The 112,846-nt window shown below is 38.8% G+C and overlaps 1 protein-coding gene across 3 annotated transcripts; it reads right to left on the bottom strand.

Annotated features, from left to right (window-relative positions):
• Positions 1 to 2,209: 2,209 nt before the first annotated feature.
• LARS2 (leucyl-tRNA synthetase 2, mitochondrial) lies at positions 2,210 to 110,427 on the bottom strand. 3 transcript variants are annotated; one of them, XM_074943273.1, is made up of 21 exons: positions 110,291 to 110,427; positions 106,381 to 106,627; positions 102,403 to 102,531; positions 88,086 to 88,177; positions 84,090 to 84,150; positions 69,563 to 69,652; positions 66,528 to 66,671; positions 56,391 to 56,498; positions 52,571 to 52,730; positions 43,393 to 43,497; positions 39,528 to 39,643; positions 38,308 to 38,591; positions 34,734 to 34,832; positions 31,261 to 31,398; positions 29,109 to 29,212; positions 27,863 to 28,045; positions 22,099 to 22,268; positions 21,455 to 21,532; positions 19,282 to 19,393; positions 8,912 to 9,039; positions 2,210 to 4,799 (listed from the first exon to the last, which is right to left on the bottom strand). In XM_074943273.1, the coding sequence occupies exons 2-21, from the start codon at positions 106,603 to 106,605 to the stop codon at positions 4,620 to 4,622; spliced, it is 2,706 nt and encodes a 901-aa protein (XP_074799374.1). In that variant the 5' UTR covers positions 106,606 to 106,627; positions 110,291 to 110,427; the 3' UTR covers positions 2,210 to 4,619. The 3 variants fall into 3 exon arrangements, with proteins under 3 accessions (XP_074799374.1, XP_074799375.1, XP_074799373.1); XM_074943274.1 differs by lacking the exon at positions 110,291 to 110,427 and adding an exon at positions 109,711 to 109,857; XM_074943272.1 differs by lacking the exon at positions 110,291 to 110,427 and adding an exon at positions 109,194 to 109,312 and having other exon boundaries at positions 2,212 to 4,799.
• Positions 110,428 to 112,846: the final 2,419 nt, after the last annotated feature.

The raw sequence follows: 112,846 nt of genomic DNA, 5'->3' as shown, positions 1-112,846 counted from the left end.
CCCTCAGTTGGAAGATGTCTTATACCTTTAATCATCAGGGATTAGGTGTAGGTATACTTAATCCTGCCTCAGTGCAGGTGAATGGACTAGATCAGAGGTGGGCAAACTACAGCCCATGGGACCATCCTGGCCGGCCCTTGAGCTCCCAGCTGGGAAGGCTCATCCCCAGCCCCTCCCCTGCAGCCTCAGCTCGCTGCTCCACCAGCGCTCTGGCCGTTGCTCCTGCTGGGCAGCGTGGCGGTGTAGCTGGCTCTGGCCGGGCGGCTGCAAGCTCCTGCCGCTCTGAGTGGCATGGTAAGGGGGCAGGGAGCAGTGGGTGGTTGGATGGGGCAGAGGTTCTGGGTGGGGGCAGTCAGGGGACTGGGAGCAGGGGGGTTGGATCTCAGGGGGCGGTTAGGGGCAGGGGCGTGGATAGGGGTCGGGGCAGTCAGGGGACAGGTAGCGTTGGAGAGGATGCGGGGTCCTGGGGGCTGGTTAGGGGCAGGGGTCCTGACATGGGGCAGTTAGGGGACAAGGAGCTGGGGGATTGGAAGGGTTGGGAGTTCTGAGGGGGGCAGTTAGAGGGTGAGAAGTGGGAGGGGGCGGATAGGGGGCTGGGTCCAGGCTGTTTGGGGAGGCACAGCCTTCCCTACCTGGCCCTCCATAAAGTTTCGCAACCCCGATGTGGCCCTCGGGCCAAAAAGTTTGGCCACATCTGGACTAGATGACTTCTTGGGTACCCTTCCAGCCCTACAGTTCTATGATTGTATCACTTTCAAACTTTTGTTTTCAATCCTTAGTAAAAAGAAAAGGAGTACTTGTGGCACCTTAGAGACTAACCAATTTATTTGAGCATGAGCTTTCGTGAGCTACAGCTCACTTCATCGGATGCATCCAATGAAGTGAGCTGTAGCTCACGAAAGCTCATGCTCAAATACATTGGTTAGTCTCTAAGGTGCCACAAGTACTCCTTTTCTTTTTGCGAATACAGACTAACACGGCTGTTACTCTGAAACCAATCCTTAGTAAAGTACCTCTTTATCCATATCAATGTCCAGGATTTTTTAATCCCACTGAATTCTTGACCTCAGTGATACTTTGGGGCAATGAGTTCCACTGTCTAATTTTACATTGATAAAAACATTGCATAAAACAGTTTTAAAATTTTCTGTCTTCTAACGTCACTGAATGTCCACTTGTTCTTGTATGGGTTTCTCATTAAGCAGTAGGATTCTGAATTTTTTCCTTGCAGTGTCACTTTTCTCTTTGGTTGTTATGGACTGTACTGTGTGTATCTCTCACTGGGTACAGCTAGTCTCCCAATGACGATGCTTTCTCTTGTTCATCACTCGCATGGAATGATGATAGGAGTACCATATCCATTTAAGTATGTATGACTAACATAATGCCATTCACATGATCCACCACTGAGAAGAATAGATTTCAAAATCTCATACTATGTAAGATTGCAAGCTTTGGGGCAGGGACTGTCTGTTTTGTACAGGGCCTAGACCAGTGGGGCTCAGTTGGGGTATCTATTTTCTACTGTAAAACAAATCATTTCTAAAGAAATGTAGAAGATCTGGATTAGGAAAGGCTAATAAATAAATACCACACAGTTACTTTAGACAAGTAAGATACCACTTGGCAGTCTGTGTTGTCAATATCAGTCTGTCTAGGCATATTAATACAGAAAAACTTGTGATCCACAGTTGTCATTAGATAAATAAAATGGCGGTGGTTAGAAGCATGTTAACTTTATGAAAAATTTCAACAGCTGTCCTAGGCCAAACCCAAAACACGTCAGTTGACAGCCGTACCATCTTTCAAATACACACTCAAATGGGATTAGGCTACGTCAAGCTTTCTACATCTTCATCTCTCCCCCGCTTAATTTTTCAGAACTTTATTCTATCATCGAGACCACACTCGAAACCAAGTTGTGACTCACTGTAAACATGCAGCCGTGACTTGACGTATTTCTTGTACAATTGGCAATAATGATTTTTTTTTTGAGAGGAAAAAATTGTTCCTTATTATACGTGTATCCATTGCAATGTGAAATATACAATTCACTTCTTCATCCTGGAAGAGCAAATACACTCCTGTGCTAACAGCAATAAATACCGTTGTCTGCTGCTGAAACTGGCAGTTACTGCAGCCCTCGTTAACAGGCACCCAGATCTGTTGATCATATTTCATTTTTCTTCCTCCTAGTAAATGAGGAGGGTTTCTATTTACAGAATCGTAACACCTCCCACATCCATGAAAAACTCTTCAAAACTGTTGCCTAAGGATTTTGTAAATGTTTACACAGAAAAAGCAAGACTGTGCCGTGAGTTCCAAATGACAGTTTAAAAGGCTTCTTTATTGGCCCTTATAGGGGCATCTGAACAGAGTTTTAAGAATTTATAACGACGTGTGTATCAGACAGACACTGGAATTAAACTGGTTTTAATTTTCAGCTGATGCCTATGTTTGACTGTCTGGCTCGATACGTTTCTTTATGGCGAGGATGTTTAAAGAATTACATTACAAAAGAGCAGATCTTCATTGTAAATATGCCAACTGTGCCATATTCCCTTGGTGTTTCACTGTTGAAAAGGACTGTTGAAAGAGAAAGCATTCATCAGTATGGCCCAGTGAACAGGGCAAGAAGCTGGGAACTAGAAGAGTTAGTTTCTGGAATTAAAAATCAGAGACCCAAATCCTATTTGCTAAGGTTGAGATCAGTTAAGATTGGAACTAGTGTGGGATTCTAACTGGATCTATCTGGTTCTAGCCACTTGTGTGACTGACTAGATAATGAACTTGTTTATGACTATTAAACAGGATGATTTTTCTGGTTTCTTTTCAATTTAGGAGACAGACTGTCTGGTTGATGAGTTGGCTCCAGGGTTAACAGTCCTTTTTAGATGGCTAGCTGATTTTTTTGGCTGGCTTCCTAGCTGCAAAGATGCCCCCTGCGTGGCTGGTTTAAAAGGCCACTTGATTCACTGCCTGTAAAGAACAAAGGTCATCACACAGTAAACCCTGTAATTTTCTTTTTTAAGAAAACCATTCCAAATGACTGCAGTGCAGACTTGAGGATTCAAATTCCCTCTCTTCCTTTTGTTAAACAGTGTAAACATTTCCTTGTGCATATAACAGTGACGTACCAAAAAAATGGCTGCACTGGTGCATGAGAATTACTCTGTATTTTATTAAACAATCTCATTGACTTCAGATTCCCTTAGGAACACAATTGTTTATTTGCACATAATGAAATCCACAGTAAAACAAGAGTTGCCATTTGGGTTCTCATGTGAGAGCTCACCTTGAACCAAGAAAGGATGCTACGTTTGCCTTCACCAGCCCTGCATTACTAGTATCTAAGTAATTATTTTGTACAATGCATCTGACGTGCTCTGAGATTTGTTTTCTACAGATAGCACATTCTATTCTATTCTATTCTATTCAGAAGAAACTTTCTGTAGTTTGTAAAATCTGAATAAGATAAATGTAAGGTGATGGAAACAATATAGCAAGCAAAAAGGACACAGATTAAACCAGAATGTATGAAAAGTATTTTTTTATATTCTTAATTTGTCTGTCAAACATGTCTGAAGTGCACTGTCAGAGCTGCATAAGGAAACATCCACCCTGATGGCCTTCACTAGGGGTTCTCAACCTTTTTATTTTTGAGGCCTCCCAAAACATGCTATAAAAATGCCACTTGTTTTCTGCTTATCAAAGCAAGGGCCAGCATTAGGTGGTAGCAAGCAGTGCAATTGCCTGGGGCCCCATGCCACAGGGGCCCCCCCAAAGCTAAGTTGCTCAGGCTTTGGCTTCAGCTCCCGGTGGCAGGGCTCAGGGCCCCGAGCTTCAGCCCCATGCGGTGGGACTTCCGCTTTCTGCCCTGGGCCCAGTGAGTCTAACACTGGCCCTGCTTGGCGAACCCCCTGAAACCTGTCCGGAGCCCTCTGGGGGACCTCAAACCCCTGGTTGAGAACCACTGGCCTACACTACCCTAACCACAATCCAGTGCTAATTGATTTCATATTAGTGAACCCAAATGTGATCTCTATCTAGGAAGCAGAGATGACTGGTGACATATTATGGTTTTTTGAAAGTGTTGTGGAGCAAGTACTCACTACAGTAGTTTGGCTCTTCAATCACATTTACCAAAAACAATGATAGAAACAAAGTCAATTTCCTAGTAAGATACATTCTAGAGATTGGCCCAGATACCCATGAACTTTAGGACACTTGAATACTGATGCAGACATTGTAGGTTGGGCCCACCTCTAATGCCCTCTTAACTGTAGTTTCAGATATTTTTCCCAAATATCTTTTTCTTTTGCCCGCTTTTCCTTACACTGCTGCCTCCTGTAGCATCCTAGCTCAGCCTGACCATATGGTGAAGTAGCTTCCTTCATTGACCAAATAGGAAACCCCAATACCTTGGCTTTTCTCTATGTTTAAATGAAGATTGACTTGACAAGGATCAGCAGCAATACAGTTTTAGCCAATAAATATTTTTCCTTTTTCTCCATTGTGAAATAGATCTAAATAAGCATAATTGGTATTTTCAATGGGCTTCATTTTGACATTCCATCAGCCACTCACAGGCTAGCAGCCTTAGACGACACATATTCCCACTATTCTTGCACTAGGAAGTTGATGAGGGCAGTTCTTGGAGACAGAAAGGCCTTTTTGATAGGACGTCCCTGGAGGTGTTTGATCCCCAGCTCGCTTTGAAGAATTAGTTCATGGACTTCCTCAGCGTTCTGGGCTACTTGGCGAGGCATACTAACTTTGCCACAAGCTTTGTTATTGATCTGGAAAACAGAGACATGACAGCAAGAAAGGACTGAAGTTACTAAATTGATCCAAAGGACTTCATATCTACACTCCAATCCACCCAGTTACACTTGTAGGAAACAATGATATCAAACCTTCTCTCTTTCTTTATTGACTAGAAAGAAAAAACAAATAACCCCTAGGTACCATACAGAAAGAGTGACTCTGATTCACAGTTTATGCTCAAGGAAACTTGAAAGAATGGCAATGTGAAGTTCTCCTTTTCGAAGGCTTCTAGTGTCAGCAGAATATACAACTCTGATATATTAAATGTTTGAGACTTGCATAAGCCGAACAAGGAGACAGCAAATCTAACTGTTTGGCAGATGGAAATTTTTGACAGTTTGCTTTAGACTTTTGCTTTGTCTTTTTAAGTACTTGAATGATAAACCACAGAGATTAAACCACAACATTATTTTAAAATAAAACTTGTGACAGAGGAGATACCTCCGAAAGAGATTATTCACAAACTATTTTTAAAAAATGACATCTGTTTATTAACAAGACGATTATCCATAAAGCTAACAGCAACTGCTAGGAACACATCCCCTACGAAGGTAATGCTTTCATTTGTTTGGTTGCTTTACAAAACAACTTGCGTACTGGCTCCCTAGCAGCAGAGAAAAATCGCACACTACTGCAGAATAACATCTACCTAGAGATTTATTTAAAATTATAAAAGGCACCTCTGGGGATGCCTTTCACCCTTTCAACACTGCAGATCATTTCAGCCAATAAAACAGATAAAAGGAAGGAGAGCGGACATCCCTCCTGAACTTCTCCTCCCAATTTAAAACCAAGAGATTCATGACCACAAAAGCTGTCAGATTTGTATGTAACATCTTAATATAATTAATGAAATCAACCTCAATCCTAAATTATATCAAGTAAGGTTATTAGATATTTTTATTCAGTTTAACCAAATTACTTCCCAGTAGGAATGTGGAAGGCCACTGTAGGTGATGCAGATCTTTGCCCTTTGGATCAAAAAGTAACATTTTCCATGGAGTTTGGACAGAAGCTACTATTTCTTTTTGCCCGGCTCTTAAAAGGAACTGCTCTCTGTTTTCTAATTCACCTACTTCCCTTAGCTCAGAGAAGGCTTTAACATAAGAGATATTAAATCAACGTGTGCTGCTTCAGGCACACAGACTATTCCGTCTCTCTAAAAGACGGGAATTCAGGTTAGGCTGAGGACACATGTTACTGGGCTCACTCTGGGAATTTTTTACACCACCATTTGTTTTTAAATGGAATATAGAGGGTTCAATAATGCTGACCATTGACAAAAAGACTCACCATGCAACGTGCTCGAAAACAAAGAACAGCCTGGCATTTTGCTGGCTAGCATAAACAACAGAATGAGAAAGGGAAACAAAAGTTGTAATGTTTCAGAGTAACAGCCGTGTTAGTCTGTATTCGCAAAAAGAAAAGGAGTAATGGTCCCCCAGGTCCCCCTTGCTTAGGCTTCTTTTCTAAACCAAACATGGCCAGGTTTTTTTTTTGAAACTTTTCCTCATAGGTCAGATTTTCTAAACCATTTAGCATCTTTGTTGCTCTCCTTTGGACTCTCTCCAATTTATCCACATCTTTCTTAAAGTATGGTGCCCAGAATTGGACGCAGTACTCCAGCTGAGGGTCTCACCAGTGCCAAGTACAGCAGGACAGTTACCTGCTGTGTCTTAGATACATCACTCCTCTTAATACATCCAGAATGATATTAGCCTTTTTCACAACTGCATCATCATTGTTGACTCATATTCAATTTGTGATCCACTATCACCCCCAGATCCTTTTCAGCAGTACCATCACCTAGCCAGTTATTCCCTATTTTATAGTTGTGCATTCGATTTTTACATCCTAAATCCAGTACTTTGCACTGATCTTGAAGGTGAGGTATGTATTTGTTTATATTTTTTGTAATTTTCAGCAAAGTCCTTTTGATTGTTTTTGAGTTACGGATGAATGAAAAAGCCATACTTTTGCCATTGTAAACAATTTTAATTACTTTTTTTTAAAAAATAGGACTACAGCAAAAACTGTAGTCTGAAGTTTTTGCCCACTTGGCATTCGGGACTTTCCTTTGCTTGGAGGACAAAATGAGAAACCATAAGCAACTGAAAAGATTCTTCTAAGCATTTGCTAAGGATTTTAGCAGAACCAAAGGCACCATATATCACATTCTGCCCATCTGGATCAACCAGGGACTCAGGCAAGGATAAGAGATTTTGGTCTCAGTCTGTTAACAGAACAATTTGCATGAGGAAGACTATAACCAAAGTCTTCATTGTCTTTTTCAATGTGAAGATACAGTTGTCACAATGCAAAATGATAATAAAACTGTCCACAGCTAAACTATAATGGCAAAAACTGGGAAACTCATGCATCCTGCACCCTGTTCACCCAAATGAGGCGAGGACTTAAGCATATTTATGACCACTCACATGCTACCACTACTCTGGCAATTTTCCTCCTCTTCCTTTTTTGAAAATAAACAAGGTTTTTTAATCCATCCCCAAAATTAATACCAGTGTAAGGCTGTATAGTTAACAACAGACAGGCATTTTACAGAAGTTAAAGATTCCAACAGTAACATTAACTCAGCTGCACTGTAAATATAGCTAGTACTTTCTCATTCTGTTGTTCAGGTTAAATGTGTAGTGGAACAAATTATTGTTCATGTTGCAAAATTTATATCATAAAATATGAACAATGTGCCATGTGACCTTGTTAGAATTTTCACCTGTGCATTTCCTGACTTTTTTGTGAAAACAGTTGTAGAACCTTAATGTCACTTTCATAATGTTTTTCTATTTTACATACACAAACCCAAATAAAATCTTTAATTACCTGATCACATACTATTTATTTTAAAGGTCTTGGCTCCTTCAGTGCACATGATGGACAGAAACACAAGAGAACATCTTTACATATAGAACGTGTGTGTGTGTGTATCATGTAAAAGGATGCTCTCTTTCGTGCACTGAGTGAGGCAGGGATCCTGTAGATCAAATAGTCTGTGACTATATAATTAACAGTTATCGTAATGCATGTGGACAAATGGCTCTAATTATAGTTACACAGGCACCAGAAGAGCTAAGCCTGGGACTCATGGCATCCCCCTCCCTCCAGGGTCCAAGCTCTGCAACTGTTCCCCTAAAGGCTAAAGAGACAGTTGCTGCTGCTGTCCCCCAATCTGGAGTTAAAGCTTTGTTGGGTCTGGGAGCATGCTGAGTGCAGTCAGGAGGTTCCAGAGATTTTAGTAGCAAGCTATATTGATCGTGTGCAAATGGGAATTTCCAGAGGCTCGTAACTTGGACAACTCTGGATGGATTTTCCTGGGGACAGCAAAAGGCATTTCTCTCTCTGACCCTAGGACTACTTCCTTACCAAATTCCAAGTGCTTGCTGCAAAACATGAAGGTGCTATAAGTCTGCAAAGCACAACTAGAAAAAAATTTAACACTGGGAGAACTACTTTATTTCCTCATTCCTGGAAACAGTTAATCATGTTTTGCTGAGATCTGCAAAGAATGTCAGCCTGAGGTAGAGACCAAACATGGAAAATTTTAGCCCAGACAAAGTTTGGCTACGTTACAAGCAACTCAAAACAGGGTCTTACAATGGTAAATGTTAGGTAACCTTAGCAATAGGAAGAGTAGCCAGTTTTGCCTATAAATATACACTTTTTATATAGATACATCATCATCAATGGATTAATAGATTAAAAATATGTAGGGGCCCCTTAGCTGATATGTTCATAGTTTTTGCTTGAGACTCACTCAGCTTTGCTCTGACATCCCTGTCCTCAACTGTGCATAAGCCAAACCTCTTAGAGCAGTAGTATCCACAATCATACAGGTATCTTCATACTTTTTTATTCTTGGTTTCTCTTGCAAGACCACTTCATTTATTCATCTGAGCAGTCTTCCAAATTAACCAGCACAATTCTAACTTTAGCTTTCATTCTTTCTAACCCAGCATTGAGTCAATCAGCAATGTAAAACCTCAACTGTAGTCCTCAGGAACAAAACTAGCAGCTAATAATGCATTCATTGACCACTGCTGAAACTCAGCTTGTAAACTCTTACCAGAACAGACATCTCTATGATATCTGGTTGCTGGAGGTATTCTGGGTCCACTTTGGGCCAGGATTGATGCAGCACATCATCATCCCACTTATGATACGTACAAAGTTTATTCTGCACATGTGCCAAACCTACAACATAAAATTGATAAATTGCTGATCGTACTTTAACTCGAACATTAAATCTTTTGAGTTTCATAAATATGTCAAAAGACTGCTTAATTTAAATCTTGTCTAAAGCAAATCAACTGGGAGGAAATAATATGGTTTAGTTTAGCATACAGCATATTATAAACAGAAAGATACATAGCATTCAGAGCTTTGAAGGGGATTTTCTTATATAATATAAAGGGATTCAAATGTGAATGCTTTTCAGATTACGGTTAGAGCTCCAAAACTTTTGCTACTTTGTCATAAGGCACAAATATAGATGGCCAAAACTTACTCTGTTTTAATTTAAATTGATGCTACATTGTTACATACAACAAACTTTAATCTTTAATCTTATAGCTAGGGCCCTACCAATTTCACAGCCATGAAAAATGCATCAAAGACCATGAAATAAGCCCTTCCACGTGAAATCCGATCTCTCCCTGCTGCTATGAGTGCCTGGGCCAGGGGGCTTCTAGCTCTGGCCATCCCTTGCACAGCCGCTCTCGGGGGAAGATTAGACCCACCTCCACCTCTGGGAACCTTCTGCACCTTCAGGAAGCTCTGTGGTTGCTGCTTTCAGAGTCCAGCTCTGCAGGCAGCACAGAAGTGAGGGTGGCAATCCTGTGACCCTCCCACAACAGGTTTGTGACCCCTGCACTATCTCCTTTTGGGTCAGGACCCCCAGGGTTACAACAACGTGAAATTTCAGATTTAAACATCTGAAAATGTGAAATCTACAAATTTTCAAATCCTGTGGCCGTGAAATTGACCATAATGGACCGTGAATTTGGTAGAGCCCTATTTATAGCCAGTCAATTCTCTGCACTCTTCACAACTGCAACTAGCTTTTGTTTAAATCATTGCTTAATCTCAATCTCACACCATATTCAATACGATACTCTTCACATTTAAATCACTAACCCCCACTGTGGCTCTGTTTCCCAATCTGTAAAATGTTGTATACCATTATTTGCAAGGCTATGTAAAGATTTCTGTAAAGTGTTTTGAGACTCTCAAATGAAAGGCTCTACAGAATTTAAGTATAAACATTATTGCACTCTTTCACACTCTCTGAAATGTGTTACATTTTTATTTTGTCTACTGCTACAGGTTAACTTTCTACAAATGCTTCCCTTTTTATCAGATAGACTTCACTCTCTCACAAAATACAAGGCAACCAATTCCAGCTCTTCAGTGTAAGTCATCAGTAGATAGAAGGAAACAGTACTGAAATCACTCTTGCATGGAATGAACACTTTAATATGGAAATACAATGATTTAGTTTACTCCTGTTGCAGGATGACACCGATTTCAGTGAACTTGAACATCTACAAAAATATTTGAACATGAAACTGATGCTTCCAGTTGCCATTGTAATTATTTATGTTTCTTATAAAATCAAGGAATTTTCAGATTAAAAATACATCATGTATTTCAATGAGATAACAAAATTCTAAATGTTTTCTTAAACTAAAATTCCAGTCAGAATTGCAAATCCATAGCAACTGATCAGATGTGTAGTTGAAAATGCGCATATCTTGTCAACATACAGTTACAAACTCAAGGTGAAAAAGAGGTCAAAGACATGTATGTCTCTTCAGTGACTCAAACAATAGAGTAAGGAAAAACAATAGTCTTAAGATGCATTGCCCCATGAGATTTGTTCAGAATCAGCTTTATGAAGTAATTAAAAAAAAACTTCACAGAGACAAAGACAGAATCCACGGTATTCCATGCATAACGAATACATTTATCATAGTGATTAGGTAAGGCAAATGTACTGAATAAGAGCAAATGAAGGGAGAGTGGGAGTTTAACTCTCCCAAAATTAAAGTCTATCAGAAAAATGTTGCAGACAAACCATTTCTCTAAGTGACACAAATACTCTAGCTATTTCCTTAATGACTCAGAAGGTGCGTGGATTGGTGGGAGTTATTTCTGATCGCAAGCAAAAACATGCAAGCATTTCCTAAGTGTGACAATGGAGGCTCCAATCTTGTTAAGTAAATACTTTATTGGGGGCAAAATAAGAATGGATTTTTCTGTAACAGGAGTACTGAAACCAAGAAAGCAAAACTAAAGAAATCAGACCGTAGAAATCTTCATGGTGATGATTCATTTTCTCATTGACTTTAAAGAAAATAGCTGCTACAGATTCATCTCTTTTTGGCTTTTGCATGTAGAGATGAGCTCACTTCTTTCCAAATGATCACTTGCTTTGCAGAAAAACATGCATACAGGCCAGGCCACTCCTTATTTTCCTGTTTAAATGGCTTCTTCATACTATTGCAAAAACACCTTCTAAAGATCTGAGACAAGACCTAAAGAGGCAGAAACTGGGTCACCCATAAACCCTGTGGAGGCTGTCAGTCCTCATAAAATAAGCAAAAAGGAAAAGATTCTTCAGCAGATACAGAATATTAACACCGTAAAAAAAGTGTCACTTGTTTAATAGATCCTTTCACTACAAGATATGTCACCAGTTAGAAAGATTGAGCTCGTCTATATTTTAAAAAAATGTGAAAAAAATCAACAGGGCTGGTTTCAGAAAATGCAGTTAGACAGGAAACCAAAATGAAGGTTTCACTTACCTTGCCTGGTTGGTTTCCTGTCTTAACTCACATTCTGTAAGCTCCAGAACACAGAAAATGCAAGAATCATAATTTGTTATATAATTTCAGAACAAAACAAATAAGAATGGAGCTTTCATCGTCACAATCTGGAATTGCTTGTACATTTTTAAAAACTAGCCATCAAAAATAGAAATGCAAAATCATAGGGCTAGGAGGGACCGCAAGGGTCATCTAGTGTAACCCCCTGCCATGATGCAGGATTTGTTGTGTCTAAACCACCCAAGACAGACAGCTATCCAGCCTCCTTTTGAAATAACTCATTCTGCTCTACTATATTAAAAAATATGATCTGAACCAATCATTTGGCATTTCTACCAGACTTATCTTTTGAAATTATTAATTTTAACACTTATCTTTGGTCTTGCTTATGTTGGGTTCTCATAGGTGGAGAAGTTACCTGATGAAATACACATTACAAAGAAACATGTATTTTGCTTATATTTTCACAGCCTGTCTTGTTCTGTTGGCTATGCAGTCTACTGCAGGAGAAGTTCCTAAATCCCAACTGGCCTTCTATTTCGTAATTATTTATGTAGGGCCATAAATGTGCATAGATCTTTACAGGCTGGTAAAAGGCAACATCCCTGCCTAAGGGATGCCCAACGCCCTGATCCTGCCTCTGGATCCACCTGGGTGGTATGCACTCTTACCTCATACAGAGCCATCGAGGCACAAGGGTCCAGCCCTGCAGCTCTAATTACAGGAACAGGGTTCAAGTTAAAACACAACATTGTAAAAGGCAGAAACAAACACTGGTGGGTGTGAAAGAGTGGTTTATGGGGAGGGGAGGACATGGTTTAAAGCAGCAAGATCATGTGAATGCTTTGATTAGTAGTGTAAGAGTCATGAGAATTTAATAAGAATATTACTTCCCATAAAATACTGGTTTTGGTGTAGAAAAATAAAGATTATTGCCCACATGGAAAATTTGTTTTGAGGAAGGGCTAAAAAGGGAGGGGGAAGCAAGGCAGCTCACATATCACATCAGCATGGTGGACCCAAGCTTAAAGGACACATGAAAGAAGGCATAGAGACAAGCATGGTAGAATAAAACAATGGATGCAACTACGCTAGAAAAAATGGTACCTGTACTTTTCCAGCAGTGCTACAGCTGCACTGGTGCTGGAATATGAGTACAAATGTTTCTAGTATACATAAGGGCAAAGAGGGCAACGAGGCATGTAGTGTGGGATGGGGGAGAGGGAGGAGTCAAAAGAAGTTTGCACAGACAGGTAGGCAGATGGTAGCGCTGTGAAGGCAAGGAAGAGGGATGACTGAATGTGACAAGGGAGGTGAGAGGAAGCTAGTAGAAGGATTTGAAGTGGATGTGACCAGAGTTTAAGGCAAGGGGTTTTAGGCAGAGATATAGAAATATTAGAAAGGGGCAGTGCAGAGTGATCATATATAAATGTGATGCAAGTATTTATTATTCAAGGGTTATTTTAGCAATCTCTGGGTTTGGCAGAGACAAAACAATGAGAATCTGCATTGAGTAAAAATACCCTCACACAGACAAATGAAGCATTCTCAAGCAGCTCTGTACAGCCATTTACAATATTTAGCAGATTTTCATGTTTTATTATTATCCTATTTGCCTCTGCAATCAATTCCAAGTGTATTGTCATCACTCTACTTTGCTCTTGGTATATTTCTGTACTGGGGTTTTAAATGGACCTTACCATTAAATAAAATCAAACCAGAGGAATCTCAGGATGCATATTTGGCAGTACAGGAGGTACATGTCTGCAGAACACATGTGCTATGCTTTGCAACAGCAGAGCAATTAAGTCAATACTACCATAGTTGTTTCCAAACAGCTAGGAGCAAAGCTGTGAAATGTTACTAGTACCACACAAGTGGGTATTCCAAGGCTAAACTTACACTTAGCTGAATACAGTCCCATCAGGGATCATTTTGTATGTCTCACAGCAGGAACCCATGAACACCAAACAACTTTATGGGATGCAGGCCTAGAAACTAGAGCCAGAGTTTTGGAATGTTCTCCCATTTAGCTTACTCCAACTGCATCCTTCTGAACAAGGCTGACCATGTTTTTTCCTTCTCAGTTCATACAGATTTATTATTCTTGGTCTGACAAGAAACTGGTGGCAAGGGATTTTTATACTGGATCAGGATTCTTTTGATATTTGGCCATGTTGCTTATTGGGATTTCTGCTTTTAGATTTTTGTGGGGACTTTGAAAATGCACTCAAAGGCCTTCAGGTTTTGTGAGCCATGAAAATACAAGTGCACTGCTAAACAAAAAACATTTCACACACTGCACCTAAACTAGCTTTGCGCAGTTACTATTATTGACCTAGCTTGTAAGGTGCATTGTCCTAGGCCATCCTGAGTCATTCTTTCCTGCACAGGATAAATGACTCAGGAATCCTCTGCTCTAGCACGACAACTCCACTCCATTCTCTCTGCGTGGGATGGAACTGTGTCCTGTACTTCTGTGAGACTCTTCTAGGGCATTTATAAAGGTGAGAAAAATCTGGTGAGAAATCTCTAAATCTGGTGAGAAAGCTCTAAAAGGAGCATAGGTCAGATGATGAAGACCAAATATATCAATGGTAAGTATGTGGTTTGTGCAAGGACAAAGCAAAATTACCAGTCCTTTTAGAAACTTTAACGTAATTTTTACTTAGCCCTTATTCTTCAGGTAAAACTCTGTCAGCAGCCAGTGGAGGTGTTCCCTGAGCAAGGACTGAGTGAAAACTGAATCAGGATTTCAGGAATGAGACGATTGTAATGACTCAATTTGTTGCCAAGACAATTATCACATCATACATACCAGTAATTATGCTCAATTTCAATAAATCATGAAAAACTGATGAAGTGACCACGCTTGTTTAACACATATCACATGGCACTTTCACCATTTCATGACAGAAGTAGGTCTAGCACAAATGAAACTTCTAAAAACAAGCAGCTCCACATCCTTGCCTGGATGAGAAAATACTGGGTAAGCACAAACACACAAAAAGAGTCTCAAATTTAGCAGTGGTGCACGTATACTCCTCAGATACAAGGTTTCAGGAAGGAAATAGATTTCCTCATCCTGTTAGTGTTCACAGGCTGCCAAAATGTATGTCAGCCTGATGAACTCTTCCCACACTGAGGGGCTACATTAATTGTTGTTGGTTTGGGGGTTTTTTTGGTTAAACTATAGCGTAGTGTATACTGTGTAACAGAATTAAGCTCACACAAAGACACTGGAAACAGTTCCTGCCCTAAGCTGGAGAAAGGGCCACTTCCCAAAAAAGTAAGATACAAAAATATCGAAGTACCATAACTACTCAGTTATTATTGTTCAACTGCTGAAAGGTAATACATTTATCAGACAGCATTCAAACAGCCTTTCCCTATACTCAAACTGGAAAATGTACTGCTCAGGCCTAAGTAGATTTCTCTGCTTATCCAAAGTTCTGCTTGAAATATATAAACAAAATGGTCACATATAAACCAACAATGAAGCAGTTTTCAGTCACTGAAGTGCAGAAATTATTGGGTTTTGATTCTATTTTACAAAAAATGTTCCTTTCTTGTGCATTATAATCTATAAAAAAGAAGGGTTACAATACAAGGTTAAATATTACACCAGAAGGATCCTGTGGCATCAAACCCAGAGTGCTGATTTTGAGTGCTTTGTCATTGGACCATAAGAACCGGAAGGTGGTGGACTAAAAGCTAAATTATAAATCATCTTTGAGGTGATGCCTAAAAAACCCTTGATAATAGCTAGGCAGTTGATGTCTCATCACACTATTCACAACTGTTTCCATGTTAGCTTGTGCTCTCCCGGCCGGTTTGTTGTTTTTTCCTGTTGTCTTTTGTCATGTACTTAGATTGTAAGAGATTTGGGGGCACGGACTGTCTTTTCATGATGTGTGTATACAGTGCCAAGCACAATGGGGCCCTGATTGGGGAGTCTTGGTGCTACTGAAATACAAAAGAGAGAAAAATGCTGCTAGAGAAATTGTTAGAGGATTATTGATATAAGGATATTTTCTTTGTATATTTTGAAGTCTGATATTGACAATAAAGTTATAACTTTATAAGGCTTTAATGTTTTGAATCTCAATGTCAACGGTCATTAAATAATTATTGTCTGACCCCCATAACTTCCTGCAACTGTGAACATTTAAATACATAAAAATAGAAAAAAAAGCTTAAAAATACTCAATATCTGTTGAAATTATATATTAAAAAAGGATTTTGCCAAGCTTACCCACAGTCAGTGATAAGAAGCAGCTGAAAAGATTAATGAGATTATACTACTAAAATGTAATACAGCCTAGAAGGCGGCTTATTTACACTGCAAAGTACTATGCAAAACACCCCAACTGTGCTCTCTCCCATTTTTAAAGGCTGTAATGCATTAAACGCTAGGTATATTACCCAATAAACACTCCCCAGTTACAAAATACTATTAACAAAATCCTTTCTTCTCAAGGATAGTTCACATAAAGGAGTGTAACATGATGCAGTGTAAACAGAAGAATCTGTTTTCCTGTTCAATGTTGTTCTTAGCCAACAGGAAAAATATCTATTTAATTATTAAGACTTGTCTATCTTTAGAAAGAAAATTTTTCTTAAATTCATTACTGAAAGGAACAAAAAGTAAATTAAAGGGACTATATCAGATATTTTAGGGCCAAAATTTAAATAGCAAATATATAGCTTTATTACTATTTGTATTACGATAGCACCTCCAACTAAGATTGGGGCTCAACTATGGTAGGAACTGTACAAACACAAAGTAAGAGACACAGACCATGCCTTGAAGAGAATACAAGCAAAATACAGGAGACAAAGTGGAGAAAGGAAATACCATCATCCCTATTTTATAGATGTGAAACCAAGGCACAGAGAGAATTACCCCTATTTTGCAGATGGAGAACTGAAGCACAGACAGAGATTAAGTGGAGGATTTAAAAATCTTAATATTAATGTTTTCTATCTTTTTAAAAACAGTGAAAAGATTGGTTTAACTGTCAAATCCAAAATCTTATTAAACACTTCTTTTCCAGTAGGTATGAATATAACTGTAATGATAAGGTGTACAGATATCAGGTAAAAGGTACAGTCAACACAAATAACTTATAACTTTACAAATTATGCTGATATACAAGTGACACAGTGTGATTATCTTTAAAATCTTAAAGCTACAGTTCTTGAAATAATCCAAGAATTTAACTCCCCTACCTCGTATACAATGGGATTGAAGAACATGCCTAAATTGCTGATGACTAAGGTTTAGAAGATCAGGAATGCAGACTCATATGTTTGAGAACATTAACCTGCTTCCCTGTTGTTGAATAACTTGGCTCTAGATGGATACTTTTCATAGATGTCTTGATTGAGTAACGACAAATGTTGGATCCTCTCCAAGTAACACAATTTATATACTATATAAAGCAGACAATAGTAACACACACTTGATCTCTCTTGTGATAAAATAGCTTAACTATAGAGTGTAATGATGATCAGGATGATACAGAAAGCTTCTCATGTTCAGTCCATAAGCTTCTGAGTTTGGCAATCTAAACAAACTGTCTGTGTAGTTGTAGGCTAACTTCATTTGTGCATGAGGTGGAGTCTCTGGACAACACAACTGCAACCTCAAATATATGTAGCAAGAGCAGAGACCACAAGTCCATTAATTAGTGTTCTTGCTCTGTATTCACATATCATATATAGGCCAGATCCTGAAAAATGCTGAGCATCCACAACTCCTAATGACTTTAAATGAGAACTGAGGGCACTCCGTATTTTGCAGGCTCAGGTCCTATGTTTGATCAGAGAGAGATCTGAGCCAAGACATGTTGGCAGTTTTTGTCATTTTACCAAATGTATTTCATAATTCTCTATTCATTAATATTATTTGTATTTCAGCAGTGCCTAGAGGCCTCAGTTAGTGTTCCTGCCCTCATTATGCTAGGCACAGTATGCAGATATAATAAAAACTCCAAACAGCTGGAAGATCAGATTGTGGCAATTATAGTAATTTCTGTGCAAACAAAGAGAAAAATGAATTTTGGTTGATGGTTTACAGGCAAGAGAAAACTTCCACATAAACAAATAGTTCAGTATCTATTGCCTGTAAATCATCAACTAAAATTAATATTTCTCCTCAAGAATCCTTTTCTCTGGCAGTTAGTATTACAATGCTATAAGTGGCTCTGAAAAATAAGCTATTTACAGTAGCACCTCAGAGTTATGAACACCAGAGTTACAGATTGAACAATCACACACCTCATTTGGAACCGGAAGTACGTAATCAGGCAGCAGCAGAGACCAAAAAAAGAAAAAAGCAAATACAGTACAGTACTGTGTTAAATGTACACTACTAAAAATATAAAGACAAAGTTTTAAAAAAAGATTTGACAAGGTAAGGAAATTATTTCTGTGCTTGTTTCATTTAAATTAAGATGGTTAAAAGCAGCATTTTTCTTCTGCATAGCAAAATTTCAAAACTGTATTAAGTCAATGTGCAGTTGTAAACTTTTGAAAGAACCACCATAACATTTTGTTCAGAGTTACGAACATTTCTGAGTTATGAACAACCTCCATTCCCGAGCTGTTCTTAACTCTTGAGGCTCTACTGTAGTAGCTCTGCTGAGTCAAACAACTACAGCATGAAGATCTTTGCTTCTGAATGTTGCTTCATAAAATGCTATGCCCAAAGTAACACAGTCCATCATGGCCAACTTCAAAAGGGAATATATTCCCATTTTCTCACATATATCTTGGCATTTCTATCAACAAATCATTGACATGATTGCTGCTGACTTCTGAATTTTGGTATGTACATCCCTCACCCTACTGATGGCAACCCTAGCAGGGTTGTAAAGGTTTGGCCAACGTAGGGGTTCAGCCGATGTAAGTCTTAAGCAAGGTTTTATCTCAAGTCCCCTAAAGGAATTAACTCACATCAACGTGTCCCTAGTTGTCCAGGGTATGCTACAATAGTAGTACTATGAATCCACAACCCTCCATGCTGCTTGGCACATAGCCCCGTAGACAGGGACCCTCTTAGCCCAAACTCATCACAGGGAGTAGGGACCACTCCTATGGTACAAACCCTTCTTTTAAAAGATCTGTTTCCTTCCCCAGGCCCAGCTATCAGCCTTTTCCTCCATGACAGCCTGTACAAGCCCTTCTGAGTGTGGCAGGTCCTTTTTCCTCTCACCCAAAGAAACGTAACCTTTTCCTCACCCATCACATCACCCCCACAGAAAAACTACAATGTGACCATAGATATAAATCATGAAAGCAGAAAGGTGCAGAGTGATCGATCTGTAAGACTCAGGTTAGTGTAGGAATTATATGGATGAGGGGGAATGACAGGCATGAGGACATTACTTAACCTGACTCCCTGGGGTGGGAAAGTTGTGTGTTTGGCAGTTATGGTGACTGACTGAGGTCTTGATCTGCAGGCTATTAAGTGCCTAGGAGGTGCATTGTTTTTAAGCTGCTTCTTGCAAACTTATCTACAGTTATTATTATGTAACGTCCTTCGAAATTATTTCCCCAACCTTATCTTTTCTGCAGGGTAATAAAAAGCATTTTATGCAAATACCTTTCCATAGCTCTGAGGCTATGTGCGGGGCCATAGGTGCAACCATAATACAAAGAGTAGCCAAAGCATCTTCAAATTCTGCACTGTGGAGAATGAGAGGTTGAGAGGCTTGCTATGGAAAAGGGGAAGAAAAAGAAACAGGAATTGTAAGTATAAATGTTCCAATAAAAAGGCAGTTTGTAATGGAAAGAATGAAATAATAAAAACATAAATCAATGCCTAAGTCCAGAAAAAGTCCCATTTTACAATGAATCAGAAGCTTAAAAAAGGTATGGAGGATGAAAATGGAAACCATTCCAAATTCTTGCTCCCAGAGTGCACCACTGGAAAGAGCTGCGCACACACAGAGGACCCTTACACAGAGCTCAGGCACCAGCACTCTTATGAAATGGCTACAAACTTGCACCCGGAAAAGGATCAGTGTGACTGGACCCTGTGGGTGTAGGGGGTCTGCCCATATGGAAGCCTTTGCAGGATGGGGGCCTAGAAGAGCATTCTGGGTACTGGAATGTGTTTTCCCACCCACCTCCCGAAGTGCAGTGTCCAATAAGTTCACAATTCATCTCAAAAAAACCTGTCACACTATTAAGCCAGACCAGGAATGTAAGCATGGCATGTAACCAATGTAACTGAGATAGGGCTCATCAGTATAGGATCCTGGCCTGGTCTAGATAAAGCTGGTATAGAGTTAAAGAGATCTAATGTGGGAGTGAAAAACATAGGAAAATCTTTTGTGGTTCAAGTCTTTGTTGTTTTTGTAATAGTTCTTTATAAAGTTCTTGTGAAAGGTGCCAGACCACAGCATATGAAACTGAATTCCCCTGTTTTTCATTTATCTCTAGAAAAGGTAGAACACAGGTGGAAGCTGTGCAAGCTTTCCCCTATTCTGTCCCGCCAGCATGCTTCCACTCTGAGCTGGAGGAATCATCTCCAATGATGAGGATAGTTCAGTTTCTATGTATATTCAATTCTTCATCTTTGTCTGAGGCTTGCCTAAATTTAGTACTTGGTTTTTTCCTCAAATTTTAATTTTCACACATATCCACACTTCCTGGTTTCAGCTGGGATTGAAAGAGGAAGTACTGAAATGTTACAAGGAAACTTGTGCTTGAAAGATACCCACCCTTATTTCTTGACCATAGAATTTAGAGTAGTGTTCAAGTATTTGGATGTTTGTCTGAAGTGATATGAATCTCAGATATGGAGAAAAAAACCTCACATTTTCAATCCCATGAACTATGTAGTCTCTAGGATTTTTGCTATTTCAATATAGTATTTGCATATGTCGTAGGGGGACTTGTTGAGTTGTAATTTAACCAACAACTGGCTTAGAATCGTAAGTTAAAATCTAATTACAAATAATTGCAATCAAAGATGAAAAATATCAATGTTTAATTTGACTTCTAAATTAGGTCACTGTAAAATTAAACAGAATTAATTCCTCAGTCAAGTACAGCACAATAATAAAGGCAACAGTTATTATATCTGACCTATCACCACTTGGCTGATCTGCAGTATGATGGTCCAAATTAGGAGTGCCAAATTAAAGTTATTTTATAAAATAAGAGAATTTCCAGGCTCTCTTAACATCAAAAACTCTAGTTGTGAAAGTAATCTCAGAGGAATGAAAGGGATTTGTGATTTTGCCTGCCAGTAGTAACAATATTTCTTTTTTATTTATTGGAATGATTATAGTAACTAATTTATTTAAAAAGACTAACTTCTAATTTAAAACAAAACTGAATGTAGAACTCAAAGGGGTGTCCTTCGAAATTACTGGACACAGATGTAAATGATGAAACAATCAGGTGGTTTGGATCCTTCCTATGTATGTGTGTATGTATCTCTGCATAGGTCCACAAATGGAATGGAAGATATTAAAATTAAATAACCCACTTAGTTAAAAAGTTTTAATGTTAGTCAGATTCCTCTTTAAGCTATTCATGGCAATATATAGTATACCTGATACTAGTGTGCACTTCATTTTAATTGATGTACGATGCAAGTTTATGGGGCCATAAAAGCAATAGTTGTAATAATGGTAGTAAATATTTATAATATGGTATAAGATACACAAAGGCCTGAGATGCTCCTATTTTGGATGTACAGTTGTATGTCCAGAGATTGAAAAAGAGGTTATTGCATAAGCTCTTTTAGATGAGGTCATACTTACTGAGAGTACGTTAGTGAGGCCCATCAGTCGAGAGATTGCAGCATTAAACAAGTAATCTTTTGTGAAGTAACTTGTTACCTAGTTATACAAAAAATGTTCACTTTCATTAGTTACTTACAATTTCCATATGCTGAGCATTTCGCTTTTTTGAAAAAAAAACAACATTAACAATCAGCCGCAAATTGCAACGTGCATACACATAGAATCATAGAACTGGAAGGGGCCTCAAGAGGTCATCTAGTCCAGTCCCCTGCACTTGTGACAAGACTAAGTATTACCCTTCTCTCAAAACAATATCACAATATATTTATTATACACACACACACTATATGCAATATGCGGAGGTGATATTCCTGTGATAAATTGAATTATGAAGAACCTTGCTTATCCAGACCTCATTTACCTTCAGAAGAGTCATGCCCCATGTGGTTTTAGGTAAGTGAAGTCACTTGTGATTATGGACTCCCACTCTCCCCAGGCTTACACAGAGAAAATTTCCCAATTAAAATAGTTTATGATGGAATAACTGAAGACAAACTTTTTGATCTGATAACACAAGAAGTCAGGCACACTGCTGGTGCATCATATAACAACACTAGTAATCTATCTAGTCATTTTCAAAATAGTTAAGATTTCCTTTTAACCTCAGAGACCACAAGGTTCTTCTGCTCCCAGATCTTTTTGGCTTCAGCCTTCTCCTTCTCGTTCAACAGCTGAGGATTGGGCACAATGCTGGAAGTCCTGGCTTCTATAAGTTTCGTTGCTAGGGACCAGAGGCGTGACTGCCATCTTCGTACACCAGGGACAGCATCAGCTGAGTTTAATGACAGATTTCAGAAAGAGGGAGACTTGAGTTATAATGAATGAAGACCATACATCAAAAAGAAACAAAGAAAATTGTACCACAGAGTTCCATACCATTGAACATTGAAGGGGAAATTACATGTTGCAAGAAAAACCTCAGTGTAATTGAAAATAGATTTAAAAAATTGTTAGGTTGCTTTAATGAAGACAAATCAACCCTACTGGAAATCAAGAATATTTTCTAAGTACCATTTCAATGTATTATCCTAACTGTATAATACAATCCACTATCAAGCTAATGTAAGAATAACCTCAGCTGACATGTCAACTACTCAGGAAAACAGTCTTTTTTTACATGCTTTCATCTGCAAGAAAGATGGGACAAACTCCTAAATGGAGATGTTCCTTTTAAACTTTGTTCTATAGTGATGACAGAAATTACATATAGATACTGTCATATCAATATATAGTGACGGTCATGGTAATGAAAGACAAAGGGCCAGATTACTTGGGATCATCTATTTAGCACCCAGCTCAGTTTAGGGAGCAGGGACTGCAAAGGGCGGCTATCAGCCACCTTTATGTCCTCCCTAATCCTTGGGGTCACCAGTCCAGGCTCTTAAATTGTCTCAGCCTCCAAGGCTTCTCCTCCAGCTGGGGACTGTTTGAGTACAACAGTGCTCAGGCGGCATGTCTATACTTGAGAGGAGGGGAGGGAAGGAGGAGGAAAGTGGCGGGGGATGAGTGGGTGGCACAAGAGCTGCTACACCCAGGATGGGGATTGCCCATCCTGAGGTGATCCCCAAATGGCTGGTTACAATAGATTTAAGGCTGCTTTACATCAGTGGAAAAGTGTAAAGCAGCTTTAATGAGGCCAAGTATCTGACCCAGTGTTATTACATAATATTGTGCAGTTTCTTGCCAAAAAATAAGCCAATGCTGTGTTTACCAGTGTGGCTCCTTCAGGACGAATGTACATTATTTTGTTACTGTAAGGAGAAGACAGGCTTTCGCCAGTGTTTACAGAAGGCTTATTAAACTGTTTTCATTATCTTTCCTTCCCATTTTCTTTTAGAAAAAGTTTTAACTGTTTCTCCAATATTCCCTCAACAAGAGGTGACTCTCAAAAAATATCTTTCTTTATACTTCTCTGCATTTGACAAGAGACTTGTCTGAATGGCAAAATGCTTTTTTCCTAGCATTGTATAAGATGTCTGTGCTAGTACTTATGAAAGAATGTGTGTATAATAACACCACCAAACTGTAATAATACTTTCATAGAATCATAGAATATCAGGGTTGGAAGGGACCTCAGGAGGTCATCTAGTCCAACCCCCTGCTCAAAGGAGGACCAATCCCCAACTAAATCATCCCAGCCAGGGCTTTGTCAAGCCTGACCTTAAAAATAGCTAAGGAAGGAGATTCCACCACCTCCCTAGGTAACGCATTCCAGTGTTTCATCACCCTCCTAGTGAAAAAGATTTTCCCTAATATCCAACCTAAACCTCCCCCACTGCAACTTGAGACCATTACTCCTTGTTCTGTCATCAGCTACCACTGAGAACAGTCTAGATCCATCCTCTTTGGAACCCCCTTTCAGGTAGTTGAAAGCAACTATCAAATCCCCCCTCATTCTTCTCTTCCTCAGACTAAACAATCCCAGTTCCCTCAGCCTCTCCTCATAAGTCATGTGTTCCAGTCCCCTAATCATTTTTGTTGTCCTCCGCTGGACGTTTTCCAATTTTTCCACATCCTTCTTGTAGTGTGGGGCCCAAAACTGGACACAGTACTTTGCAAAATAACACCTTTTATCCAAGGATTGCATAGCACTTACAAAAGGGGGATAAAATTTCATTATTCTCATTTTCAAGAAGGGGAAACAGCAAAAAGGCCATGTAACATTGGATGACTCACTTAGAGCCTGATTTCAATAAGATTACTCACAGAGTAAGGCATTACTAAATGTTAGCAAGGGCAAGAGAATCCACGAGAGGTGAGAATAGAACCCTTTGACTCTCAGTCTTGTGCTTTCAGGAAAGGATCGTGATAGGAATCTAACATAAAAAATGTTATCAATCCCACCCCCAAAAGTTTGTTAGAAATGTGCTAGTTTGTGTGATATATGGGGGGGGGGGGAAGAGGAGGGGAAGTAGCTCCCTTTGATGGACACCCAGCCAGCCAGTTAGCTGTGAAATCCCTCTTGGTCTGTTCTCTGCTTGCTTTACCTGTAAAGCGTTAACAAGCCCACAGGTAAAAGAAAAGGAGTGGGCACTTGACCAAAAGAGCGAATGAGAAGGTAGAACTTCTTAAAATTGGGAAAGAAACTTTCCCTTTGTCTGTTGTTCTTTGGCTGCAGGGATGGAACCACCATGTCAAGGCTGAATACCCACTCTGTCACTCTGAGTGCAGAAGTGGGGGCCTGCAAGGATTTTAAAAATTAATACTTGCCACTCCAGGCTTGTATTACACTCCCAAGGTTACAGCTTTTCTCTGACCTTGGCTTGGTAATCGCTGCCACCACCGAAATGCAAAAAAACCCAAACCCTTTGAACCCAGGAAGGAGCACTTGGGAATTCCTCCTTGTGGGGTACCCGCAAGCCCTTTCACCCTCCTCCGGGGAAGAGCTGAGAAAAAAAAAACAAAGGAAATTAGCTGTGGCTACCAGCTAATCAAACAAAATGCACAAACCTCTCAGGACACCAAAAATCCAATCCTGTTCTTAAAAAAGGTAAAAAATTTTAAAAAACAAACAAAAAGAAAATACATCTGGGCTTTTGCTTTATTTTAAAAGAGCAATTCCAAAAATCAAGCACCCAAAATAGCTTTCTTGGGGGTTCACCTTAAAGCTTACAAGCAAACAAAAGCATCTGAGGTTAGCACAGAGGAGATCCACAAGCCAAAATAAGAAATGAACCTGATAGCGTCGAGCTAAACATTCCCTATCCAAATTATTTCCTCTAGGTATGGAAAATACTTTTTCGTACCTGGTTCAAGCCTTACACAGCATTCCTGCTTACAGCATTGCTGCTCCGTCCCTGCCGCCCAGAGAACAACAGACAAAAGGAAAGTTTCTTTCCCAATTTTAAAAAGTTCTACCTTCCCATTGGCTCTTTTGGTCAGGTGTCTACTTCTTTTCTTTTACCTGTGGGCTTGTTAACCCTTTACAGCAAGCAGAGAACTGACCAAGAGGGATTTTACAGCTAACTGGCTAGATGTCCATCAAAGGGAGCTACTCCTCCTCACCACCCCATGTATCACAGTTTGGTACAGAGTGAATAAAAAAGGTAAGGATACAGACTAGCCTGAACAGGTACAGACTGCACTACAAGATGCTGATCAAACAAAGAACAAAGAGGTAGAACAAATCATTTAAAAACATTGATTTTTTAAAACAATGTATTTAGATGTTTTATTGAAATCCTGCGTGACGAGAAAGTTGCTTTAAAATGCATGCATTTTCCTGTGTACACCAAATATTATGAAGCAAGGCAGACAGAAAACAGAAATTAAAATTAAGACTGCATTGGGGCTGCACGTTCATTTAGAAAAGGCAGAGCCCCATAAGCAAGTCATATTTAAGGGGTGAAACTAGACAGACACTTGTATATGTTTTGTATGTTTGTAGGACCCATTATTTATCCTAGTTTCATCAGTTATGCAACTCAACAGCATACAATCTAAGTGTCTTTATCAGCATCTTTCAAATGGTATTCAGAACCCGTTTGACAAGCTGTGTTGCATAAATGTCTACAATAAATGAAAGCAGCTTAAAGCTCCAAATGGATTCTCCCATCATGAAAACAAGAGAGACTATATTAAAAAGAGGAAGTGACCTAATCTTAAAATAGGTGCTTTTTAAGTCACTGGTAAGAAGAGAGATTCAGAGACTGGGGCTGTGCACCCTCTTACTGTTTATAAAGAAATTAATACAACAGGAGGTATTTTTTTACACACACCTGATCTTAGCTTTTAAGAGGTTTGTAAGGGAAGAAAGGAGAGAGGTGCTTCCTAAACAAGTCTGTAGCCTAATTAACACTGTCTTGCAAAATTAGCTTCTTAAAAATAGTTCTCAATTTACAAAGTGGACATGTAGCCTAGTTCTGTGGCATCACTATTTTCATAAACTACAAAGATCATAGTTCAAATAAGCTAAAACAGAAGGAAAAGACTGATAAAAGGTTGCCTAGTTTTTTCTCTCTGCTTCCATTTCCCACAGTGTACAGAATGTCCTCATAATAATAGAACATTTCTGCAGGCTTTTCTCTGCCTAAGACTAATATTCTAGTGTGCAGCGAAGAGGCCATATTGTTATAGATCCTTGCTTTCAACATCCTTACAGAGATGCATGCAGTGGTATAGCCGTGTCTTATCCCAGGATATTAGAGAGACAAAATGGGTGAGGTAATATCTTTTATTAGACCAACTTCTGCTGGTGAGACACAAGCTTTTGAGCTACACAGAACTCTTCCTCAGGTCTAGGAAAGGTACTCAGAGTGTCACAGCTAAATACAAGGTCGAACAGATAGTTTAGCATAAGCTGTTAACACATATTCTAAGGGACCATTCAAGGTCTCAGAGAGATGTATGTAAAGTTTCCTATCTAGTTCTGCTGCACTACTTCCTATATCTTCTTGGGTAGACTATCAAGGAGCAAAAACTTAAGATTTTTCTCAGATGGCACTACAGCAGGTGCATACATCTAAACACTTATCATTTCTAGCCTCTGATAAAAAGCCTGAGGCAGAGGCTATCATTACTACTGAAGAAATTATAGAACCGCATCAAAATTCTTTTAACATAGGAACATCATCCTTAATATTGCCTCAGATCCTATGCAGTAGCCTCATGTTGGAACACCCTTTATAGAAAAGATTCTTCAGTTCTGTAGAAACCTTCCCAATGTAAAACAGTCTTTTCAATATGAAGCCTGGAACAGAATGACCTAATCTAATTTTTGATTATATGTGAAAGTCTGAAGAACCCATTATCAGCAATTAATGACTCCTAGAGAGGTCAATCAGATGGTCCTATTTACCTGCTCCCATAAGAGAAGAACAGGGAACAATTAGTGAAACTGAAGGCAACATATGTAAGGATGATTAAAAGGAATACTTTTTCAAAACATGGCATGATTAACTTGTGGAACTCACTGCTACCAAATATTGAAGCCAATAGTTTACCAGGATTCAGAAAAGGATTAGACATTTCTATAGATATTGAGAACATCTATAATTATATGAGGTAGGACAATATTTCTGAGAAGTAATATAAACCCTCATGCTTTAGGACTTAAACCAACCACTAACCAAGGGAAGACTGCAATGTCCTCTGAAGCATCTGGTACTCGTCACTCTGAGAGAGAGGAATGTGACCCAGCATATAAGACCAGAGGTCCACCTATGTTCCTATTATTAATGTTAAATACATACATAACTAACAAAAGTATCTTTTATCCCAACAGAGGTCCTGTTTTAGAAAGACAGCCAGTGTAATCTTCCTATTACATCAGCTGTTCACACTCAATTCTCCAAATCCCAAACAGCAAACTGTATTTCAAACAGAAATAAACCAAGAGGAGGAAAGAATCCAAACAACTTGACTTACTTTTTGCATCCCACAAGATGTCTTGTTCTGGAGGGGCGGCAAACAGAATGTACAGTCGCATAGTGTCAATGCCATACTGCTCTACTAATTCCTCAGGATCTATCCCATTATGCTTGGATTTACTCATTTTTTCCCATGTAACCTGCAGCTTCTCTTTGGTTTTTATGTGAACTGGTTCAGTCCCTAAATATATAGAACATATACAGTAATAACTAATTTGGTTCTACAAACATCTGAAGCAGCAGAACTTAATACTAGGTTATTTCTAATCCCTTCTCTGATAGCCTCATATAACTGAAAGAAAAAAAAAACAAATTATGAGAGTAAGACAAAAAACTTTTTTACTTTCATCTCTTTACTGAAGTAACATTATAATGTTTCCATCACACAGGAGAAAATTTCTTCCGTTTTATAAAGCTGAATCCAGTATTCATGGAAGCTAAATCTAGTGCATCAGGATTTTTGCATTAGTGTAGCTATCTCAATGCAAACCTCCTCTGCAGATGTGCTGTACTGGTGTAAAATGCCACTTGCACTGGAGCAAATTTACCTTGATTCCATCTTTGGATGTTTATAGACAGCAAGTTTGCAGGTTTCAGCTAGGGTAAATCACATCGCTGCAAGCACCACTTTATCCATCTACATGGGGAGTTTGCACTGGTGTACATCTACACCAATGCAGATTTCCCTAATGCACACAAATTCTGTCTTTTATGCAAAGTACAAGTATAGCACAGGCAGTAGCAAACGTATGTGTTCTTAAACTGCTCTGCAAGGATCGTATGTAAGCATTGGAGAGAAGTTCATTCTATGCCCATTCTGTCTAGACCTTATCTGTTCAGATTGCCAACAATGGTGTCGACTCTGCTAATGGTTTTGTAATGCAGACATCAGTGTACTATGAATGGACTCCTTTCACATGGGCTAGTGAATGGCCTCCATAAGATACTCACTTTTAGTCATTTTTGGACATAGACCAGACTTAAGTAAAAACAAATATAGCAGAAATACTGTGTTTGGTAACGGTTACAGGCATTTGGAGTAGTATTTTCTCTGTATGTGTATTCAGCATTAAGCATGTGAGTCCAGAACACACACAAAAGTCAATCTCCGGTTTAATGATTACAAGAATTCACTCCTCACTGATGAATTTTCCATGCACTATGACTTGTACATCCTTTTTCACTGAACTAGCCCTTGACTTTTCTGGATGCACCTGTGCTGGTCATCCCATACGGTCTCTTACCAGTGAGATCAATTTCCTCTCTCTTCAGATATTGGCTTGTTGTTGTTAGTTTGTATGTCTGACTCTTGATAAGACCTTGAACCAAGAGTTTATAAAAAGGCTCCCTGAGGATGAAAGGAAAAGGAAACCTGTCTGTTGAAAATAGCTGTCAAAAGCACATTTTTACAGTAAGCTTTAGAGGCTGAACTCAGTTAGACAATTATTTAATGAAAGAAGAATGTCACACTGACAACTGAAATAGTTGTCACCTGCAAAAGTCAAAGGATATTTTAAAGAGAAACTTTAAGGGGGGGGGAGGATATTTATGAAAAAAGCGATCTGACCAGTCACTTTCTGCATCCATTTTTCTGTCACTCAAATATTCATGTTTGAACAAATGCCTTCTCTTTTACAAACCTAGGTCCTCTTTCTGAGTGTTCCCACAGCACAGGAACATAGGATTTACAATAGTGGATCAGAGAGAGTCCAGTGTCGTATTTCTGGCAGTCGCCAGCACCAGTCAGCTCAGAGGAAGGTACAAGAATCCCACAGTAGGCACATGTAGGATAAGGGTAAACTTAGAAACCTCTACGTGTTAGTTACATAACCCCTACTATTAACCTTGGTTTTGACAACTACCTAATTTAACAGAATAACACTTTGAGTGTCTTTATGAGTACTTTCCAAGTGTATTTCATAGCCCACCTGACAAACTCAATTGCCTTCAATAAATTAAAGGCACTTAAAGTGCAAAAGCTGCAACCAGATTCTGCCATCATAAGAACAAGAGAACATCTTAAAAAAAGATGTGATCTAATCCTAAAATAATTGTTTTCCAAGCTAATCATAAGATGAGAGTTCATAAACTGAGTCTTTGCTCTTTATTTCAGGAGAGCAAGTCCTCCCAGACCATCAATTAAAACAGTTAAAAAAAATTACAAAAAGGTGAAAAATGAAATAATTAATTTTCTCCCCCAATATGTATGCCTTTCTTTTGAATTTAAAACAGACATTTAAATAACTACCATATTTTACCAAATATGGGAACATTAACTAAATAATCAGAGCATCAAACCCTGGGTAACTGTCCCAACTGGAAGTAATATTTCAGGGAACGCTTGTCTTTTCATGACACAGTGTTAGTTCAGGCCATGTTGATAAAAGTTAAATGTAGGAATGTGCATTTGCAGTTTGTTTACAGGGCGAGAGGCTCAAAGATGTAGTACAAAATACTTTACCATATACGGGGAAAAAGAAAAAAGGAAACATATTTGAGTGTAGTGGGAGACTACAGGAGGATGGAGAAATGCCCAAAATCAGAAATGCTCATCCTTGTGAAAGGATCTGGGGGAGAAGGCAGTGCTTATAAACAAATGCAAATCAGTACTGAATTTCGATGAAGTGAGCTGTAGCTCATAAAAGCTTATGCTCAAATAAATTTGTTAGTCTCTAAGGTGCCACAAGTACTCCTCGTTCTTTCTGCTCATACAGACTAACACGGCTGCTACTCTGAAACCTGAATTTCTCCTGTTGCTCAAAAGGGTTTCACCCTAGGAACAATGTTGGGATGACTCCATCTGCTGGTTAAAGGAAATACAATTTAAAATTGCTATCAGGTAAAAATAGTTCCTTTGATTTAAAAAAACAAAAACATTTCCAAAGGATTTAGGCAGAATACTACGTTATCCGGAACTATTTTATACTTTTAGCCCCAATCCTGCAAAGACTTATGCAAGTGCTTAACTCTCCACAATGAATACTAATAAATAGTTACATTTAAATTAATGAGACTAGTCACAGTGCATAAAGTTAAGCATGATCAAATTAATGGCTCTACTCACAGTGCATAAAGTTAAACGTGTGTAATTCTCTGCAGGATGAGGGCCTAAGGCAAAATTTTACTACTAGTGCCCTGAGCCAGTGAATATTCACGAGACATATATGTACACAAACAACAAATGCAATACAGACTGTAAGAAACTGATCATTTAGCTAAACTTGAGAAGGAAGAAAATTCAGGCTCAGAGAATGAAATGTAAAATATACCATTGAAAATAATATTGGTACCTCAGCTTCTTCTAGCTTTATAAAATTTCATTGATGCCTGTGGGTGCCAGATGCAGTCTGCGACTGATGCTTGAATTATTTTTCATAGAAATCTAATAATGCTTACTTGTGTTTGGTCATCTTTTGATCATAGCAAAAATGGCTCAAGAATCTAGCATAGTATAAATGCATAACTGCATGCTCCTTTCCCCCAATGTACAAATCCACAGGCATCCAGTAGTCGGCCAAGGCTTTATTAAAGGGCCTAAAACACAAAGTAACAGAAAGCATACATTAAGTATAAAGCAAAAGGAAAAAACAGCTTTACTGGAACAACTCCAATAAGACTTGACTGGAAATAGATGTTCACTGTGAGCTGCATGTGCATCTTAAACTATATTCTATTAATTTTGCTATTGGCTTAATTCCTTATTTTTAAAAAGCAATGTTTGACTTGATTAAATTGCAGAAATCTGTGTGAGAATTTTTAAAAGCTATAGAGAAAGATCCACTAGAATATGATTTACATATAATATCTTAGATGTATGATTATGACTTCACATGTATCACCTAAAACTAAAAAAATGCTATGGAAATATTTGCCTGATTTCTATGGAACTTTCATAACTCGGTTGTGGTTATCTGTTCTAGTCTTTTGTAGTTACAAATTGATATTTTGTGGGGGAAAATATATAAAAATGTATATATATAGCTATATATTACTCTCCAAAATATATAACAATAAACCAATTTAAAATATATCGGAATGATTTCATTTATTTAAAATTGAAGGTTTGTGTTGCCACCATTAGAGGGCAGCATGACATTTATTATAGTGTTTAAAAAGCATATTCAGAATATTCATTTAGGGCATCGTAAACTGAAATCTCAAAGATACTGTTTTGGTTTACATCACTTCAAATAATGATGTCTCTTCAGGGCACGTTTTATAGTCCCACTCTTTAGCACATGTACCTATTGAACTACCTCAACTTGTATCAAAACTGTGATTTTATTGTGTTATACATTAGTTATGCTTCCTTAATTAGAGATGAGACTGGAATAAAACCCTGGATCAGACTTCACATGTCTATAATGTAACTAGTCACAAACCCAAATCTCAACACTGTAGTACATAAAGTTTCAAAAGGCAGATCTGAGCTTTTCTTAAGTTCATTGTGTCCAGATTTGATGTTTGGAGTTTGACGAATAAAAATAAGGGCTTGCCTACATGTTGTTTAACTCAGGCCTTATCTAAACTACAAATGTGTTGGGTGTACAGTTATATCTGCATAGCCCCCTGGTGTAGATGCAGCAGATGCCAACAGAGGAAGTTTTCCATTGGCAGAGTAACACCACCTCCCGGAATCATATTAGCTCTGCTGACAGAAACACTCTACTGTTGGCACAGCTGCATCTACACTGGGGTTTTTGTCACATCATAGCTACATTGGCTAGGGTGGTACGGTTTTTTCACACCTCTGACTGACACAGCTATGCTGATAAAACTTTGTATAGCATAGACCTGGCCTAAAGATATGATTTTAACTGATTTAGTTAAACCTGTGCAAAATGCTAAGTGTGCACTCTTATTTCAGTATAAATCAGGCTTATTTCAATTTAATTCACGTCCGCTGAGAACACGGTTAAGCTGAAGAGAAATGAGAGTGTCCACAAAGGGGTTTGCACTGGTTTAACTAAACCAGTTAAAGTTCATGTGTAGTCAAGGACTTAGTTTGAGCTATTAATCCTGTTCAGAATGTTGTTTTGGGTCCAGTTCTATTTAAAATATATTATTTCTATAATTTAATTAATTTATTCCAAAGATGTTAATTAATGGTATATCAATATACACCCAGACTGAGGTCAGGGCACAAGCACCACCTGTAAGAGAAAGACAACTAGGACCAATAAATGGAACCCTCTTCATATCCCCAAGTCTTTATAACCAAAACTCTTCAACAACTCCTTTTCCTCCCCCACCACGAGAAGCAAGTGGATGTCTTTGTATCTCATGTCAGATAAAAATCACCTAACCAAAACAAACATGTAAATGGTTTTAATGATTGAGTTTGTCTTAGAAAAAGACCCACTGACCAGGTCTTTTTATTATTATTATTATTATTATTATTATTTAAAGTAGACAACAATTTTTAACAAAATGTGTCTCTCCTGTACCCCATGGAGGTCAGATTCTAAATCAGAAAACTTGGCATGTAAAACAAGACAGATCCCAACAGCCGGGTTTGCCTATCACAGGATCATCACATACTGTACTACAATTCGCTGGACACGCTGAAGCCATTCTATCAGACGCTTTCCGTATATATCTGTGTGAAGACTTAGTAACCCAAACAGTGATACTTCTTATCTAATTTATGGCTAGCCTTTTGCCTACAGAACGGCTCATAAAATATTCGAGAGACAGTAATCATAGGCTGGCTGTCCAGCAACTGCAGACAGCAATCTAATCTGAACAGTGTATAGAAAATACATTTTGGACTGTTGAGTCAGCCTTTGTGCAGCCTGCTTTAATGCTGGGTGTGACAGAACCTCCAGGGCACAATCAGCTTTGCTAGCATTATAGAAGATGGAGTAAGTAAACAGATAAATAACTCTGTCTATCTCTCATGCTGCCCTATTTTATAGTCATTAATGCATAGCATATCTAGTGTTTCCTTTTGTAATACTGTATTTAACTGAAGTAGTAACATGGCAATAGGCCACTATGATGATACTTTATTTAAGCTCTGGACCTAAATTAGCACGACTCTGGCTAGCACAGATTGGTGGTTTTCTTAATTTCAGTCTCTGGGGGAAATTGCTTGATTCCTCACTTCTTTCTTTCTCCATCAGCTCTTGCCAGCTGAATGCGTTGCTATAAATCCCAGAAGAAGCCAGTTAGCTATATTCTTAAGATAGTGGCAGAATGTAAGCACACCAGTGACAACAAAGAAAAAATTTCAGAGTAACAGCCGTGTTAGGCTGTATTCGCAAAAAGAAAAGGAGTACTTGTGGCACCTTAGAGACTAACCAATTTATTTGAGCATGAGCTTTCGTGAGCTACAGTAGCTCACGAAAGCTCATGCTCAAATAAATTGGTTAGTCTCTAAGGTGCCACAAGTACTCCTTTTCTTAAAGAGAAAATTGAAGGCTTTGTCCACAGTACAGAAGTTACACTGGCTGTTTCTGCCTTAGTTGACGGAAAAGCACCTTACGTCCATACACATAAGAGACTTGTCTACTGCTGGAGAGGACGCAATCAGCTTAAGGAGTAAAAGCTGTGGATCACCAGCTGAGTTTGCAGTCTCAGCCCTTTCATGTCCCGTTAGGGGCTGATAGCCTTATTCCATAGTTCAGAACAGCTCCCAAGGCTACTCTAACCTGAATAGGGCCAGTCAGCATGCAGAGAATCAGGAACTTATAAAGACGTTCCCAGACAGTCTCCCATCCTGCTGCACCCAGCAGACGGTAGAACTACTAGAGTATCTGGCTGTTTGTTTTTTCTTTTCTTTCTACTTCTGCTATGTAAAAAAGGTCCAGGTTACATGAACACCCATATGACCATGGGCCTGCTTGCAACCTGCCTGGATGCCTTACCTATCAGAGTTATGAGGATCAGTGTATCTCAAGTAATACCAAGATGAATCAACAAATGTATCCATGGTGTCTGTTTCCCTCTTTGCAGGTCCTTTGCACCTGGGGAATAGAAAAATTTCTCAGCACTCCTAGATGAAAAAAAAAATCACACTGCTGATTTTTTTCACATCTTGAAGAAATAAAACAAACCCTATGGAAGTCCAAGAGAAAGGAAAAAGTATTTTGCCATTAAATAGAAGGGTAGAAAGATACTCAAAAACCAGCACATTCGTCTGGTACTATCAGATAAATCATTTATGACCACTTCCAGTAGAAAGAGTAGGGTAGACTTCATTTCACTGGTTCTGGTTTTATAAAATGGTCTGTTTTTCCTGATTATTTCCACTTATTCCCAGGAAAAACAAATTTAGTTTAATTCCAGTTTTCATTGAGAAGGATCAAGTCTTTCCCAGTCATTGTAATATTTTAATTCATGATTACTGCTAGAACAAATCAATATTAGCTAGGTAGTATATTGAAGGTACAGACTAAAACAGATTCAAAATGAGAAGTTAAAAGCTGGAACAGTTTTTCCTTCCCCCATGAATAGAAATAATTTACTTATGGAAATGAACAGCAGGAGGAAACTTTTTTAAAACTGTGTTTGCATTTATTGCAACTACTCAGTATTTAAGAATGTATCTGCTAAAAAATGATTATAAATTTATAATACAAATGAAATTTTGCAACCTGCTGCAAACCTGTGTGCACTATATATAACACAAAGAATGTCAACTGGCTGTTTAACACGTACAAAATTGTAACTTTAATCTGTTACTGTGCTTGGAAGCTTTAGCTAGCACAGCACGAGTCTGCCTGCCTGCTTGATAGTGTAAACCATAGACAGCATATTAAACAAGCTCTTCAACAGCAACACTGGCTTCCTAGTCACTGCTCGGTGTGGTGAGTCTTTGGTCTATAAAGCCTTTATGTGACTTGGGTCCTGACTACCTAAGACACCACCTCTCTCGCTGCGTATTTGCTACAGTATTTCTGGTCACCTGAGGCATGTGAGATGCATGTATTTAGAGGTAAGTATCAGAGGACTTATGTTTGAGTGAGATTAATAGAAAACCTTTCCTTTCCTTTCTCAGATGACTTAAACCAAGTTTGCTACCCTGAAATGCATGGTGCAAGGCAAGGGGTTGGATTGCTGTGGTGGTGTCAGGTTAGCAGCCCAGAATTTTCACTTGGTTACTGCTATCTCATGCTCCAGAATCTAAACTTCCATTAAAAAAGTCTCTAGCCTTTACAACTGTGGAGTTAACTTTCAAAATGTGAACCAAATGTGAGTTGATACAATCACATCTGCCTGAGTTTACAAACAGTCAAACATTCATCTCAACAGGATGCTAATTCTGAAACCAATGATAATTCAGTGTCAACACATTTTTAACTGAGCAAAACAAATAAGACAGCAGAGAGGCAATTACACGAATATCTGCATAATTCACCCTGAGTGGTGCCTCATTCTGGCAACATGAGTAGGTGAGCTTGGGTGGCAGGCATAGCTTAGGGAAGTACCACCACATATTTTCTCTCCAGTCTGATCTCTGTGCAAGGCTCATCTCTTTTAACAAGCTTTTACTTGTAGGGGATAACTGCAGTGGAGGCATCTTGTTTCTAGTTGACTTTTTAAAGCGTCAATTATATTAAATACTGCACGTGTGCCCAGAGACTAGGATAATATATTTATCACAAAAAATAAATAAATATTGTATTATACTATAACAGAATTGTCTCAGCCTATCAACTTCTGGGATACTTTACATAACAGTTATGCAATTCCCTGCACCCTAGTTGGCTACGGCTCATTAACTAGATAAGTTTATGGAGGACAGGTCACCCAGTGGTTATTAGCCAAGATGATCAGGGACACAACCCCAAGCTCTGGGTGTCCCTAAACCTCTGATGGCCAGAAGCTGGGAATGGATGACAGAAGATGGATCACTAGGTAAGTTTCCCTGTTCTATTCATTCCTCTGAAGCATTTGGCTATCGGATGACAGGATACTGGGCTAGATGGATCATTGGTCTGACCCAGTTTGGCCTTCTTATGTTCTTAACATAGTGACAGCATGCAAGCCACTATACTCTGGCTACTGATAGCCTACAGCTAGCCATGCAGACAGCAGGTATTTGCATATTCACTGAATAATTCTTAACTACTGTGAAGTCATTATGCACAGCCTTCCACTCATGATTGGTTACAGTTTCAGAACTCCACATCTGTATGCCCACAACCACAGCCACCTCAGCTTCCCATCTCTATTCATCCTGTTAATCCACCTAATCCCAGCTATTAAATTCTGCATGTAGATGGAGTATACAGTCTATAGGAGATCAGAACTAGTGTTCCCTCTTCACAACAAATGCATTTCAACATTTATATCAGTGGAAAGCCTGGAGTGCAGGCAACAAAGATTTCAGTAGGAGTCAAGGATTTCTGACTAGAAGACATTGCTGAGAGCATTACTTCAATATTACAATTCATCTAGTCAGACTGCCTTGAAATATCCATACTCCTTAAGAAGTTACTGTGCAGTGTTTAAAAAAGCCTACCTGAAATGACATTTTCTTTGCAGAAATATGTAGATGTATGTCTTTCCTTTACTTAAAATGTATACCATTAACAAGTCAAACATGTTTCCAGTGAGCCATAGAACTGCCCTGTGTAAGCCACCTAATTACAAATGAGAATCATGCTAATATTCTAACCTTCCAAAGTAAGAGATTTACAGTTTCTGTGTTATGAAGAGAGCCTTAACATCACTTTATGTCCCTGGTTCTCCTGCATGACAGTCTGACAATGCCCTGCTCGATAGCCTGACAATGCCCTGCTTGCTGGACCAGCTCTGCTGACAGCAGGGTTTCACTATATGCCTGGAAAGGAAAGGGTTTCTCTCAGGGATTCCTCGGGTTCTCTTCCCTCCCCCTGCAGAAGCTGAGCACAAACTCCAATGTACCCGACACTCAACCAGCTCTGGAGACATCTTGCTTTCTCTAATGAATCTGTATCTTTCTAAATCTGAACTACATTCTTCTTCTTAAAGAGCTGGGAAACAAACTGTATGATCAAAATCTGAACCATGAGTGCATACACCTATTAACTACTTCAACCTGAATTATTTGCTGACATGTAAAATGCACCAGGCATGTAAATCTTTATAAGATTCTACTGCAATAGCACCATCTTATCTCTGTTGTTGGACTTGTTAATTAATTGATCAATATGTTAGTTTCCTTAACAAAAGCAAATGAAAACTCAATATACCCTACAATCTTTGCTTTAACTTTGTTGTTGAAAGAGAAAAAAATCTTGCAATCGATGAAGTAAACGGTACTATAAAGAACTAGAGGAAGAAGGTGAAAAAACTATTTTATTTTTCTCATTTTCTTTCCTCTAACTTAAAAACACTCAACTTTTCCTCCACTAGGTATTTATCAAGAAAAAGAGCTTATATTAAGAAACAGTAAGAGGCCATATTACGACAAGAAGAATTATAGCAAGTGGACAGTATATAATATTTGCTCACCTTGGACATGAACAGTTCATCCACTCTGGGACAGTTTCTAGAGGGGAGGCTCCCTTTCCTGTAAAGGAGGTTATATTGGGCAACTCCACAGGTAAATCCTCATAAGGCACAGGGACTGTGCCACAGGTCTGACAGTGGATTATGGGAATAGGTGTTCCCCAGTACCGCTGTCGCGATATTAACCAATCTCTTAACTTGTCACTTGTTAGGTCTCCACCTACTCCTTTATTTTTGGCCAGCTGGGTTAGGGCTTTTAAAGCTTCCTGCCTAGTCATGCCTGTGAACTGATAAAAAGAAAGACAGACATTTGATATATGCTACTATTGACAATGCTGTAGTAGCACCATTATATTATTTTTCATATGCATTGTACACAAACCTAACACTCAAACTCTGATGGGACGGAGGTTCCAAGCGTTTTTAAGGTTCCCCATTTTTCTTCTGCTTCACACCCATTCATCTTCCAGGCTTCCCATATGTCAGTCACCAACCTTCTGGTCATGAGGATTAGATAAGTCTCCCTTGAAAGCCTATCAAGGTCACTCCCTTGATGGGCTGAATGGGTCATTGCTGAGGAAGGGCTTGTTCGGCACTCCTGGCCTCTGTTGACCAGTTATCTGCAGTTAAGGTGGATTCTCCTTACTGCAAGGCATCCAGTATATTAGAACTCCAAGGCAGACATTGCAAGAGTATAGGTGGTAAATCAGACCTTCCCTCACATATTCATTCTGGGTGATTTTATACTTCACTTCTTCATATATTTTAAACACTCAATATCCCTCCCAAGTTAAACAGACACAAAACTTGTCTCCTATTGAACAACAATCCGCCCTTCCTCAGATTAATACTTGCAGACTCTCAAGAACTCTTCAGTGTTAGTTTAGAGTTACATCCTTACACAGCCATGAAGCTGTCAAATGGCCTGTAATATAATTTCCAGTGAATACAACCAAGGGGACTAATATATTAACATTTAACCTGAAAAAAGAACAAATGTGTAAATGAAAAACAGAAAAAAACATCAAGCCATTTTTATGATGGAATTTATTATTCCTTCTCTATTGTAAAATTTAGACTATTATAGCATTTTTCTTCTTTCATGTATGTAAAGTTTTGAAGACTAAGCCTTGAAAACAAAATATTTGGTATTTTCCAGGTAGTGGGTTTTCGTATGCACTATCACTGTACTTTAGAAAGAAATGCAGTACAAGTGCACCAACCTCTCCGGAGTTGACTATGGTCTCCAAACCATCTGGTAGTGTTTCAATGACTTCAGAGAAAGAGAGACCTAGATTCTGGGCGACAGCAGCATCTTCTGGATTAGTATTAGGAATTCCTATCCATGGAAGGGGGAAAAAATCAGTTCCATAATTGGCTAACTTGGCTGCTCCTCGTCATTTTTTTGAGGAAAATATTTTCATCTATTGGCACTTATTTACTTTTTTCCAATGGCTTTAAAAAGACATTGGCAAGTTAAATTTTGCCAACATTTCACAAAATTTATAAAAACAAGCTTGTGAAATTTGAGTGACAACAGTTATAACAAAACATTATCTTATAGTGTTTACAACCCAAAAATCATTATCACTGTGCTAGCTCAGGAGAACCTGAAAGTGATTGGGTCTGAAATTGACTAAAAATAAAACTGAAATTGACGAATCTGTTTTCATTTACCAAATTGAGAGAAATGCAAAAGCTAAGCAAATAGCATAAATACATACTAAGTTAGTTGTTTTAAAAAATTTCAATTTTAATAACTGAAGGTGTTACTAAAAATAAAGGTAAAGTTTTTTAAAAAAGAAAATGACTTAACTTGACGAAGTCCTTCAACATTGCTGCCCCCTCTTTTTAAAATCTCGTCATTTACTATCAGAAAGTCATCTCCAGTAATTCCAATTCAGAGTAATGTCAACCTTCCATTCAGAATAAAGCTAGAGAAAGTATTTCTTACTGCTGCCAGAATAAGCCATTCCGTCAGAATATTTAAGGCCACCGATGACACCTTTTCCCACTGTGCCTTATTACCTGGGACAGTCACACATTTTGAATACAAGTCTTTTCTAACCCCCACAGAATTCTTTTTATTGCTGCAACTTACCAATATCAAAAAGTGATTTATTATTTTAAAATAATCCTTGTTCACAATGTTACCGCCTGACAGCTGCAATCTGTCCAGCAACTGCTGTGTTTCACCTACAAGGATTGCATTCTGGGGGTTAGCTAAGAAATCCCCATTTTTATCATACATATTTATATTCAAATATTAATTATATGTTGTTTGACATACTATATAACATGATGATGTATATCTTTCTACATTAGTTTGTTTTCATTTTGGGGGGTCATTTGTTCTATTTTTTAAAGAAGCTTGCATTACTAGGTTGGCCTCCATCAGCCAGAACAGGAGATTTATTGACCAACCCAAATGTCAGGTTATCTTTTTTCCTTCCTATTCTTGGAAACAACTTTTGATATTACAGATCTAGAGGCTCTCAAAACAAAACAAAACAAACAAACAAAAAACAAACACCCCCCCAACCACCTTAGAATTATCACAATACAAACTTGAATTCAAAAGACTGTTTAACATACACCCTTACTCAGCCACAAAACTGCCCATTGTGTTAAATATTTCAGCTGTGTCGATATATGGAAATACAGAAGCAGATAACTAATGCAAAACAAAAACAAACAAACAAAAAGGAAACCAAAATGTGGAATCACTATGAAACTCCACAGCAGAAGCTCCCTATTGCCATTCTTAAACCCCTATTAAAATATGGTATATCGGTATCTTACTAAGAACCCCCTTCAATCCACCACAGGTGGTTTTACCATATGCTGCACAAACAGAGGAAAGCAGCTCCCACATTTTAGTCTATTTTTCTTTAGAGAAGAGGACAATGCCACTGTCCTTTATCAAAACTCAACAGTTGGCATCCAGCATTTCCTGGGAAGAGCTGGGAGGTATCCAGCATACGTAAGACCAAAGTACACGCCAGTGAACAAAATAAAGGCTTGTCATCAAAAGTAATATTAGGAAATCTCAATTATTTGGCCTCTCCTATTCCAGAAATAGTTTTGATATACTTTGGCTCCCAAAAATATAATGGCGTATTAGTTACGTACTCCTTGGAGATTAAAGTGGAACTACTTGACAAAAATGTTGAAAGGAACTGTGTTATATCAAATCATCACTAGGAGTCAATAAAGAAGACACATGGAAGTCATATTAATACTGATGGTATACCACACCCAAACTAATAAAGATGCAGTAAAATATCCGATCAATACTCAGACAATGTTATTAAATTAATTTTTTATTGAATTTAGTTCTCACAAAAAGCTCCAGATTAACAGCCTGGAGATTGACTTTCTTTATCTAAAGAAAATTTCAAGATAACTTATTCATTCAAAATTTATGTTTGAAGCAATTTGTGTGTACAAAGCAACTCAATACATACACAAACAAGTATGTGCTAAAATTCTGAATGTGCAAATTTGGAGACTCTTGAAAATCTGGACTCTAAATAAAACAGCCAAGTTTGCTAAACATCTTGAAGAGGATGAATACCTTTAAAAAGTTACAAGACTTTGTAACCCTGGCTGGCTTTGCAAAGGCTGAGAGGGGGACACCGAAAAGGAAGGCATTGACTGACTGTGAGTGAGAAAGATGGAAAACACAGGAGAAAGACAATACATGGAATCTTTAAGGTTTTAAAAAACACTTTTAGGACTAAGACGAGCTAGGTTTTGTTTTTTTTTTTAATCTCAAGGAAATTGAAAAGATCCAAGACACACTTTGTTTTGTTCCCTTCTGTCTTCCCTCCTCAATGTCCTCCCCCACACTTGTTCATATACATCTTCCAAACATGTATTAAGCTTTTACAGCTCTGTAAGACTATCTAAAAAATTTTTTTGTGAAAGAAAATAAGACGAAGGTAAAAACAACCTAAAAAAATTTCTCACTTTAACAGTTCACATCAGTCACCTACATTTTACTGATTCTAAACTGGGCATAATAATACAGTCTATTATATGATTGGGCTAACGAGTTCCAACCCATGCTGTGAAACTCATAATATCACAGCTTGTAGGCTAGTCATATCACTTGATTTATTCAATCCATTTTTTCTAATAACTGTTCTGTTAAAGAATTTCTAAGAAAATTCAGCAGTTTATGAGAACATAATGAACTTAAAAACTGATTTAAAAAGAACCCACCAAAAGGAACTCTGTATTTTATTATTGATTTTTTGTTCAATCAGACCTCTGAAGTGGCCCTTGTTTTCCAGAAAGCTGCACATTTGGGCTAATATTCCACATTTGCCACCCAGCCTGGTCCTGCCCGGTAGGGTAGCACACATAGGCTAATCCTTCCCAGGATGTAAAAGCAGCAAGGTGCAAAGAAAAAAGCAGAAGAGAGTCTAGGAGAAGTAGCAAGGCAAGACAGAGCTGACAGCCCTGGGGATGGTACATTCAGATTCCCAGTTTTGAGATCACTGACCATGATCAAACACAATTACTGTACATTCTGTATTTTATTGATATCAAACAAATACAACTAGATAAAGCCAAATTTGGATTGATGGTTTGATACATTATTGAAGTAAGGCAATTTTTAAGTTATCTTGTTTGGGGGGTTCTATTGTATGTAGGCATAGCAAAACTATACTGTTATGAGTTTGGGTCTTTGGCAAATATTTTTTACATTAAACATTGATGCGGTTCTGTTTTGGTATGTGTGAGAAATAGACACTCAGATTCACATGTCTTGTATTATAATTCTTAAGAGAAAATGTGGAGGTCTTCAAGCTTGGGGGTCTCACTACAGTCAGCTTTTAATTTTATTAATTTTTTATAATATATTGTAATGAAAGAGAAGAATATTACCCTGTCTCTTTGTATTCAGACCTGTAACAAATTCTGCGTAGCTACCTTTTCTTTCCCTTAATTAAGAAGAATATGGCCTCTAAAGGCCCTAAGACAGCCATTATCTTCAAAGGTTTACAGCAGCAGTTCTGGTACTCCAAAATAGTAACTGAAAAACCTCAATGTTGCTCTTGTATTTTAAATGTCACTTACCTATTTTAGTATCAATATAGTTCTCAAAATCTGATTTTGCAGAGATTACTATAGGAACCTCCTGTCTGGTAAGTAAATTCACTGCTGTCACTGATGTAAGACAGTCTGCAAATACATGTAAAGATCACAATAATTAAAATATGACACCAACAGTGCTAAGAATCTCACTTATTAATATGAAAATTTCTGTGCTTTGCATCCTAATTTTTTATGAAGTAACTCACTGAATCAAAGTACTTTCTTTATTTAAAGGGAGAGGCTCAAGTTAGAATCTAGTCAATTTCAAAATATGAATTTAAAGCTGTTAAAAGCTTCTACAGGTCCCGCTGCCAAATTTTGTGATTTAAAAAACTGTTTTTCTGCTTCCTGATGGCATGTGAAAGATCCCCACAAATAAGAGAAACTAAGTCAAAATACAGTAGAAACAGAGGAACAGAGAATGTGCAAAGAACTGATAATGTACAAAGTGAACCAAGTGAAATACATTATTTTTCTGCAATTTCTTTCAGGGTCACTCATTTTAGACATTTCTTGAAACAACAGTAGGTACAACAATTTCAGACCAAAGCATTATTTTGGCTGACAGTGTCCCTTTAAAATAATAAATTCTAGGGCTGTCAATTAATCACAGTTAACCCACGCGATTAACTCAAAAAAATTAATCATGATTTACAAAATTAATCATGATTAATCACACTTATAACAATAGAATACCAACTGAAATGTATTAAATCTTTGTGGATGTTTTTCTACATTTTAAATATTGATTTCAATTACAACACAGAATATAAAGTGCACAGTGCTCACTTTATATTATTATTTTTGATTACAAATATATGCACTATAAAAATGATAAACAAAAAATATTTTTCAATTCACCTCATACAAGTACTGAAGTGCAATCTCTTTATCGTGAAAGTGTAACTTACAAATGCAGGAGGCAGGCAGCATTATCTCCTGCAAATTGTAAACAACCTTGTTTGTTTGAGTGATTGGCTGACCAAGAAGTAGGACTGAGTGGACTTGTAGGAGCTAATGTTTTACACTGTTTTATTTTTGAATGCAGTTTTTTTTGTACATAATTCTACATTTGTAAGTTCAACTTTCATGGTAAAGAGATTGCACTACAGTACTTGTATGAGGTGAATTGAAAAATACAATTTTTTTGTTTTTTTACAGTGCAAATATTTGCAATCAAAAATAAATATAAAGTGAGCACTGTATACTTTGTATTCTGTGTTGTAACTGAAATGAATATATTTGAAAATGTAGTAAAGATCCAAAAATATTCAAAATAAATGGTATTCTATTGTTGTTTAACAGCATGATTAATCGCACAACTAATCACAATTAATTTTTTTAATCACTTGACGGCCCTAATAAATTCCAGTCAATCTGATATCTTGCAGAAGAAATAGGTATTGCAGCATGGAGGGATCTGGCAGAAATAGATTTGGGAGCTCTCTCATATCTTTTTGCTGAGATAGTTGAACTAAGTTATCCTTCAGAGGTCAAGGGTTTTACCAGAGTAACTCCTACCATCCATCCCTCACAATGAGAGATGTCACAGGAAGTTGCTCACTTTCCCTCCCAGGCAGCAGAATAAGCAACACACAAAAGGCCTTGTAGAAACCAGAAATTTGGTATCTAAGAAAAATTTCTCAAGCAGAATAAGGGATTATCACGAACTCATATGAACTAGCCTTAGGTTGGGGCCAGAAACAAGAGAAAAGACAGTTGTTACCTTTTCCATAACTGGTGTTCTTCGAGATGTGTTGCTCATGTCCATTCCACAACCCACCCTCCTTCCCCACTGTCGGGGGTGGGGGGGCAGTGCCCCTTATACCGCACCATGCGGGCGCCACTCCAGAGGGTGCCAGAGCCAGTCTCCTACGGATACTGATGAGGGAAAAACTTCCGGCACCGGTGCATGTCGCAAGCACACACACCTAATATGGAATGGACATGAGCAACACATCTCGAAGAACACCAGTTACGGAAAAGGTAACTGTCTTTTCTTCTTCGAGGGTTTGTTCAGGTCTATTCCATATTAGGTGACTCCCAAGCAGTGCCAACAGAGGTGGGTAGGAGTTTACGGACGTGTAGATCGCAAAACAGCTCTGCCAAACCCAGCGTCATCTCTGGCCTGTTGAGTAATGGCATAACGAGCTGTGAATGTGTGCACTGAGGACCACGTTAAGGCTTTACAGATATCCTGGATAGGGATATGTGCCAGGAAGGTTGCTGAAGATGCCTGAGCTTTCGTTGAGTGGGCTCTGACAATTGGTGGTGGTGGAACCCCTGCCAGGTGGTAACAGGTCCTTATACATGAGGTGATTCAATTGGAAATCCTCTGTGAGGACACCGGAAGGCCCTTCATCCTGTCTGCTATAGCGATGAAGAGCTGAGTTGATTTACGGAACATTGATTTATGGTATGTTCTATGTTGATTTATGGTACGTTTTAAGTAAAAAGCCAAGGCCCTTCGGACATCCAGAGAGTTAAGACCCTCTCTTCACTGGTCTCGTGCTGTTTGGGACAGAATACCGGAAGATGTCCTGGTTTAAATGGAAGGTGGATATCAACTTCGGCAGGAAGGCTGGGTGGGGGCTGCAGCTGAACTTTGTCTTTGTAGAAGACCATGTACGGTGGTTCTGAGGTCAAGGCTTTTATCTCAGAGACCCATCTCTCTGACATCAACATCACCGCCACCAGGAACATGACCTTCCATGACAGGTGGGAAAAGGAGCAGGGACCGAGCGGCTCAAAGGGCGGGCCGGTGAGCCTAGAGAGGAACAAGTTAAGATCCCACTGTGGGACAGGAACCCATACCCACAAGAAGAGTCTCTTGAGCCCCCTCAAGAATCTGACCGTTATGTCATGGGAAAACACTGTCTGTCCTTGGATCGGCGGGTGAAAAGCGGAGATGGACGCTAGATGCACTCTGATACAAGGGTTCTCAAACTGGGAGTCATGACCCCTCAGGGGTTCACGAGGTTATTACATAGGGGGTTGCGAGCGGTCAGCCTCCACCCCAAACCCTGCTTCACCTCCAGCATTTATAACAGTGTTAAATATTTTTTACAGTGTTTTTAATTTATAAGGGGGGGGTCACACTCAGGTTTGCTGTGTGAAAGGGGTCACCAATACAAAAGTTTGAGAACCACTGCTCCAATTGAAGAGTGCGCCAGCCCCTGGTTCCTCAAATGGAGCAGGTAGTCCAGGACAGCCTGTATGGAAGAACGCGAGGGAGAGATGCCACGTTCGGACCCCCAGAGGAAAACCTCATCCACTTGGCAAGCTAAGTCAGTCTAGTTGAGGGTTTCCTACTCCCCAGGAGGACCTGTTGGATGACTTCCAAACAGGCCCGCTCCTCTGGGTTCAGCCACACAGCATCCACGCCGAGAGGTGGAGGGACTCGAGGTTGGGGTGTAGGAGCTGACCGTGGTCCTTTGACAGCAGGTCTGGTCAGTTGGCCAGGGAGGGGCCGCTGACAAGTTCATGAGCGTGCCGAACCAATGCTGGTGAGGCCATGTCGGGGCGATCACGAAAACCTGAGCTTTGTCTCTCTTGTTCTTTGCCAGGACCCTGATTATGAGTGGAATCAGAGGAAATGTGTACATCAGGCTGCTTGACCATGAGAGGAGGAAGGAGTCGGAGAGGGATCCCCTGCTCAGACCTTGCCAAGAACAGAACGGATGGCACTTCCTGTTTCCACTTGGGGAGTTCCCCACCTCTGGAAGATCATGCAGGCTACCTCCGGGTGGAGCAACCACTTGTGAGAGGAGAAGTCCTTGCTGAGCTGGTCCGCCAGTGTATTCTTGACACCGGGAAGGAGACAAGCTTCCAGGTGGATTCCGTGGCTGATGCAGAAGTCCCATAGACGGAGTGCCTGCTGACAGGAGGCTGACAAGCGCGCTCCCCCTTGCCTGTTAATGTAGAACATCGAGGCTGTGTTGTCCATCAGGACTCGTACCACCTTGCCCAACAGGTGGGGCAAGACGACTGCACACCAGCTGGACTGCTTGGAGCTCTTTGATGTTTATGTGCAACTTCGCCTCCTCCGGGGATCACATCCCCCTGCGTCTGGAGGTCGCTGAGATGCACACCCCAGCACAGGTCCGAGGTGTCCAACTCCAACTCAATGGAGTGAAGGGGGTTGTTGAACGGAACCCCCTCCAGGACTGTCCTGAGGTCGGTCCACCATCACAGTGAGGTAAGTAACACCTGGGGAATGGTAATGATCTTTTCCAGGGGGTCTCGGGACTGGGAATAGATCATCCCCAGCCATCGTTGCAAGGGCCGCATCCTGAGCGTGGCATGGCAGACCACGTAAGTGCACGCTGCCGTGTGACCCAGCAGACACAGTCACACCCTGGTTGTAGTCAGAGGAAAGGCGGAGACTTCTGCAATGAGGTTTGCCAACGCGTGGAACCTTTCCAGCAGCAGGAATGTTCTGGAGCAGGTCGAGGACCTGCTCCGATGAACTCTATCCTCTGCGCCGGCACTAGCATTGACTTTTTGTCGTTTACCAATAGGCCCAGGGATCGGCATGTGGCTTGAAGCACCGTGACATCCCTTTGACTTCACTAGGACCAGGATGTTACTCCAGTTCCTCTATGTATAGATATACCCAAATATATAAGTAAATGGCACGAGTGCATAGCTATACTATAGTAGAGGCGTGTGGCACGCTACCTCAAAATAGTACCCCGGAACACCCATATTGACCACTGTGATATAATTATGATATGTTTTGTATACAGTATGCCTTGTGAGGTATCATTTTAAAAGTCTCAATCTGTTGAACATTACTATCCTGTTGGATTGTATGTACTATCATTGTATGTGAAGCTATGAAGTATTGCTATGTGTTTGTTACTGAAATATGGGGTAAGTGGAAAATGCCCACAAATAGCTTTTCAGTGGCAACAAAGAACAACTGACATGACAGATTTACATCAGGACCAGCCAGACATGTGTTGATTGCCCATCAATAAGAATCCACTCTCCCAGAGACTCCTCAGAGAGGGCATGTACCCAATGGGGGTTACCTAGCCCCCAAGTCGCAAAGGCTGGTGCATGTCCACTTTCCTTTAACGAAGTGGCAAACTAATTGATGAGCTTGCATGGTTCAAGGGGAGGTCTTGGGCTGTGTAAAACAGTACATTTCTGGGGTGCAAGTCTGGGGAAATTGGCTGGGGCCTCTCGCTGTATAATTCATGAGTGGCATACAGAGCATTCATGCACCTTAGCTGGGTATGTCCCTGCATGTTGTTGACTGAGTGATCACAGCACCTGGAGGGGTTTTGCTGCTTGTCATTAGCACATTGTAAGAGACAGCCCAGGGAGGAGAATTAATGGGACACAGTGGTCCCACAGTCCAGACTGTACCCAGAGGGTGTGTCACAAGGTGTGTAACTGTTTCCATTTTAAAGGTTCTTTTCAATTGCTTATAACTTTCTCAAACTTCATTCTGGCTGAAATTTTCTAGATCTGGTCTTGTGGGAGGGTGAATTCCTTTGGGCAACTTGAAGCAACAATGATTCAACTATTTGTGTGTAGGAAATGTGTAAAAAATACACTTTTGCCATTATAAAAAGTAACACATGATCTTTACTGCACAGCTTTTGTGCTCCAGTCGTCTGGCATAGGAATATAAAAATTGGCAAGAATATAATCCCTAGAATGCAGCTGTGCCTTTCCCTGGGCCAATGAAAATCTGTTTTGATTTAGCTGAGTTATAAGAGCTTAACATGCATGTCTCACAGGCACAGTAGTTTTTAATAATACAACAGAATCCCTCTGACATCCCAGCTCCAGTTTCTCCTGGCTCCCATGGAAAAGGCTCTAGATAACCAATACCTTCCGGCTCCAGTTTCTTCTGATTCCGTATGAAAAATATCATGGTTGTAAAAATGACCCATTCAAGTCAGGAAGTACCTTAACTCTGCTCCCTGCGCATTTACATTATGGCACTATCTTTAATTACATGTCACTTTTTTTTTTCTGTAGGATTCCTTCCTCATTCCCTGCAGAAGTTGGAGGGTATGAAGTTAATGAGGCAGAGCAATGAAGATAAAAATAATTCTTGAACAGCTGCCTCATTCTCTAAGCCATGTATTCTGTCATTGAACGAGGTGGAAAAAGCAGTATGCAGTTATGTTAAAGACATTGAGCAAAATTCTCTGGTCAGCTCTGTCCCTGTGCACAGTGGTGCAAAAGGGATGGAATCAGGCTCATCTTTCCTGTTGGGGATATCCCCCATGTGGGCAAGTCTCCAATAGCTATAAACCTGGCATAGCCAATTCCTATATCACTGTCCCTACAGCATTCAGTTCAGCAAGCATGTCACAGGTGGGGAAGATTTCAGTGGAGCAGTCATGTTAGTCTGTATCCGCAAAAAGAAAAAGAGGACTTGTGGCACCTTAGAGACTAACAAATTTATTTGAGCATAAGCTTTCGTGAGCTACAGCTCACTTCATCGGATGCATTCAGTGGAAAATACAGTGGGGAAGATTTATATACACAGAGAACATGAAACAATGGGTGTTACCATACAACTATTACCAGCAGGAGAGCGGGGTGTGTGGGGGGACTTTTGTAGTGATAATCAAGGTGGGCCATTTCCAGCAGTTGACAAGAACGTCTGAGGAACAGCGGGGGTGGAGGGGTGGAATAAACATGGGGAAATAGTTTTACTTTGTGTAATGACCCATCCACTCCCAGTCTTTATTCAAGCCTAAGTTAATTGTATCCAGTTTGCAAATTAATTCCAATTCAGCAGTCTCTCATTGGAGTCTGTTTCTGAAGTTTTTTTGTTGAAGAATTGCCACGTTTAGGTCTGTAATCGAGTGACCAAAGAGACTGAAGTGTTCTCCCACTGGTTTTTGAATGTTATAATTCTTGACATCTGATTTGTGTCCATTTATTCTTTTACATAGAGACTGTCCAGTTTGGCCAATGTACGTGGCAGAGGGGCATTGCTGACACATGATGGCATATATCACATTGGTAGATATGCAGGTGAACAAGCCTCTGATAGTGTGGCTGATGTGATTAGACCCTATGATGGTGTCCCCTGAATAGATATGTGGACACAGTTGGCAACGGGCTTTGTTGCAAGGATAGGTTCCTGGATTAGTGTTTTTGTTGTGTGGTTGCTGGTGAGTATTTGCTTCAGGTTGGGGGCTGTCTGTAAACAAGGATTGGCCTGTCTCCCAAGATCTGTGAGAGTGATGGGTCGTCCTTCAGGATAGGTTGTAGATCCTTGATGATGCGTTGGAGAGGTTTGTGTTGGGGGCTGAAGGTGATGGATAGTGGCATTCTGTTATTTTCTTTGTTGGGCCTGTCTTGTAGTAGGTAACTTCTGGGTACTCTTCTGGCTCTGTCCATCTGTTTCTTCACTTCAGCAGGTGGGTATTGTAGTTGTAAGAATGCTTGATAGAGATCCTGTAGGTGTTTGTCTCTGTCTGAGGGGTTGGAGCAAATGCGGTTGTATTGTAGAGCTTGGCTCTAGACAATGGATCGTGTGGTGTGGTCTGGATGAAAGCTGGAGGTATGTAGGTAGGCATAGCGGTCAGTAGGTTTCTGGTATAGGGTAGTGTTTATGTGACCATCGCTTATTAGCACCGTAGTGTCCAGGAAGGAAGTCCAAAAACCAGTTGGAGAACACTTCAAGCTCTCTGGTCACTCGATTACAGACCTAAAAGTGGCAATTCTTAAAAAAAAAAAAACTTCTAAAACAGACTCCAACGAGAGACTGCTGAATTGGAATTAATTTGCAAACTGGATACAATTAACTTAGGCTTGAATAAAGACTGGGAGTGGATGGGTCATTACACAAAGTAAAACTATTTCCCCATGTTTATTCCGCCTCCCCCCGCTGTTCCTCAGACGTTCTTGTCAACTGCTGGAAATGGCCCACCTTGATCATCAGTACAAAAGGTTTTCCTCCCGCCGCTCTCCTGCTGGTAATAGCTCACCTTACCTGATCACTCTCGTTACAGTGTGTATGGTAACACCCATTGTTTCATGTTCTCTGTGTATATAAATCTCCCCACTGTATTTTCCACTGAATGCATCCGATGAAGTGAACTGTAGCTCACAAAAGCTTATGCTCAAATAAATTTGTTAGTCTCTAAGGTGGGGAAGAGTAGCTGAAATGCACTGTGCTCCAACTACCCACAGCAGGCAGATGGCCCCTTAGGGACTATTGTGAGCTGTGGCAATTTAGAGTAGCCCTAAATCTATACCCAAGCCAGACATTGGGAAGAGAGTCAAGGAGATGCAACTGGTTCTCTGATGGTCTCCCTTATCTGCTCCACTGAGCATAAAAGGAGCAAAGCAGAGGATTTGACCTTATATTATAAACACATGTACACAAGGTAGTTGTATTTTTATTAAGTTGAAAAAATATTAAGTATTAGCAGAATGAAGTGGAAATAAAATATGTATATTTTCCACTTAATCTGCTTTAAGGCATCCTGTTACATTTGGAAACTCACAATGATATGAGTAACAAAATAAGGGGCCATATCTCTACTTAGCCCAGGTGAGTTCAGTGTCTGTTAGGAAGTCAGTTACAACTCTCTTACCCCGGAGGAGAGTCTGTGCCAGCTCCAGAATAAGTCAAGGCCAGCCATGGGGCTGCTCTAACTTACTCCATTGGGACGTTATGCCAGCTGAGGATCAGCGTGACAAAGCATATCTTAGCCATGCTCCCTCCAGATTCCCAACTTTTCCCACATGCCCCTTACATTCCAGGGATTGGGTAGAGCAGAATGGGGAGGTATCTGTGGCTGACTCTGGCAGCTTTATGCCAATGAAGAGGCAATGCTCCACCAGGAGAATTTTCCACTGGGCAACTACAACCACAGTCTGGAGCTTTCTACCATTTTATGGGAGAAAGGGCTGAGAACAGAAACAGGAATATGTTCCACTATTTTCATGCAACCAATTGACTTCTTTAAAGGTTTTACAACCATTATAATACTAAGACTGATATTCCAGCTATTGTCATCACACTGTCCTTGAAGTCAGGGTGACGTGCAAAGAATCAAAAGGAATTGTTCCTCCTCAACAGGAATTTTCATGCTCACTTTTTTTTTTTTTTTTAAGATTAATCTCTAAAACTATCACAGTTTCAGAATAAAATAAAATCTGAACAAAAACTCACCTTTGCCTGGGATAAACTCACTCTGCAACACTTCCCTCAGACTACTATTTCCATGCAGTAGTCTATGATTAGGTAAAACGTATAAGTGGGAAGCTCCATAAATGGCTTCAGGTGTATAGGTATAGGCAGCTAGCTTCTCTCCTGTTTCTTGGCCATTAACCTGATAAAGAGCAGAAAGTATTCCAGAGCAGTTTTATTGCTAATTTTCTCCATTAAAAGGCCATTTTTTACTTTTCCTTCTGCTGTGACAATTGGTCTATATCTTTTGCCTGCTTAGGAATAAACCATGGAAAGTAGATCAAATTATTTTCAATAAAGAATGTTATAAACAAGTGCAAGAGAAACAAACAGACAGACAAAATTAGTCCAAACAGAAAGTCACACAGATATTGATATAATCCAAAGACTGTTCAAATTATGTTTGTTAAAAACATATGACGTGGAGCTGGAAGTTAGTGCACCAAAACTGCTGTATCAGATATTAGGCCTAATGGTGTGCAAAATAATGTGGGTCTGGGCTATTCCATCAATCACTCCTTACTAAAAGAAACAGACTTTAGGGGGAAAGAAAATACAGAAAGAACTGACAACGTGAAATAACAGAAATGGTGGTTACTGAAGCAAGCTTCACCTTCATGGCTTCCACCCCCATGATCTCCTGGGACCTCGGGCCTTCATTACCCTAATCCTGAGATGTCCTGACCAGACTGGGCAAGAGAAAGGGACCCAGACAACATCGCCACCTCTACTGGCTCCAGCTGGCTCCCAAACACCACTTGGGAAGAAAGGGATTGGACTTCAACAGTAGCAGCAGAAGAAGCAACAACTCTAGCCCATCACAACTAACTTCTCTTTTACCCAAAAGCATAGTTATTAATACCATCTAAGAGACTGTCAAACAAGGGTGTTTTTCCTTCTAAAAACTCTCTACCTAAATGGAACGAGAATAAGGGATACTGTTAATACATAATACTTTAGATTTCAAATGCTTTAGCTATTTTTCCTTCTTTTCTGTATCTTTAATAAAAGGTTATAAGGATTTTTAATGGTTGCTGTGGTACTAAGCTGGCCGAGGTCTCTGTGTACCAAACCCATGACCTTGTTTAACACGGTTTATTGTTAGACAGGGACTGGGGTTATGTTAACACCTTTGGCCTATATAGTCTATCTAACTTAATACAATACCACGCCTTCCTTTCTATTCACATTAAAGGCCCAGTTAATCTATCAGATACACAAGGATAACTCCCAATATCACAGCCAGCTGTGTATTTGAGGGCAGCTTTAGAGGCTAACTCTCCAGAGCTCTAATCCTGACTCAGACACCATCTCTCTCTGTGGCCTTGGAAAAGAGAATCTTTGTGCGTCTGTTTCCCCATCTGTAAAATAGGGATAATCATACTTAAGAACCTCTTTGGGTATTTAGCCTTATCCAATGCCTACACAAGTCAATGGAAGCCTTTCCATTCACTTCAATTAGCACTGTATCAGACCCATTGTGAGATCATCATAGTTAATGTTGGCAAATCACTTTGATGTATTATACGGAAATGACTAACGACTTTATGCACAGTAAGCATTATTTAGGGACTGGTGTATTCCGTGGCTACAGAATTTACCATGAAAATCTATTCCTTGCCACCGCCTTGTGCTCCAGAAGCTAAACTTTCATTTAAAAAAAAAAAAAAAAAATTATGGCTATGCCCCTAGTGGTAATGAAGATAATCTTGTTTTTCTGAGTCTGCAGGCATCCTGTGACAATAGTTCTGACAGAAATTGCCCCATTATTCATCTAAATGAGGTGCTGAATCTGAAATCTAAACAGAATTTTAAACTGTTTCCGTCTCCAGCCTCCCCACTGACATTTCTACAATGAAGTTAAATGATGCAGATTTTTGTACTTACAACACATAATGAAAACTGGAAAAGATGGCAAAATACAAAATAAATTAAGTGTAATATGTGACTAACACTGGGGACACTGTACTGATATTTATTTTCATATTTTATTAATTAAAAACCTCCTTTTTAAAATTTAAATGAAGCTACTGCAGAATTGCTACAGAATTTTGGTCCAGGTAAATGCTCTAGCACATGGAGCCCTCAGAGGAGATTTTCATATGCACATCGAGGCATACATTTACAGAAGCCTCTAACTAAGGTAGCCTGTTTTTCAGAAGTGCAGAGCCCCTTTAAGGTATTTCAATTTGGGCTCCCAGAAATTAAAACAAATACCTAAAGTCATTAGTCATTTATGAAATGTTAGGTCATAGCAATTAGGCACCTAACTCTTACCGAAGTGATTGGGAGCTAGGTACCTAACACCATTTGTACCTTTGAAAATCTCTCACTTGATCATCATCATCGAGTCATTTCACTTTTGCATCTTTCCAAAAGGATGTCAAATATTCTCTTTTTTCTGTGAACAGAGCACAGGGCAAAGTGTACCTGTACTTTTCTTAAGTTCTCCTTACCTACCTACCTATTTTATCCGGCACTTTTCTTTAGGTTCCTCAGTATCTAATTTGCATTAAACATAGTACTTACAATAAATAGTACTTTCAATATAAAGAGGCTCAATTTAGCACAGATTTCCCAAGAGTGGAGTTCTTCCATTGCCAGTGGAAGAAAAGAAAAAACAAACAAATCTCTTACCCCTGTTGCTCTACTGATATCTACAGGCTTGAGGGGTATATATGTGCACCCTCAACAACCCCTGTTGCTTTAAAAAGTTTCTGTGGTCATGCGGGCTGGCAGGACTCAATGTTAGGAAGAAAAACAAATATTAAGCAAAGAAAGCTTCTGTACCTTAAGCATTTAACCAAAAATAGTTTTAAAGACTCAGCTGCAAAATACTACTGGCTTTTCTTTAGTCCTACTAAGAATTAAAATAGTTTCGTATGGTTTTTGTCCCAAGAGCTAACAACCACATTAGCAAAAACACTTATACTTGATGCAGCTGGCTTTTCTTGGGAATGGCTGGAGATGAAAGTTAGATATGTATAACTTCTCAGCACTCTTCAGTGGACTTTGTGGACCCTAGGACACACAGACAGAACTGAACAGCTACAGGGTTCCAAACTGCTGAACTCAAACAACAAATTTTGGTGAACGATTTCAGTTTCTTGCTTTTTATACTAATGAGAGGCTACTAAAATGTTACTAAAAAAAAAAAGAAGCACTTGTGGCACCTTAGAGACTAACAAATTTATTTGAGCATAAGCTTTCGTGAGCTACAGCTCACTTCATCGGATGCATACTACCTTTCTCCCATGAATAAATTCCAGTACAATGAAGAACAGGAGCTTTTAAAATGTGACTCATGAAGCTGATATGATCATTACCAGAACCCTCAGAAACACAGCTCAACATACCTGTCCTCTTTATTTTATCTTAACCCTACATATCTGTTTTTTACTCCATCCAGTGGTTAAATGTAGTCTCATGACATTAGCTTTCCATTAAACCTGATATATTTAAGTAATCTCACATCTTAATTTGCTTTGGGTTAGAATTGTGAATTCTGATCAGCCATAGATTTGGGTTATTGAGTAAAAGTTCACTTACAAAAATACTAAGGTCTGCCACAATCTTTCTGCAGGAAATCTTCAATGAACTTTGAATGTTATAGTGCAGTAAGAATAAAAATGATGCAAAGTGTTACATTCAATAAACACATCTATATAAACACACACAAACAATATGTAATAGTATCCTTAACTTTCAAAAGTCTTCTAGATATTAAGAGAAATCCCATTATGCATTTCAGTCATTTTGCATAATCCACACAAAGAAAGGGATGGTCAAATTTCTGACTCACCTTTAACATGAAGTCAAGATAACATCCAACACAATCACCTATCCAGTTTGCTTGCATTTCCTTTATACCATACCACTCAGGGAGATCAGACAAAGAATCAAGCATGGCCTGGCACAATATAAAGGAGGTGTTAAGAACTATAGCTTATATTAAAACACATATATTAACACTTTCAAATTTAGTTCTATAAAGAGGCACAGCAGTAGAGCTGCAGGAGTAAAAACATGAACAAGGTGTTCTTGCACTATAGCTCCCCTCAATTTCATATCTTTCAAGAACTAGTGGAACATGGCAAAGGCCATAAAAGTGGTAAATCCAATTGTTTGAGACATAGCTTCCTTATGGCAGTCTTAAACAGCGAACACAGGAACACTAGGAAGAAAAAGTAAACAAGGAAAGATACCACTTTAAATCTGTGTTAATTGTAGTCCTGATCCTGAAAACATGCATGTGATTGGTCCTGTTGAGCACAACAGGACTGTTCATATGCATATGTGTTTGCAGGACTGAATGCTATATTTGGACTAGTTCTCTAGCCAATAGCCTAGAAACTGTATTCAGATAGGTCACATTTATTTATCCTAAATTTTTCAAACTCAACTAGTTGTCATACTATAACAATGAGACTGACGCTGTCCACCAGTTTTACATACCTTATGAGATTTTTGTAATTTTATTTATATTTTACCTAACACAACAGGCCCAATTCTGAATGGGACAGACCTCTGGTTGCTATTGCAATGCAAATAATATTAACTGACAATAATGGTGTATATTAAATGTAAAATGTTATGTTAATACAATATTACAGATAAGATTCTACCCACAAAACAAAGAAGAAATTCACAGCGATGGTTCCCACATTATCCATTATTTTCTTCCCATCCATAATGTAGCAGTTTGCATTAATGTAACTTGTATGCAGTTTGTGTACATTTATATAGTCAGTTATAAACATATTGCTTTCTTAGTGTGCGCGCTCAGGCACACAAACAGCATGGCAGCATTCTGATTGCTGTTGGAAGCATTGTGTTAAATCTCAGCGTAACAGCCATGTTAGTCTGTATTCGCAAAAAGAAAAGGAGTACTGGTGGCACCTTAGAGACTAACCAATTTATTTGAGCATAAGCTTTCGTGAGCTACAGCTCACTTCATCGGATGCATGCATGCATCCGATGAAGTGAGCTGTAGCTCACGAAAGCTTATGCTCAAATAAATTGGTTAGTCTCTAAGGTGCCACCAGTACTCCTTTTCTTTTTTGTGTTAAATCTGCTCATTTTGTCTACAGAATTTGCAAAGGTTTTTTAATTAAAGAAACACAAAGAATTTAAACAAAGGGGGGTATTATGGAAACCCCATCTCAATCTATACTTCATTAGATTTGACATTTTTGCTAACAGTATTCCAGCACTGTCCAAATCTTTTACCTTGGCAGAAATACAGCTGGAGGCATGAGTCAGACAGAAAGACAGTTGATACAATGTTCAGTAGTTAATTTCTAAGTAGAGGAAGTCAATATGCTGTATCACTTTCCTTAAATTGCACAGCTCCAACATGAAACATGAAAGCCTTTTATTATTTTGTTAATTTACAATTACCAGGGAACATGGATCATTCATACTATATGTCACTAATTAGGCTCCACTTCACAGAATATAATTACTGAACACACAATTTGCTCTTTTCAATTATTATATTTTAATTATACTAAAAATGTCAAAAATTATATACTTAAAACATGCTACAAATGCTAGTTGCTGGCTACTGATGTTTTTACTATGATTCACTCTATGATTCACAATATAATACATTTTCGTCATCCACACTCCATAGCTAAATACTGTTTTGGATTATTATTCCATATTAGATTAACCTTCTTTTACATCCTCAACTAACCACTTCCTTTTCTGCTGATTTATAGCTATAAGAATGCCAAGCTGCTGCTGCTGCTTTTAAAAAAAGTTATGTAATAACTTTAGTGAAATATAAACCAACAATTCTTTTTACTGTTCCATGTACTGTTCTAAATGTTCATGTTAAGACTATTTACCTTGCTTAGTGTCCTGTTCCAAAGAATACTGGGCTCTATCTACAGTGAATACTGAGTGCTTACATATAATAACCCAATGCAAGGAATGCAGAGTACAAACCAATGAGTGGATAATTTCTTTTAAAATAATTATATATAAATACATTTTAAGAGTGTGCAAGTAGGTCAACAGACACAGGACTGGCTAGACAGATACTGTTCTCTTCAAAATCCACTGCATGACTATCAGGATTTTCTTTATAATTTTAACGTAGCCCCTAACTCATGTCCATTCCACGCACACAAACAGTCAACCCGAGTGTGGTAGAGATTTTAACTTGTGTTGGCTGGCCCATTAGAAAATATAAACTACAGATCAGGTTAGCACATTTCCTCAGATGATAATCACTTTGTGCAGCTAATCCAATCACACTGTGCAGCCTGAGTGTTATTTTGCAGTGTGGATGGCCTCTGTGGGTACATCTACAATGCAATAAAAGACCCATGGCTTGAACACAGCTGACTTGGGCTTGCAGGACTCGTGCTGCAGGCTATACAACTGCAGTGTAGAGGTTTCAGGCTGAAGCCTGGGCTCTGAGACCCTCCTCTCTCACAGGGTCTTAGAGTCTGGGATTCAGCCCAAGCCCGAACATCTACACTGCAGTATTATAGCCCTGCAGCCTGCGAGCCCAAGTCATCTAACCTAGCTCTGAGACTCAGTGCTGTGGGGTTAAAGCAGCATAAACATACTCTGTGGTATGTCTACACTGCAACGTAAGTTCCGGGTTAGTGGGACTCAAGTCAGCAGACCCTGAGTTTGAGAACCCTGTGCTTGAGCAGCTACATTGATTGCCAACGAAAGGTTAAGAGTTTTTTAACCCAAGCCCAAACCTGGGCTCCAATGTTCGCACTGCAGTACACGGATCTGAGTCCAAGCTACTGTACCCCAGACATCCCAATGTCCTCCTGAAATGTGGCTGCTTTAGCCCCTTGTTCATGGTGCAGTGTGGGAAAATTTGACTGTCCACACCGCATGTTACAGGAAATTTGGACAGCCCGCCAGCACAGCCTGATGAGTTGTCATTTTGGTCTGTGTACTCCCAGCTACTGGAGCCAGCAATATGGAGGTATCGCTATTTCAGAAACTTCTCTTGCTCGGGCTTTTGCTCCTGTTTCAGGATGTGGGCAGCGCTTCCAAGTGATGCTGCTGGTCAGTTTGGCAGCATTTTCTGACCCACCAAAGGCACTTGACAGAACTAATGATGCAGCAGCAGCAGGAAGAGGAGGAGGAGAACGACGACAGACATGGTAGACTTGAAGTGGGTGATGCTGCTCATGACACTCAGTATAGCCACTGATGCCCCCCAACATAGAACACTACACTGCAAAGCATTAGGGCTCAAACCCTGGGTCCCACATTGACTTGGGCTTGGACCCTCCAATCTTGCAGAGTCCTAGGACCCTGAGTCTAAGCCAGAGTCTGAGATATTTGTGTGTAGACGAAAGGGGGGTTAGAGCTTGAGCATAAGTCTGAGCTCTGGCTTGCACTGCAATGGAGATATACCTTCTCACTCAATCTAGACTAACTTGAGTGTAAATAACTAGAGTTAACTCTGCAGTGAATACATAGCCTTATACACTTTGTGAGCACAGAAAATTCTTCACATAAGTGTGTGCCTGCATGGTGCTCCGCACCACTGAAAATCAAGACACTTATTTGGGTGCCTGAAATATGGATTTAGGAGTCAAACTTCAGGTACCCAAGTTTGAAAATTCTGGTCCCTCACTTTGTTTTCAAACAGGGAAGATACAATTTGGAACCATAGAGAAAATATAAATAAATGTGGCCAAAAGCTAGTTCTGTAATTAGATTAGACACCAAAAACAGCAGGGAAAATAAAGGCATCCACTGGCAGAGCAAAGTCTGAAACAAAAAACTGAATAAAATCAAATGCGATAAAGTGACAAACAGAATGGATTCAAGGAAAAAGGTTAAGTGACCTAAGACAAATAAGGGTGTAACAAAAGTTTAAACTGCACTCTGGCAATACACACACTAACAAAATGAACAAATAAATACAAATCAGGAGTCAGGGTATGTCTACACTAGAAACGCTGCTGTTGCGCTGCTGCAGTGCTGTTGAATAGACACTGATTACAACAACAGAAGGGGTTCTTCCATCGCTATAGTAAATCCACCTCTCCAAGAGGCAGTAACTAGGTTGACGGAAGAATTCTTCCATTGATCTAGCAATGTCTACACAGGGGCTCAGGTCAGCTTAATTACGTCATACCAGGTGTGAAATTTTTCACAGCCCTGAGCAATGTAGATAAATTGACCTAACTTTGTAATATAGACCAGCCCAAACATAAGTAAGGTACCAAAGAACTGGAAAGATTAAAGAATGATCACATTCATAACCAAGAAAATGACAGAAATAAATCTACATTTGCTGGGGGAGAAAAAGGAAATAGTAAAGAATATCAGTACCAGATCAGAAAAAGTGACTGAGATATGAGAGCATCTTCCAGGGGTGGACATGATCTGAATATTTTTGAGGAAAGTGGTTAGAAAGGTAGGGGAATGATTTGGCAGACATTTTTTAAATCTTTCGCAGAAATACTTGTGATTTGTAAATAAGCTAATTTAACACATATATAAGAAAGCTAAGAGATCAAATAAACTACACACTTGAATCTCTAACCAGCCGCAGGGAAGATCCTGGAAACTCTAGTCAGAGACAGAATGCAGAAACACTTAAAATGCTATCAATTTATTAACATGTTTCATACATTTGTAATCTTCCCACCCCCCATCACAACACACACACACACAAAAAATCACAAATATGTATATATTACATATATTTTTGTGTTTTAAATATATATTTAAAGCTATACAATTTCATTTAAAGAGGCAATTGTCTAACTTGTTTAGACCTGAAACTTTCCTGATATTATGGTTGATATAATCCAGTGTGGAATTTCCTGTAGATTGTAAAATATCTCTTTAAACTTTAAATATCATTAACTCTGTTATGTTATTCTTACTGCTGATACTTAAAAAAAAATCACTGCCCATTTTGTTGGGATTCCTTAAATAACATGGAACCATTTTCTGCCCTCAGAAATAAGTGTACAGCTCCCACTGAAGCCAACAGCTTCGTAGAATTTGTTAACTAGCTACTAGCTAACACTAGAGAAACAACCAACAGTAGTAGGTCCAGCACACAGAGAAATAAACATAACAGCTATCATACTGACTTCTGCAACCAATGAAAAACAGAAAATACTATTTGCCAAATGGAGAAGGATAAAACTGGCAGGGAAATAAACTCCATCTTCACTTTTAAGAAGAAGCTTTTAAAAGAGAAACTTGAAGAAAATAAGTAGCAGATTCTCTTTCTAGATGGAACTCTCCCTCCCTTTGGTTGGCCTAGAAGGAAGGAAATTTACAATACAGATACAGCATCACAAGAAAAATAACTCTCTAACACCAGGAAGGAGGAGTACAGTAAATGAGGTGTGAGTAAAACAGAAGGTAAATGAGATCAAAACGTTAGAATAGTGCAAGTCCAAGGAAGGTTATGGAAGTCAGAAGGGCAGATTTAAAGGTCAGTGAGAATATCATCCTTTGAGATGGTCCCACTTTCAAGTAAGAGAGTAGCACCATTCTGTGACTTTCTGAAGGTTAAAAGGTACCAATTTTAAGCAGATCTAAAAGAAGGAATTGTAATAATTGACATGGGAAATGCAAGGCATGAATAACAATCTTCAATAGAAACAAAATCAAAGTAAAGCCAGGTCAAATTTTGGTAGTCTAGCCAAGAATTATACGGTAATAGAGCCTATACATAGCGATCTATTCAAATAAATTCAGGGTACAGAGACTTAAAACAAACTTTTTCCCAATAGTTTCCGAACAAAGAAGAGATCCCTCCTCTGTTGCACTAAAAGGGATGGGCTGGAGTGGGGTGACAGATTTTAAAATAAAGAAAACTGAATCTCTATCTGACTTTAGGGAAATATGAATTTTATGACAGATGGATGCCTGATATCATATCCTTACCGATACAAAGAGTTTCAATACTTCAGTGACAGTAAATGAAGTAAACAGACACTTCCTACCCTATGAGGAAATCAAAACTTAACATGTAAGATGTAAAACCAAAACTTTTTATTCTACTTACAGATGACACTTATGAAATTGGATGATTGAACTGCTCCACGAATATAAGAGAGGATAACACAAAGAAGTGGGCAAATGATTTTACTTCAGAAGTATTCAATTTATTAACAAACAAAAATGTCTTACACTTAAACACAAAATAGTGGGGAAAAGTGCTGGGTTTGAAATCACATTAGTAGGAAGCCATTGGTATACTCAAGATCTGTTAAATTTAAGCTGGCAAAATTTAAGTTCTTACCTACATTTACCCATACTCCCAATACAGTAACTGAATATAATTCAAGTATTATGGTGCAACAGAAAGTCATTTGCTATAATTTAACACACAACAATATGGTGGCAAATAAAGATAACATTACATATATTTCATCTATTTAATACTCTACTGAAGTATTTCCAACTCGTCTTTTTTTTTTTCTTACAGAACTGGATTTTTAATTATTTTTCCCAATCTCTTATTATTTTATTCCTCTACCTTCAATTGCTTCTTTCTACACTACTATAGGTCACACTTAAATCTTATTTCCCAAGTGTGAAGTATCCTGAAAAAATATATATATACACACACAAGGAGAAATAACATTGGTACTGTACTGCTTCAAAATCTCACTAGCAAGGGCCTCAATTCTCAGCAGTTTTTGCCTCTTTCTATATTCTGTAACTGGCTGTCAACAAACACTGCTGCCTGACCAGATACAACTGAGATCAATAAAAGACAAGATAATTAAGTTCCTAAAATAGTCAGCTCTCTCTCTCTTTATGTCACTGAAGAGAATTTTTTCCCATATTCTTTAGTCACAAATGTACCACTTGGAGAAAAAACAGTCATATTCATTCTACAAATCCGACTTCAAGCACTGCAATAGATTAGTTCTTTCTATTTAAAAAAATTAATCCTGAAAGTCCATTGCTTTAGTTACTATTATAGTAGGAATTTAGATCTATAGTGTTGTAGCATTTAATGCTATACTTTATTTATATTAAGCCTGAAAGAACTGCCTGGCCTGGATGCCTACAAGTAATTCCTGTGTTGCTGTGTGGGGGATATGGGTTCACTCCTTGCGTTAACAAGTGCCAAGAGAGCTGTGGAGACAGTGCTCTGGGCCCCTGTACGGGAGACAGTGCTTTACATGACTCAAGAGTAAGGGCTCCAAAGGGATTTGTATCCACCCCACTCAGCCAGAGGGATGGTAAATCTGACAGAACCTTAAGTGCGGGAAGCAGAAAATTCCAGAGTCTGAAAAATTAAAGATTAAAAGGCAACTTTTTTATTCTCCTCACGACTGAGCCTTTATCTTACATTATGCACTTTAGCTGAGATACTGTCAAGATCCCTTCTCCACTAAAAGGCAGTATTTGGTTTTACTTTATTGTGGAGTAAGGAGGCAGCCATTCTGCACAGTACCACAGAAATAAAACAAGAAAAATATTCAAGAAACAAGAAATCAGGACACACAAGACTAGTTATATACTGCAATACTTTTCTATGGCATAACAAACCATTAATACAAGTTAATCAGAATTTGCTTTTAATCTGAGCATTCTCTCCTTGTAAGGATTTTGTGTTAATTATTAATCCCACCTGTGCTCATCACTCACAAATTTCACTTTTTTCAGCATGAAATGCTGTTCTAAATACTGGCAAATAAAATCATACAGTAGGAAATAAGCACTATTTTTTTTTTAAATCTGTGATATTTTTCAAGATTTCCTTTGTCCTTGATATTAACAGCACAATCAAAGATTTTCCATGGAGCACAGAATTCTAATTCTAAAGGCAAATCAATATGGGATTTAACAACACTGAAATATTTCCTTCTGTTGCCTCACACAAATTAGACAGTTCCTCAGTTGCCTTTTTCTTCATATCTGTGATGTAATTTATGCACTTTAACAAACCATATGCATCCATGAATACATTCACAGTGACACCCACTTAGCTCTCTACCTCAAAAAGAGGCAAACGGAGGGACAGCAGGGGAACTCCCATGATTCCACAGTGTGTGGATGTTGGTAGGGCTGAATGCCTAACCCCGGGCCAGAAGGTACAAACTCCTGTGTGCTGGAATCCTTCTTTGAGGGGTTTCCGTACACAATGCTGAGAAAGGGACTGTTAGGTGTAAGGGCAAGCCAAGGGAAAAGCTGAAACTGAGCTGGTAGGTCCCTTCACTGACCATTTCTCCATCCATGGGTTGGGTAGGAAGCTATGCCTAAAACTTCATAATGTACTATCCAGCTACTCAACCTATATACCACAGGAAGGATGTGCCTCTAAATATCTGTTTAAAAAACATGCACTCAGAGAAATCAATTCTCAGAGTTAGCTATAAACTTAACTGTGGCAGGATTTTGTGGTTCCTGCCAATTTCCACACTTTTAAAATAAGTATAAATATATTACCCTAGAGTCGGACAAAAAACAGGGATAAGAATTCATGAAAAAATTTTTTTTGAAGTTATTTCTGTTTTGCAACATTTGAAATGTATCTATTTTCTGCTCTTTGGTGATGAGTTTTTAAAACCAAATATCAAAACGTTATTGAAATTTTCATAGCACCCCTTCAGGAGAGGGCAGGGCTAACAAAGGCCAACCTTACATATCATGATTTGAAGACTTAGCTGGCTGTGCATAAAAAATAACTATACCATTTTACAGTTGTATACAGAAATAACTAACAGATAGCTTTTTCAATGAATCTGCATACAGTCCTAGCTGAGTAACCATAGTAACTAAATATTTTGGTGTAAGATTCTAAAATGCACAGATAACAGTTTGAATAATAATGCCACCAGTTAAGCCCATTATACTTTTACCAAAAGCAATTTGTCAAAACAAAAAAGCTAATTAAAATTTACCTTTTTTAAAAAAAAAGAATCTATAAATGTTACTTGACAGTATCTAAAGTTTACCGATAGTTTTGAAAAATGAGAGAACATGGGCATGATTACTTAAAATAGTATTGGCATAGTCAACAAATAAGGGTTCCTGCTACAAATTTAAAGCATTGTCACTCTTTCTATGCTTGAAAATGTGTCATCACTGGTGAAGTGCCATATGAGCAAACAGCATTTTTGTTCAATTTTTGTTTTCTTTATTTTAAGAAATGAATGAATATAGGTGCAGTAACAATAACCAATTCTAAAAACAAACCAAAAAACTCCCTCCTGACATACTGGAAGCCTAAAGAACGTTATGTGCAGAAACAAGGTACACTTGATTAATGCAACATCCAAGGTTGGATGCATAACACATCATTGACCCTTTGTGCATGATTGCTATGCGGTGGGTTACTTAAGCACATACTTGGAGGTTAAGCAAAAGTAGTAGCCTGGAGAAAAAAGGGAGAAACATAGTAACACAGAGAAAGCAAGTGGATACAAAAGAGGAGTGTAGATAAACAGAAAGATGATCTACCTATAGTATGTGCCTTGATTGTTTATATTAAATGGGTAATGATCAAATATTTTGTAGAAGCTTCAAGGAGGAAAAATAATTTAAAAAATATAATTAATGATTATTCAGTCCCTGTTGTTAGCTGAAGATTCACATGACAAGTGAAGGGAGAAGAGACTGACAGGGTTACTCAACTCAAATATATTTTAAAACACTGATCCTTACCTATAAGAAGCACGTGTGAAAGGCAAACCTAATCTTCCTGATTGGCCATATATGAGAAAAAAATAAAAACTGGATATAAACAAATAGCACCTAATGGTGAAAACAAACCATTCCCATTTTTGACTTTTCCACTGCTGAATCCTAAACCAGTTATTTAGATCTCTTACTTTAGAGGAGGAGGAGAAAGGCAAATAGGAATAATAGTGTCTGTGCGCATGCATGCATAACATTATCCTGCTAGTTTGATGAAGACCTGAAGAAAGATTTTATGGGGTGAGGTCCCAAAACCTCATACTCTCACCTTTGCATAAACTGTAGTTTTGATAAACCACTGTCTGAGGTACTTCTGTTCCACTTTTGCTCCTGAACGCCACGAACAGCCATTTTCATCAACCTGTTCATTTGCTAGAACAGTCTGATCCACTGGGTCCCAATTAACCATGGCCTAAAAACGTTTCAGGAAACAAAGTACTAGTTTTAGTATATGTGTCACAAAAAGTGGATCTAACTTCTCAGATATTGACAGTACTCAGTACAAAGATAGTTTCCAAGGCTCCCATGATCTCTGCATAAAAATGTCCATTAGAGTCATCTCCATGAATTGAGACTCAACTGAGGATCTGTTGGACACTGTGCTCTTCAGAACTCAAAGGCCAACAGTGAAGCCTGCTACCTTTCTACAGAGTTAAGACACATACAATTGGATTGATTGTACTAACAGGGGGTATACTAACCCAAGGGCATTTGTTATCTTCAATAATGAAGTTAAAACACTACTGAACATCATTCTCATTGACTTTACAGAGCAAGAATATAGTCTGAATTAAATAGGCTGGTACTGATCCAAAAACTCTGGGGGTAAGTATGAGAAAAATTTATAGTTAAGGAGCTCTAACCTGAGAGGATGAAGAATCACATATAAAAATGTTCAATAAGTAATACCGATCAGCTATAAATATAAGTAAGTTAAACAGAGTTAACATTTCCTGCACTGAATTTGACTACTCAATGTAGGTTATTTTAGATATCACGCTCTCCTATTTATATCAATCCAAGTAAACTAGAAAATACAAAATGGTACAGTGGAGAAAATATCTGTGTTCAAGTCCAGCCTTAATCACATGTATGCAATTTGTGTTTCGGCCTAAATCACAAATACTGCATGTTATACACAGCAGAAAAAGACATACATAATTTTGAAAGATTGGAACCTCTACTGTTTATAATAAGAGATTGAAGGAATCTCATGGCATGGTAAATGAAAGAGATATGCTAACAGGCATTTATTTTAAAAAAAAAAAAAAAACATGAACGGAAATTTAAACAAGAAAAGGATAATAGCAACTGTGAAAATCAATCCACCATATAAAGCATCATTTAGTAACTTCAGCTGAGCTATACAAAGTGACTTACAGTCAAACTGAAAAACAGCTCTGCTCCACAATGTTTTATACATTAACACATTATTTGAAATAAATTAAATAAACCTATTATGTAGGGGGAAGACTCAAAATCTCAGAATTTAAATAAATAAGGATTTTCTCTCTCATGTTACTACATTTTGAATATTTATCATCATTCTCCTTTCAAAATATCCCAATTTCAAAACTTTTTTTTCTTCTTAAGCACAATGCCTGTGCTTGGGAAGCAGCAAAAACCACTTCACAAATTGTGTGAAGGGAAATACTGTAGCATGTAGCTGCTTGATTCCCTTCCCCTTAGGAATACTATTGTTAGTAACAGTGACTTTTTATGCATCATCTGATTGCCTGCATTGATTTATACAATATAAATGATGACAGAATGAATTAAATATAGATATTTTTGATAAAAAATTTAAATTCCTATCTTCAAATCATGCTCACATGAATACAAGTATTTCATGGGAATTCATGCTTAATGTGATTCAGCTACCTTTTATCTTTAACCTACTAATAAGGTCAAACTTTTTTTAAATTAAGAAGATACTTAATATCAGACCATGCGAGATTAATTTATTACAAATCCATTTTCAAAGCCAATCAAAATACATATCTTCAATAATGGTATATCACATTGTAAATGTGACTCTAAAAATAGTGACCATTTTATTTATAAAGAACTCCCTAACAAGATGATTAGACCACTGCAAAGTTAAAATAAAACACTGATAAACATAAAACAGACAATATTAAAAAAATAATAAAATGCTAAAAAGCCAAAATGAAGCAGTATCAGTATGAACTAGTTTTCTTTTGTTAAATAACTATGACCCAAAGCTGGGAAGAAATGGGATGATTTTGGTTTGCTGATATTGAAGAGAAGCATATATGTTGAAATCTTGGATTATGATTAAACTAGCCATGAGACAGTGGTGTTAATTAGCACTACTACATAATCAAGAACTTTTCAAATAGGAAATTCCATCACAATCAATGAAGAAAAAGATAGAGCAACAACACATGTAAGTCAGTAGTTGAAAGTCATAATCAGGGATTTAAAGCTGTGTTTTGTCCCTTCTGTCTCACTACTGCATCCTCTCCACTTGTGTTCAGAACTCATGCAGTCTCTCACTTTCGAGAAGAGACAAGATTCTGTCGTGATGAATATAAACTGGGTTCTTTACTGAGGCTGAAAGACAGAGACAGACTCTGTTAATTTTCACTGACTCCAGCTCCCAGACTAATTAAACCATGTGTAAACTGGTAATTACTAGCCTGGCATTCCCAATCATGGAATGGAGCTCTACATCCATCTTCGCTCAAGGCTACCCTTATAGCCTTAGCAAAGCCACAGTTGGTCCTCCAGTACTCCATTTATAACTGCAATAAATGATACTTCAGACTTTTTAAGGCATATCTCAAGTGTGCTGGAGGCAGAGCTGAAGATGTGCATTAACTGGTGTCAGCACAGATTGAAGAGTCTTATTGCTGATGAGGTCAATCCTGATCCCATTTAAGTCAATGGTAAATCTTCCAATAACTTTGCTAGGAGGAGGACAGCACCCTAAGTAAGCAGGAGTCGTTCTATGACATTAGGAGCCATGAAATAAACAAATCCAATCTACATCAATCATTTGGCATACCAATATTGCACATAGAGCCACTATATACCACTTTGATAATAAAGATAATTGATTTGCCTTGCCATTATACCTAGCAGTGGAAGATAGTTACCCATTAACATTTTGTTATCTTTTACAGTGATATACAAAAGCACAAACACAGTAATGCAAATATCTGTCCCCTTAATGAATGTGAACTGAAGAGCCTGAAAGACGTTATTTATAGTATGAGTGACTTAGGACATTAAGTTTAAGGTATATGCATAATATTATAGGTCAATGTTTGCACTTACCTCCTTTTGATAGACTAACCCAGCTTCAAATAAGTTAATAAAGAGGTACTGTGTCCATTTATAGTACTCTGGCAAACAAGTGGTTATTTCCTGTAAAGAGAAAGGAAAAAACATTCTATTATCTTCCTGCTACATCATAACTCAAGGGATTTACTTAATAGACCATATGAACAATTGCAACCTGTAGGGAAAATATGTACTGTATTAAATTAATTTAGAAAATGTGCACTATGACTGAAAAGTGTACATATGCATATGTAGAGAAATCATGGTTTGTGGGAAAATGTCCTTCAATACCCCCAAACCACAGCCAACCCAGGGAGCTGCAACACAGTTTATACAATGCTGCTTTTCCAGCCCATGGGGTGGGATGGGAGGGATTTCATGGTGGATCTGGTTGATTTTTCTTGAGGAAGTTGGCAGCAAGAAGGGGTAAACCAGTTTCTCAAAGACAAAGGACAAGCTGCCACCTCTAGCCAGGCGTCATCAACGTGCATTGGCAATCACCCATCAAGTGGCCATTCTTTGGCAACGAAGTGGGGCAGGAACAGATCAATCTGCATTTTAGCAAACAATAACATGGAACCTCTTTCACCATGAGACTCCACATCTCCATTATCACAGCAAGAAGGAAATTTATCTACAGGTAACCCTCAGGAAAATGCATTTCAAAGGGTGACTGGACTCTAAAAGTGAGGAGCAAAACCACCCCAGGTTATCTCTCTCTCTTTCTCTTAAGATGACACAGGAACCAGCCCACTGACCTTGGGGGAGTTCCTGTTCTGAGAATTTGGTCAGCAATGGTGCTGGGAACCTGTGGTATGGATTTTACCTTGAACCAAGTCTAGTTTAAGTTTTAGCTACTATAAAATGTTTTATATTTATTTCTCTTGCAACCATTTCTGTCTTTAATACATTATACTCATAGACTCATAGATATTAAGGTCAGAAGGGACCATTATGATCATCTAGTCTGACCTCCTGCACAATGCAGGCCACAGAATCTCACCCTATTGTAGAATCTCATCTACAATAAACCTCTCACCTATGTCTGAGTTATTGAAGTCCTCAAATCACGGTTTAAAGACTTCAAGGTGAAGAGAGTCCTCCAGCAAGTGACCCATGCCTCATGCTACAGAGGAAGGCGAAAAACCCCCAGGGCCTCTTCCAATCTGCCCTGGAGGAAAATTCCTTCCCGACCCCAAATATGGAAATCAGCTGAACCCTGAGCATCTGGGCAAGATTCACCAGGCATATACCCAGGAAAGAATTCTCTGTAGTAACTCAGATCCCACCCCATCTAACATCCCATCACAGGCCATTGGGCCTATTTACCATGAATAGTAAATCAATTAATTGCCAAAATCATGTTATCCCATCATACCATCTCCTCCATAAACTTATCGAGTTTAATCTTGAAGCCAGATAGGTCTTTTGCCCCCACTGCTTCCCTTGGAAGGCTATTCCAAAACTTCACTCCTCTGATGGTTAGAAACCTTTGTCTAATTTCAAGTCTAAACTTCCCAATGACCAGTTTATATCCATTTTTTCTTGTGTCCACATTGGTACTGAGCTTACATAATTCTTCTCCCTCTCTGGTATTTATCCCTCTGATATATTTATAGAGAGCAATCATATTTCCCCTCAACCTTCTTTTGGTTAGGCTAAACGAGTCAAGCTCCTCGAGTCTCCTTTCATAAGACAGATTTTCCGTTCCTCGGATCATCCAAGTAGCCGTTCTCTGTACCTGTTCCAGTTTGAATTCATCCTTCTTAAACATGGGAGACCAGAACTGCACATGGTATTCCAGATGAGGTCTCACCACTGTCTTGTATAGAGTGTCTCACCACTCCTTATCTCTACTGGAAATACCTCGCCTGATGCATCCCAAGTCCGCATTAGCTTTTTTCACAGCCATATCACATTGGCAGCTCATAGTCATCCTATGATCAACCAATACTCCAAGTTCCTTCTCCTCCTCTGTTACTTCTAATTGATGCATCCCCAGCTTATAACTAAAATTCTTGTTATTAATCCCTAAATGCATGACCTTACACTTCTCACTATTAAATTTCATCCTATTACTATTACTCCAGTTTACAAGGTCATCCAGATCCTCCTGTAGGATATCCCAGTCCTTCTCTAAATTGGCAATACCTCCCAGCTTTGTATCATCCACAGAATATTAGCACACTCCCACTTTTTGTGCCGAGGTCAGTAATAAAAAGATTAAATAAGATTGGTCCCAAAACCGATCCCTGAGGAACTCCAGTGGTAACCTCCCTCCAGTCTGACAGTTCACCTTTCAGTATGACCCGCTGTAGTCTCCCTTTTAACCAATTCCTTTTCCACCTTTCAATTTTCATATTGATCCCCATCTTTTCCAATTTAACTAATAATTCCCCATGTGGCACGGTATCAAACACCTTACTGAAATTTAGGTAAATTAGATCCACTGCATTTCCTTTGTCTAAAAAATCTGTTACTTTCTCAAAGAAGGAGATCAGGTTGGTTTGACACGATCTACCTTTTGTAAAACCATGTTGTATTTTGTCCCATTTACCATTGATCTCAATGTCCTTAACTACTTTCTCCTTTAAAATTTTTTCCAAGATCTTGCATACTACAGATTTCAAACTAACAGGCCTGTAGTTACCTGGATCACTTTCCCCCCCCCCTTTCTTAAAAATAGGAACTATGTTAGCAATTCTCCAATCATACAGTACAACCCCTGAGTTTACAGATTCATTAAAAATTCTTGCTAATGGGCTTGCAATTTCATGTGCCAATTCCTTTAATATTCTTGGATGAAGATTGTCTGGGCCACCCACTTTAGTCCCATTAAGCTGTTCGAGTTTCGCTTCTTCTACCTCAGATATGGTAATATCTACCTCCATATCCTCATTCCCATTTGTCATGCTACCATTATCCCTAAGATCCTCATTAGCCTCATTAAAGACTGAGGCAAAGTATTTGTTTAGATATTGGGCCATGCCTAGATTATCCTTGACCTCCACTCCATCCTCAGTGTTTAGCGGTCCCACTTCTTCTTTCTTTGTTTTCTTCTTATTTATACGGCTATAGAACCTTTTACTATTGGTTTTAATTCCCTTTGCAAGTTCCAACTCTACTTGACTTTTAGCCTGTCTCACTTTATCCCTACATGTTCTGACCTCAATAAGGTAGCTTTCCTCGCTGATCCCTCCCATCTTCCACTCCCTGTATGCTTTCTGCTTTTTCTTAATCACCTCTCTGAGATGCTTGCTCATCCAGCTTGGTCTACAACTCCTGCCTATGAATTTTTTCCCCTTTCTTGGGATGCAGGCTTCCGATAGCTTCTGCAGCTTTGACTTAAAGTAATCCCAGGCCTCCTCTGCCTTTAGATCCATAAATTCTTCAGTCCAATCCACTTCCCTAACTAATTTCCTTAATTTTTGAAAGTCACTCCTTTTGAAATCAAAAACCCTAGTCGCAGATTTATTTTTGTTAATCCTTCCGTTCAGTTTGAACTGAATTAGCTCATGATCACTTGAACCACGGTTGTCCCCTATAACCATTTCTTCTATGAGGTCCTCACTACTCACCAAAACCAATCTAAAATGGCATCCCCTCTAGTCAGTTCAGCAACTACTTGATGAAGGAATCCATCAGCTATCGCATCTAGGAAAATCGGAGCCCTATTATTATTGCTAGCACTTGTCCTCCAGTCTATATCTGGGAAGTTAAAGTCTCCCATGATCACGCAGTTTCCATTAGTATTTACTTCATTAAAAACATTAAAGAGGGCTCTATCCATATCCAAATTAGATCCCAGAGGTCTATAGCACACCCCAAGTACTATCACAGGGGAGGCTCTAGTAGTTTTCTTCCCAAATGTGATTTTTGCCCAGACAGACTCTGTCTTATCCATTCCATCGCTTATTTCTTTACATTCTACCTCATCATTGATATACAATGCTACTCCACCACCTTTACCTTTATTTCTGTTTTTCCTAAACAGCATATACCCTGCAATAAATGTAGTCCAGTCATGACTACTATTCCACCATAGTTTCTGTTATCCCTATAATATCTGGTTTCACTTCCTGCACCAGTAGCTCTAGTTCCTCCATTTTGTTACCTAGGCTCCTCGCATTGGTGTACAAACATCTTAATTTTTGCTGTTTGGCCTCGCTCACATTCTTTGCCCGATTAGGTACGGACATTCTACAACAAGTATGACCTATTAGACTGGTATCCACACTGCCCTTCCTCCTTATGTCCATTCTCCTACACACGGCTGTATCCTTTCTTACTTTGTTTTCTTCCCTCCCAATGCTAAAATCCGGCGTGGAGATAACCTGGACATCTCCCAACCATCTCCCCCAAATTCCTAGTTTAAAGCTCTCTTAATCAGTTGTGCCAGCCTCCATCCTAGAAGTCTACTTCCTTCCCTACTCAGATGAAGTCCATCTCGAGAGAACTGTCCTCTGTCCATGAATGCCTCCCAGTGGCCATACATCCCAAAGCCCTCCTTATAGCACCACTGCCTGAGCCATCTGTTGATAGTCATAATCTTGTCACACCTTTGCTGCCCTTCTCTAGGAACAGGCAGAATCCCACTGAAGATCACCTGAGCCTCGATTTCCTTAAGCGTCTTCCCCAGCCTGGCATAGTCTCCCTTGATACGTTCCAGCGAGAATCTACCGGTATCATTTGTTCCCACATGAAGGACAATCAGTGGATTCTTTCCCGCTCCCTTTAGGATCCTTCTCAACCTCAGGTCCACATCCCGTATCTTAGCACCTGGAAGACAGCTCACCCTTCTATTCTCTGATCAGCTCTCATTACAGGCCTGTCTATTCTTCTCAGTAAGGAGTCCCCGATCACATAGATCTGCCTTTTCCTGGTGACGGTGCGATTGTCCGGTCTATCCCCTGTTCCCTCTGGCTGCAAGTTCCTTCCATTCCTATTCTCCCTTGTAATCCTCCTCAACCCATCCTGTATCCTCCTGGGGCTCATATTTGGTGTAGTCTCCATTGACTCTTCCCTTTTCCTATAGGGCTAGCCGCTCTTCTCTTCTTCCTTGCCCTTCCACCTTCACTGACCACCTGCTGAGCCCCTTCTTCATTTTCCAACTCTGCAAACCTGTTCTTGAGCTCTATTTCTCCTTCACTAGCCCGTTTTTTCCTCTGCCTCATTCTCTTAGTCACATGCTTCCACTGTCCATTTTCTTCACCCAGCAGTCTCCCCTCAGAATTCTTCAGTCCTGCTTCCATCTGCAAGTCTGAGCTTTTCCCTTCAGCTGCCTCATATCTTTGCTCCATCATCCACTCAAACCCCCTTCTAAACTCAACTAGACTTTCCACCTGCACCTCCAATCCTAGGATCTTCTCTTCCATCAGCTCTATCAGACGGCACTTAAACTCTGACTTTATAGTTAAATAAACTTGTTTTATAAATCTAAACTAATACAACTAGTGTTGTAGTTAAACTGAACTGTTTGGTTACTCCAGTTAGAGTAGCGAACTGTTGCTGAGGAGATCTCATATTGAGAAATCAAAGAGGGAGCAATGCTTTGTGAAGATAAGGTCAAATAAGCTGCCATTTTGGTTAGTGGGCAAAGTGATCTAAGATTGAAAGTTGTATAAGAAGTGACAGCAAGGAGAAGTGAGACTAAGGGATCAGATAGGAAATCACAGAGCTGGGGGATTGTGAGGAAAGTGAGATCAAGAGCCACGTGTTATAAGAAGATAGAGGAGGGGCAGAAGTTAAGAGGAGAGCAGATGACAATATCATGGACAGCATTTTTTTTCACCTAAGACAATTTTCAGAAACTTTTTGCACTTCACTGAATAAAAACAATCTACTTTTAAATAGTCACAGCTTTGCCTCATTCAGGATTAGTGCCTTTGAAACATTGGAAGAAATATGGTTTTGAATTAACAGAAATTTTAGGAAAAGCACACTGCACTTTTAATATATGTTATACAAACACACACCACGAGATATGTGCAACTCAGACCCCAATGTTTGTGCTACGGAGCAAGACTAACAGAGCTATAAATCATTCTCCTGATGGAATATGGTGTTGGAAAATAAAAGTTTAAAATGTAAACTTAAAAATATTTATGGAAGAACTCTATAGTCAGTAGAACCAAACGTTTTATAATGTCCAATATTTTGTAAAACACTAGTTCTAAAAAAACTTCAAAGACAAAAAAATGTTTCAGGAACATGGACTAAAGGCCTAAATTGTTGTTGGAAAAAGATTAAAGTGGGCTGAAGGGCTATATTTTCTAAAGCTGTGCATGCAAATCCTAGTTTTTTGTGAAATAAATTATAGATGTAATTAGTACAAGCATGTTTTTATTGGCATGGCCAGTTTTTCAAGTTTGGCCCAAAATGAAAATAGCAAAAGAACTCTGTCAAACTCTCTAACTATATACAAATGGCACCTTCTTGCACAACAGATCCATTGCCTGGGTGCTTTTAGATTCATGTGTGCTTGCTTAAGGGACACAAATACATTTTTACTACTTTTCCTTCTGTTAGCCTTGCAAAAACAGCACAACAATGGAAGCGTGAGCTGGATTCTGTTCAGGCTCCCATAGTGGTCACTAAGCCAAAAAACATATTTTTGATTTATCAGATTCCAAGGTTGGCAATTAGAAAAACACTAGCAACTTTTCACTTCTAAGCTGAGCAAATGTGATCAAGAAACTCCTAAAAATGTCAACAAGCATGGACCACAATGCCTTTCTTCTCTGTGTTATAGTTGTTGCGGCATAACATGTAGCATCACCTGACAGTCAAAGGCCTTTGAAATACCTCTGCTTAATAATTTCGTTTATTTTCTACAATTTTAACATTACGGTATTGACATGCAGCTATGAACAATACATTTTGTGCAAATATGTCTCAGCACCGAAAATAAGTCTTTAAAGACCAAAGAGAGACATTTAATGGTAAGTTTTCAGCAGTGTGTGAAGATTTAACAACACATTAACTCCATACTCTGTGCTGAAAATGGACCACTTGATAAAAACCCTGACTTCCGTGTCTCAGACAGTACAGTACACATTTGGTATTATTTGCATATTCAATTAATTTAGCCTGGTTCTCCACTCTGTGATGCCAGTTTTATACTGGCAAAACTACACTGGCTTCATGGAGCTATGTCCATGTAAATATCAGTGATGTAAGAGAGAGGAGATCAGTCCCAATTGAACTTTTTTTTGTATATCAGGATAGGATAGTAGCCTCACACCCATAAACCAACTGAAACAAGCTATCAGAAAAGGTCAAGATAAAAGTAATAAAATGGACAGAGGCTCATCTCTGATCCTGATGGGCAGGTTATCATTTGAAACTACAGGAGATGACATTCTCAATTTAAAATGGTATAGTTCGCCTACTTAGAACTACACAATACAAATTCAACTGGTGCAAACAGAATCTCATTTGTTCTCTCTCCTGTAGGTGGTGACCTGGCTTGCCATTCACAAGGAGATGAAGGAGAATAGATCACTGAAAAGGATGTGCTCTCAAATCACCAAACAGCAAAGAGATCAGTCAAACCCATAATTTAACATTATAACTATGAAGGACTGAAGTTACATGTCACGAAAAAGGTACAGCAACAACATCATTACAGAGTCAATCATTAAGAGACTTTCTAAAAATGAACAAGGTTTGAGATCAGCAAGAATGTGTGTCACTGCAAATGATGACAAGCCAAGAACCACCCCCAAAGACAATGTGAAAATATGATCCTTCTGCCTTTAGTTTAGCACATTAAGACTTACAGAGGAAAAAATTTTTCTCATATTTCCCAGTTATAAAACTCTACAATTATCTTTGGAAATACCCTTTTGTTAGCTTGTTAACATTTTTAATTAAAGACAAATGTGTATTAGAGGTTTTATCTGTGCTGCCTCAAATGATCCCAACACAGATTTGAAGGTCTTGACCTGTTCTGATACAAAAAGCCAGAAAAGCTTTCAAAAAATGAGTCTGCAAAACTAGAAGATGGGATTCTTCCTGCAGTCTATCAAATTTAGCTCCTTTGCTTGTCAGCACAGTCCTCCAGTATATAGTACATACAATCACCTGTTTGGCGGTGGGGTAAAGCAAAAAAAAATTCCATAACACAAAGCAGTTCAGGTGAATGTGTTTTGACCTATTAGAAGACTAGCATTTTTGCTTCTGAGATAGAATACATGTTAAAACACCACCATATTTACAAAAATGAAATATTCTTTTCATTTGCCTACTGCATGTGTTCCTCAGTGTCTGTGACAGATTTAGAGACAAATAGCCACCAGGTTGTTTGACAAGTTTTTTGAGGGGAGGGATTCCCCCCCTTCTTTCTTCCTCCCTCTCAGTTTTCCATTCCTCCTTTTGTCCACTGGCTAGTCACAAATATATCTGTTACTTTCACCAAAAAGTATCTTTATCATTGTTTATAGTTAATGTTACTTTGCTATCTCAGGGATGACACTCAATGTTACAAATATACCACTGTTAAGATTGCTGGATGTAGAAGGCAAAATGTATTCTTATCCAGTAATTTCCTTTCTTAGGCCCTTCATGCCCACCCAGGGAGAATTATGCTGGAAGAGTTAGTATAATCAGTTAATTGGCAGCTTACCACTATTGTCTAAAGTTCAGTTAAAGGTTCTGTTGCAAACAAATTCTCAATTTAAACAAATAAAAGCATTGCTAATTTAAAGTTGAGTGCGGTGCAGCTTTGGAAGCTATTGACTCTGGTTAGGGTTTCCAAGAGGAGACTTAGGGTTCGTCTACACAGGAATAAAAGACCCGTGGCACCGCCACAGCTGGCCCAGGTCAGCCTGCTCAGTCTGGCGGAGTTCAAAATTGCTGTGTAGACGTCTGAAGTTGGGCTGGAGCCCAAGCTCTTGGGATCCGACAAGGGATCCTGAAGCCCAAACATCTACACAGCAATTTTTATCCTCACAGGCTTAGCCAGCTGACCTAGGCCTGCTGGAGGTCTTTTATCCTTGTGCAGACATACCTTTAAGTCCAACCCAGGTCAAAATTCTGGCCTGCTCCCAGGTGTCGCGAGAAGAAATGGAAATCCACATTTAAGATTGCTGCATATGCAAGGATCTAAAGAATTCTGATGCAAGATTCAGTTCATAAGTAAAGGATGAACTGATTTTCATGTGCCTTATTTTATAATGTAATAATCTGTAAAGTCTTCTATACACATACCATTTTCTATTACTCAACCACAAACTTAACCAGTTTGCATTTAAAAAAAAGAAAGAACATTTTTGAAGTTTACCTTTAAGCTATTTCCATGGGTATTATTTTTTAATATCAGCAATATATGGAGCCTGAGAGAGAGAGCTAGGTTTTGTGAATAATACATAACTTGACTAGAGGGAACCCAGTTCTTAATTTATTAGTAAGGACTCTTTTCTAGCACATCCAAATATCAAGACAGTTACACTGCACTTGCACTTCCTCTTATTAAGGGGAAACAAACAAAAAAAATCTGGATGCATTTCTCCAAAACATTAAAAAAACAACAACAGTTTTTAATACATTACCTGTCCATTTGGGCATCATATGGCTTTTCTGATACCCAAGTAGAAACCAGATTGCTGGAAGTAAAATAATTTCCTGGTTTTCACAGATCTTTAGGTGATTGACCAAACTACATTTCCTACCTAGCCATTAAATATTTGTTACTGAGGGACTTGCAACTTACTTTTTCATGTGTTGTTTACATCGTATGCAAAGATCATGCAGAATGCAACTCTGAGCTATTTTACTCCCATACTAAAAGCTGCGGAATGTCAAGAGTTTCCTTTTCTATTCAACCATATATAGCATGATTGTTATCAAACGAAGATTTCTACAGCAGCATTTCATCCACTTTCCAAAATGATTTACAACCTCATAAAATTATATTTACATTACAAACCCAATATCTGTAAGTAGCCCAGCTTGAGTAATAAAGGCCAGATCCTCAGCTGAAATCAAAGGAACTGTGCTGACTTAGCTGAAGATGTGACTCTAAATCTTTACATGGATATAAAGACACAAGTAATGACCATGATGGAGAAGAAAATTAGCAGGTACTGCATATACTGTTAAACTTTTAACTGTTCTTCAGGCAGTAAACAAGGTCATTTTAAAATGACCAAACTACAGAAAAATATCAGTCAAAGAATTACTATCTTTTAAAATTTACTATGAGGAGGAAAGAAATATTATTTTTACATGAAAATTATATGAAAATTCAGCATGAACAGGTTGAAATGGTTCACGAATAAGTTTGCATGGAGAGTGTATTCTAGGATAAAGAGAGTTACAATTTGATAATTTATCTAGTTGTGAATTGGTGGCTTGATGAGAATGTGCATTCATTTGATGGAACCCAAGATGGAAACAGAGGGAGTTCTGTCATAAAATCTGTATCTTTTGCTGTTGGTGATGTGTTTCTCTGTGAAAATTTTATTGACTAGTTCTTAAAAAGAAAATTTTTTAAAAGTCAGTTTATACAGTGGCAGGAAGTTGCCTGTAAGTGGGAGGTAGTTGTCTAGTATAATGGTATTTTGGAAGAATCCTATTGCCAGGACTCCCAAAACTCTGGTTACTTTGACAACAACAGGTAAAGCACGACTATAATGCTTTTGACTCTTTAAATCTCTTTAAAGTCTCGTAGAGAGTGTTTTTCAAACATGCAGCTTTTGAACTCTTGGTACTCTGACAGATTGAGAAATGTTATGCTCCGCATAGGTTTCCAGGGTATTCTCTCTCATCGTTGCCAAGCTTTGAAGACAGTGCCCTTACCAGCAGCAGGACAGAAGTAACCCCCCTGCAACAGTCTTGAGATCCTCCCACACTGACCGCCTTTTGGGTTTGGACCTACATGGTTACAACACGGTGAAATTTCAGATGTAAACATCTGAAAACATGAAATTGACTAATTTAAAAAAACCCTGGCCGTGAAATTGACCAATATGGACCCTGAATTTGGTAGGTCCCTACCTATGAAAATGCAACTAACAACTATTGTTTCATGCCCATTAAATTCATTAGAGCAATGCTAGAATGAAGAACACAGGTTCACCAGAATTATTATGAAAAGAATATTATCCTAAAAATGCATTTTAGGCACTCTATATCTAAAATTCTAATATCCAAATATCTTCTAAAATTTTGAGCTTTAAAGTACCATCAACTTTATATAATGACCTATATTTCCAAAATGACTAGTGATTTTGGGTGCCCTGCTTGCAACATCTTAAAGGAGCTCAATTTTCAGAGGGCAGGTGCTCAACATCTTTGAAAATCAGGGCTCTAAATGTCTCAAATTGGACACCTAATAATTGAGGCATTTAAAAATCACTAGAAACTTTTGAAAAGTTTAGACCATTACTAGTATTCCACTAATTCCATTAATTATTTTGTTTAAAATACAGGTAATATACTAAGAGATCTGAGTTATTGGCTCTCTGAAATAACGTTGCTAAATTTTGATAATGTTATAATGCTTACCATGAGATCCTTCTGTATTCTATCTGTACAATTTTGCTGACTACAACATGCAAACCAAAACATTAAAAGGTATCTTTCAGGTTGTGACAGAAACTAATAAAAACAAGAATACAAGAGGTTGACCTCTGGCAGCTAGTCGCATAGGAAAGCTCCGTATCTACTTCATAGCTCAGTTCAATAATAAAACCACATCTGGGTTCCACTAGTCTTTGACAGGAGTTTGTAGCAAAGCCAAAGATAATTTTATATTTAGTCAGCTTCTTAAGCACAGCCATGCATATTAAGTATTAAAATTCCATTTTTATTAACTTCTTTTTTACCATGCTCTTCTAGTGTATATTTGTTATGTGTCATGCTCTATTGAAATTAAGTAGGTACATATTTAAGCAAAATCAATAAATTTCCACTAAAAAAAATGGAAACTCCTGTTTTGTCAAAGAGCCATGGATAGCTTGATCAACCCATGATAAAGACACTTTCCCCATCATTTTCAGGAGATGAGTCTCTGGCAATGTCAGCTGATTTTTCCATTAAATAAGTAAGTATCTTCATTTCTAAGCAGCTGTTCAGGCCATTAACATCCTAGTTAAATATTTGCAAAGGACCAGCCATCTGAAATTAAGTAAAAACAAAATACTGAACTCACCAGCTTGCTTTCTTCTATGTAACAACTTCTCTATGAATTTCAATTAACTCTTTTTAGCCTGTTTCAGAAAATGTCCCTAAAACGTTTTAAATCACCCCATCAATGCAAGGGTTAAAATAGACTCTATGCCAGTGTCACTGACCCTGCCACAAATATTTAGAGACCTCTGAAGCATCAGCAATTACCAAGGGGGCACGTATTTAAATAAGCTGTCCTAGGAAGGTGAGGGCAAAGCTCACAAACTGACCACACCAAGAAAATTCGATGGGACTCACTTCACTCAGTCTGACAACCCTATCTCACAACAATCATATACCCTTCCCATTTCAGTTTCCAACATCCCAGAAATAGCCAGTTTTATCTATTAGCCAATGTCTTAAAGTTATGTAAAAGATCTAAATAGTAAATGAACAGTCTTTCAGGAGAGGTAAGAACATCTGCAATAAACTCTTTAGGATACACTACAGTAGGCCCACAAAGGTTTAATGATTTGAAAAGTTTCCTCATTACATGTATAGAAAATCTCTCTCAGACATGAGAAAGCTTACAAATGCATGGAAACATTTAGATATGAATCATGTGTTGGGTGAACTTTCCTCTCCTAGACTGTTCTTCCCAAAGCAACTTCTTGGCTATGCAGGGGAACTGTAATCTCACTAAAACAGCAACAGTGATCTCATTGCCACATGCGGTGGCACGATTCTGAGACTGTAGCCATATAACTAAGCATCCTTACCTCTACGGCTAATGAAAACAGAAGGCAGGTCTTATACTGGCATGCAGAAAACAAATCCTCTCTCTTTTCAGAGCTATAGTCCTGCCGTAAAAACCCAAGGTTAACATCTCTGCCTTTCTATGCAGAATCATACTGAAGTAATAATCAAAGTTTACCACTGAGAATACAAAGGTAGTGAATAACTTCAATCTATTGGTAAATGCAATAACCCTGCTATGTACGGTGCTTCAGAAATAAATAAATTTTCATTCTTATCTCCATAATTGCACAGTCTTTTGATTGATTTTCTTTACCTTAAAAGCCTTGGTAACAGCTGCTTCTCAAGCACTTCTGTTTTAAATAGATCTTCCAGCTTCCAATGTGCTTCCCTCCTACCCTCTCTCCCATGATGATATAGACAACTATGATAATACAGGCTAGTGCTTTACAGTCTCTTAAACAACAGAATAATCCAGCATTTAAAGAGACTATTTTTGAACAGTTTCTTCACTCCCTGCACATGATAAATATGTGCATATTAAGAAAGCACATCTGAAAATATACATCTTATAATGCACAGGAGCCCTGCCTGATTCAATGCACACTTTATGAAGTGTGCATTGGGCCATACACAAATCTGTGAACTAGACTGATACATTTTATATATTGTGCAAGGCCATACATACATCATATAGTGTACATTTCCAATGCACATACCTAAGACAAGAGAGAAGAGGCAGGGTTAATAAGCAAAAATGTCTTTCTAACTTTTCCTTTCCATCTCTGATCTATCATATCTTTACATACTTTTAAAAATTAAAAACACATTAATTCCTATAAGGAATCTCATACCACAAACTAGTATCTGAAAAATATTTAAATGGAAAGCCATTTATCCAACAAACAGAAAAGGTTCCTAAGAGCACTTAGGTTTATTATTTAGATTAATTTTAACATATTTACTGAAATATGTAGTACAAGTCCTTATAACAGTTTTTTACCATACATGGACTTAGAGCCAATTTATGTATTAGCTATTTTATCCTTCTCTTCCACAGTGACATATCATAGGAGGAACTTCACTTAGCACACTTTACGTTATAAACCAAAGACATCATTTAAAAAATTTAGATAGCAGTGTCTTTTAAAAAAGTAACTTTTTGTTTACTTTCTGATAACCACAACCACAGAAAAGGGGGGAAAAAACAGAGGGAGTGCAAATATGGCAAATTTCTGCTTACAGGTAATATTTTAGGGCACACAAACATAGGGTTTATAAAAGAACTATTGATACAATGCCTTAATTATGGCATTGTGAAGTTCTACTGTAGATGGGCAAAAAAGCAAAGGGAAAAATTATTCTAATGCAAAACTGAGATGAATGCTAAAAGAAAAGGAGTGTTTCCTTCATCCCCTACATTATGCAGAAAAGAGTGGTGTCAGTGAGTATCTCAAAAGGGAAAAAGCTTAGCAACTAAGTTTTCCAAATTTGTTTCAAGTATAATTATGGTGTGTAACAGTCTGAAGCAGTGACCATCCCAGATTTACGTATTACCCAGTTTCTATTTTACCTAAAATTACACAGATTCCATTTTGAATAGTTTTCATACATAAACAAAACAAGCATACACTTAAAGAGAAAAAATGCTTACCCGTTCCCAGCTAAAAGACAGACCTAGTGCATCAAGCTGCTCCCTCATGTGTTTAATATTACTGCAAAAGAAGAAAAATATGAAACAATTAAGAGTATTAAAAATATTCCTAACTATTTTTGATTATGTAATACATTTGTTATCAGATGTCTGTAAAGCTCTTTGACCCACATAGGCACTACAGAACTGCTAAATATCATTATCCTATATATGCAGTCCAACTGAAGTAGTTGTCTAATAGGCAAATCCTTCTTATGCGACCACTTTAAAGGCTTCCTGTGCATTTTGGTTCAACCTTCAATGACCACCTATACTACACACTGATTTTTGCCATTACCTTGAGTGTAACTGAAGAGAAGAGGACAACTTTTAGTTTTGGAGAACATGCTGTCCCATTATTATTTAGTATATGTATTGCAGTAGAACCTAGAGACTCCAGTGTCACATTGCTACAGACTGTACACATACCTTACAATAAGACAGTCCCTACCCCCAATTGCTTAATCGAAATATAAGACAAGACCTATCAGGAGAATACAAGAAACAGACAGAGGGAGCACCAGGTAACAATGAGACGACAGTGATAAGTGTAATGTGTTGTGACATCTTCTTAACAACTGCCTTACCACTGCTGAGTGATTTGTAGGCATCATGGCAGTCATATTTTAAGGAGAGATTTGAAGGTAGATAACGTAGTGGCATTGTGGATATTTACAGGCAGCTCCTCCCATTTACTAGGGGTAGCATGCGAGAAACTGCAAAGGAATTTCTTTAAAATTTTAACTAATATTGGCATTATTTGCTCTCAAGTCTTTTCACTGAAGAGAATTACCACAATATCCTCCCTTTGATGGTGGTCAGTACACTCCCCCCAGTGCATACAGGCCTGCACATCAGTATCAGAACACAACTGCTCTCCACCAGTCCTGGCAGAGGGAAGTGAAGGAGGATTCCCAAATATGCACCTCCTACATGGCATAACAATGTGGAACATAATTGGATGTTCATAAATGTTTATATTTCTATGGAAATTAAAGGTAAGAATTAACATTTTGGAAATTTTTAACTTTTTATTTTGGTTAGGAAATACTCTGGTTTAGTTAAAGAGAAAGGATGGGACAGTGGCTAGGGTACACACCTAGGATTGGGAGACAGCCACACCAGGGCATTTGCTGGTATAAAAGTGTCATTAAAAAATTACACCACAACCGACCTATATACAAAAGTGTAGACCTGGCCTTAGTTTGTTGTGTTTTTTAAAAGACGAAAAGAGACACACACAGTAAACAACTTAACTGAGGTTCATTTTTAATTATCTACATTTAGTAGTTTTATGATGTAGTACAAATAAAAACAATAGGAAATACAAATGTGGTTTTAGTTTCAGTGTATTACTGTAAGCAGTTTCAACAATGAATTGTTAATTTGCTTTAAAACAGTTCTGTTATAATAGTCCTAGAGTGTTTAAATATTAAACAAGTTAATAGCACACATGTTTCAGTATTAAAGAGATTTATGGGATTGACTACTTTGTCAACAGAAACTATTAGCATATGATTCGAGGGAAGTCAAAAAAGCAATAAATCTATTTTTGAACCAATAAAAAAGAGACTAGATAGTGCAATGTTAAAGTTGCCTATTTAGTCCTGATATCCCAAGGGGGAAGGGGAAATAAAACTAGGAAATGTTAAAGATAAGGCTTCCATAAAATACTAGGACTCTCACATTGAGCTAATAAATGCAAATATGTGCAGTTATTTTAAATGTATAGACAGCTTACAGATAGTATACACAGTGTGGGCAAATTAATGTTATTACAAGAGGCTTAACTGTATTTTTTTCTGAGATTTATGGACTCAGCTACATAAATACAAAATGCTTCATTAGCAGTTTACTCTTAAAGGAAAAGAGAAACAAAAACTGCCCAGGCTAGGTTATTAGGGAAGAGGCACATCTAAAAATAAGAGGGCAGCAAAAATAGAAGAGACCCAGGTTCAATTCTCTGATCCACTACAAACTTCCTGGGCGATGTTGGGCAAATTACTTAGCCTCTTTGTGCCTCAGTCCTCCATCTGTAAAATGAGGATAATAATAACTTCCCTACCTCAACAGGGGTGTTGTACATTAAAGATTGTGGGTACTCAGATACTACCATGATGGGGGCCATGTAAGTACCTTAGACAGCCTTGCTTTGAATTCAGGCTACAGTAGGTTTAGAGGAGGGGGTGGGAAGAAGATGGTGATCACCAATTTACTGCCCAGCTTCCTCAGAGATAACACAATAAGTAATCTACGGTAATAACAGATATGCATTTTCCCAGAGGGGACACACTGGGCAGATATAGTAAAGCCAAGTGTATGTGCAATGGTTCTATGAGTTCAGCAGTCTACAATTTCCTCTGAACTACCTTTATGTAGTACATAATTGACTGTCTGCCATGCATTACATATAAGGCCTTATTTTGTTCCATCTCTGGAGAATAAAAAGAACAAAAGCCAATTCCTAGTGTTTTGCTAGATGGTAATTTGTTTTCTTCTATATTCTCCTCCAGACAATGTAGAAAGAAAATGCAAGCAATAAATATAATGCAAATAGCATAAATTACCAATGCATAGTATTAGTTATTTCTAACAAAATCAATTTGACTTCCTTGCCTCCTCTAATATTTTAGTGGGTAAGGAATTAAACAATTTCAGTATCTGTCCAAGTGAAAAGGTACAGGGCAGAGGAGGTTTTCAGAGAAGGGAATAGGTCAAAGTAGAAAATGAATACATGGCCAAGTCCACCATACCCTCTAGGTGGTAAACAAATTAATTGCAGATAGGAGATCTGTAGACATATCATTTACAAAAATTAATGTTGATTTAGTCAGAGAAAGTTCCGCTCAGTATTATTAAAACTAACAGTCAATAAGTAATGGGAGAAGGAGAACGCAATTTTGAGAGGTTCTGAACATTCATAACTCCCACTGAACTTAGTAGGAAATATAGATGCTTGTCACTTCACAAGGTCAGGCCCAAACGAAGGGCCAATCATCTTCCAACCCCAATTTGATAGTGAAAATGTCAGCAAATCCAGCCAGAGAAGTCATCTTCCCTCAGTTACGTACTCTGAACCAACAGTTTTCTCCAGTATAAACAGGTTTGGATTTATTCTTATCTCTCTCTGATTTCAGAGTTTGGGAAATGTCACATTTATAATTAGGGCCCTACCAAATTCACGGCCATGAAAAATGCATCACAGACCGTGAAATATGGTCTCCCCCCATGAAATTTGGTCTTGTGTGTGCTTTTACCCTATATTATACAGATTTCAGGGGGGAGACTAGCGTTTCTCAAATTGGGGGTCCTGACCCAAAAGGGATTGCAGGGGGGTTGTGGTATTGTCACCCTTACTTCTACGCTGCCTTCAGAGCTGGGTGGCTGGAGAGTGACAGCTACTTACTAAAGACCAAGTTCTGTGCACAGCAGTGCAGAAGGCAAGGGTGGCAATACCATACCATGCCATCCTTGCTTCTGCACTGCTGCTGGCAGTGACTCTGCCTTCAGAGCTGGGCTCCTGGCCAACAGCCACCGCTCTCTAGCTGCCCACCTCTGAAGGCAGCGCCGCTGCCAGCAGCACTGAAGAAGTAAGGGTAGCAGTACTGCAATCCCCCCGACAGTAACCTTGCAACACCCCCATATAACTCCTTTTTTGAGTCAGGACCCCTTACAATTAAAACACAGTGAAATTTCAGAATTAAATAAGTGAAATCATGAAATTTATGATTTTTAAAATCCTATGACCGTGAAATTGACCAAAATGGACTGTGAATTTGGTAGGGTCCTATTTATAATATGCAGCTACTGTGTCTTCTACAACTTGTGATCTGGAGTAGATCACATCTTGAATTTATAAAATCACAGAGATATACTTTCGCTTTTAAAATTTAACCAACTGACAGTTCATTAGGTACGTATCAAAATCACAGTATAAATAAAGTAGATAAAAAATACCTATGTGTCCAGTTTGCTGGGTGCAGCCCATGTTCAATTGCAGCATTTTCTGCAGGTAACCCAAATGCATCCCATCCCATCGGATTTATCACCTGTAACAAAAATGAAAAATGTTATCCTTTGTCACTCTCTGGAATGGAGTTAGTAACACCTTCAGGGCTCAAAATAATGAACTGTTTCACACTTCAGCATTTGCTTTCCCTGATTTGATTCACTCCAAAAAGGGCCACTGGGACTAGTTCAGCTTTAATGGAAATATGAGATATGTTTGCCTGCTGTAGTTTGGTGACATAGGAAGCATGAATGCAGTAGGAGTAGTTAATCTATAGATCACTCACATAGTGCATCACGGTCACTATTTCAATAATGGCTTAACAATGATAATATCAACCCTCTGTAATATGTCTAATGTTCTAACTATACCAAAACACAAAGCAACTGACATTACGAGTCGGAAGAAGCTGTTGTAATACAAATCTTTGTGCTAGAAAAGGGTGAAAAGATGAAGAACAAGTGCGTTTGGACACAAATTCCCATATCTGAGAACCTGTTGCATAGCTCTAGGTCAGATCCAAACTGGAACATGCCTCTTAAACCAAAATAAAAAAATTGGATAAAGTGAGAAATGGGGAAGGGAAAAAAGTTTCAAATAGCCCCAAATAATACAGGCAAAACAAAATACAGAGAGACCCTAAAAAGTTTTCAGTAAATTTTGTGAAAACAATCTTGGGAATTTTGGCTGAAGATTTTTATACACATTATTTTAGAAAGATGACAATTAAATGACAACTGAAAAAAAAACCAAAACCCAAGGTTTACTACAGAAACAAAAATATTGATTTAAAGTGGTGCAACCTGTACATAGCTTTCCTACTGATAACTAACTGATTAGTAAGCCAGCAGCACAGTATATTCAAGCAGCATTTTTCTTTTCCTGAATATATGGTAATAGTGTAAAAATGGTTTAACTTAACACCAGTAATGTTGCCGTTAAATGTGTCTAGATAGTACAGTGATAGGTGCTTTGTAAAAGAGACAGAGTTTCTTACCATTTAAAATATGTTACCAAATTCAGTAATTATGACCTATTACATATAAAAGATTAGCAGCGGCAGATGATAAGAATAGTATTTAAAAGGTTTACAAGACATAAAATTTGATCTCCCTGTAATAATCATTATGTAAAATAATCATTATGTAAAAATCTCCCTGTGTTATTTTAGAAGTCTGTAAAAAAAAGGAGGAACAGTTAAACAAACAAGCCAGTAGTGTAAATGCCTAGTGAAGTGACTCAGGAACCCAGCAATGATAATATCAGAAGCTGAATATGAAGACAAATGCTAATACCTTTACCTGGAAAAATTAACTAATTTCTGAGGTGCAAGCACTCCTTTTCTTATTATTTTGAGTTATTTTTACGCTTAATTTGACATAATCCACCAAACACGTGAACAAAAAATGATCTCCTGACTTCAACTGTGGTTCTTTCCCATTTGAAACATACAAAACAAAAACAAAAACAAAAAGCACCCCTCTTAGATATTTATATGGTGCCTGCAGCACCACCTCAGTATATAAGCATCAACATTTAACGGATATTGTCTCCCCAACATTCCGTGTTTTAAACACTGATTAAAAACTAATATTACACTATTTTATTCCTCTGTTGGTGCACCAGCTCCATCAAAGACATTAGAAGCAATGTGCTCAGTTCTGGAAAGAATATTTGTTCATTAACTGTGACTCAAGCTAGCACAGGGAGTTCCAGAGCATAGATTTACACAAAAAACAATGCACTAACAAAGCAACAGGTAGTGTATTTTTTGTTGTAGCTTTTCCAGTTACCAAGCAGATTTTTAAACTAGGGTTGTCAATTAATCACAGTTAACTCACACGATTAACTAAAAAAAAAAATTAACTGTGATTAAAAAAATTAATCACGATTAATTGCACTTATAGCAATAGAATACCAATTGAAATTTATTAAATATTTGTGGATTTTTTTCTACATTTTCAATATTTATTTCAATTACAAAACAGAATACAAAATACACAGTGCTTACTTTATATTATTATTTTTATTACAAATATATGTACTGTAAAAATGATAAACAAAAGAAATAGTATTTTTCAATTCATCTCATACAAATACAGAAGTGCAATTTCTTTATCATGAAAGTGTAACTTACAAATGCAGATTTTTTTTTGGTTACCTAACTCCACTCAAAAACAAAACAGTGTAAAACTTTAGAGCCTACAAGTCCACTCAGTCCTTATTCTTATTCTGCCAATTGCTAAGACAAACAAGTTTGTTTACATTTACGAGAGATACTGCTGCTTATTTCTTATTCTTAATGTCACCTGAAAGTGAGAACAGGCGTTTGCATGGCACTTTTGTAGCTGGTGTTGCAAGGTATTTACATGCCAGATATGCTAAACATTCACATGCCGCCTCATGCTTAGGCCACCATTCCAGAGGACATGCTTCCATGCTGATGATGCTTGTTAAAAAAATAATGCATCAATTAAATTTGTGACTGTACTCCTTGGGGGAGAATAGTATGTCTCCTGCTCTGTTTTACCTGCATTCTGCAAATATTTCATTGTTTTTGCAGTCTCGGATGATGACCCAGCACATGTTGCTCATTTTAAGAATACACACACTGCAGATTTCATAAAATGCGAAGAAGGTACCGATGTGAGATTTCTAAAAATAGCTATAGCACTCGACCAAAGGTTTAAGAATCTGAAATGCTGTCCGAAATCTGAGAGGGACGAGGTGTGGAGCATGCTTTTAGAAGTCTTAAAAGAGCAACACTCTGATGCGGAAACTACGGAACCCAAACCACCAAAAAAAGAAAATTAACCTTCTGCTGGTGGCATTTGACTCAGATGATGAAAATGAACATGCATCAGTCCGCACTGCTTTGGATCATTATCAAGCAGAACCCATCATCAGCATGGAAGCATGTACTCTGAAATGGTGGTTGAAGCATGAAGGGACATATGAATCTTTAGCGCATCTGGCACGTAAATATCTTGCAATGCCATCTACAACAGTGCCATGCGAACGCCTGTTCTCACTTTCAAGTGACACTGTAAACAAGAAGCAGGCGGCGTTATCTCCTGAAAATTGTAACCAACCTTTTTTGTCTGAGTGATTGGCTCACCGAGAAGTAGGACTGAGTGGACTTGTAGGCTCTAATGTTTTACATTGTTTTATTTTTGAATGCAGCTTTTTTGTACATAATTCTACATTTGTAAGTTCAACTTTCATGATCAAGAGATTGCACTACAGTACTTGTATGAGGTGAATTGAAACATTTTTTTGTTCTGTTTTTCACAGTGCAAATAGTTGTAATCAAAAATAAATATAAAGTGAGCATTGTACACTTTGTATTCTGTGTTGTAATTGAAATTAATATATTTGAAAATGTAGTAAACACCCAAAAATATTTAAAATAAATGGTATTCTATTGTTTAACAGCATGATTAATTTTTTTAAGTTGCTTGACCGCCCTATTTTAAACATATCCAGAAACAAAAATACATTCTCCACTTCCCTGAGATTACAACCATTTGATGTTGAGACACATTTTGGGTCGACACCACATAACAACAGCCCTTTAAGCATGCTGGGGCCATTCAAAAAATCAAAATGGCTGGTATAAAATAGATTAAATTAAAATTTTGCTTAACTAAAAATTCTGTTAAATGGTTTTTAATGGGGTTTCTTTTTTAAATGGGACACTGAAGGTAAGCATCCTCTCATCAATTCTTCCTGACTGTTGTTTAAATGTTGAGGGATTTGGAATGGAAAGAGCTGTTACATTTGGTGAAATAGCATTTTATTCTACAATTCTCTCCCACCTCCCATTATAATCTCCATCTTTCTGTACAACTAGAAATGTGCCTACAGTACACTTCTGAATAATTGCTCTGGGTTCAAGGGCCAATCTGTATCTGGCTCTGTAAGGGTGTGGAAGGGCAGCTGAGCGGGAACAATGACTCTTTCACTCTTTGCTTATGATCCCCAAGTGCAAGGACCAGGAAAATTTAGCTCCTCTGTTGGCTAGACTCCCCAGAGCAGCTGTGTGATGTTCCTGACCAGTGCAGGAAGAGGGAGCATGTGCAACATTCTACTAAAAGGGGGTCACAGCCATTGTTCTTTCATGTGTTTTTCTCAGTGGCCCCAGAAATAGTTTGGCCGAGCTAGCTAGCATGGAGCCCCCTCCTTATACATCTTGCTTAACAGCCACAGCATAACCCTACATTTCCATTACAATAAATATACCAACATCCCTCACCATGACTGCATCGCTGTCTGTCTCATATCAACAAGACAATGGAGAACACTCAGATATCCACCCCAAACATCGCTAAACTCATCCATTTCATCCTCACCCATAACAACTTTACATTTCACAACAAACACTTTGTCCAAACCATAAGAACAGCCATGAGCAGTAGGATGGCTCCCAAATATGCTAACCTCTTCATGTGCCTCCTTAAGGGAAGAATTTCTGGAAAAATGTGCCAGGAAACCTATGATATACCTGAGATATATTAATGACATTTTCATCCTCTGGACAGACAATTTAAACTCCCTCATAGATTTGACTTCAACATCCACCGCCCATTCATCGAACTCTCTCTAGAGTACCCACACACCAGCATCAACTTCCTGGACAGCATGATCAGCTTCCAACAATGGAACTCTACATACAACTATATACAAGAAACTCACAGATCCCCGCACTCATCTCCACAGATCAAGTAACCATCCTAGACATACCAAGAAACCTGTTATCTAAAGCCCAGCACTCAGATCCCACAGAATATGCTCCAAGGAGAAAGTCCAGTATATATAATTCAGCACACTTAAAACTGCCTTCACTGAACAAGGACATTCCACCAGAAAAGTAGATTGCATCATGCAATGAGCCACTGGAAGAATAGGCTTTAACACAGAAAAAAAAACAAAACCACTGACCACACACACCTAGTCCTCACCTACCACCCCACACCGGAACCCATACAGGGTATCACTGAACAATTACAAGCCGTACTTGATGGGAATCACATCCTGAAAGAAATCTTTCCTGAACCCCATTTTTTGGCCTTTAAACAAACTCTCAGCCTTGCCAGCTCATCATCAGAAGTAAGCTCCCAACAGAAGACCAACTCAAAGCGGCAGCAGACCTTGCAACAACAACAGATGCAAAACCACCAGATATATCTCTACTGCTACAATGATCAATACCCCTCACAACAACACACCTTTCAAGATCCATGGTTCCTATACATACCTATCACAACATGTGATAAGCCTCATCAAATGCCTCAACGACAACTATGTGCGTGAAACTAGACAATCATTACATTCTCGAATGAACTCACACAGAAACATGATAAAAGACAAAAACATGCTATTACCCATGGGCGAACTCTTTTCACAAAGCAGGTTTCAGAGTAGCAGCCGTGTTAGTCTGTATTCGCAAAAAGAAAAGGAGTACTTGTGGCACCTTAGAGACTAAAAAATTTATTTGAGCATAAGCTTTCGTGAGCTACAGCTCACTTCATCGGATACATTCAGTGGAAATTCATAAAGCAATCACTCTATATCTGACCTATCAGTCTTCATCCTCAAAGGAAATCTACACAACACCCTCAAAAGATGAGACACGGAACTTGAATTCACAACTCAGCTAGACTCTAAAAATCATGGATTCAGAGATACTGGTGTTATGACTCATTACAACAATCTGTAACCCACTAACCCTTCCTTGTCCTGTGCTTGTCCTAATTGCCCACGTCATCTTAAATGGTCTCTTTCAACATGTATTTGGGGGACAACAACAATGGGGGAGGTTTAGATTGGATATTAGGAAAAACTTTTTCACTAAGAGGGTGGTGAAACACTGGAATGCGTTACCTAGGGAGGTGGTAGAATCTCCTTCCTTAGAGGTTTTTAAGGTCAGGCTTGACAAAGCCCTGGCTGGGATGATTTAACTGGGAATTGGTCCTGCTTCGAGCAGGGGGTTGGACTAGATGACCTTCTGGGGTCCCTTCCAACCCTGATATTCTATGATTCTATGATTCTATTTACTCCTAATACTTAACCATCTGCTCCACCTGGTATTTAGCTATGACATTCCGATTACCTTTTTCAGACTGAAGAATTCTGTGTAGTTTGAAAGCTTGTCTTTTTCACCAAAAGAAGTTGGTCCAATAAGAGATATTACCTTGCTCACCTTGTCTCTCTCATTACAATAACAAACATGCAATCACTGTACTCTGTGTCTTCCTACATAAGTCTATCAACTTTGGGGGGAATTTAATATTTACCTTTCTGAAGATGGTACAGTACTGATATCTCCTCACATAGATTTTTTTAATCAACTTCTGGAATGTCTATTAATTAGGAAATCAATTTAAGAATTTCACCAACAAAAGATATTTTACTCAAACAGCTATCTAAGGTGATCCTAAAATTAAAGGACTGAAGAAATATTTACATTTGAGATTTCCTAATGGAACCTTAGTTTAAATAGACATTAAAAATATCCACAAGTCTAACTCCAGAATAGATGTATCTATGTAGTTGCCATAGAGACTAATGTAGCGCACACAATATATTAGAGAAAATAATTTCAAGTTCACTGTCTCTTCTACCTCTATAGTGAGAATGGATTTGAAAGGTTTGTGAAATGCAGTTGTCTAAAGGGTAATATGTCTGTTTCTTCTGACCAGATTTAGGAATATGAATCACCAGATAAAATGCAGTAGTCCCCACACAGCTCTCAATACTATACTTAAGGTCTACTAAGTTAACATGGACAAAGCACAGTAGAAAGATGCCTATTCATCTGAGTATGATTTCTATAGTACTGAAATACAGGGTAGAAATCAGGGAAGAATGCATGAAATACACACATTACTTGTATATCAGAAGATACATCAAATTCAAATAATACTGAAAAGAATACAAGGAAAACAAAGAAACAAGGACAGGAAGAAAACAGTTTATAAGACATATGTGTATGCAAATCAGTTCCTTAGGTACAGGCAGTGATTCAGGCACCATCAGAAAACACACTATTTCCCCCAGCATTACAGATGAACAAATGAAATGCAAGAAAGTCAATCACTTTCTTATATTTTGACTTGACATTGACTTAAGACAAAGGTCACTACTTCTTGTGGTTATACAACCAACAGACCAATTCTGCTCACTTGGACATCCTAACAAGGCTTCTCAGCACAGATGATAGTTGTTCCCTTACCCACAAGGTAAAGACAAGACAAAACAAATAACGGACTCCTCTCCTAGCTCACGCTCTTCTCTGTAAGTCTCAGGATGCCTAACACTTATTAATCTGATGGTGAGAGAGTCAGCAGAAAGGACATTTAGAGACAGAAATAAGTTAGTTCTGAGGGAGCATCATCAGGAACGGAATAAAGCTCTTAACCAAATAAGTACGCCCCTTTGCTCCTTTTGTTCCACATTCCCTCAGCAGAGGTTTTAACCTAACAAACAGCGGGTGAGATCATATAGAGAAGGGCAAGCACAACAAGCTTGTGGCCAAAAACTACTCATATTATTAGGAAGCAACAGCTATTTAGAGACTTGTATTTTGCAATGTGCATTTGATATTTTATATGAGGCCCATGAAGTTACAACAATAAAATGGTTACTTCATACTGTGTTCTTGACTATTACCCCACACAGTCTCTAGCCTCTTCTTTCTAGAAAAGATCCCTGAAAAGGGTGCAGTTGGGCCAACTCCAAGAGAAAGTGATATCTTGAAAGATTTTAGATTCCAAAGAATCAAGCTTAACATTAGGTCATGGCACAGCAACTGTGCTAGTCTCTTGATGTGGTCCATGTTCTCATGACAATGGACAGAAATCAGATGCTCAGTGACTTGTCATTGTTAGCCAGGAGGCCCTGTTAACATGACTACAGAACTGGAAGAGGAAGATTTAAGATAGTTCCCTCCATTCCTCTCAGAGAGATCTCAAACCCCTTCTCTCAGAAGGTTTTCAACTGTGCAATCTCTTTATGTTCTGCCTTGTCAGACACCTTATTCCATGTATGTGCGAGACTGCTGGGTGAGATCAAGTAGTGCTACATGATACAAGATTAACAATATTCTGATAATATTCAACTCTATGTCTCTATCAATCTGACTAGAGAAGGCATGAAAAGCAATTGAAAGACCTTTGCTTAATTGCTAAAAGGAAACAAAGAGCTTGTTTGCATTTTTGGAGTCTTTGTTATATAAGGAATAGTGTGTCACAGAACTGTAATATCTCTTTCATGGTGTGCTGCATTCCATTATGAAGACTGAAATTTCTTAAAGTGCTCAGACTCTACAATGAGTGCCAAAAAATACACCCATTTAATAAACTTTATATATTGGTTTTATTTATTTTAAAGCTGGAAGGAGAAGACATCATCAGGGAAAAACAAAGGGTCTTATTTAAGCGATAAAGAATTTGAAGGACCAGTGGTCTGGTAGGTTACGACAAATCCTACATTCCTCTGTTTACCTACACATTAGGGAGAGAATGAAATTTTAAAAACAAGCTTGCCTTCTGAGCATGTTCCCAAAGTGCCTTTTAAATTTACCAGGTAATAGAAACTGATATGTAACAGCTAAAAGTCAGGCAGGCAAGGAACAACTGGAAACATTAAAATTGTGAATATTTGACTACTATATACAATCTAGCAAGCAGCACTATTTCAATAATTCTCTGCAACAGAGTGCTTCCTATTAACATTCTGCTAATCTACTGCCCAATTTAAAAAAAAAAAATCAACCCACAGACTTCTATCATCATAACAACTCTGCTTATGTAATGCTCTAATTTATTTCTATTCTTGTTCTCAAAAGAAATAAAAAATGCAAAATTATTCTGTGTCTTATGCTATGTCCACACACAACCAAAACTGCTTAGACAACACAATGAGGTCTCACATCCTTAATCTTTTATGTTCTTATGTTTAATTGCATCTCCAACGATTTCTTGCGAGTCAGCCAGCTAATTAACATCTTAGTTATCTGCCTTTGGAAAACTGGATTCAAATTTGACTCAGTTCACATGAGATATACACGGTGCTATAAACTTAATCTGAAACACATGAACCATCTAACAATTTAACAAAATGGGCAACGTTCCCTCAGGAGAAGCTAGTATAAGTAAAAGCTAATGACGATCAGAACTGAAGTGCACCGGTATAAATTGTCATGGTGACAAATGCAGATATACTTATTCCATGATTTAAATCGCATTAATAACTATAGCATGGTGCAACAGAATTTTTTTCCTCAAATGGAGGCAGGTTGGATGACTTTGAAAAAAATGTCAGGCATATTTCTAGGGTTTGTAAAGGACTCATCACCCTCAAAATAAAGAAAAAAATATTTTAAAAAATACAGAAAAGAAAATGTCATAAGTTGCCACAAAGCTTTTCTCTTTGAACTTACATAAGAGTATGTGTAAATTCAGGGAGACATGAAGATAAAGCAGTAACTTAAGATTTATTTTGGTTTGAAGTTAGTTTATTTAGGGAGTGCTTTTCTTGTAAGTTAAATCTACAAACTGATTTTCCATAGCATATTTTTAAATTAAGTTTTGTAACAAGATTTGTAATTAACACTACATATCTGAAGATCTGTTTTAACTGTACTTGTACCTGGGAAACATCAGTATTATTACTTAAGCACACATTTTTGGAAACAGTATAGTTTGTGGTGTTTGCGCTAAGATTTTTGTCTTCAAATTTTGTCTTCAATAATTAAAACATAAACAACTTGTCCTTTAAACAGATATGTTACACTAGAAGTCATTTATTCAACAACCTAAGCCAGGTGCATGACAGGGCTTTAGGTTTACATTCAGTCCAGTGAGAGAACTGTGGATAAGTGGAGCCATTCTCGATGGATCGTGGGCCAGATGCTCAGGGGACATAAAATGGACTTCAATAGGGCTATGCCAGTTTACACAAGCTGAGGATTTGTCTCTGCAGGTCTCACAAATGACTCTCCATACATTACAAAAATACTTTTTGATAAGTAATATAGCGAAACCTTGTTATTACATCATTCATCCATATATTCAAATGTGACTATATATTCATATGACATTATACTTACACTTGGAAAAAACATATGGAAGTTAGTTTTTAGTGTTGCTAGTGTTACTATACTGCAATTGGACAAGACTGTTGCTAGTGAAGCCCTCCTGCCTGCTTGTTCATATTAAGTGCGACACGTCATTTGCACCACCTGGTGCTCTATGATAAAATGAAATCCCAAAGCAACAGAGAAAGAAAGAAAGCAGCAAATACACGTTCCCCCACCAAACCCCGCCCCCAAATTTTTGTTAAGATGAAATTAAGGTTTCAGACAAATATTACTGGTTTACATTAGCGTTTAAATTTAAAAAAAATCAAACTTTGGAAATCTGGAAAGATGAAACACTGAAGTCGCACTTATCCAAAATAGTACCCAAACTGCTTAACTCTGTCCCCATAGAGATACCAGCCTACCACCTACCTGAGCAAATTATACAGATTTATTTACATAAATTGGTTTAGTAACTAATTTAGTTAAATACATGTAATTCCCTTGTGTAGACACTCGTTCTTATTTAAGCATCATATTGAGCTAACTTAAGTCCACTTAAGCTAAATCAATATAAAACCAATTTATCTAAATTAGTAAAATTTTCTCCTGTAGATAATGCCTATATAAGCAAGCAGCATTCCCACCCTGCTCCTAACTCAATATAATGTCCAAACTAAGTGCCTTTTTTTGAGTTTTCCTTTATTGAGAAGTTAAACAACAACATAAATCTCAGTCTCAGCTTCTCCCCAAGCATGGCCATGTCTAGGATTTCTCACTGTAAACCACACTGGCACTCCGCCAAGTCCCCTATTACCTAAGAAAGAGACTCATCTGATTTATATTCTGGGTTAGAGCAAGTGGGACCTATCTGACTTGTCTGACAGGATCAGACAGAAGAATAGTTTTACATCTTTATGCAGAGTCCTTAAATGTGACATTGTTTCAAAGATTATCCATTTCTTAAGGAAAGCAACCACGTATAAATGGCATTACTCTCTAACTTTAAAATTTGCACCAAGAAAAAACATTTCAAAATAAGACTTGCTTTGAATATCAAAATTATGAATTTCTATCTGGAAAATAAGAAATTTAAGAATGTATAGTCCTGCAAAACCCAAACTTACTTTTTCACTGTATAAAGTACAAAAAAAATCTTTCCAATTCATACATTCAAAGATATATTTTGGTTTGTTATTTTAAAAAAATGGTCATTCATTTACTGCATATTCAGTAAAATCCAGTCAGGTAAGGAAATGAAGCTATTTTTCTTGTGGTTTTCAGATTCCACATGTAATAAAACCCCCAACCCCTTGTCTGTTGTAATCATCATACAGAGCAAATCTGTAGAAGTTTAGAAGCTGAGACACCCTCTTGAAAAAACAGACAAGGATTCAGAAATTAATCTGAAAGAGAAATTCAAGAGTAAAGGCACTGATTCCTACACTGTAGGAATTAGCAAGGCTAGTAGCTTCAAAAAGACTTCAGAACTTATCTTTTCATGTAAACGTTCATCATGACACAACAGCTCTGAGTTTGACACACAATGAAAATCATTTGAGAGACTGTTTATGTGTGTTATGGCATGTGAAGGCTGAATTCTTTGGCTGCCCATCATTAGTCATAAATAGATGTTCAAGCAGGTTAACACAAAGGAAAAGATATGCCTATTTATAGATCCACAGGAAATTCAGAGTGTTCTGCAACTCCTGCTTCTAATACACTTCACAAAGTCTTTTCTCACATTAAAGGTAAAAAGAAGTTGAAAGGCAAGGCCTGAAACTTTTATCGCATATAAAAACTGGTTGAGAGGAAAGCCTTTCAGAACTCCTCAGACAATGAAGTGAGGCAACCTCAGAAATAAAGACCAGCTTTTGTAATGTAAATGAGGTAACCTCAGACCATGCCTACACTACAAACTTTGGTTGATGCAAGTTACTTCATCTTCTACCACCAAAGTTTGTATATCGCTCAGGCATATGAATACTTGTGGCTGCTTGCATCAGAGCTGTGTACAATCACATGGAGTGCTCGTGTCAATACAAAGTGCAGTATACCGTAAGTAAATATTTCAAGTGCCACATGCCACCATCCAGTGCAATGCCTTTTGGGAAATTTTCACCTGTTGTGGAGTAGAAATGACTCATCCAAGGATTTCTGAGACCTAGGAGGTGAAGTGCACAGCACGCAACTTTCTCCATCCCAAAACGCCATCCGTATCCCCTAATTTTCATGCGTTTTTAAAAAAAATCCCACAAACTCGTGTGACACTTGTTGCTGTCCATCATCTCTGACAGACGCATGGAGCCTGCAGAGCTCTGCACTATTCTCATGAACACTGCACATACAGGACACATAATTATTCTGTACGGACAGACCCACAGGAAGTACCACAACAATGGGGGACTTGATGGTTTCTTTCAGGACAGTTTGTTAAGGGATGTAGCAAAAAACAATTCAAAGTTATTGGTGTTCATGGAGCAGCTGCAGGTGATGGAGCACTGCTTCTGGGCCCGAGAAATGAGCACTGACTGCTGGGATCACATCATAATGCAGGTTTGGGATGATCAGTGGCTGCAGAACTTTCAGATGCGAAAGGCCACATTCCTGGATCTGAGTGATGAGTTTGCCCCAGCTCTCCAGAACAACGACACCAGAATGAGAGTTGCATTGACAGTGGAGAAGCGACTCGTGATCACACTATGGAAACTTGCAATTCCAGATTGCTACTGGTCAGTGGGAAATCGTTTTGGAGTTGGAAAATCTACAGTGGGGACCGTTGCCAAGGAAATAGAGCCATGAATCATTTCCTGCTACTGAAGACTGTGACACTTGGCAATGTGCAGGACATAGTGCATGGATTTGCAGCAATGGGGTTCCCAAACTGCGGTGAGGCAATAGACAGCATGCATATTCCTATTTTGACACCAGCCCACCTTGACACAGAGTACAGAAAAAGACTATTTTTCTAAGGTTATGCAAGCACTGGTGGATCAATTAGCACACTTCAGTGTTATCAACATGGACTGATCAGAGAAGATGCATGTGACACTCACATTTTTAAGAACTCAGGACTGTTCAGAGAGCTACAAGCAGGGACAGTCTTTCCCAGTTGGTGGATTACCACTGGTGATACTGAAATGCCAATATTGACCGAGCCTGCCCCTTGCTCCCCTGGCTAATGAAACCATATACCAGCCACTAGATAGCTCCGAAATTCAACTACCAGCTCAGCAAGTGCAGAATGACTTTTGGTAGATTGAAGAGATGGTGGTGGTGTTTACTCACTGGACTTGATCTCAGTGAGAAAAATATTGTTATGGTTATAGCTCCCTGTTGCGTCCTGCACAATATCTGAGAGACAAAGGAGTACAATGAAGTGAGCTATAGCTCACGAAAGCTCATGCTCAAATAAATTGGTTAGTCTCTAAGGTGCCACAAGTACTCCTTTTCTTTTTGCGAATACAGACTAACACGGCTGTTACTCTGAAAGGAGTACAAGCTGTCACAAGGATGAAGGGCGAAGGTGGAAAGCTGTCTATTGAGTTTGAACAGCCAGACACGAAGGCCATTAACAGAGCCCAGTGTGGAGCTATGTAGTTGCCAGAGGCTTTGAAAGAGCACTTTAACAGTCAGCAACAGTAGTGTTCTCTATTGGTGTGTTCTCTGGGCCTGAAATTTTGGGTGCAGCTAAGAACTGAACAGCACTTGCCATACATTTATAAATATGACTGGGTGTGCTCCTGAGCCTATGAATTACAGTAGAACCCCAGAGTTATGAAGACTAGAGTTACAAACTGATCGGTCAACTACACACCTCATTTGGAACCATAAGTACGCAATCAGGCAGCAGCAAAGACAACAACAAAAAAGCAAATACAGTACAGTACTGTGTTAAACATCAATTACTAAAAAAAAATAAAGGGAAAGTTTAAAAAAGGTTTTGACAAGGTAAGGAAACTGATTCTATGCTGGTTTCATTTAAATTAAGATGTTAAAAAACAGCATTTTTCTTCTGCATAGTAAAGCTTCAAAGCAGTATTAAGTCACTGTTCAGTTGTAAACTTTTGAAAGAACAACCATAATGTTTTGTTCAGTTACGAACATTTCAGAGTTACCGACAAACTTCATTCCCAAGCTGCTCGTAACTCGGGGATTCTACTGTATTGCAAATCTTTCCTTACCTGCATCCCTCTCATTTTCTGGAACCGTGCTATTGTGTCACTGATGGTATAGACACGAACATGGCCCATGTGCAGCTTTCCAGAAGGGTATGGGAACATTGAAAGTACGTAGAACTTTTGTCTTGATTTCTAGGAAGAATAAAAAAAGTTAAACCCAAGTAGGTTAGCATTTAATTTTGAAAAAAAAAAAAATCAATATGCATTTTATAAGCTACACAGTCTCTAAAACTCCTATTAAGCAAAACAAAGTCATGTTACAGCAGGGAAAAATAGGGTTTGAATCAAAAATATCCAAGTTAAGTTTGCTGGTGTTATAAACTGGAAGGGCTCCAAACTTCAATTGGGTTGTATCAATTTACATTAACAGAGAATTTGGAACCTAGTGTTTCATCTCAGAAGTTAACTGCAAACATTCATGGGGATTTTGTGTATACCTGTTTTTACAAAAGATTATTTTACAAGATAACAAAAGGGGGGGGGGGAATATATGGCTGTTCATTTAAAACTGTAATTTGTGCTATATTTTAAAATGGTCAAGTCAAAACTGCCCCAGATTTTAGGTTTCATAAAAATCCAAACCTAGAGTAACAGAAGTGTTTTAATTTTTTTTTAAAACAGTTTTTAAAAGCAAATGAACATGCCTCTAGAGTGTCTACAACCCAATTACTAAAGCACTGAGCTACTGCATGAGAATGTGAAAAGTTAAGGTGACTAAAAACTGACTACAAACTAAAGTGAAATTGATTGCTATATTCCTTCTGCAAAAGCTAAAAATACAAAAAGGCAGCCTAAATAGTGAACAGTGGGTGAAAATACTTAAATTCTAAAATTTTTAATAAAGTAATATTTGTAACATTATGATTTTTTATTTGTAACTTTAATCTTCCCTATAAATTGTTCACAATCTTATTTTGGTCACTATACAGATGATTATATCCACTGCTCAACAATTTACATGCTGGTCCATTATTCTTTACATGCTGGTGTTACAAAAATACTATGATAGCTTTTAAAAAATACAGTAGAATCTCGGAGTTACAAACACCTCGGGAATGAGGTTGTTCATAAGTCTGAAATATTTGTCACTCTGAACAAAATGTTATGGTTGTTCTTTCAAAAGTTTTTAACTTAACAGTGACTTAATACAGCTTTGAAACTTTACTATGCAGAAGAAAAATGCTGCTTTCCCTTTTTTATAGTAGTTTACGTTTAACATAGTACTGTACTATATTTGCCTTTGGGGGGGAGAGGGGTGTCTCTGCTGCTGCCTAATTGCATACTTCCAGTTCCAAATGAGGTGTATGGTGGACCGGTCAGTTTGTAACTCTGATGTTCACAACTCTGAGGTTCTATTGTACTATGAATATTACTTTGTATTCCTATTTAATAAACACTTTCTTCTAAAAATATTTTCCCCTACAGATTTTCCTTTTTGTTTCCCCAGTAAACAGCAAAACTAAAGAGAATCAAAATGGTTTACTGGGGTAGTAGAGAACTAGCACCTTAACACTGGATTTTATTAAATGTCACATTAACACCAGGAATGGAACAAAAATATTAAAAAAATAATCCTATGAGTTTTGCATATTTATGTATGCTTTCTAGATTGTGGTCTCATACTAAAAAGGTATGCATTTAAACCAATTCTTTCCCTGGCACGCACATGCAATTCTCATCTTATTTTCCTTCTCCATGCAAGTCAGGTCACCTCTCTATCTTTGCGACAATATAATGACTTCTATTTTCTGCCCGAGGAAGGACAGGTACGGGGAAAAGAGAAGCAAATGAGAAGGAAGAATGAGATTTTATAGGTATGTGACTGAACATAGATAAGAGTGAAAAAGAAACATGGAATTGTATTAGAGACAGAGTATATACTAAAACTGTTTTTCAAAGATCTTCACAGTGTGGGGAGGATTTTTTTTTTTTTTTTAAGACATTCATTGTTTCTGGAATGCTTTCAATTTTAGAAAAACTCTGAGAAACAAGCTTCCCTAAATATAAATGTATCATGCCACATTAGTGGGACAACAGATTTAGCAGTTGGTCAGTGAAGCCAAACTGCCGTTTGAAAACTGATTCCTTACAAAGTTTACAACCTCAAAGGGCTTTTTTCATTTTTTGTTAATTTTTTTTTTTTAAGAATTCAGGGGAAAATGATTTACTTTAAAAATGGCTCCCTCATGGGTGAGGCCCTCAGGTATTTCCCAATCACAGAGCTATGGAAAATAGGATCTTAGCTTTACATCACCGAAACCATTCTGCTCACAATCTAGGATTGGTTCTTACCAGTAGTTTTTTTCATGCTTTGTCCAAACCAGTTTAAAAAAAAATCTCAAACAATGGAAGTTTCCGCCCTTTCCTTTGGGAGACTATTTCACAGCAGAATAGATACTACTTTTAAGAAAACCCTCTCTCATAGTCAGCCTAAAATATAACTCATTTGATTTTACCTTGTATTAGTACCACCCTAAGCAATTGCTCTCTCTGTTTAGGGCTGTTCTACACTGAAAACTTACATTGACATAGCTACATCTCTCGGTGTGAAAAATCCACACCCGAGTAACACAACTATGCAGACCTAACGCCCGGTGTAGACAGCACTAGATCGACAATTCTTCTGTCAACCTAGCTACTGCCTCTCAGGGAGGTGGATTAACTACAGTGACAACAGAATTGCTCCCTTCACTGAAGCAAGTGTCTACACTGAAGCACTACTGTGGCGTTTTAAGCATAGACATATTCTTAGTGTTTGCGATCTTCTAACTGTTGCATTCAGTTACCATAGTCACCTTTCAGCCCCAATCCAGCAACACTTATACATGCACACGCACACACCTTTATGTATGTGAGTAGTCCCAGTGAAATTAACAGAACTACTTGTGTATATAAAATTAAGCACATGTTGTAGGAATTACAAGAATCAAGGCCTTAGTCATCATTTTACCAATGTGTAGATATTTAAGTCCTAACCTAGAAATCCGATCACCATGGATGAACCCCTGTACCTCAGTAGAGTCCCTCTAAAGTCAATGAAAGCCCCATTTGCGTGGGAGGACTCCTGCACTTATGTTCTCGGATTATAGCATCGAGCCTTAGTTTTTAATCTTTCCTCATACAAATTCTCCAAAACCTGTAATTACTTTTGTTGCTTTTCTCAGATTTTCCTCCACTTTATTGGCATCTTTATGATACTGAGAAGTACCCCCCCCCCAAAAAATCCAAAGAGGCTTTTTTGATCATTGTGTGAATTACAAGCTACACGACTCTCTGTTCACAATCACCTCTTATTCTCATTCGCTTTACTACTTTACAGATATCACTCGCCCCTCCTCTGTAAAACTAATCCTAGAAGTGATGAAAAACTAACTTCATAAAGCCTAGAATGATTGAAATAAATCTGAACATGAATAGTCTGAATACACATATTTAGACTTATAGAATGAGTAACTATTTTTTTTAGAAGTTGGGGAAAGAGATTTGTTGTACGAATCACCAAATTTATTGCATTTCCTTGTCCATAACCAGGAAAGCTGTGTTCTCAATGGTCATTTTAAGACATCCAGTTTTCTTTTGAGAGTGATCTATTGGTATTTATCTGTTGGTATGCTATTGCTTCCACAATACCGCACCACAGGAAGTTTTTATTGCTACTAGCATGAAAGTAATATTTAAAAAAACCCCAAACAAATATTTTCGTTTTACTGCCAGTGACTATTTTATTTAGAAGAAAACTATTAAATTGGAGCCATACGTTTAAAAATTCTTTTGTCTGTTGTTAACCATATTGTGTCCTGATTCACTTTTCTTATTATAACTTTTTCAAATAGTACCTTACAGGATATATTTTTGCTAAGTAGGGGATAACACTGTTTAAAACATCTATATTAAGTACTCCAGACTGATGCTCTCAAAAATATTTCACCTTGAGAAAAAAAAAATCAAATATTAATTTTTCAAGTTTTTCAAAATGCTTACATCTGTTTCTGAAGTTTTGCAAAACTGTTCCTTCATTCTTGGAAGCCACCACTTCTCAACTTTCTTTCTTGTTTCCAATCCATAGTCTCTTTCCCACTTCCCCGTCTCACTGTAAATAGATCTGATCCATCCTGGAATCAATCTCCTTTGCCATTTAATTAAGTCATTTAGCTGCCTTTTCAGACATGAAGAACAAACTCCAAATCTCTGCCAACCAGACTGCATTTTTTAGGATACAATGGCTGTTCTGAAAAGTACAAAAACATAGCTTTTAATCTAAGGTCAAGCAATGAGTACTACAGTGGAAATGTGTATGACAATTCTGTTGTAATGAAACATACTTTAAGCACAGTTTAAACAACATTTGTTTATTTCCGATTGTACTTGCATTCTATTTCTAGTGTGGGTTGTTAAAGCACTTAACTTTAAAGAACTGGCTCTAGCCCTGGGAGGGGCACCAACATGAAACTAGTTTGGCAGTATTAGATTATTTCCTAAAGGGATGAAATCATTCTACAATCTCCCAGAAAATGAATATCAACCCCCCTGACATTACAGACATTTGAACTGACACAATTTGAAAAAGGTTATTAAAATGTTTTAATAACTATTTGGAGTGAGGGCAGGGGAAGGTGGGAGTTATCTCAAATATAGTCAATTAGTTTGTAACTGCTGAAAAATCAGGGGGTGGACTATGGTCAATCTGAAATCTAGTGACATTCTCTCGTTACTCCCCTGAACAGGATTAGATGGAAAACTCACTATTAAACTCTTCAGTTTCGGATGTGGTTCAACAAGTCAAGACAAAGATGATAATGATGAGCCCCAATTCTCTCAGACTATGGGCAAGTTATGGAAACTTCTCTTCACACACTTTGGGGGGGTCTCAATCTGGTTATCACAAAAAAGTCAGAGATGGTAAAGACCTATTAGTCCATCTCTCTAACAATGTAGGATTGTTCCCAATAGCACTGTTGCTAGTGCTAGCAGCTTTTCCTACTTCTATTAGGAGACTATTACACAGCCTTAAAAAAATACATTTAAAAAAAGCACCTCACTGGCAGGAAGATCTTCCTGAGATTCATCCTAAATTTCCCTTTTTAATCTCATCCCATTACTCCTGCTGATATCCCCTGCAGCATGCCAATTCTTCTCCATCCTTAGACCAAGTCTTCCCTTGAAAGTTGTAGTGGTATAACATTTCAGTTAGAAGTGTAATTTTTTTATATAGAAAATGGCTAGGGAGCACTGGACTCAAGAGATCTGGGTTCTCCTGACCTTCTGGATGACTTTGGGCATGTCATTTCACCTTCCCATGCCTCAGTTTCCTCATCTATAAAATGGATAGAATGATACTGACTTCCTTTGTAAAGCACTATATATAAGAGCCAGGTGGTATATTACCACCACCTCATTCCACGATGTGAGGTCTCTAACTATGCAGCTCAAAACTACATAGGCCATTTTGCTGATCTGTTGCACTGCAAACTATTTTCTCCTCTCATCCCCATGGGTGGTCTTCTTTAGCATTACTGCTTCACAAATTTCTTTCTCCCACTGAACCTAGTGTAGTTGAATCCTTCAATCAAAAGAGACAAACCATTTGTGTGGAATGGAATCAAGACCCTGAAAGATTTAACTTACAGTGGGGTCTCTAAGTCGTTCATTGGACTAACAACATAAGTTCCCTCCAACTGAATAACTTTATTGCAGTGTAATACAAATAATAACGATTAATAAATCATTGAAAGTCATTTTCTCTTTATTCAATTCTGAACAAAAAAGGATGAAACCTTGTGAAGCCACTCTTCGTGTAGTGCGCTGATGTGGGACAGCACATTGTACTGAGTGACCGGCTTGGGAGAGAGGAGTTAGCTACACAGCAGTGCTTGTCACCAGAGTGGTGATGGAAGGGGATGTGGTATGCTTTAGAGAGGAAGTAGTTATAGGAGGTTCTGCGTTAGGATGTGGCTTGGACATGCTTAGGGTGGTAGTTAAGGGGGTTCTAAGGTAGGGCTAGGGGTTCTGGGATGGGGATGCTTTGGGGGAGGTATAGTTATGGGGATTCTAGGTTGGGGTAGGAGTTCTGGGAGGAGGACACTTTGCAGGGTAGTTATGGGAGGTCTAGGCTAGGAGATGCTTTATAAAGGAATAGTTATAGGGGTTCTAGGTTAGGGGAGGAATAGTTATGGAGGTTCTAGGTTGGGGTGGCAGTGCTGGCACTAGAGGATGCTTTGGGGAAGGGGGAAGTTATGGGGGGGGTCTAGGTTAAGGGAGGAATAGTCATGCAAGTTCTAGGTTGGGGTGGCAGCGCTAGGGTTAGAATCATAGAATATCAGGGTTGGAAGGGACCTCAGGAGGTCATCTAGTCCAACCCCCTGCTCAAAGCAGGACCAATCCCCAATTTTTGCCCCAGATCCCTAAATGGCCCCCTCAAAGATTGAACTCACAACCCTGGGTTTAGCAGGCCAATGCTCAAACTACTGAGCTGCTTTGGGGAGCGAGTACTTATGGGGGATCTAGGTTAGGGGTGAGGGTGCTTTGGGCAAAGAGTTGTTGGGACAGAGGCTGCTTGGTGCAGGAGGAGTACTCGCTGCACAGTGCTGGATAGGGAGTTGCTACAGGCTGGACGATGGTTTCGGCAGAAAGCCATTATAGGGAGAGCTGGGGACTCAGGGACGGTTGGGGCCGTTACGGGGAAGGTCGCGTGGGGGCGGTATGAACTCGGGGCCGTTATGCCGATGCCGAATGAGGGGGTCGTCGCGAGCCACGCCTGTGCGCGCGGGTGAGAGAGAGAGGGAGGATCGTGTTACCTGCGCGCGAGCCCCGGCGGCTAGCGTACACCCCCCCTCACGCGCTCCGGCTGGCTTCCGCTTTCACACTGGGCGCCGCCATGTTTTTACCGGCTCCAACGCAGATACCGCCCCCACCCCCGCAGCTCGCCCCGCCCCCCCGGGAGGAGGCGGACCGCAGGGAGGGGCGGGGTTCTGGGGTCCCCTTTGGCCCTGAGGCGGCACGGGCTGGGGGTTGGGTGCCCATGTGGCCTCTCCAGCCAACCGCATCCAGCGGCAGGGCCCCGCCATTCGTGTCCCGCCAGGTGCAGGCTCGCGCCAGGCCGTGGGGAAGGCCACGCGGCAGTCAGGACTCGGAGCCCCCTGCTGTGCGCCGGCCACCTCCCTGCCCCGCCGGGCGCTGATCCCCTGATCCCCTGGGCGCGCCGGGGGGGTGCGGGTATGTTTTGCTGCTTGGCCCCGCTGCTGCACTCGCTGGGCAGTCGCGCCCCACCCCCAGCTAATGCCGCGTAGCAGCCTGCCACCTGAGCCGCCTCACCGGCTGCCCTGGGCGGGAAGCTCCGTGCCGGCAGGTTGCTCCGTGGGTGTAACTCTAGAGACGCTGAGCCCCTGCAGAACCAGGCTTGCCTCCGTGCGACTAGAGCCTGGAGTGTTTGTTGGTCTCCCCACCGGGGGAAATCCCCCTCGTCTCGCATCACACGGGCCACTAGGGTGTGGGACTGGAGCAAAAAAAGTCTCACAAGACAGGCCCTCAGCCAGCTGCGTTTGGTGTTTAATGGTCAAACCCAACTACTAAAAAAAACCCTCTGCTCCTTATTTTGTACTTATATTTATTTTCTAAAAATAAATGCTGGGGCCTCATAGTGCCCAGGTGGAACGTGGAGAAAGCAAAGCCGTGCTCCCAGCGCTCTTTTACCCATGCAGGGGCAGAATGCTTAAATAAAATAAGATCCAGCCTCAGCCTTCACCCAAAACTTTACCCACAAAGGCCTTCTCTACACTGGCAAGTTAGTGCGCAGTAAAGCAGCTTTCTGCGGTGTAACTCCCAAGGTGTACACACTGCCAAGCCACTTAGAGTGAAGAAACTCCTCAGTTGCAGCATTGCAAAAAGAACCCACCTTGACGAGAGTCGTCAGCCTTAAAGCGCAGAGGCTCCAGCGCTGTACTGGTGTGTAAACACATTGCAGCGTAGAAAGCAATCAATTGGCCTTCGGAAGTGTCCCATAATCCCTCCAGCACTGCTGTGCTCATTGTTTTGAACTCAGCTGCCCTGGAGATATGCACGCCTCCCCTTTCAAAGTTGGCTAGATGTTTTTAATCCAAAATCTAGTTGTGAGAGAGAGGGCACTTTCCTGCAGTAGCTTTGGGCGCTCTTACTGAATTAAGTTTAAATAGCTGTGGAGTCCATTGTCTGATAAATGCAAAGTTCATGTATTAATGTGGAATTGTACACAGCTTCTCTCGAGATATGTGGCCAAAGTAAATCCTGGGAAGTGTTATGAGCATCAAAGGACTATTTGAAAGACTGTGCCAGACAAGAATGAATTTTTGAGACAAAGAGAAGCAGGTTTCCTATGAAATAGCTGGGATGAGGTAAATGCAAATTTCCACTTCTAGACCCAGCTTCTGAAGGAGCGAACCATTGTCTGGCTGATTACCTATTCAGTATCTGGATATCAAAAACCCCAGCTGTATAATGGAAAGGCTAACATACACATAGAACTTTTTGTTCTGAGCAAAAGCTGCTATGAACTTATGACCGCAGAAAAACCCCTTGGTAGGGTCTGAAGGACTGAATCCTACCAGAGCCCAAGATTGGAGCTGGGCTGAACTCTAGTAAGCTTATTAGTATGTGTGTATGTTCTTTTATTGTTTTTAATATGTTGGTGCCATAATACTTTTTACCTTAGGAACAATGCTGAATAAAGCAGCTTTATGTATAGTTTAACAAATGATACAAAAAACAAGGGAACTAGCTGGTAACTGGATTGGCTGGCTATAGGGATACTTAGGGCAGCTTGCTATTGGATAAGTATGCTGAAGAAAGGATGTATAAAAGCCTGTGTAACTTCCTGCTCTGTGTGCAGGATTTGAGATTCTATTCTCCCTGTACCTTGTTTGCAGCTGCAAATAAACTTTTCTGCTTCTCCACCCCGTTGTGATTATTGGGTGACACACACCGGGTAACGAACCCCTGCTGTTGTTTTGCCTCTCGGCACTGGGTGCCGGCAACAGTGCCATAATACTTTTTACCTTAGGAATAAATGTGCTTGCTTAGAAAGGGTTGTGTGGTAACTTACGGCTGTGGACAATTATATTGTTACTTCAAATTGTAAGCAAGGTACAGATGCTGGCCGACTTAGGTTGGCTTGCTGGGGAACTCATTGTGTAGGAAGATGTGACATAGAGGCCCATTGGTGCCAACTGGCAAAGGGTTTGCTGTTCTTACAAAAAACTCCTACACCCAATACACCACTTTCATGGTATTTATCCATAAAGGATAGCATGTGAGATCTCTACTGAAAGCTCATAATTTATTGTGAGATGTGTGTACAAGTAATATTTAAGGAATAATGTAACTATACAGAAAATTATGCCCTTACGGTCCTGGAGTGAAAGAGACTCACCAGGGAATCATATGTCTTGGTGATGGCGTATTCAAACAGGAGGGAATTATCACCCTGCCCTGGCTAGCTGATTACATAATATATTACTCAATTGTCCACTGTTTCATCAACCCAGAAAAGTCAATGGAAAACCATCAAAAACAAAGCATAAGCACTGAAACTACTTGGACGTAAAAAGGGATCACCCTGTCTATGAATAAAGACAAAAGACTGATTCACTATATCACAGGATGGAGAAAGACACTGGGGGAATTCTGCATCACTGCACACATGCAGAATTAATCTCTCGCACAGAATTTTTTTTCTCTGCAGAAAATATATTCTGCTGGAGAGGTGCTGCAATTACATCTTTCACCCATCAGGTTCTGCTGTGGTACCATAACAGAGCAGCTGCTCCCAGAGGTGGATAGGGAAGAGAAAAGGCTGTGTTCCTCACAGTGCCCTGCCTGTGGGGCCAGATCAGGAGGCACAGGATATGGGGGGACTGACTGCATGGAGCTGCTGGGGGGGTCACAGACTGGGGTTCAGAAGGCTTAGTGGGGGGACACACTGGGGCAGGGGCTGAGTGGGGGCTGCAGGGATAGGGAGGATGAGTGGCTGAGTGGGGGTGCAGGGCCACATGGGGATGTGCGGGTGGCTGGGGGGGTGTGCAAGAACACATGGGACAGGGGCAGATGTGCCAGACTGAATGAGAGAGGCTAGGAGTCAGGCAGGATCTGCATGGGGGAGGCTCCCTGACAATCCCTCACCACAAAAAAACTCTGTTCCATACTTCTCCCACCCACACACTCAAGTTCACACCCAGGCTTCTTCCCAGCAATTACTTCCCTCTACTTCAGCTCCTCCATTACCCCAATTCCCCCAAACCTTTGCACTGCTCCTGAGAGGTGTGGGAAATACGTTTCTGTATTGTAGTTTAAATGAATTATTACTCAAAGTTCTGTATGAATATTCCTAGTACGGAATCTATTTGTCAAAACATATTTCCTGAATCTGTATGTTACAGACATTTCCTGAATGTCTGTATTGTTACAGACATATTTGCTG

Source organism: Natator depressus, chromosome 2 (genome assembly GCF_965152275.1).
Source record: "Natator depressus isolate rNatDep1 chromosome 2, rNatDep2.hap1, whole genome shotgun sequence".
NCBI lineage: Eukaryota > Metazoa > Chordata > Testudines > Cheloniidae > Natator > Natator depressus.
This window is presented reverse-complemented; position numbering and strand designations above follow the sequence as displayed.

Bases quoted from the DNA above. Each gene is read 5' to 3' on its own strand.
- LARS2 (XM_074943273.1), bottom strand. From the start codon at position 106,605: ATGCAGTCTGGTTGGCAGAGATTTGGAGTTTGTTCTTCATGTCTGAAA. The intron at 9,040-19,281 runs GTATTTGCATAA...TTTATGTTGTAG, and splicing joins AGCCTCAGAGCTATGGAAAG to GTTTGGCACATGTGCAGAAT. The intron at 4,800-8,911 runs GTAAGAGTTTAC...TCTGTTTTCCAG, and splicing joins TCATAGAGATGTCTGTTCTG to ATCAATAACAAAGCTTGTGG.